General features: G+C 41.6%; 8 protein-coding genes, 2 long non-coding RNA genes and 1 other non-coding gene across 13 annotated transcripts; 4 read left to right on the top strand and 7 right to left on the bottom strand.

The window, feature by feature from the left end:
* Window positions 1-18,629: 18,629 nt before the first annotated feature.
* Window positions 18,630-20,353, bottom strand: LOC127757659 (UPF0481 protein At3g47200-like). The gene is made up of 2 exons (XM_052283226.1): window positions 19,729-20,353; window positions 18,630-19,652 (listed from the first exon to the last, which is right to left on the bottom strand). The coding sequence occupies exons 1-2, from the start codon at window positions 20,338-20,340 to the stop codon at window positions 18,894-18,896; spliced, it is 1,371 nt and encodes a 456-aa protein (XP_052139186.1). The 5' UTR covers window positions 20,341-20,353; the 3' UTR covers window positions 18,630-18,893.
* Window positions 20,354-34,783: 14,430 nt separating this feature from the next.
* LOC127756323 (UPF0481 protein At3g47200-like) lies at window positions 34,784-37,522 on the top strand. The gene is made up of 2 exons (XM_052281694.1): window positions 34,784-34,792; window positions 36,788-37,522. Exons 1-2 carry the CDS (start codon window positions 34,784-34,786, stop codon window positions 37,520-37,522), a joined length of 744 nt encoding a protein of 247 aa, XP_052137654.1.
* A 771-nt stretch (window positions 37,523-38,293) lies between these two features.
* LOC127757936 (UPF0481 protein At3g47200-like) lies at window positions 38,294-45,226 on the bottom strand. The gene is made up of 3 exons (XM_052283527.1): window positions 45,021-45,226; window positions 39,331-39,751; window positions 38,294-39,245 (listed from the first exon to the last, which is right to left on the bottom strand). Exons 1-3 carry the CDS (start codon window positions 45,224-45,226, stop codon window positions 38,424-38,426), a joined length of 1,449 nt encoding a protein of 482 aa, XP_052139487.1. The 3' UTR covers window positions 38,294-38,423.
* Window positions 44,873-49,363, top strand: LOC127757937 (uncharacterized). Its single transcript, XR_008013562.1, has 3 exons — window positions 44,873-45,184; window positions 45,313-45,394; window positions 49,012-49,363. It is a non-coding gene; the product is annotated as an uncharacterized LOC127757937 (long non-coding RNA).
* Window positions 49,364-56,503: 7,140 nt separating this feature from the next.
* On the bottom strand, window positions 56,504-57,837 carry LOC127758107 (uncharacterized). The gene is made up of 3 exons (XR_008013588.1): window positions 57,676-57,837; window positions 57,160-57,225; window positions 56,504-57,037 (listed from the first exon to the last, which is right to left on the bottom strand). It is a non-coding gene; the product is annotated as an uncharacterized LOC127758107 (long non-coding RNA).
* An 18,581-nt stretch (window positions 57,838-76,418) lies between these two features.
* Window positions 76,419-80,803, top strand: LOC127757490 (serine/threonine-protein kinase D6PKL1-like). Its single transcript, XM_052283005.1, has 3 exons — window positions 76,419-76,608; window positions 77,343-79,092; window positions 79,649-80,803. Exons 2-3 carry the CDS (start codon window positions 77,561-77,563, stop codon window positions 80,478-80,480), a joined length of 2,364 nt encoding a protein of 787 aa, XP_052138965.1. The 5' UTR covers window positions 76,419-76,608; window positions 77,343-77,560; the 3' UTR covers window positions 80,481-80,803.
* Window positions 80,804-82,692: 1,889 nt separating this feature from the next.
* LOC127757493 (light-harvesting complex-like protein OHP1, chloroplastic) lies at window positions 82,693-84,446 on the bottom strand. The gene is made up of 4 exons (XM_052283009.1): window positions 84,167-84,446; window positions 83,923-84,045; window positions 83,140-83,810; window positions 82,693-82,924 (listed from the first exon to the last, which is right to left on the bottom strand). The coding sequence occupies exons 1-3, from the start codon at window positions 84,314-84,316 to the stop codon at window positions 83,742-83,744; spliced, it is 342 nt and encodes a 113-aa protein (XP_052138969.1). The 5' UTR covers window positions 84,317-84,446; the 3' UTR covers window positions 82,693-82,924; window positions 83,140-83,741.
* A 300-nt stretch (window positions 84,447-84,746) lies between these two features.
* Window positions 84,747-89,485, bottom strand: LOC127757492 (protein S-acyltransferase 10). Its single transcript, XM_052283008.1, has 11 exons — window positions 89,225-89,485; window positions 89,023-89,140; window positions 88,472-88,546; window positions 88,315-88,386; window positions 88,084-88,218; window positions 87,936-87,969; window positions 87,222-87,331; window positions 86,510-86,596; window positions 86,307-86,390; window positions 85,668-85,733; window positions 84,747-85,582 (listed from the first exon to the last, which is right to left on the bottom strand). Exons 1-11 carry the CDS (start codon window positions 89,271-89,273, stop codon window positions 85,408-85,410), a joined length of 1,005 nt encoding a protein of 334 aa, XP_052138968.1. The 5' UTR covers window positions 89,274-89,485; the 3' UTR covers window positions 84,747-85,407.
* A 792-nt stretch (window positions 89,486-90,277) lies between these two features.
* On the bottom strand, window positions 90,278-96,429 carry LOC127757491 (uncharacterized). The gene is made up of 15 exons (XM_052283006.1): window positions 96,164-96,429; window positions 95,606-95,700; window positions 95,289-95,402; window positions 94,612-94,716; window positions 94,461-94,532; window positions 94,103-94,215; window positions 93,868-94,002; window positions 93,691-93,759; window positions 93,488-93,575; window positions 93,310-93,381; window positions 93,124-93,224; window positions 92,888-93,005; window positions 92,737-92,796; window positions 92,028-92,138; window positions 90,278-90,686 (listed from the first exon to the last, which is right to left on the bottom strand). Exons 1-15 carry the CDS (start codon window positions 96,342-96,344, stop codon window positions 90,576-90,578), a joined length of 1,545 nt encoding a protein of 514 aa, XP_052138966.1. The 5' UTR covers window positions 96,345-96,429; the 3' UTR covers window positions 90,278-90,575.
* A 6,623-nt stretch (window positions 96,430-103,052) lies between these two features.
* On the bottom strand, window positions 103,053-103,124 carry TRNAP-AGG (transfer RNA proline (anticodon AGG)). The gene has a single exon. It is a non-coding gene; the product is annotated as a tRNA-Pro (tRNA).
* Window positions 103,125-123,860: 20,736 nt separating this feature from the next.
* Window positions 123,861-129,884, top strand: LOC127757104 (auxin response factor 24). Of its 3 annotated transcripts, none has more exons than XM_052282530.1 (15): window positions 123,861-124,230; window positions 124,310-124,422; window positions 125,210-125,308; window positions 125,421-125,474; window positions 125,567-125,758; window positions 125,878-125,962; window positions 126,420-126,510; window positions 126,601-126,765; window positions 126,972-127,091; window positions 127,195-127,270; window positions 127,355-127,526; window positions 127,612-128,522; window positions 128,863-129,053; window positions 129,148-129,348; window positions 129,446-129,884. In XM_052282530.1, the coding sequence occupies exons 1-14, from the start codon at window positions 124,164-124,166 to the stop codon at window positions 129,329-129,331; spliced, it is 2,520 nt and encodes an 839-aa protein (XP_052138490.1). In that variant the 5' UTR covers window positions 123,861-124,163; the 3' UTR covers window positions 129,332-129,348; window positions 129,446-129,884. The 3 variants fall into 3 exon arrangements, with proteins under 3 accessions (XP_052138490.1, XP_052138489.1, XP_052138488.1); XM_052282529.1 differs by having other exon boundaries at window positions 125,564-125,758; window positions 129,429-129,884; XM_052282528.1 differs by having other exon boundaries at window positions 123,862-124,230; window positions 125,564-125,758.
* Window positions 129,885-132,243: the final 2,359 nt, after the last annotated feature.

The raw sequence follows: 132,243 nt of genomic DNA, 5'->3' as shown, positions 1-132,243 counted from the left end.
TTTTTTTTTGTTTCCCTTTTTTATTATCCTGTGTGGTCGGTATAACACAACCGCACGGGATAATCGATTATCCCGTGTGGTCGGCCCGTCCGCACGCGAAAATGGCGATTTTCCCAGATGACTGGCTGCAGACGGGCCAGACCCCTGCACGGGATAATCCAAATATCCGCATGGGAAAATGGGTATTGTAGTAGTGTAAGTTTCCGTGTCCTACTTTAATCGTCCGTCTTATTTAATTTTTTTTATTAGTAGTATTTTTATTAGTATGAAATGATAAAACATGAATAGCACTTTATACGTGACTTATGTTTTAATTTTTTTTTCAAAATTTTTTCAAATAAGACGGACGGTCTAAGTTGTGCACGGAAAATCGTGGCTGCATTTAAAATGAGACGGATGGAGTATTAGGTTTGTATTTTTACTAGATCGAGGGAGTATAAAGTTTGGTAAGAAAAATATTTAGCTTTTGTATCCTAAGAGTATCTCCAACAGCTTCTCCATCCCACTCTCCAAGCTAAAATTTAGCCATTTTGAACAAAAACCGCACTCCAACAGCCTCTCCATCCCACTCTCCAAGCCATCCGGATGGCCAAATTCCTTCCCTCACTAGCCAAATTTGGTCAGCCTACTCCACTTGCTATTCACTGCCACCTGTGGGTCCACCACCTTCCATACCATTTTCCTCTGTTCGGAGCCGATGGCAGAGCCGCATCGGTGGAGCGCATCCAAGAAAATGGATCGGGTCGACAAGGGGGAGGGTGCTCTGGCAGTCGACGAGCTTGGCGAAGGGGTGGACGAGGATGGTGGCGTCGCGGCGAAGCCGGTGAGGGCGGCGCCGAGGCGAGTTGGCGTCCTGAGCGGTGGCGACGGGCGACTGTAGCACGGCGGCGACCGTCGCCAGGTTCCAGTGGGAGAAGAGAAGAAGGGGGAGAAAGAGGAAGAAGAATAGATAGTAGAGGCTTACATGTGGGCCCTAAGTGTCATAGACTTATTATAGAGAGTGTAGATGGAGAAGCTGTTAGAGCAAATAACTAGTTTGACTAGCCAAATCAAATGGAGAGTTGGCTATATGGATGTTTGAAGAGTCTAATTTGAAGAGTGTGTTGAAGATGCTCACATCGTAATGACTCTATTACGAAATTGCTATATGATTGTCTTAGGCGTGCGCTGCTAGTCACCTAGCTGCACTCATAATTGTTGTTTTTATAGGAGTTACATGTAAGTTACAATATAACTATAATACACTTATCATATAGGTCCTACGTACCATACCTAATATATGGGGAAGATATCTTGTACATATAAACTTTGTGTGTACGTATATTTCATGCACATCAACTAACAAGTATCATCAAAAAATTTAGAAAAAATATGCATATATTTTTAATAGTATTACGCGTATGTGTAAAGTCTTAATTCAAATCCATTATATTTTAGCCTAAAAAATAAAAATTCTGACAATTTAAAAACTACAAGACTGTCAGAATTTTATATTTTTATTGTTCTCTATCGCTACTATTATAAAAATAGAATATGTTTTTACCGGTATTTTGGCACGTCATCCGTGTTTGAGTTAATTTTTAAGTTCGTTCGCTTTTGGAAATACATATCCGTGTTTGAGTTGGATTTTAAGCTCGTTTGCTTTTGGAAATGCAAAAGGAGTAGTATAAGAATTCTCTTTAGATAAAACTCATGCTAACTTGAGATGAAATACAAACCTCTAATTGCAGCTCATAATTTTCTAAAAGAAATATTCAAGCGAATTCCCACAGTGAATTTTACCCTAGCTAAACCGTATAACAATAATAATAAATTTAAAATAGTATTTACCCGTTGCAACGCACGGGTATTTTTTATAGTATATGATAAATTTGAAAATAAGACTTTACACATAGATGTAATACTATTCATTTTTTAAAAAAAGTTCTCAATGATATTTGTTACATGGTATGTATGCTTTGTGCATGTGAAAGCTTATGTACATAGGATGCCATCATTTTTTCCCCTCCAAAATATGTAATTTAGAGACCCTAACACATATGCATGCCATCGTTTTTGGGCTCCAAAATGTGTGAGATGAAGATCAGTCCATACTCCAGATGCGGTTCAAATAGTGAACACAAGTTGCTTTGATAGATTTTTGTCAACATGGAGCCGAAGCAGACGACGGTGATGAATCACCTCCACTGTTAGTTAACCTGGTAAAACTGCAGGATGGTGTAGATTGTCTGCACGACGGTCATGGTGAGGAGGAAGACGGCGGCGGCGAGGGAGAGGAGCGACCATGGGCTACGGAAGTAGGTGTGCACAAGGTTGGCGCGCCACACGTGCCGCGGCTTCTGGCAGTACCTGTTCACCATCCGGCGGACGGCATCGAGGTCGCTCGCCGGGTTCCGCACGACGTCCTTGCAGAGGTTGTTGAACAGCTTCGCCACCGCCTTGTTGCTTCCGACGGCGTTCTGTATGATCCCCTTGCTGGCCAGCAGCGTCACGTCCGCGGCTGAGTCGACGATGCTGTCCATGAATAAGCCGTAGGCAGTGACATGGTTGCCGGCGTCGGCGTGCAGCTGCTCGAACGCCATCAGGTTGAGGAAGATGTACTCGGTGGAGTCGTAAAACTCATACAAAGGAAAAAGAGTATAATATGACGAAAATAGGTTATTTTCCAGAGGAAGATATTTCCCCTGAATCCTACAAATTTTTAAGTCGTCTCATACCAATTCCTTCGACACATTTAAAGAATGTGGAGTATGGTAGAGATTTTGTGAATATATCAGCAAGATTATCACATGACTTAGTTTACAAGATGTTTATCTCTCCATGTTGCTGAAGCTCATGAGGATAAAATAATTTGGGAACAATATGCTTAGTGATGTTGCTCTTAATATAACCAGTTTCCATCTGAACAACACAAGCGGCATTATCTTCATAGATAATGGTAGGTGATTCCAATGAACCAATAACACAAGATGTTAATATGTGGTTAATCATTCTGCGAAGCCATACACATTCACGTGATGCCTTATATAATGCAATTATTTCAGAATGATTTGTGGAAGTGGCTACCGGAGTCTGTTTAGAAGACTTCCATGAAATAGCAGTTCCACCTTGTAAAAATACGAATCCTATTTGTGATTTGGTGTTGTGGGGATCAGATAGATAGCCAACATCAGTATACCCAATTAAAGTCGAATCATGGTTCTTTTTAAAGAAAAGTCCAAGATCTCTTGTGCCATTAAGATATCGAAAGACATTCTTAACTCTAGTCCAATGGCGTTTGGTAGGAGCAGCGCTGTATCTTGCTAATAGATTTACCGAGAAAGCAATATCTGGCCTCGTACTATTTGCAAGATACATAAGTGCGCCAATAGCACTAAGATATGGAAAATCAGGTCCAAGCACATCCTCACCATCTTCCTTTGGTCTAAATGGATCTTTCTCCACGTTTAGAGATCGAACCACCATAGGGGTTTTAGAAGGATATGACTTGTCTATATTAAATTTCTCCAAAATTTTCTGGGTATATGCACTTTGGTACACAAGGATTCCAGAAGATAAATGCTCAAGTTGTAGACCTAAACAAAATTTGGTTTGACCCAAATCCTTCATCCCAAATTCCGTCTTTAAATGATGACGTCCTTCATTAATATCTTGTGTATTGCCAATGATGTTGAGATCATCGACATATACCGAGATAATACAAAATCCTGTGGGGGACTTTTTGATAAAGACGCACGGGCAATCATCATTTTTAGTGTATTCCTTTAGTGAAAGGAATTCACTTAATCGGTTGTACCACATCCTGATCGATTGTTTTAAGCCATAAAGTGACTTCTGCAACTTAACACAATACATGTTACGATTTACCTTCTGATTCGGGATGTCGATTCCGTCAGGAACCTTCATGTAAATATTAGAATCAAGTGACCCATAAAGATATGCTGTCACCACGTCCATCAACTGCATAAATAGACGATTTTGTACTGCCAATGATATTAAATATCGGAAAGTTATACCACTCATAACTGGAGAGTAAGTTTCGTTGAAATCAACGCCAGGTTTTTGCATAAAACCTTGTGCTACAAGCCTTGCTTTATATCTCACCACCTCGTTGTTTTCGTTCCGTTTCGGACAAAAACCCATTTGTATCCCACAAGAAAGATACCACGAGGAGTAGGCATTACAGCCGAGAATACATCTCTTTTGTAAAGCAAGGCTAATTCTGCGTCAATTGCGTCCTTCCATTTGTTCCAGTCAGAGCGCTTTTGGCACTCTTTTATAGACCTAGGTTCTGGATCAACTAGGAGGCAATCAGCAATTTGTTCAGAAAAATTAATGTCGACAATTGTAGCTCTTCTATCAAAAGATTCTCCAGTTTCAGAGTAGTTGATGGCAATTTCATCAACCCTTATAGACTTATCGTGATTTCCCGAAACAATGTGTCTATGGTCTTCCGAATTCCTAGTCTCAGCATTGTGCACCACTGAGCTAGGTTGCAGACTATCACGATCTGCTTGATGTATAGTATCAAGTTGGTGTGTACCAACTAATGGTTGGTTTGCATTTACCGTCTTTCTTTACTTATTAGCAATTGTTTCTCGCTGAGTGATCATACTTCTTCGTCTCTTTTTAGTGAGTGGAAGTTGAGTGGTTTTATTTGGTACCTCCACTCTTTCTGGCGTATTCTGAGCAGGAATGAAAGATTTAGTCACACCTTTATAATTGGTAAATGCATCTGGTAGGTTATTTGTAAGTCTTTGCAAATGTATAATTTTCTGAACTTGAAGTTTAGTTTCAGTAGTACATGGGTCTGAGGCTGGAATACCCTGGGCATCCCAATCAATTTCCTGGCATTCTTTCTGGTACTTGAAGTCTCCCCCTAATACCGAGAAATGTTCCTCATCAAAGGTAGAGTCAGAGAACCGGGCAGTAAATAGATCACCTATTAAGGGTTCTAAATACTTTATGATCGACGGAGATTTGAATCCCACATAGATCCCCACTTTCCTGTATGGGCCCATAGCGGTACGCTGTGGTGGTGAGATCGGTATGTATACAAATGGGAAATACTTGGAGGATTTCCACGTACTAACTGTATTGGGGAAGTTTCATGATATGCAGTTGGTCGTAGTTGGACAAGGTCAGCAGCGTGCAGAACTGCATGACCCCAACACGACGAAGGTAATTTGCAATTCATCAATAATGGTCGAGCAATAAGCTTAATTCTTTTGATCAACGATTCAGCCAAACCATTTTGTGTGTGGACATATGGAACAGAGTGCTAGACCTAAATTCCCAATGCCATACAATAATCATCGAAAGCATGGGATGTAAATTCGGCAGCATTGTCCATACGGATTGATTGAATCCTATGTTCAGGGTAATGTGCCTTCAGCCTTATAATTTGAGACATTAGTTTGGCAAAGGCATGGTTTCGTGTCGATAGAAGACACACATGAGACCATCTAGTAGATGCGTCAATCAGAACCATAAAGTACCTGAACGGTCCAGATCTTGGCACAATATGGCCACAGATATCTCCTTGAATGCGTTCAAGGAATTTAAGTGGTTCGGCTCTAATTTTGAGATAAGATGGTCTCAAAATCAGTTTTCTAGTAGCACATGCAGTGCATACGAAATCAGAGGATTTGGGAAATTTGTCAATGATCAAATAATGACCAATAGAGTTGCCAATAATTTTTCTCATCATCCCGATACCGGGGTGCCCAAGTCGATCATGCCAAGTGTGGAATGCATCAACATTTTGAAAAATTACTTTGTACGCAACATGTGCAATGGGCTTAATGTATGTGTAGTACAATCCCGGTGTGAGAGATGGAATGTTCTCGCAAATGCGTTTTCCATATCCGTTTTGTTTGGTTAAGAGAAGAAATACTTCTCGATTATCCATATGGGTTTCAATGTGAAATCCATTTTGACGGATATCTCTATAACTTAGTAGGGTACTGGTTGAATCAGGATACAATAAAGCATCCTCGATTGTAATTTGTGTACCCATTGGGAGTGTAATAATTGCTTGTCCTGAGCCAACTATCACAGTATCGCGCCCAACGATAGTCAAAACTTTGCCTTCTCTCTTTTTGAGAGTTTGAAAGTATTTGATCTCCCTAAGTATAGAGTTTGTGGTACCACTGTCCACAAGATATAATTCCTCTCCAATCGGAGCGATATCCTTAGACATCTATAATGAAAGAAGAATTGCTTGATTAAGAATTCTTTGTCCAATATAAATACATACATACAATAATTAAAACATCAAATACATAGTATGACGTTTACATATGTTAAAAGTACATACTCTAATGACTAGCAAGCCATACAACCTTACAATATAAGGGAGTTCGTACTTATCTACTTATTACAACCAATATTGTTTGGCAAACTTATAGGATATCAATATACTGTTTCAAGCACACTGAGATAAGAGCAGCTTCATCTCCAAGTGGGACGCACCGAGATCATTGCAAATCTCCAAGTGGGTCCGTTGAGCAGTATTCGATGAACATATCGTCCATCGCAGAGAGTGGAGCGACATCTTCTGGGAGAACATTGAGGTTGCTCTCTGGTTCAACAGGAGACTGGTGAGAACTTGCAACCTCAGGGCGCTCTTCATGTGTAAGATTGAAGTGGGCTTCAAATCTTGGGTTCTCAGAAGATTTTTTGGTACAAGAGAACAAGATGTTTCGGGATGCGGCAGTCTTTAGCGACATGAGTGTCAGATCCACACCTGTTGCAATGCTTGTTGCCATTGCTACGAGGTTGTGGTGCCTTACCATTCCCTTTTCCTTTCTTTCAACCCTTGAATTTGCACCTGTTGTTGTTGCGTTTGCGCTTTCCAGTCAGATTCTTAGGATTATTCGAAGAATTTCCCTTGAATCCTTTCTTATTCTCAGCATTATTCTGTACATTGAAGTGCACCTCAATTGTATTTAAAATTCCCCGAGAGGCAAAATTGATTTTGATATCAGAAGCCCAGATGGGATAGTTAGTCCTATCGAGGGCGAGTTCGTCGAACTCTTTTGTTGCCATGTCCCTACAATCATGGTTAACATTATCAATTTACAGAGGTAAATTAATAAAAACATGATATTAAGGTTGTAATCTCAATGCATAATGTAAAACTTCATGTTTTGTAATGTTTCGAAAAAATGCAGGTAATAGACCTGGCAATTTTGAGTTAGAATTCGAAATTAGGTGGCACAATGTGGATAATCTCCAAGTAATTAAATAGTGGAGTAAATCTCTTAATAGTGGGCAAGTTATACTTGCTGCCTAAAACGCGGTCTCCAAGCAAATATATTATGTTGAATATACCACAACCAATTTTTAGGGCTCCACTACCTTGTGCTCAACCAAATTTCAAATAATCTCATTCTTCAAAACATATTCTTAGGAAATAACACATGTGGGTAATCATCGTGAGATGTAGACCTCTGTGAGATGGGCGAGTTGTTCGCTGCCTAGGTTATGACCAGTGCGGCCAATTTGTAGGACTCCATCGGGTAATCATCTCAAAATGTAGACCACTTAATGATGGGCGAGATACTCGCTGCCTAAGTTATGGTCGCGATGACCAAAGTATAGGACTCCATCGACATGTGATAATTTTCAAGTCAAAATGTGAAGTGGAACATGCATTAAATCCTCCATTAATCATGTTGTACATAATTAAGAGAATTTGCTAAATCAAAGTACAAAATTTATATAATTTTGTAAATTAATAAAGCGAGAAAGTAGAGAGTGTCTTGAAATAATATGCAAAAGGCATGTTATTAAGACAACAAATAAATTTAGTGAAACAGGGTATTTGAATAAACACCTATGTTAATTAACGGATAACATCAGTGGTCTATAGGACCATTACATAATAATATGAAGAACTGATGAACTATTTCCACTAAATTACAGAAAACATAGGGACTAAAATGTAATTGCTGCTGAAAATAAAATTAAAAACTAAATTTAAATGGTAAATTGGGAGGTGGGCCGAAATCTAAAGGATTCGGCCCACCACCGTGTGGCACTAGGCCAGCAGGCGGGGGGGAGCGGGACGCTGGGCCGGCCCATCTGGCCTGGCACCAAAAAGCAGTGGGGTGGGGGCGTCAGGGGGGGTTAGGGTTAACCATAACCACCCCCACGATTTCGCCGCCACCGCCGCCGCCCTTTCCGCCGCCCACGCCGCCGCCCTGTTCGCCGCTCACCGCCGCCGACGTCGTCGTGGGGAACGCTGCCGACGCCGCCCTAGGGTGCCACCGACGCCGCCCTGGAGCGCCTACCGACGCCGCCGAGGTGGGCCACCGACGCCGAGTTCGCCGCCGCTGCCTCCATTTCCACCGCCGCCACACGCTGCCACCACCCTTCAGTCGCCGATACCACCTGCATCCACCCTTCGCCGCCCACCGCCGTCGCCATCCACCACCACTGCCGCCACGGCTGCCCCTCCGTCCGCCGGCGGTTGGCCGGCCGGGTTAGGCCGACGGCTCCCGATCCTCATCGGAGTCGGAAGCCGGCCGAGCCCGGACGCCATCCCCGGCACCCCGTTAGGGAGTGTACGGCTAGGAGAGCCATGGGGAACGGCGATGAAGGTGTGGCGGAGGCCGGGACGGCGAGCGGCAGCTTCATTGGCGTGACGACGAGACGAGGACGGATTGAAGAAGGGCGGCTCCCCCGTGCGCGCAGCCAGGGTACCGGTCCGGCCAGACCCCGGTGGCGCGGGAGTGGGGGAACGGCGTCGGCGTCGGCTTGGTGTCGGTGGAGGTGGTGAAGGAGCGGTTGATGGTGGCGGTAGCGACTCCATCTCCGGGGGAAGATCACATGGCTCGCTAGGCAGTGTCACCACTGCCGTCCATCCGTGGTGGGCGCAGTACTGCACCCCTTGCACAAGGATCCGGCGAGGTGCTTCGGCAACCGGAGGTGGAGGAGGAGGCGTGACAGGGACGGGCGGGGGAACCACAACCGGAGTTGTAGTCACACGGCGGCGAGGGTAGTGGCGGCGGCCACCAACCCTAGCCTTGCCTCCACGGGATCTCCGGCGCGTCCTCCTCATCGATCGACGAAGAAGATGGCGAAGCCGGCGTGCGCGCTGATGGCGAGGGAGGCCGAGAACGGCATCCATGATTCAATGAAAGGTAGGCATCGTACCTTCTCTGTTGATTCTTCTTTCCGCTTTTCTGTTAGATCAAAAGCGATGTTTCTTCCTTCTTTCACTTCGCGATCTCCTTCGCGAGAGCGAAAGTGCTGATAACGTGTTGAAAGTGTATAAAATTGATTGAGCGAGAGAGATTGAGAGAGAGAATTTAACACAAGAATGTAGGGAATGAATAAGCGGATCCTTTATTGATAACAGTGTTACAATATATAGGAGGGAGAGAGGCGGCAACCGGAGGCGCGATGGTTTGAGAACCATCGCGCCCGTTGCTAGAATCGTTGTGAGGCGAGAAGAGGTGTGGGGCACGACCAACCGTCGTGTCCCTGAGTTGGTTGTTACTCTATCCATATATATGGATGAGATCACCCAAATATTTCATAACAGTGCTAATGCAAGAATGATCATTTCGCATGGCCCTAGGCTGCGCTCTTTTTAAGATGTTTGAAACGGCTAATTAGCCACACGTAAAACGGGAAATGTAATTAGTATATGATTAATTAAGTATTAATATATAAAAAAGTTGATGAATATATTTATTAGTTATTTTAAACAACTTATATATATAAAGTTTTCACGTAAAATGCATCGATTAATAGTTTGGAAAGCTGTGCTTACGAGAAACGAGAAGTACCCTAGTGCTGCTGTACCAGTTCCTAGTGGCGCCGCGGTGTGGGTTCTTGTCAGGGCAACCAGTTAGCAGGTTGTTGCGGAACATGTCGAGAGGGTGGAGCGCGGGATAAGTGTCCTCTGGCAGCGTCTTGTTGCACGACGGCGAGATGAACGTCAACGCCATGTTGTTCGCTTTGTGCTTGATATCATCTTTCTACAAGTAATCCAATTGTTAGCTTGTTTGGATCAGCAAAATAAAACTACACGTACTACTGCAGAGAAGCATATCAGTGTCATCCTTATCGATGCCAGATGAACCAAAACCCCAAACTACTTCAGTGACGGTTATTTAAGGAACTGGCATGGGAAAACAAAACAAGAAGAGTATATGTGGGCTGAGCCGACTCCAGATCTCCGATCACCCCCACCACCACCCTGCGTTTCTACAGCTCTCCTCTCTCTTCCTTTTGGGTGAGGGTACCCTTGTCCTCTCCCTAACTAGTGACACCCTCGTCATCTCAGTGCTTATGTAGTGGCTGCGGCCATGCCGCTTGTGCCGCCTCCTCGCGCTCCCCCTCCCTCTCCTCTCTGGTGAGGTGGGGAAGGTGGCCGGGACCGGAGGCGGAGAGGGAGGGGCGCCATAGAGGAGTGGATGCTGGAGAGGTGACGACAAAGACAGAGGCGTTGGATCCAACCACCCCCAAGCGCCGGTGGGGGTGGGCAGAGAGGAGGAGAGGCAATGCCAGATCTGATCGCCCCTTAGCACCTAGCGAGGAGGCACGGTGGGAGGGGAGGGGGAGGAGGCATGTAGCAGAGGAGAGGAGAGGCGCGGGTGGGAGAGGATAAGGCTAACTATGACTCTTTTCTAAAGAACTGGTACCTATCATATAAGCATAGATGTCGAATCTTTAAAAAAATCATCACTAATATTATAGGCACCAGTTTTTCATCTCATGAAGATGGAAACAGTTAATATAAATCTTTATGCGGTGTTATATAGTAGTGTATATTAAGACATAAGATAAATTTGAAGAACTTGTTTGTACAGTACAAAACGTCATAGATCCTAGAACGAAAGTTCGAGGAATGTATTGGTCATTCACATTCCCTTTTCCAAAATTCTATTGTGCCAAACAAATTGTGTTATACGTAAATATTTAAGTAAACCCAGGGGCGGGCCCACTTCAATTCATGGGTATTCAAATGAATACCCAAGATTTTTTTTAAAAAATACATATATGAAGTATATATTCCATATGTATATATAGAAAAAAGAAAAATAACTATACCCATTCAAAGCTCAAAAGAAGCCCAAACTGAACCCTCCCAGCACTCACCATTTCAGGCCCATTGGCCCAATAACAAAGAAAAGCCCACGTTTCTAACCCTATCTCTTCTCCTCAACTCCCCTTCCCATCCCAACCGGCCAACCCTCCCAGCCGCCAGCCGCCAGGCCGACGCCGCGGCGCGCACGCGCCGGCGCTGTCGCCACGCCAACCCAGCCGCCTGCGCGCCTCGCCGGTCGTGGCGTCGCGACGCGCACGCACCGGCGCCGCCGCCGGCCCACCGCCCGACGCATCCCCCTCGTCCGGCCACCCGTCGCCTATCACCTGCGCTGCGCCAGCAGGCAACAGCCAGCAGGGAACAGGCTGCCTCCAGCCGTCGCCGCGGCGCCACAGCGCGCCTCCTGCTAGGCTCCACTGCAGGCGCTGTCGCGCTGACCACTCCACTCTACTCCAGTCCACCTCCACGGCTCCACCGGCCAACAAGGCGACGAAGTCACGAAGGTAACTCTTCCCTTCATGGCTAATTTGGCTAGTCGCCTAGATGGCTAGATGGTTAGGAATAGGAATTACAAAGTAGGAACATTTTGGATTAGGAGTACAGGAAATTAGGATTTAATTCATAGTTGAATCTAGCTTGGAGGATATTGTTCATGGTTGAACATTTTTTATTTAAAATTTGAATCCGGGAATGATTCATGGTTGAATATAGTCTATTGTTGTTTTGTAGGTTTGAAACATTAAGAGAGAAAAGGGCTCCCACGGTTAGAAGAATATTTGAATGATTGCTTGGTTACATTCATTAAAAGGGATTTCTTCTTGCAAGTTAAGGATAAAGATATCATCAATCATTTTCAAAATATCAAGAAACCGAAAGTTATTCTCTAAATTGTAAGATTTCTTATAATTTTGTCATTTTATATGCTCTATAAATTTGATATGTTTTATCAATTAATAGTTTAGTATTATACTATAATATGCTTAACACATTCAATTTATGATCAATTTTATCCATCCATCTATGACTTTATGAAATCATGTATATCCGTTATATATTATACAACCATTAGACTTTGGGTTGAAAATTTTTTTCTATCTCTTCTAATTTCGAATACCCAAGTTGAAAATCCTAGGCCCGTCCTGAGTAAACCGGTTTTAATAAAACCTGCTATATATATGTAAACAAAATGCATGCGCGGCGCGGCAAATAGCGGAGGAAATTAGTATCCTATTCCTGCCAATTACCAGTTGATTGCCGCTCTCGACGGCGAGGAGCTTCTCGAGGACAAGGAGAGGCAGCTGGTTATCGATGATGAGCATGTCGCGGCGGACATGCGGCACCATGTACATCGCGTCGTGGCGGCCGAAGACCGGGTCGCTTTCCGCGTATCCGCCGCCGGTGCCCGGCGACCTTCGCCGGCCTCATCATCTCCAGCAGGAAGCAGCCGTCGGTGACCATCACCTGCAGGAACCTCTCCCTGTGCTCGCCCCACCACTCGCCGCCGAGGTCCTGGTACGCGTCCTCGGTCCTCCAGCTCGTGCGCCACCGCCCGGACCGCCGCGACGTACTCCACCAGCTTCCTCCTAGACCGCCGGAGGAGCTGCCTGACGGCGCGGCGCTTGTGCTGCTCCATGGGCCGCAGATGATCGGACGGTGTGCCAGCCAGTTGCACCTAAAAGCCTAAGCTGATAGGGAAAGGCGGGCAATTCACTTTATACACTCCAACACTAACTCCGATGCCGCGTCGGCGCCGGCGAGGCCACTCTTCAGATCGTGCACCCACGCCGGCGTGACGTCTCCAGAAGCCATAGAAAGAGAGAGAGAGATAGCAGAGCGGGCTTCTCAAAAGCTATCTAGCTTCTGTATGTTAGATCATGGATGGAGAGACAGCCATGGACGATGAATGGATCGATCTCTCAGGAAGGCCGGAGGAGGTAGAAAAGAATGCGACCGATTGGAGTGAGGAACGAGCGAAGTAGATAATATTGCTTTCAAGCTGAGGAGGCAAGGAACCTAGCTCTACTTACTCTTTCTGTTCCAAAATACTATACTATAGCAGGTATATATTCAGATAAGTAAGTTAGCTTATGTGTTTGAGAGGCTAGGCTAGATAAATCTACTGTCGGAAAAGATCTATCGGTATAACTTTGATGAATTATCAATCAGCAGTTGTAACGTCCTGGTTTTCGTGCAACAAGGGGAATGCCATTTTTGTGCCCTATGAAGATATCCACTCATTCTTAGGACGTGATGTAAATGGTTACGGAAAATCTGAGAAAAAAATGATAACATAGATAATTGTGTGTGATATCACTACGTCATGTAATTTTAAATTCGACCTATATAGATAAGTTAAAGAAAAATAACAAATCTGACTATAAATAGTACTCGTACGAATCTTAGTGTAATTTGTTTTTATTTTCTCATTTCGTGGATCAAATTTGAAATTGATTTTTTCACTGGATCGATGATATATATATGACTAATATAAGTTAATTTTTTAAAGACCTTTTTATAGTTGTTTGGATATAAATATATGACTATTGTCGATGTTTGATGTCTCGACTACGTTATTTACATGGCATGGGGATCGTTGTTACTAGGATATACGCGAGACTGAGGTAAAAGAGATGGAGACAGGGATTTTTATACAGGTTCGGGCCCCTGAATTGTCAGGTAATAACCCTACTTCCTGTTGGCCGAAGCCGGTATTGCTCTTATTCATGATAATCACACCAGTACAATATTTGGGGTAGCCTATCTAACTGTTGTCGACATGGCGGTCTGACGATCTGACTCGTAGTCGACAATAGGGTAGCCTTCCTCCTCGAATCCGTGCCTGGCGAGATCAGAGATAGCGCTTTCGTCTCTCCTGACAGTATCCGAAGACACCGTAGGGTACTAGCTGTGCTTATCCCTGAAGTCGATATCCGGCGGCGTGTCTTGGCGCATGTAGGCTTCTATGTTGTGGCTTCTATATCGATTGTGTTGGGGGTTGATCCTGTTGGGTGTTGATCCTCCTAGGGGGTTCTGTATTTATACCCATAGGTGTCCCCTTGTCCAAGTAGAACTAGGGAAACCAATATGGATACAATCCGAGTAGTCCTTATCGTTCCCATGTAGAACTCTGGTTGTCTTTCCTTATCCGGAACTCCTCCTATATCCGCAGGTTGTTTCCGTATAGGACATGGTATGTGGTGGGTCCTGCCAAGATTTAGTCAAATACTATTCGGTATGTGGTATCCATAACCCTGACAGTAGCCCCCGACTTCAATGCAAATGAACGAATTCGTATTCTCAACCGCGCACAGGCCTTGGAGTAACTGTTATCGAGCTCATGTGACCGTTCTCGATGAGTTCAGAGATAACGTTAGACTTCTTTTATCAACCTCGTGCGGGCACCTAAAGGGTTTGTCTGAGTCAATCTCCGACGTCAACCAAGAAAGTACAAAGCATACGACTAAGTCTCCCGTCTTGCTGTAATCGAGAATTTGGATTGAAGTCAAGAAATTTTATCTTGGCGGGTACACCATCTCTTCATTCCGTATTCCTTGTCGAGATCCACCAACCGTTCTCGAGCGATCGAGAAGGCGTAGTATCTGCGACGAAGCCTTGTCAACATTTGTCATACTCGCCTTAGTCGATCTTCGTGTAGAACCATAGAGACATGTGGTCTTCGATAATGTCGAATAGAATTTTCCTGACATCAATACTCAGAAAAGAATATTAGATAGAAATAGCCCCCGAGCGAAAGCTCAAAGGGTGACATGTTATAATATGTATAAAAAACTGAAGATGAATTAAACTTACAGACCAATGTTTTGTATATGAGCGTCTACTCTTTTACCGACTTCGATCAGTCAGTTTGTTGAGTTATACACTCTCCCTAGCCCCCAGCCTTGTCGTCGGAGAATCATTCTCGGAGGATAAGGCTCTTGGACCTTTGACCTGCCTCGGTTGAACAAGCACTGATCCTAGCCCCTAGCCGTGAAGTTGGAAAATCCAATTTCCGATTACACGGCTTGGTTAATACTCACGGCAAGAACTCTTACATGACCAGATCTTACATGGTCTTTTGTCTCTACAGGATCCGACAAGGCCTTATCGGCTCTGGGCGTCCCTAGCCGAAGTTCCCTTAGGTTCCTCGGAGGCCTTGTCAAGACGGCGTAAAGGGACAGTAGGATAGGTTTCAATGCTAGGTGTCATCGTGGTAAGGGATCTCTAGGTAAAACACTTGGCGATATTGTGTACCTGATGTCAACTCTGTTGGAGTAGAGGTAATGGGAGAATCGCTACACCTCTGGTCGAGGACCAGGTAGTAGTCGTAACTCGACCACTAGAAGTAAAGAAGTAAAGGTAGTGGGAAAATCGCTACACCACTGGTCGAGAACCAGATGTAGTCTAAACTCGACCACTAGAAGTAAGGGTAGTGGGAGAATCGCTACACCACTGGTCGAGAACTAGATGTAGTCTAAACTCGACCACTAGAAGTAAGGGTAGTGGGAGAATTGCTACACCGCTGGTCGAGAACCAGATGTAGTCTAAACTTGACCACTAGAAATCAGGGTAGTGGGAGAATCGCTACACCGCTGGTCGAGAACCAGATGTAGTCTAAACTCGACCACTAGAAGTCAGGGTAGTGAGAGAATCGCTACATTGCTGGTCGAGAACCAGATGTAGTCTAAACTCGACCACTAGAAGTAAATGTATGAGAGATCGCTACGATTGACTGGTTGAGAACCAGTGAGTAGGTGTCTCTCGATCATTTGGAGTCGTGGTACGAGGACCGCTACGCTGCCGGTCAAAGACTAGTCGTAGCTGTTCCTCAACCATCTGAAGTCATGGTGCGAGGACCGCTGCGTTATTGCTGTAGTCGTACCTCGACCATCTGAAGTTGCGGTGCGAGAGATTGCTACGTTTTACTAGTTCGAGAACCAGCGAGCGAGTAGAATTATCTCTCGAACACCAATGGAAGTTGCGGTGTGAGAGATTGCTACGTACTGGTTCGAGAACCAGCGAGCGAGTAGAATTATCTCTTGAACACCAATGGAAGTTGCGGTACGAGAGATTGCTACGTACTGGTTCGAGAACCAGCGAGCGAGTAGAATTATCTCTCGAACACCAATGGAAGTTGCGGTGCGAGAGATTGCTACGTACTGGTTCGAGAACCAGCGAACGTGTAGAGTTATCTCTCGAACACCAATGGAAGTTTGCGGTGCGAGAGATTGCTACGTACTGGTTCGAGAACCAGCGAACGTGTAGAGTTATCTCTCGAACACCAATGGAAGTTTGCGGTGCGAGAGATTGCTACGTACTGGTTCGAGAACCAGCGAACGTGTAGAGTTATCTCTCGAACACCAATGGAGGTTGCGGTGCGAGAGATTGCTACGTACTGGTTCGAGAACCAGCGAACGTGTAGAGTTATCTCTCGAACACCAATGGAGGTTGCGGTGCGAGAGATTGCTACGTACTGGTTCGAGGACCAGCGAACGTGTAGAGTTATCTCTCGAACACCAATGGAGGTTGCGGTGCGAGAGATTGCTACGGTACAGAACGTGTAGACGAACGAGCGAGTAGAATTATCTCTCGAACACCAATGGAAGTGCTAGAGTTGGTTTATTATGTGCGTCTCATGTGGCCAGCATGACTCACACACCCAACTTGTAGCATATCCAGATGTCCGCTCGCAATCATGTCGGATGATCAAGCCGACAACGTTTCACGAGGAATTATCTGTTAACAACCTTTTCTCAAATAGTCCAGCCACAGCTGGTGCTATGAGATAGGTCGTCGGTCTTCGTTGGTAGGTTGGGCGCGACGACTCTGCATTTGTCGAGGTTGTTCTCGATAATGCGGTGTACTTGACCACAACCTACTCGAGTGCTCAATTGTTCCTAAAAACTATTTTCTAGAAAACAAGATATATAGTAGATAATATCGAGTATGTACTCAAAAACTGCATGGATTTTCTAACATTATCAAGATATAACGAGCAGATGTAAATATCAGGCATTATGTAAACTATAAACAAGCATGATTTATACAGAAGAAGATAGAGAGAGCCCCCAGCGTTAGACCGTAGTCGATTTAACATCGGGGATACTCGCGCAATAGATATTGTATAAAAAACATGCTCTGGGTAAACATGATTACCCATAATAAATCATGGATCTGACAATGCTGTATGATCTGAATAGGTACGATAAATTGCAGATAAAATATTGCGTACCTTGGTAGATACATGCCGGATGTATCTACGAAATTAGTAGATCAATTTAAAAAACAAATCTATCAATTACCTTGTTGCGTACTCGTTCGACATCATACGATCTGACATCTTTTGGTACGCCGCGAAGCTTGAGGCTTGGTTGATCTCGATAGACCAAGTTGTCGATGACGATGATGGTTCCGATCTAGTCGGAAGATGTACTTGGACAGGTTGGACCTCCCCATAGCCGAAGTCGTCGAGTAGCTTGTTGTTGAAGAATCCATCTTTTGAACCCATCTCGTCGAAATCCTGAAGCACCAAATCCCCCTACCCGGCGCGCCACTGTCGACGTTTGATGTCTCGACTACGGTATTTGCATGGTATGGGGATCGTTGATACTAGGATATACGCGAGACTGAGGTAAAAGAGATGGAGACAGGGATTTTATACAGGTTCGGGCCCCTGAATTGTCAGGTAATAACCCTACATCCTGTTGGCCGAAGCCGGTATTGCTCTTATTCATGATAATCACACCAGTACAATATTTGGAGTAGCCTATCTAACTGTTGTCGACATGGCGGTCTGACGATCTGATTCATAGTCGACAACAGGGTAGCCTTCCTCCTCGAATCCATGCCCGGCGAGATCAGAGATAGCGCTTTCGTCTCTCCTGACATTATCCGAAGACATCGTAGGGTACTAGCCGTGCTTATCCCTGAAGTCGATATCCGGCGGCGTGTCTTGGCGCATGTAGGTTTCTATGTTGTGGCTTCTATGTCGATTGTGTTGGATGTTGATTCTCCTAGGGGGTCCTGTATTTATACCCATAGGTGTCCCCTTGTCCAAATAGAACTAGAGAAACCAATATGGATACAATCTGAGTGGTCCTTGTCGTTACCATATAGAACTCTGGTTGTTTTTCCTTATCCGGAACTCCTCCTATGTCCGCAGGTTGTTTTCGTATAGGACATGGTATGTGGTGGGTCCGTCCAAGATTTAGTTAACTACTATTCGGTATGTGGTATCCATAACTCTGACAACCATATATATACAGGGTTTTTATATAGGTATCTAAAGTTGTGCAAGGCACAACCAAATTAAATGGCTAGTACAATGCAGGGTTGAAATACATTTTGAAAGTACTCCATACATCCAAAAGTTGTTTTCCTTTTGTCACCAAACCATGAAGAAAATAACTCATCCCACATATAACAAAAACTGCAAAACAGTATATATGCATGCAACCAACAAGTATTAAGATAGTTGCTTAGGTTCCGATAGATAATTTAATGTAAAACAAAAACACAATCTTTATTTAAATCTTAGATACATACAGACTATAAATATGGCCATCTCATTTGAAAGAGATCAAAACAAAAAATAAAATATGATTAAGACTTTTGGAAAGAGGACATGTAAGTATAATGCAATCACGTTACAATTATTGTGTATTCACATTTAATGATTTTCTAGGAGAAAATATGCTGAGAAATGAATAGCAAATTAAAGTCGTTTATTATTACTGTGACAAACAAATTCGGATTTCAACTTGGGGCAGCAGGACCAGGACGGGAGGAGGCGTTGAATTAAGTGCCACTGCCACTGGCTAGCAGGATTATATTGTCACCGGTGGTAGAACTGTAGGACTGTGAAGATAGTCTGTACGACGGTCATGGCGAGGAGGGAGACGGCGCCGGCGAGGGAAAGGAACGTCCACGGGCTCCGGAAGTAGGTGTTAACCAGGTTGCCAAACCAGACGTCCCACAGGCGCCAACGACTCCGGCAGTAGCTGTTCACCGCGGTGTAAATGTAGTCCATCTCGCTCTCCGGATCCAGCACGATGTACCTGGAGAGGCGATCGAACATCGCCGCCACCGCCCTGTGGCCGCCGACGGCGTTCTGGATGATCCGCGGGATGCTCAGTAGCTCCACGTCCCTGGACGATCTGATGAGGGAGTCCATGAGGAAGACGAAGGCGGAGACGTCGTTGCCGGCACCCGGGTGGAGCCGCTCGAACGCTATGAGGTTGAGGAATATGTGCTCTGTGGTGTCGTCGACGGCGATGGCGGGGAGGAGGAGCACGCCGCGGCGGAATCGGATGTCGAGGAGGCTGTCCGTCCCGTTCCGCCTGAACCGGATGCCCATCTCGTGGAGCTCCGTCGCCGAGCGGATCGTGAAGGCCGCGGCGTCGTCGGCTCTCACGGCGCCGTCCATCGGTGGCTTGATCCGGTGATGGCCACTGTGCTGTCGTCTGAGCATGCTCTTGCGGAACAAGTCGAGCGGGTGGAGCGCCGCCTGTACATTCACCGGCGGCGGCGTGCGCATGCTCGGCGACACAAAACGCAGCACCATCCTCCTGACTGTATCCTCGATCATTCCATCCTACTTCAAGTAATCAGATCGATTGGTTAATTAATTGGCTTGCGTTGCGGCCAGAATATGAATGAATGTCATTTACCTCTACGCTGCACTCGACAGCGACGAGCCTGTCGAGGAGAAGGAGTGGAAGCTGGTTCTCCATGATGAGCATGTCCCGGCGGACGTACGGCGCCGTGTAGATTGCGCCGTGGCGGCTGAACACTGGGTCATCCGGCTGGTAGCCGGCGTGCGCCGTCGACCACCCCGAACTTTCCCAGCCCCAGGTGCCGGTGGTCGTCCGCATCACCTCCAGCAGGAAGCAGCCATCCATGACCATCATCCGCAGGAACTTCTCGCCGCGCCACTCGTCACCGAGATCCTGGTACGCGCCCTCGAGCTCCCACGCCAAGCTCTCCACGGCCGCGACGAACTCGCCCACCGGCCTGCGGGCCCGCCGGACGACGTGCAGGACCGCCCGGCGCTTGTGCTCCTCCATGGGCACAAGGTGCGCCTCGCCGTGGTGGAAGGGGCCCAGCGACACCACCTGCGGCTGGTAAGCGAGCGGCTGCAGGTTCTTGACGGACGCCGGCACGCGGTAGACGGAGTGCCTGCTGCTCCCTGGGGTGAGTTCCGAGCCCCACCGCGTGTAGACGTCGTCCAGGCTCATCTCCAGGTCCACCACCCACGAAAGTCTACCTGCTGTCTGCTGCATTCATTTCCATGATTTCCATCCATCCATCGATGGCACTGTCATTCACTTATGTCGTCGTTATATATACACCAGTATCTCTCATTCTTTTCTGAGCATTGCATCCGGATGCATGATGCATTGCCCCCCGGTGAAGAATACCTGACCATCTTTCAAAGCCATTACGTCAAACTATGGAGGGGATGGGTGAGGCAAAGAATAAAGTGAGTACATATATATCTAAGGTAGGAGGCGGGCATTTTTTTTTAAAAAAATTACCCTACCCGAATCATAGCCATCGGATTGAGATCGGAAGGACCTGATTGCAGGAGTGCAGGAGTGCACGGGATGTGCTGAGTGCACCTGATACGTTGCCCCATATATATCTTAATTAATTAAAATATTATAGTAACTTTCCTTTCATCACACCAAAATTTTAATCCGTAAGTCCGATTGAGCGGTGCCCTCAATGCCCCCATGCACAATGTGTTCATCGCATACGCCGGTGACGGATGGCTCTCTCTCCTCCCTCTCTTCCTTTCATCTCCGCTAGGGACAATGAAGGAGCATGGGACGGCGACCGGTGGTGGACGGCTGTGGTGGGGGGACAGAGCTCGGCGAGGGATCTCTAGGGCGGCGGCACCGGCGGTGACGGGGACGACTCTATCTCTCCCCTTCTCCTCGATCAGTTTCCTTTTCTTCTTCGCAGTGTGTGTGTGTGTGGGGGGGGGGGGGGGGGGACAACGAGAGAGCGCGGTGCGGCGACTGGTGGTGGACGTCGACAGCAGCGGTACGGAGCTCAGCGAGGGAGCTCCAGTGGTCACCACCGGGGCAGCCGTCGCCAGTGCCGATAGCTTCATAGGCGCCAATCTCGTCGGGGATGTCCTATTGGGAACAAGATGAGAGACGGAGAAATACGAGTGAAGGGATAGAAGACTGACATGTGGGCCACTATATTTTACTATTTTTTTGTCTGATTGATTGACATGTGGGTCTCATTAAAGTTTTATTTTTTATTTTTTAACTGACACGTAAGTGCCACGTAGACACTAAATGTCACGAAGACCAAGTCAACATGCCGCGTGGATGCCATATAGGACAAAACCACTAGTCAAACCTCCGAGGGACTTGATTTGCACCGGTTTTTAAATATGGAGGAGATGTTATTCCTGGTATTGCTATTGAGGGAGGTGATTCAATCAAGAGCAGGAGTTGAGGGAGGAAAAATAGACTTATTCCTTTCTAAAATGTTGAGGATAAAAGACAAAATAGACCGATTCATAATATTCATGGACTTAAATGTAACAATAATCTAACAATTGGTTGGAATAATTTTAAATATTTGATTGTATCTTACGTTAAATATTTTTAAATTCGACTTGTATCATCCCTAAGTATATATACTACTTCATCCGTTTCATATTACAAGTAGTTTTGACTTTTTTTCTAATCATTTTTCTTAAAATTTAACTAAATCTATTAAAAAGCTAGCAACATCTACAACACCAAATTAGTTTTAGTAAAACTAATATTTAATGTATTTTGATAACTAGGAAGGTGGCCCGCGCGTATGCGCGGACACTTATATTATTGAAAGGTAAGATTTTTATTGTTTGTTCAAAGATTTTGTCTCATAGATTAAGGGAAAACTAAAGTTCGGATAATGTTATTTTATAATAATTTAAGGTTTCTATTTTTCTTAAGGTATCTTAAAAATTCATTCACAAACTTCTAAGTAGGAGATGGATTAAGTACTTACGACTTTTGAATCATGTTTTTTTCTCGAGTAAATAATAAACTATTGCTTGTAGTATGGCTACAAATTAAAAATGTGAGAGCAAGATACTCAAAATTCTTGTGATTAAATCGTCTCATGAAGGCGCATGATATAGTAAGAAAGATAGGGAAGCGTATATATGAAGAAAAGAAGAAAGGGAAAAAAGATAAAAGGGAGGGGAAGCATAGGTACCCACGCGTACGTAGGTGCGTATCGAAGATGGAGAGGTGGGACCTTGTAGTATTTAGTTTCTTCTAAAATCATTTTAATCTAATGGTTTATAATATTGAACCCACCGATTTAAGTGAAAATCAAGTAATAGATACTTTGCTTTTTTTTCTTAGAATTTCTAATATTTTCTCTAATTTATTAGAGCACCAAGTGGTAGCTTGAGGGTATTTGAAATTTTAATGCACTTACCACATGTAATGAGAATATTAACCATGTAATATATATGTATGGGATATATGTTAATATTCATTCTAGCTTTGTCCATGTTTATATACATGTAGAGAGAAATTAAATATGTTGCTAGCAAACCATTAGATGTCTAATTAATAGCAAATAATTTTGACACCTATTTACAATTGTTCATAGTAGCTCTTAAGATTCATGTTACCACTTTGATTATTCGTTGATCACCATGACTCGCACGAAAAAAATATGTACTACTTAGGGTTTAGGACACTGAAATTGATGAATTATCTGATTTATGTGATAGCTATTTGAGATTATAAACAAATGAATTTGTTTAAGAAAAGCACCATTTATGAACTTGGAAAAGTGTGGAGCGTGCAAACGAAAATGCAAAAGATGGAATCAATAAAAAATTAGGGCCTTAAAACTTCCTTATTACTCTTATCCTAGTAAGAATTCTATTAATATGCGTTAATATTGTGCTGAAAATAGGGAGGAGATTAGAGAGGAATGAATAGCATAGAACTCGAGTCAGTGTAATAGTGTTATGCACATGTGATTGGAGAGGGAGGTGGAGGGGACATTGTTTTTCTAATGTTTCTAAATAATGTAGGTGAGAACTTGTTGTTTTCTCATTCTAAAAATCTTTAACAGTTGATATATATGTGGTGGCCTAAAATTTTTATATAGATATTTTTTTTCATGTTATTAACAAAAGCGGTAGCGTTGCAGTGATCGTGATCACCTAAGATGCCTCAGACATGATGCTTTGTCACACGTGCGAAAGGCAAAGGTGCAGACGTGCATTGTGCAGCGGACCAAAAAGAGAACTTTGGACACTTTAGTTATTAACAATAGATCTGTTGATTTAAATAATGGGTCCACCGGTTCTAGTGTAAATGTAAATTAGTTAATATATATTTTAAATTGTTAATTTAATGGGTACACAATATGATGGTGTAGAATTTATTTTAAAATAGTACATTATTTGAGAATAACAGTCCAAATTAATAAAAAAAATAGATCCCATGATTTAAATAATGGGTCCATATGTTTAAGTGCACATATAATTAGTTAATATAGATCTTAAATTGTTTATTTGATAAGTACACATTATAATTGTGTAAACTTTATTTTAAAATAGTGTATTATTTGAAAATAATAGTACAAAGTAATGAGTACACCGATTTAATTGGAAATTATATTGATTTAATGGGTAAACATATGATGGTGTAAATTTTATTTTCAAAGATTGTAGAGCTAATTTAGTTACCTGTGTTTATAAAGAACTAGCAGGGTGGCCCACGCAATCGCGCGGCTAGCACCCATACAAAATTATATTTTTTAATATGTTTTCACTTAAAATTTATTAAATATTATCTCGTTATTTTAAGACTTTGAAAGACGAAACCTTATCATTCTCGTGTTTCACCAGTTGCTACCACTTACTTATGATATATCCTTCTTTATTTGCTTACTCGATCTACTACTATTTCTATTCATTCTCCTTAGAACCTTTAAAAACTGGATCTTATAGTTTTTAGAGTTTATTTTCCTATTGGGTTTCGTTTTTATAATTTCTAGAAGTCCTGTCAAACATTGCCATTATACTTCTCTACGGTCGTCCACTGCATTTTCTCTTTATTGTCATTGGTATTTTTAAAAACGAACATAATTATCATTTAGGTTCATTTTTTACTTTTTAGAATTTCTGCCAAAACATCAGCGGCTTAGTCACTGTACTCCTTTACGGCTCACCCGCTGCCTCCCTTCTTTATTGTCATTGAGATTTTAAAATCAAACATGTTTATCATTGGGTTTTTTTTTACTTTTTAGAAGCAAGAACCTTTAAAAATTAGACCTTATAGTTGTTAGAGTTCATTGTTTCGTTGGGTTTTATTTTTTATAACTTTTAGAAATCCCGTCAAACACTACCACTATACAACTCTACGACCTGTCTGCCGACTACTCTTTATTGTCATTGAGATCCTAAAAACCTGAACATAACAATCATTAGAATTCATTATTTACTTTCTAGAAGACCCACCAACCATCGGCGGCTCTGCCATTGTACTCATATATGACCCGTCCGATGCCTCTCATTTTTATTGTCATTAAGATTTTGAAAATCAAATATGATTATCATTGGGGCTTATTTTTTTACTTTCTAGAAGTCTCGTCAACCGCCTTGACCAATTGCTTCACGACCTGCCTGTCGTCCTTCCTTTAAATCCTCATTAGGATTATATTTGGTGTTCTATTTATAGTTTTTAGATGTCCCATCAAACGCCATCACTCTACTCTGTTACTTAATTAATCTTGTCATGTGTTTTAAATGGTCTTTTCATTCGGTAGTCTTTATTTTTTATCACCAATTTTAGTTATTTATAAATTGTATTTTTAGTTGAAGTCTTATTTTCTTTTTCTAATTCCATAATTTATTTTATTTTTTGTTTCGAACTTTAAGTAATATCGTATTGTGTTCTTTTAATATTGCGCAATTGCGCGGCTAGCACCCATACATATTTTAAGAGATCGAAAGTTATCATTATGGTGCTTTCAATTTTATAGTTTCTAAAAGTCACACCAATCATCATCCCTTACTCATTTGCCATCCTTTATTTGCTTGTCCAGCCTACCATGACTTTAATCATTCTCTTGGATCATTTGAAAATAGACCCTATAGATTTTAGAGTTCATTGTTTTGTCGGATTCCGGAGTTCCATCAAGCATCACCATGGTACTTCAGTGCAGCCTGCCCACTGCCCCTCTTAATTTTCATATCCATTTGAAATCAAACCTTATCGTTGTGATTCCTTTTTTACTTTTTAGAAGTTCCGTCAACCATCCCAACATTGCTCCTTTACGGCCTACCCAATGCCCCTTCTTTTAATCATCATTGGAATTTTATTTTTAAAACCACGTGCATAGATTTACTTTTTTATAGTATGTATTCCCTCTGTCCCACTGACTAAGACACTCACGCATTTTAAAATTCAACTCTTTAAATATTTGACCAGTAAATATTTTATTGTAAATTAAATTTTATTTGTTAAAAGTAGTTTCATTGGATTTCATTTAAATTTAATTTTATATGATTATGATTTAATTTGTTGCTACAAACATTGTAGTATGTGAGAAATTTAAAGTTATAGTTTAGTTTTGAATACCAATGATAATTTTGAACACACCTTAGTGAGACGGATGTTGGGAGTATGTATCTCCACCAATGCATGACTTTTCTGGTCTATTTCCATGCTATGTTTTCATGAACATGAGAAAAAAATCCCTTCCATCTTCTATCACATGTATTTTCTATTTTTTCAGCCATAGGTAAAAAAACACATTTAAATTCTAATCATACCAGCTCCAAAATCGGTCCAGATTTTTCTTTTTTCTCCGATTAACGTGGTAATTTCTAGCCCCCACAGCGAACGTGGAGCCTCCTTTCAAAGCTGTCTTAATAATATAATAGATTATATGATGGTATATTCTTTGTTTGTAAATTATGTTTATTTAAAAATGAAAGTGTCAATTAGGCCTAGAGGGGGGGAGAATAGGCTAATTCAAAAAACAACTAAAAGCGCAAGCAGTAATTATCGGATATTTCCGAAATTTTCGGATATATCCGAAAATTTTCGGAGTCAGCACAAACAGCAAAGTAAATCCTAGATCTAGTTGCCTACAACAAGAATATGCTAGCACAAACAGCAACTAGACCTATAGCGGCTCAAACAAGCAAAGCTAGTGGAGAGGGAGGAAGTAAAGTCACCAAAGATGAAGCTCACGAGATTGTTCCCGAAGTTCGAATCCTTGAGGGGATTCTACTCTCCGTTGAGGAGCTCACTAAGAGTCGGGTCTTAGCTAACCCTTTCCTCAAGAGGTTGCACTAAGCACTCCTCCTTCCACTAAGGGTATCTCTTCCCTTTCGGAGGTGAGATCCGACCTTCACAAACTTCTCCCGGCCAACCACAAGTAGATCGGTGGCTCGGGAGCGACACCTAGCCGCCTAGGAGTCCTCAACCTCCAAGAGTAACAAATGAAACAAAGAACTCCCGGAGATGATGCAAGTGCTCACAAATCTTCACGAAGTCAACAACAAGCACTCACACAAACTTGAATCCACAACTCTCACACTCACACCAAATCCAAATCGAACACGGGTGAGAGGGGAAACAAGAAAGCAATGCTCAAAAGTGCTAGAGAGAGAGAGCAAGCCAAGGGCACAAATGATTGGAATGGAACCAGCAGCCCTCACAAGTGAGGGGAGGGGGCTATTTATAGCCACAGCCCAGATTCTGCCCGTTATGCACAATAATTGAGATTTTCGGATATTCCGAAAGATTTTCGGACATGTCCGAAAATTCCAGCCCAGCACCAACAGCAAAGTCAACGAAGGATTTTTCGGACATTCCGAAAACTTTTCGGACAGGTCCGAAAATTTCCAGTACCAACAACATCATTCTGGATGTTTTCGGAAAAGTACGAAAATAACTTTCGGACAAGTACGAAAATATACAGAAGCGAAAATGACTCTACTGAAGAATTTCGGAAAATCCGAAAATTAGTTTCGGACAAGTCCGAAAATATACAGAACCACTTTTGCCTTCGCAGTCTTTTTTGGAAAGTCCGAAAATCACTTTCGGACATATCCGAAAATTTCCAGAAGCGAAAAACTGGTTCTGTGTGTTTTCGGAAAGTCCGAAAATGAGTTTCAAAAAACTCCGAAAAAATCCAGAACACACCAAACTGAGGAGAAACACTTTTTTTTAAAAAAAAAAAGATTTTGAGAACTTTGATCACTCCTCGTATGTAAATGCATCATCGACATATATTTGGCACACAAAAATATCATTATCATATCTTTTAGTAAAGAGGGTTGAATCGGCTTTCCCGATTTCAAAGCCGTTTTTCACAAGAAAGTTGCGAAGACACTCATACCAAGCTCTAGGGGCTTGCTTAAGCCCGTAGAGTGCCTTGTGGAGCTTGTACACGTGGTTGGGATACTTTGGATCCTCGAAGCCCGGTGGTTGCTCCACGTATACCAACTCGTTGATAGGCCCGTTGAGGAAGGCGCTTTTGACATCCATTTGATATAGCTTAAAATTGAGGTTAGTAGCAAAAGCAAGCAATATGCGAATCGACTCAAGTCTAGCTACCGGCGCAAAAGTTTCACCGAAATCTAATCCTTCGATTTGGGTGAACCCTTGCGCCACTAACCTCGCCTTGTTCCTTATTACGACCCCGGCCTCGTCTTGCTTGTTGCGGAAGATCCACTTTGTGCCAATCACATTTTGCCGAGGTCGCTCCACCAAAGTCCACACTTCATTCCGGGTGAAATTGTTTAACTCCTCTTGCATCGCCATCACCCAATTCGGATCATTTAGAGCTTCTTCCACCTTTAGCGGTTCAAGAGAAGACACAAACGAGTAATGCTCACAAAAATTTGCAATACGAGAACGAGTGGATACTCCCTTGTTGATGTCTCCTAAGATGTTGTCGGTGGGATGATCTCTTTGGATACTTTGATGGATTCTTGGGCGAGCTAAGTTGATCGGTGAGGGTGGCACTTGCTCGCCTTCTTCACCTTGATCCAAGCTTGAGATAGAGGGATCGTCGGCTTGGGTTGATGTAGGTGGCTCCACTTGTGTTGAGGAAGAGGCTCCTTGTTGTGGCTCCCTAGGACGTACGTCCCCAAGAGCCAATCTTTTGATTGCCTCACTCGGATCCTCCTCTTCACCTAACACATGTGAGTCAACTTGCTCTACTTGAGAGCCATTAGTTTCGTCAAATGTCACATCACGCGCGATCTCAACAATACCGGAGGTTTTGTTGAAAACGCGGTATGCGCATTCATTTGACCCATACCCAAGCAAGAATCCCTCATCCACTTTAGGAGCGAACTTAGATGATCTAGCCTTCTTATTAAGAATGTAACACTTACTACCGAAAACACGAAAGTAAGAGACATTTGGTTTGTTACCGGTAAGAAGCTCATAGGGAGTCTTCTTAAGAAGGCGGTGAAGATAAAGGCGGTTGATGGCGTGGCATGCGGTGTTGACGGCTTTGGCCCAAAAACGGTCCGATGTCTTGTACTCATCCAACATGGTCCTCGCCATCTCAATAAGAGTCCTATTCTTCCTCTCGGCCACTCCATTTTGTTGAGGTGAATATGGAGCCGAGAACTCGTGCTTGATGCCTTCTTCATCAAGGAAACTCTCGATGCACGTGTTCTTGAACTCCTTGCCATTGTCGCTTCGAATGTTCTTGATCTTGAGGTCGAACTCGTTTTGTGCTCTTCTTGCAAACTTCTTGAAGATAGCTTGTGTCTCACTCTTGTCATGCAAAAAGAACACCCACATGAAGCGTGAAAAGTCATCAACAATAACAAGACCATATTTGTTACCTCCAATGCTTAGATAAGCAATTGGTCCGAAAAGGTCCATGTGGAGAAGCTCCAATGGTCTTGTAGTGGTCATCACATTCTTGACGGGGTGATGTGCAACAATTTGTTTGCCGGCTTGACATGCGCTACACACCCTATTTTTCTCAAATTGAACATTTGTTAGTCCAAGGATGTGATCGTGCTTTAGAAGCTTGTGAAGATTCCTCATACCAACATGGGCTAGCCTCCGATGCCAAAGCCACCCCGTGTTGAACTTAACCACTAAGCATGTCTCATGTTTGGCTTTACTTGAGGAAAAATCCACAAGGTAAAGCTTTCCCTTGAGAACACCCTTAAAGACCACGCAGGAATCATTCCTTCTATAGACGGTCACATCAACATCGGTAAAAAGACAATTGTAACCCATAGAACATAATTGAGAAACGGACAAAAGATTGTAGTTTAGAGATTTTACCAAGAGAACGTTGGCAATGGAAAGATCATTAGAGATTGCAATCTTACCCAATCCCATAACCTTTCCCTTTCCATCGTCCCCAAAGACTATGTTATCTTGTGAAGTGCCATTTGGATCAAGAGTTGAAAACATTGATTCTTCTCCGGTCATGTGATTTGTGCATCCACTATCAATCACCCAACTTCTTCCACCGGAGACATATTCCTACAAGAGATCAATTTCTAATTTTAGGTACCCATACTTGCTTGGGTCCTCTCATGTTAGTAACAAGTGCCTTAGGCACCCAAAGTACTCTCTTGATAGAAATATTCTTGCCCCTTGGACCTACATACTTCGCAACAACACGACCACTAGTACTCTTCCTAAGAACATAAGATGTATCAAAAGAACAATGTGAAACACAATCATTAGGAAGGATACTTTTGGCCTTAACAAAGTTGCTAAGACCTTGGGGCCTCTTGATCATCACACTCTTGTCCACCTTTTCTTTTGGTGGAGGAACATACCCAAGACCCTCATGGTTGAAGTTGTCCCTTTGATAGCCTAGGTACTCTTTTAGGGCCTTACTACCCATATGGCACTTAAGTAGGCCATTGTGAAGGAGTCACATAAGCTTCTCATTTTGCTTTTGCAAAGTACACAAGGAAATAGAATTAGTAGCACAAGCTTCAATATCAATATCTTTGCATCTTGCACAAGGTTCATTGCTTGGAGCAATTTTGGAGCATGATGCCTTGCTAGGGAGAGAGACACTGTTCTTTAAGGTTTCAAACTTCTCTTCAAGAGAGAGGTAAGCTTTATCCAATCCATCCACTCTCTCTTGAAGTTGAGCGTTTGCCACCTCAAGATTAGCATGAGACTCTTTGGTTTGCTTGTAAAGCCGTACCAAAGCCTCATTTTTGTCTCTCTCCTTAGCAAGTTCACACTTGAGTTCATGAGATCGCTCTTTCTCACGAATGAGCAATTCCTCTTGCCTCTCAAGTGTTGCATATTGATCCTCAATTCTCCCAAGCAACTCACTCAAGTGTGGTATGGATTCCTTGGTTATAGATTTAAGCAACTCGTCATCCATAACCTCATTCTCAACCTCATCCTCCTCGTCACTAACAAAATCAACATTAAATGACTTGATAGGAGAAGGTACCTTAGGCTCCTTTGCCATGAGGCAAATGGGAGCATCCTCATCACTTGAGTAGTCGAAGAGTCTCGGTGGTGATGAAGGCTTGACGGCAAACGTGGCGACTCCTTCTTCATCACTTGAGCTTGACTCGGAGTCGGAGCCGAAGATCATCCCAAGGTGAGCTTGACCATAGTGTTCCCGCTTGCTATGCTTGTGCTTCTTCTTCTCATCCTTCTTCTCACCCTTCTTCTTATCTTCCTTGATGTGGGAACCATCCTTGAGATGGGGGCAATCCGCAATGAAGTGCCCGGGCTCTTTGCACACGTAGCACACTCTTGCAGAATGTCTTCCACTTGACTTATTGGAGTAGTGCTTGGAAGAACCTCCCTTGAAGAAGCCGCTTCGCCTCATGAACTTGCCGAACTTCTTGACGAAGAGAGCCATCTCTTCATCATCGATCTCTGCCTTGCTCTTGTTCTTGCGGATCTCTTCTTCTTCTTCCTTCGCCTTCAACGCCAAGTCTTCCTTCTTGATGCTTGTGGTTGAACTTTGATTGATATATTGGATGACATCCTTGGACTCTTGCACGAGCAAGTCATGGGCAAGAATACGTCCGAGCAAATCATGAGGTGTGAGAGTCTTGTAGTCCGGACGCTCACGAATGATGGTCACCAAGGTAGAGTTCCTTGGAGTGATTGCTCGAACCATCTTCTTGACCACAACCTCATCGGTCATGTCCTTGGAGCCAAGTCCCTTGATCTCATTGACGATCTTGCTCAACCGGTCGTACATGTCGCTTGGGCTCTCACCATCTAACATCACAAATCTCTCAATTTGCCCCTTGAGGATCTCCACCTTGGACTCACGAACACTATCCGTGCCTTCATGCAAGTTCCGAAGCGTGTCCCAAATCACTTTGGCACTCTCAATGCCATCCACACGGTTGAACTCACTTCCACTTAAGGCGCTAAGTATTGCATTAGCGGCTTGAGCGTTCTTGTGCTCGTTCTCGTCGTCCTCCTTGGTGGGATCTTCGGGATTCTGCAAAATATAGCCTCTTTCGACTATTCTCTAAATAGATGGGTTAATAGACTTCAAATGCATCTTCATCTTATGCTTCCAAGCGGCGTAGTCCGTACCATTGAAGTACGGAGCTTTGCCGCTATAGGTACTCACATAAGATGTAGATGTAGAGGGATAGTCATAAGGGATCTTAGCTCCCTTATCACCATCGTTCCCATCCCCCGCTTGGCCCGACATGATCTCTCCAAGCGGTTAAGCCTAATTAGGAGATTAGGCTCTGATACCAATTGAAAGTGTCAATTAGGCCTAGAGGGGGGGGTGAATAGGCTAATTCAAAAAACAACTAAAAGCGGAAGCAGTAATTATCGGATATTTCCGAAATTTTCGGATATATCCGAAAATTTTCGAAGTCAGCACAAACAGCAAAGTAAATCCTAGATCTAGTTGCCTACAACAAGAATATGCTAGCACAAACAGCAACTAGACCTATAGCGGCTCAAACAAGCAAAGCTAGTGGAGAGGGAGGAAGTAAAGTCACCAAAGATGAAGCTCACGAGATTGTTCCCGAAGTTCGAATCCTTGAGGGGATTCTACTCTCCGTTGAGGAGCTCACTAAGAGTCAGGTCTTGGCTAACCCTTTCCTCAAGAGGTTGCACTAAGCACTCCTCCTTCCACTAAGAGTATCTCTTCCTTTTCGGAGGTGAGATCCGACCTTCACAAACTTCTCCCGGCCAACCACAAGTAGATCGGTGGCTCGGGAGCGACACCTAGCCGCCTAGGAGTCCTCAACCTCCAAGAGTAACAAATGAAACAAAGAACTCCCGGAGATGATGCAAGTGCTCACAAATCTTCACGAAGTCAACAACAAGCACTCACACAAACTTGAATCCACAACTCTCACACTCACACCAAATCCAAATCGAACACGGGTGAGAGGGGAAACAAGAAAGCAAGGCTCCAAAGTGCTAGAGAGAGAGAGCAAGCCAAGGGCACAAATGATTGGAATGGAACCAGCAGCCCTCACAAGTGAGGGGAGGGGGCTATTTATAGCCACAGCCCAGATTCTGCCCGTTATGCACAATAATTGAGATTTTCGGATATTCCGAAAGATTTTCGGACATGTCCGAAAATTCCAGCCCAGCACCAACAGCAAAGTCAACGAAGGATTTTTCGGACATTCCGAAAACTTTTCGGACAGGTCCGAAAATTTCCAGTACCAACAACATCGTTCTGGATGTTTTTGGAAAAGTACGAAAATAACTTTCGGACAAGTACGAAAATATACAGAAGCGAAAATGACTCTATTGAAGAATTTTGGAAAATCCGAAAATTAGTTTCGGACAAGTCCGAAAATATACAGAACCACTTTTGCCTTCGCAGTCTTTTTCGGAAAGTCCGAAAATCACTTTCGGACATATCCGAAAATTTCCAGAAGCGAAAAACTGGTTCTGTGTGTTTTCGGAAAGTCCGAAAATGAGTTTCGGAAAACTCCGAAAAAATCCAGAACACACCAAACTGAGGAGAAACACTTTTTTTTTTAAAAAAAAAGATTTTGAGCACTTTGATCACTCCTCGTATGTAAATGCATCATCCCTCTTAATAGTGCGGCTTTCCTATTAACTCAAGAAAAACGAAAACGTACAAAATGCCATTTGCTCATTTGCCGCATCACATCACATCAACGTATTCGGCGGGATATGCATTACGCTAACTCATTGAGGACATAACAACCTTCATATTTGCTTAAATAAAAATGTTAGTCCTCTCTAATCGCATTGTAATTAATCACCAAAATCATTAGGGGCCTAGATGCACTTTCAAAAAAATATATATCAATTGTATAAATGGAAAAAAGAAGAGAAAAAAAGGAAAAAATAATTGGAGGGAGGCGTACGTACTACATACCAAAATAATTGGAAGGAGGCGTACGTACTGCATACCCATGTACGTACGTGAGTTAGGTGGGACCCATAGTATTTGGTTTATTTTAGGATCAATTTTATCTAACTGTGTATAATATTGGACCCACCAATTTAAGTGAAAATCAAGGGGTAGATGTTATGCTTTTTTCTTAGAATTTACAGGATTTTCTCTAATTTATTAGAGCGCCATGTGGCAGCTTGAGAGCGTTTGTAGAAAGTTTAATGGACTTTTAGTATATAACTAGAAAGGTAGCCCGTGCAGATGCGCGGGGCCCGTGGATACTTTCTTATATAAATGTTAGTGAAATTTTCTTACGAATATTTATGTGAAAGTGCTTTTTATTAAAATATTTTTTTATTATATTATAAACAAAAATTAAACTTAGTTATGTGTTTTGAACACTGGTTATTTTCTTATAATTACCCTCGCAATATATAAATTCTCAAAAAAAATTACTTGAGATCATGCGGTTTTGAATTGATGAGAAAATATCGTGTCGAGACAATGGAGATGGTTTTTATGAGAAAATTTAGGGTATTTTAACTCCCTAGGAGGATACCCCCTCCATTTCAAAATATAAGGCATAACCATTCTTAACTAAAATCCAAGAAACAATCTTTTTTTAATCAACCTAACTAATTCAATACTTGCAACCAATATAATTAAAGATCTTGTAAGTGTAGGATTTTAAAAAGTAATAATTTAGAGGAGATGAGCTGCTAATTAATTGCACGCATGCATGCATTTCTTATGTTATGAAACATCTCTAAAAGTAGTTGTGCCATATATTTTGGAATGGAGGGAGTATCTTTCAACCCCAAAAGAAATCCAATAATATCAATTTTTTTTGTTTGATTGTATTTTATTTTTTATATATATTTTCATTCTAATAGTCCTCCTAAAATGTTTGATTGTTTCTATTTAGAATGGGTTTTAAATCCAACGGCATTTGTTCAATTTTCAATTTATTTCATATCCATTTTTTATTCTTTCTTTTGGATATTTTCATTCTATGAGTCATCCTTGATATGATTTGATCTTTGCAATTTGAGATAAAAATATAAGTGCATATAACCTAGCATGGGATAAAGTCTTAAGTTCTAAATTTTCCAAGAAATATTGAAGTAAAGGCCATAGTATTTTTAGCAAATCAACACTAAAGTGGACCGTCTTATAACAAATAACGTTTCTAGATTGTTCTATGTAAGACTTTACAATGTACTGTAGCAAGTTTTACCAAAAATAAAAAATGGTCATGGTCTTTAATTCCTATATGGAATTGACTTGATTTATTGCTAAGACCGCCTCAAGGTTGTTTCACTGTTAAGATTCCTAGATGTAACCCACATGGTTTCGGTATGATGTGCAACCGACCACACCTTTATTTTCAACCTATTGTCTATATTGCTAGATTTTTAGTTGTTATGATTACTAACTTCATAGATCATCTGTGTAATTCGGACGCTATGATCATCCTTCTTAAGAATATTTATTTATCTCCTAAAAAGATCATTTTAAAAGTATCAAGGTGAATGTGTATAGGTACATAGCCCTCATATGTATGTTAAGAGAAATTAATTAAGTTGGTTGAAAGTCGTTAGATGCCTAACAGAATATAAGTAATAGATGGAGGTCCATTTGTGTTTTTTTTGCCCATATAGATAATTTAAATTTTAATTGTCAAGGAGATAAAAAACCAGAGATAAAAGAACGGCGCACGCTATACACGGGTAGAAAGGGAGGGATGTTTTTCTAGATGATTAATCTAATCACCTAAATTAATGTTTAATGTGTCAGATGTTTATGTTGAAACCGATGGTCGAATGTTTTGGTTTTTTAGAATTTTTAGGATTTTCTCTTATTTAAGATAGGTAATGGACTTTTAACACTGTATACCACAAAGGAGGAGGGAGGGAAGGAGGTTTGGGGTGTTCCTTTTAAAAAAATAGATCTAATAACCTAAAATAATGTGTCCATCCATTTATGTCAAATTTGATGGTTGAGTTTTTTTTTCCCAAAACTTCTAAGAGTTTTCTCTAATTTAAGAATGTCAAATAGGACCTAGAAGCGTTTATATGATGTTTAAGATTTTAACGCTACACAGGAGTAGGGAGGGAGGGAGAGAAGTTTGGGTTTTTCTTATTAAAAAGCCTAACGCCGCACGCCGTATGCTTTGTTCTTTTTTTTTTAAAGATTTACTAATTTTTTTTCTAATTTAATAGTACCACGTGCCAGTTTATAAGTGCTCGTAGGATGTTTAGAGTGATAGAGCATGACCTGCTAGACTTAGAAGGTGGAGGTCTATTTGTGGTTTTTTTAATGTAAAAATAATTTTAATTTTAATTTCTCATGAAGATAGCTCGTTAGTAGGTACGTGATGGGGAGGTTTCACTTGTGTGTTTTGTTTCAAGAAAATGATCTAACCTTCTAAAAATAAAATAATGAATCCACGATTTAAATGAAAATCGATGATCAGATAAGAGTGTCACTTGGCAATCTAGAAACTTTTGTAAGGTGTCACTTGGTGGCTTAGAAGAATATATAGGATGTTTAATGGAATTTTAAGTATATAATATTTTTTAAAATATTTTTTTAATTTAAGAATGTAATATAGCAGCTTAGAACTGTTTATAAAATGTTTAATGGACTTTAACACCGCACGGGGGTGAGGAGGGAGGGTGAAAGGTTTTGGATTTATTATTAAAAAATTCTAACAACCTACAACACTGTAACTGTCAATTTAATTAGAAATAAGTGGTCACTTGTTTTGTATTTTTTAAGATTTTCTAGTATACTTTCTTTAATAGTACCACGTAGTGACTTATAAGTGTTCATGGGATGTTTGATATGACAGATGGAGAGCTGACCTAGTAGTCGGTCTATTTGTGATTTTCTTCCTGTAAAAATAATATTGATTTTAATTTCTCATGAAATAGAAAAAACAGAGGAAGTAACACAGAAGGGAAGGACATACAGTAAATACGTTCGTATGATGCCAAACTATTAATTTTGTTTATTCGTACGTATAAATTGGAACCGGATGTTGGTTTTGGATATTTATTTTTTTACAAAATAGATCTAACTATATAAAACAATGGGTCCATCGATTTAAATAAAAATAGATGGTTAGATTTCAGGATGTCACTTGACGATTGGAGAGTGTTTATAGGATGTCATTTGGCGGTTTGAGAGCTACTTAATATATTAATCAATCTAGTACTAGATGTAATATATCTATCCAGATTTATTGTACTAGACTATGTCAAATTTAGTAATAGATTTTTTTTTGGACGGACGGAGTATATTACTAGCTGATACCTGTTCTTGAAATGCTTGCACGCATGCAAGCAGAACGAGGACTACATCAACAGGTTAGTGCATAACTTCCTGTCGCCGACGGCGTGGCCTCCGGTGACCGGCGTCGGGCTGGCGCTCCACCCGCTCGACATCCTCCGCCGGAGCCTCCTATTCGGCCCGGCGCCGTCTCCCCGCGCGCCGGCGCCGGAGACGGCGCCCACCGACGACATTATCCGGTCGGCGGAGGAGCTGTACGAGGCCGGCATCCGGTTCCGCCGCAGCCCGACGAGCAGCCTCCTCGACATCCGCTTCCACCGCGGCGTGCTCAGTCTCCCCGCCATCGCCGTCGACGACACCACCGAGTACATGCTCCTCAACCTCATGGCGTTCGAGCGCCTCCACGCCGGCGGCGGCGGCGGCGGCAACGAGGTGACGGCCTACGTGTTCTTCATGGACAACATGATCGACTCGCCGCGCGACGTGGCGCTGCTGGCGGCGCGGCGCGTGGTGCACAACACGCTGGGGAGCGACAAGGCGGTGGCGCGGATGTTCAGCGGGCTGTCGCGCGGCGTGGTGCTGGAGCCGCGGAGCGCGCTGGACGGCGTGCACCGGGAGGTGAACGCCTACTGCCGGCGGCGGTGGCACCGGTGGCGCGCCAACCTGGTGCACACCTACTTCCGGAGCCCCTGGTCGCTCATGTCGCTCGCCGCCGCCGTCTTCCTCCTCGTCTTGACCGTCATGCAGACCGTCTACACCGTCCTGCCATTCTACCAGGGTGGCAATAATTGATGGCACGTATATATGTCTCGCGTACGCATTGGCCTCTGTTTGGATTGGCTCACTTTTCACTGAGAAGATGTTCTGTTTTGTTTTGCTTTCTGTTTGATCGATCGTCGAAATATTCAAATCTTTGGATTTTATCTGGTCAAAGTTTATTCAAATACAGTCAAAATATGTTAAATTTCAATAGATTTTGGTTCGAGAAGTGTCGAAAATCATGAAATCTTGTAAATTTCGGTCCTATCAAAATCGCCGAAATTTTGGTTGAAATCGAAAATGCAAACCATAGGAACGATAGGAGATCCCATGGTCTAGAAGATCTTTTGGTTTAGAAGGATTTCAATGGAGACGGTGGCCTGGTGGTGGACATGAGAGCGGCGAGGCGTTGGCAGTGGCATCAGAGCCGTGGAAGAGGACGGTGGGCCGGTATTGGAGACAAGAGCAAGCAAAGCGAGCTTGTGGTTAGGAGGCAACGGCCGAAGGTGACGGATCCAGCGGCAAGGAGCCGTCGAAGACTATGGCGGTGCAGGGCACCTCGCTGCCACCATCTTGAGGAGGATGAGAGGACAGGAGGGGGGAGGGGGGAGGGGGAAGAGGCGAGGCCGGGTAGTGGTGTGGGGTTAGGCTTAGGGATGGTGCATCAATCTTAAAGCAAAATCTGATGGTTCAAAATTCACACGAATTTTTTAGAAGGTTTTGTGTCAAACACATATAGACAGTCCCCAAATATTTTACCGGAAAGATGTGAAGCTAAAAGGAAGGACAACGTGTCATCTCAAGATTTGAATATTTCGACGATCGATCAAACAGAAAGCAAAACATAGAACATCTTCTCAGTGGAAAGTGAGCCAATCCAAACAGAGGCCAATGCGTACGTAAGACATATATAGACATCAAGCGATCGAGATTGTCAACGTGGAGCCGGAGCAGCATACGTGGCTTCACCGCCATTGCCACCCTGCTGGTAGAAGGGCAGGACGGTGTAGACGGTCTGCGCCACCGTCATGGCGAGGAGGAAGACGGCGGCGGCGAGCGACATGAACGCCCAGGGGCTCCGGAAGTAGGTGTGCACCAGGTTGGCGCGCCACACGTGGCACGGCTTCCGGCAGTAGCGGCTCACCGCGCGCCGCACCGCGTCGAGCTCGCCGTCGCCGCCGCCGGCGTCGTCCAGCGCGACGACGTCCTTGGAGAGCCCGTTGAACAGCCTCGCCACCGCCTTGTCGCTGCCGACGGCGTTCTGGATCACCCCCCTCGCGGTGAGCAGCGCCGCGTCGCGGGCCGAGTCGATGATGCTGTCCATGAAGAGGACGTAGGCGGTGACGTCGTTGCCGGCGCCGGCGTGGAGGCGCTCGAACGCCATGAGGTTGAGGAACGCGTACTCGGTGGAGTCGTCGACGACGACGAACGGCAGGGCGAGCACGCCGCGGCGGAAGGTGATGTCGTGGAGGCTCGCCGTCGGGCTACGCCTGAACCGGATGCCCGCCTCGTAGAGCTCCGCCGCCGACCGGATGATGCCGCCGTTGGCCTCCTCGTCGTCGTCGCGGCGGCGGTCGTCTCTCCCGGCGCCTGCGCTGCCCCGGTCGCCGCGTGGTCTCTGGTGCTGGCCGCTGAGCAAGCTCTTGCGGAACAAGTCGAGCGGGTGGAGCGCCCGGTGTTCCTTCGCCGGCGGCGTCTTGCACGACGGCGAGATGAACCTCAGCACCATCTTCTTCACTTCATACTCGACGTCACCCTTTTCCAAGTAATTCATTAATGGTTAGCTTAGCTAGCAATGGTGGAAGAGAGATCGATCGATCAGCATCAATGGTGTCCATTACCATTTCTTGGGATTCTTTGCCGGTCTCGACGGCGACGAGCTTCTGGAGGAGGAGGAGAGGCAGCTGGTTCTCCACGATGAGCATGTCGCGGCGGACGTACGGCACCATGTACACCGCGCCGTGGCGGCCGAACACCGGATCGTTGTGCGCGTATCCGCCGACGGCGCCGCTCGCTTCGTCGTGCTTTCCGCCGCCGCCGCCGCCGATCACCTTCGCCGTCCTCATCATCTCCAGCAGGAAGCACCCGTCGGTGAACATCACCTGCAGGAACCTCTCGCCGCGCCACTCGCCGGCGAGGTCCTGGTACGACTCCTCCAGCGCCACCGCCGCCGCCTCCACGGCGGCGACGAACTCCGCCACCGGCTTGCGGCTCCTCCCGACGAAGCGCGCGACAGCGCGGAGCTTGTGCGGCTCCATGGGTGTTGGCGATAGCAAAAAACTCCGATCAAACACCTTGCTGGCAGACTATTCACGTCCGGCACGGCAAGAACTGCAGCGGCAACAACGAACAGAGCAGCAAACAGAGCAGAGGAGAAGTTTCAGAGAAAGAATTCTTGCGAGAATGTATGGGGCAATTTTTTGGGGTTTTTCTCATTCAACTGAATGTAAACCTTACAAAAAGAATAAAGAGCTAAGAGAACTACTTATACTCAACGCAAAAAAATAGGAATCCGAGGCAAAATCGCGCCATCCCACGATCCGCTTTTCTCTGAACTCCATGCACACACCCGCGCCACTGCCAGCGCTAGACTCGGTCATGATCAACTGATTCGCGACTTATTTGCATCTCTAACAAACTCCTGCTAGACTAATTCATCCTCCCGTTCAGCTCCGAGAGAATCGGCTTGCATTGGGCCACAGCTGAAATTAATCAACAATCTCCCCCTTAATTCTGCCGTGGCCCTAGTGAACGAACACCAAGAAGGTGTCTCGCCGTCGCCAGCTTCGCCGCCGGCAACCCTTTCGTCAGTGCATCCGCCCGCTGCTCCTCAGTCCCACGAACTCCACAACAATTTGCCCGCCATCCACACACTCCCGTATGAAGTGATAACGGGTGTCAATATGCTTACTTCTCCCATGAAACACCGGGTTCTTCATCAATGCAATTGCTGACCTATTGTCGACGAAGAGCTTCACTGCTTTCTCCTCCACTCCCGCCACTTCTGCTAGCAACACTCTTAACCAGAGCGCTTGACAGGCCGCCGTCGTGGCTGCCATGAACTCGGCTTCACACGACGATAGTGCCACAGTTTTCTGCTTTTGCGAGCTCCACGCCACCAGACTCTGATTGATGTAGAACGCCATTCCACCTGTGCTGCGCCGATCATCTAAGTCCCCGGCGAGGTCACTGTCAGTGTACCCAGTAATCTCCAGTGCCCCAGTGCCTGCAGCATACACGAGACCATAATCCATCGTTCCCTTGATGTATCTGAGAATTTGCTTTACAGCCTTGAAATGCATCACGGTTGGCCTCTCCATGAACCTGCTTGCCACCCCGACAGCATATGACAGATCCGGCCTCGTGTGAAGCAAATACCGAAGACAACCAATGATCCGCCGATACTCAGTTGCATCCACCGGGTGACCTTCTGGATCCTTGCTCAGCTGCGATCTCGGATCGATTGGAATTGAAACTGAGTTGCACTCCATCATCCCAAACTGAGACAGTAATTTCTTGGCATATGCAGTCTGTTTCAATGTGGTAGCACTCTCATCCTGATCAACCTCTATCCCGAGATAATATGTGAGCAAACCGAGATCACTCATCTCAAACTCCCCCATCATTTGTTCCTTGAAAACCTTCAATTCAGAGGGATTTTCTCCGGTGACAATGAGATCATCAACGTAAACGCCGACAATTATGCCATCACTCCCTCTGCCTCGGGTGTATACTGCCTGCTCCTGCGTACACCGATCAAAGCCGAGCTCCCTCAAGCTTCTGTCCAGGCGTATATTCCAGGCTCGCGGTGCCTGCCTGAGTCCATACAATGCCTTATGCAGCTTGAGCACAAGATGCTCTTTTCCTGATCTAGCAAACCCTTCCGGCTGTGCAACATACACCTCTTCTTCAAGTTCACCATTAAGGAATGCCGATTTGACATCAAGATGATGAACCTGCCAGCGGCGATCAGCCGCCACTGCAAGCACAACACGAACGGTATCAAGCCTCGCTACCGGAGCAAACACCTCTTCAAAATCGACCCCTTGTTTCTGCACATATCCTTTTGCAACCAACCGTGCCTTGTGCTTGATTATCTCCCCTGCCGTGTTCTTCTTGAGCTTATACACCCATTTCAGCCCAATCGCTCGGTGCCCGGCTGGCAACATGGCCAACTCCCACGTTTTGTTCTTCTCGATTGCCTCCATCTCCCTCTGCATTGCTTCTTCCCACGCAGGTTGGCCGGCAGCTTCTCGATAGCTTGATGGCTCTTCTGACTCAGCTAGGAGCGCCTCTCCATCACATTCGTCCTCCACCAAATCCACACGCGGGGCCTCACGCAGGACATCTGCCAGCGATCTATACCGCCTAGGCCCATCATCAGTATCGATGTTGTCATCTGTGCCCGGTGACGGCACCACCCCGGCAGAGTTTGTCGATGGAGAACCGGGCGTGGGCGTTCCAGGCAGAGTCGGTGATGCTGCCACCGGGGTTGTCGGCGACGGTACTTCTTCTGCCGCCACCACTGCTTCCTTCTCGGCGCGCCTGCCAGGAGACGGTGCCCGGTACGACGGTACCACGCCGGCCGCTGTTGCCGGGCTCGGCAGCTGCTCACCAGGCTCCTCCTCCACCGCGAAATCCGTTGGCTCCTGTCCTGCAGCTGATGTCCACTCCCAAGGCACATTTTCCTCAAATACAACGTCACGACTTACATGTATGCGCCCACGACGCGGATCGAACAGACGATGAGCCTTGCTCCTTCCTCCACGCCGAGATACACGTACGGTGCACTCCTGTCGTCCAGCTTCTTGAGGTGCGGCTGCGTGTTTTTCGCGTGTGCCGTGCAGCCGAACACCTTGAGATGTCCCAGCTGCGGCTTCCTCCCCGTCCATGCCTCGAACGGAGTACGATCACCCATTGCCTTCGTCGGGAGCCGGTTAAGGAGATGCACCGCGTGGCGCACCGCCTCCCCCCAAAACCTGCCCGGTACGCGCATCCCCTTCAGCAGTGAGCGTGCCATGGCCATCACCGTGCGGTTGCGCCTCTCCACCACCCCGTTTTGCTGGGGCGAGTACGGCGCTGTCAGGTGACGCTGAATCCCCGCCTCCTCGCACACCTGTGCAAACTTGCCTGACAGGAATTCACCACCCCGGTCTGACCGCAACGTCTTCACGCGCCGCCCAGCTATGTTCTCGGCCAGTGGCTTGAACTTTACGAAAGCATCGAGCGATTGATCCTTTGTCTTGAGCACGAACACCCACATCCACCGGGAATAATCATCAACTATCAGAAAAAAATAGCGATTACCAGACATCGTACTCGGTGTAATCGGGCCGCACAGATCCATGTGCAGCAGCTCGAGCGGCTCCTCCGCCCTGAAGTGCGCCGCCGCCGGGAACGGCGCCCTGGCCTGTTTCGCCACCAGGCAAGATTGGCACAGCTGATTCGGGTGGACGATTGCCGGAACACCCCCCGCCATCTCCTTGTCCACCAGCAGTTTCATTGCTTGAAAATTTACGTGTCCTAGCCGCGCATGCCACAGCCAAGCCGGGTCGTCGAGGCTGGACAGCAGGGACACGGGATGCGCCAGCTTCAACTCAATTCGGTAAAGACGATTTACAGTGCGCCTCACCTTCATCACCAGCCACCATGGACTTTTGTCGAACACTTCGAGTACATCCTCATCCATGACCACGCGATGCCCGGTCTCTGTTAGTTGGCCCAAACTCACCATGTTACATTGCAGACTGGGGATGTAGTAGACATCCTGTAGCAGCCATTGATCACCGTTCTTGCATGAAAAAAGAATCGTCCCCTTCCCCTTGATCTGCACTGTGGAAGCATCGCCGAACTTCACCCGTCCGGTGATCGACTCGTCCAACTCCCGGAATTTGCTTCGATCGCCGGTCATGTGGTTGCTGGCCCCGTTGTCCAGGAACCAGACATCGCCAGCATGTCCACCAGCGTCTGCCAGCAGCAGCTTGGGCCACACGCGCTGCTCGCGTACGACCAAGCCGCACGACGCGCGCTCTGGCACATCCTCCGTCACCGCAAGCAACAGGGCAGGCCCGGCGTCCTCCGTCTGTGCAAGATGTGCTTCTCCCTTCTTCTTCTTCGGATGTGGGCATTGGTTAGAGTAGTGCCCGTACTCCTCTCAATTGAAGCACTTGATGTGACTCTTGTCACGGCCACCGCTGCCAGAGCCTGCACCTGAGTCGCCCCGCGGCGTCCCGCCGCGTCCGCTTGCGCCACGGCCTCTGCCGCGACCGCGACCGCCCTGGCCGCGCCCAGCACCTTCACCTGAAGGTTTGTTCTTCTGTGGTGACGAGGATTCCCCGCCGTTCTTCTTGAAGCGAGCTTCCCACTCCGCTTGAGTGAGGAGCACCTGCCCGTCGGCGGTGACCCCGCCGGCAGCAGCCTTCTTCTTCCGCACGCGCTCCTCATAGGCCTTCAGTCGACCCACTGCCTCCTCAAATGGCATAGTATCAATGTCATAAAATTGCTCAATACCTGCAACGAGGCTGACGAATTTTTCCGGCACCGTGTCGAACAGCTTCTTCACCATCGCGGAATCACCCAGCGTCGAGCCCAACGCCGAGTGACGCACGCTCATCGCGGTGATGCGGCCCGCGTACTGATCCAGAGTTTCCCCTGGCTCCATCACCATGGCACCAAATTCACCCTTCAACGTCTGCAAGCGCGCTTCGTGAACGCGGTCCGCGCCCACGAACCTTGTCTTCAAGCAATCCCACACTTCCTTCGCCGATCTCTTCTTCGCCACCTGCATCAGCAAGTCCTCCGGCAAGGACTGCAGCAGATGGGACCTCGCCTTCTTGTCCCTTGTTGGGTCGACGGCCACCCCGGCCGCCGGCTCGATGGCGTCCCAGACGCCCTGGTCCTCCATCATCGCCTGAACCCGAATGCACCAGCTGGTGTAGTTCGTTGCCGTGAGTTGTGGGTAGGAGAAAGCACTCCCTGAGCTCCCCCTCGCCGGATCCGCTCCCGCTCCCGCCGGAACCAACGCCATGGTGTCAGATCAGCCCTCAACCTGAGTGCTCTGATACCACTTGTTGGCGATAGCAAAAAACTCCGATCAAACACCTTGCTGGCAGACTATTCACGTCCAGCACGGCAAGAACTGCAGCGGCAACAACGAACAGAGCAGCAAACAGAGCAGAGGAGAAGTTTCAGAGAAAGAATTCTTGCGAGAATGTATGGGGCAATTTTTTGGGGTTTTTCTCATTCAACTGAATGTAAACCTTACAAAAAGAATAAAGAGCTAAGAGAACTACTTATACTCAACGCAAAAAAATAGGAATCCGAGGCAAAATCGCGCCATCCCACGATCCGCTTTTCTCTGAACTCCATGCACACACCCGCGCCACTGCCAGCGCTAGACTCGGTCACGATCAACTGATTCGCGACTTATTTGCATCTCTAACAAACTCCTGCTAGACTAATTCATCCTCCCGTTCAGCTCCGAGAGAATCGGCTTGCATTGGGCCACAGCTGAAATTAATCAACAATGGGCACCAGCCGCGGGTCGCCGTGGTGGAAGGGGCCCAGCGACACCACCTGCGGGCGGTAGGCGTGCGGGTGGAGGTCCTTGACGGCGGCGGGGACGCGGTGGACGGAGTGCTTCGACCACAGCGCGCGCTCCGACGCCGCACCGGCGCCGGCGAGGCCCCCCTCCAGGTCAGCCACCCACGCCCTCTTGTTCCCGCCGCCGGAGGCCATTAATTTTGAGATACAGCTATAGCTATAGCTAGTTCGATCGAGCTATGCTGCATGATTGCATGCTGTCATTGGCGTTGCTTTTGTAGCTACATGAGCATGGACATGGCATGGAGTGTCAAGGACGATGGAGAGGTGGAAAGAAGGTGTATGGAGTGAGGAGCGAGGGAGGTATTGATACAAATATTGCTTTTTGGCAGACAAGGGAAGGAACCTAGCTGCACTATGGTTATAGTCTCGTAGACATGCACGGGCAGTGTAGATCACACACTGCTTAAAAACGATTTTTAACCGCTGAAAAAAAAACGATTTTCGTAATAGTGACTATATTGTATGTTGGGTGATCCGTAGGTAAATGCTCATTACAACGTATCCTCGCAAAGTATTTTCTACACCTAAGTGCCATGGCACCTAGTTGTATGCATCTAATTTAAACAACTAACATGGTGGCCCGCGCAGATTGCGCGGCTAGCATCATTATATTTTCTCTCATATAATAGCATATATGTTTTCTCATTATATTATTCAAATATATTAAAATAACAACATAATTTTAAATTTTACAGTAACTTTACAAAACTACTAATGTGTAATATTCATATTGTATTTTATATACGTGTTAGTTATTAATTATTTTTAATATCAAATTTTAGTTATTTGTAAATTATATTGGACACTAGACTCGTCTTTTAATATTTCCTTTTTTTAATTTCGAATTTTCTGTAAATTGTATTTCTATATAGACTCTATGCTCTTCTTCCAATATTATTTATTTTTATTTCTGATTTTTTACTATTTCTAATTGTATTTCTATGTGGACTCTAAACTCATCTTTCAATATTCTTTAATTTTTAATTTCGAATTTTAGTAACTTCTAAATTGTATTCCTATATTGACTTTAAACTCTTCTTACCATGATTTTCTTAATTTCGAATTGTAGTTATTTATAAATTGTATTTTTATACGCACTGTAAACTCTACTTTTAATTTTATTATGTTTATTCCAAATTTTAGTTAGTTTTAAATTCTTATATGGACTCTATACTCTACTTCTAATATTCCTTATTTTTTAATTCCGAATTTCTATTTTTTTTCTTAATTGTATTTCTATATAGACTCTATACTCTACTTCTAATATTCCTTATTTTTAATTCTAAATTTCGGTTATTTCCTAATTGTATTTCTATATGGACTCTATACTCTACTTTTAATATTCCTTATTTTTAATTCTGAATTTCAGTTATTTCCTAATTGTATTTCTATATGGACTCTAGTCTTCTATTCTAATATTCCTTATTTTTTAATTCCTAATTTCAACTATTTCTAAATTGTATTTCTAAATGGACTCTAGTCTCCTCTTCTAATATTCCTTATTTTTTAATTCCGAATTTCAGCTATTTCTAAATTGTATTTCTATATGGACTCTGCTTTTTTATTTTTCTCCGATTAATATAAGAATTTCTTGGCCATGAGAGCGAACGTGGAGGCTCATTTTTCTATTCCTTTAATAATATAATAGATTATATAAAAATTTCATAAAATTTGATAAGATAGATCATGATAATATGAGACACTATACAAACATACAAGTCTAAATTCGATCGATATATGAAGAAATAAAAATAACAAATTTTATCTGTACTGTACGGGCCGGTACTATTCACTGTCTGATTTTATTATTTTTGTTTCTCTAGTTGTAGATCAAATTTAGTCTTGTATGTTTGTGTATAGACTTGTATCATCACAAATGATGTTACTATTTTTTTTCAATTCTTTTTATAACTATTTGAGTCACATATAAATGATGGGTGCCATAGCACCTAGGTGTAGAAAATCCTTGTCCGACGTATCCTATCGAAGTTCACAGATGACCTCATCGCCGTGGGTAATGGTCACTAGTACCACATAATAGCACATTGCCCCATCATTGATAACGATAAAACCAGGCACTGATGATTGTTTCCCGCCCCAAAAAACAAGTCCCCTCTATCCGCATGTTTCAACCGACGATACATCAACGTACGCCTAGGTCTTATAATCATCCAACACTAATTGCCTGACAACATATCAGTGTTGGGTTTTGCTACTAATCGGCAACGATGAGTAACACATCAGTGCTAGGTCTGGCACAGTTGGAGCCAGATTTTGTCAATTGCAGAAAAGATATCAATATACCAGGTCATTAGAATACTTGGCACTTATGCCCGATTGAGATTAGTACTCATCTATGACGGGGTCTAATTGGGGTCCGATTGAGATAGGTCTTCTGTGACGGGCTCTAGTGTGACTGGTCCTCTGGGTCGAAGCTATCGGTGACGCGCTTTACTTGGTGCCCGATTGAGATAGCTTCATCTATAACAAGCGTATGCCCGATTGAGATAACTACTTACATCGGTGACTTCTAGGCTATGACGGGCGCCATGCCCGATTGAGATGGGGGTTGCCGCCCGATTGAGATGGTGATTACCGTTGTAGTGAGTGTTAACAAAATATAATTTGACTACTAGGAATTGGAATGGTAGTATGAGATGTTATTTTTATATGAAAAATGATAATTTATCATTTATTCTTGGATTGCCATTATCCAAGTTTTCTTTGGAGAGTAGTACATATTGCTTGTGGGTTATATGCTCCGCATAGTATATCTCATATTTTTAGGGATTGGTTTGTGGGTATTAATAAAAAAACAAGAAAATTATTCTTGTAGGAGCATCTGCAATATGTTAGGCTCTATGCTTAGTAGAAATGATACTGTTTTTGATAAAGCATCATCAAAAACTTATATGCAAGTACTTTTTAGGGCAACTTACTGACTTCAGTGTTGGGCTCCAACTACAAAGGTATGATGAAGACATCAAGCTAATAAATATTGCATGTCATAAACTTGAGTGAGCAGTTATGCATATTTTTGACAAGTTTGGATAGAGGTTCAAAAATAGGATTCAATAATTGTGGGTCTTTAATCTTGTGTTGGTGCTTATTAGTTTGTGTTGCTTTATGTCAAATTGGTGTGTTTTTTGTCTCAATAGATTGTGAACACTTTTGAGTAATTTGGTGTAATATATAATTGCCTATAGCTCGTTACGCATAGGCCGAAAGTATATTCATTTTTTTTAAAAAAAGTAACCATATAAAACAAGAAAAAAATGGGAAGAACAAGGTAAATGTTCACGTGGATAAAAATCAGCGATTGCTGGTCCTACTCCTAGGAAAGAAATAGTGCAGTATCTTATATCATTGAAATATTTGCTTCCTTCCCAATGACATGGGTTACAAAAGACAGAAAATGTAATCTGAGTAGTACAATATTAAAAAACACCTACCCTACACACATGTTGCTTGTCCTCAAATCGCCGAAAACCTCGGAGAATCTGACTTATTTAATTGAAGTAGCACAAACTAAATATAGTTTACACACAAACACACACACATATATATATAGTAGCTCTCTTATACACCCCTCCTCTAGAATAACTATTCTACACCCCCCTCCCACCTCCCATCAGTCCCCACCTCCCTCCCTCCCGTCGCTCCTCCCCTCCCGCGCCCCCTCCGTCCCCACCTCCCTCCCTCCCGTCGCCCCTCTCTCCCTCCCGCGCCCCCTCTCCCGTCGCTCCTCCCTCCGATTCCCCATCCTTGTTACTTATGTTTGCTTCGAACTGGTTACAGAACTTGAAAAATACGAGGTTGATGCAGATTGTGCAGAAAGTTTTTGCATTTCTGTTTGAAATAGGAGGGTTCTAAGATAAACATGTTTTAAAAGACTGGTCTTGTCATTTTTGAAACAGCGGAGGCTTTTGGTTCCAGCGAGATTCGCCGAGGAGGTGGTGGACAACTTCTGAAGTTCAGATGCCTGCTCCATGCCAAGCTGCTCGGCCTTGGTCTCTCAAGGGTGACGCCACTTCAACAAGTAGGTGATACGAAGAAGATGCTGCCTGCTCCATTGAGAAAAAAACTAATAAGAAATTAATGCTTTCATTTTTGGCCTCTATTCTGTTCAGTGAACTGGTTTAGTCGTGGCAGATTCGGGTGGTTTTGGATTATAACCTGACAAAGGCAGCAGCTATTGTAAGATGTTCTTATGCTTTCAATTAAAACCAGGCAACTGCCTTTTATATAAAAAAAAAAAGGTCCTGAACGACTGGAAAAACTAGAATATTAGAAGCACTCAAACATTTTTTTTGGGCAATAGAAAGCATACTTTCATGGCCTCAAAATAATATCCTAAAAGTAGAAACATTGAAAGCAATAAACAATAGGTCTTCTTATTCCCTTAAAAAAATACTGTAGGTTATGTAGGAGTGATTTTGCATATACTAACCTATTCTATGGACACAATGGAAAGTACAGATCGGAGTCTTGATGGTTGAAACTCTCTGGCAAGGACTCTGCACTGCACACAGCAAAAACATAATTAAGTCATGTTGAAGAGATAGGAAAAATAGAAAGAAGAACAATTGATCAATAGAAAATGGGAAAGAGGAGAGAAAAGCATAGAAATGAAAGTGCTTGTTTACCATCTGTCTCCACCTCATTGTTCTAAGCAAGGACTAAAGTTGTGAGAGGAAGAGAGGAAGCGGCAGAACACAGATACAAATTTGTCTATTACTCCCTCCGTCCAATAATATAAGAGACTTTAAGTTTTTCTTGCACTGTTTGACCACTCGTCTTATTCAAAAAAAATTGTGCAAATATAAAAAAAAGAAAAGTTGTGCTTAAAGTACTTTGGATAATAAAGTAAGTCACAAAAAATTCAATAATGATTCTAATATTTTTTGAATAAGACGAGTGGTCAAACAGTGTAAGTAAAAAGTCAAAATCCCTTATATTATGGGACGGAGGGAGTACAAAACTGTTATACGGTTTTAGAAAATACTAGAGAGTTCAATGACCATCACAACAAATAGAAGAGAATATATCGGATAAGACATTTTGCAGGATGGGTTGGTAAACCAAGAACAAGAAGAGGTACTGCCATATAAATTGGGGTTAGACTGTATGTGCCTCACAGCTGAAAATTTTCTCCTTTCAGCAGGATTTCTCACCACACGATCAACACATGTGTCACCCATCTGTTGCCCGATCTAGGTCATCTGGGCTTTGGCCTTTTTGTTTTATCACTTAAAAAAAAGCCCAACAAAAACATGTGGGCTTGGGCTTTTGAGTGAGTCAAAAAGGCCCACTCCACGAAAGGATAAGAAAAGGCACAAATGGACTCTCTTTTTGTTGTTTCTAATTAAAAAGGCCCATAAAAATACTCATCCCCAGCACAAATCCTATATACCTATACAAATCATCCCCACTTCTGGAATTTCCTGCCCTGTGGTTGCTCCACGTCATCAAGTTGATCCACACCCGTTCGATCAGATTTTGATGGTCCTCTATATCGCTTACATCAGGTTGGTTGATAGCCATTTGATCTGGTCCTGCGCGTCGCTAGGATGGACGCTATCCACAGCCTACATCGATGTAAAAGCCCAATAGCCCAACACGTTCCGTCTCCCGAACCTTATCCACTCCAAAGCCAGGGCAATCGATCGGTCTCTCGCGCTCGTGCTTCCTACCGCCGCCAGCCGCGGTCTCCGCCGCGCCGGGTTCCCCCTGGGCGCGCAAGCATGCGACGGGCCTGCCAGCTGCGCGTCGTGGCCGTCCGTTTCCCCTACGCGCACGCGAGAGGCGAGTCCATCTCAGCCGCGCATCTCTCCTTCATCCTCCCTCCCCGACGATCATGTGTCTCCGTCGAGCCGCCTTCCCCAACCTCCGCGCGCGCACGCAACTGGCCCACCAGCCGCGCCGTTTCCCCACCTTCCTCGCTCCATCCCACCTCCTAGGCTGCTCGCCTCCTCGGCATATCACAAAAAACAGAAACTGTCGGTACCCACCAACGAGTAGTCTTAATGGCCGACATTAAAAACCGATCAGATTTCATGGCTGTCGAGCTCCTCACCACGAAACGTCGTTCGATTTGTTTTCTTAGTTTCTTCCTCCCCTGAAATCTTCAACCTCCCCTTCACCTTGAACACACCGAACCTCCCGAAGGTATGCAGCCATATATTTTTCATCCAATAAATTGGCTTCTGCTTTCGGTCACACTAGATTGATTTGTTATGTTATTCCTCATATTCTTCAAGAATTAAGAAAGGAGGGATTGGTTTTCTTTCGGCTCTACTTCAGGTTTCTACCGTCTCCGTTCAACCGGATTGAAATTTATTTAGTATATACACTTCACTAAAGGAGACAATTCATGGTAGGAGGATCATTGGTATGTATACCAATTTTACATCACGCAGTATACCTTCTGAATTCTGGATGCAGATTGTTTTCCATTAGCAGATTGCTTACTATCGTTGCAGCAGCAGCTATGTGCTACCGCTGAGATTAGTCCCCATGACATTCCCATCCAAAGCAACAGCTGGAGCAATCTATATATGCATTGGGTAATCATAATTGCCCCCATATTCATTCATGGTAACTTGATTTCTGTATATTATTATATGCCCATACTGCGACACTTGCTTTGCAAGAGGTAAAGTAATTCCTTCCTTAACAACACTGTCTAGCTATTTTTCATACACATTGATCCCTAATTTTTGATATATCTATTCTGATTCTTCTTTGGTATATGATGATCCTACTTTATATCCATATAACTTATTTTTTTCATATTTTTTTCTAGCTAGAGTATGAAGAATGCTCTTTGTAATAGCAAAATTGAACAGTTTGTCAAACATTGGGTTATTCATCAAGGCCATATGACTATTTATCTTCAGTTTTATGGATCTTTCAGTCCAAAATACTACAAGTTATTTTGTTTCTGTTGAACTTTCAGCTCTAAGACATGATTGGTATCCTAAGAAACAGAGAAAATTAAGATGGGTTCTGATTCAGATATTCTAACAACACTTAACATGAGAAGATAAACACTGTTTATTTTTTTCTTTGAATTTACTTTATGGTAAAGGGATTGATTGGGGTTGCACTATGTTGATCCAATAAGTTAATAAAAACGCATAAACGTGCATGAAAAGTTAGCCAAAGGGCCACACCCTCCACGATTCAATTAGCTACTCTGATTGTACTGTTTAATGCTATTTCAATTAGCAGTCAACAATAATCAAATATTATTCTCATTATTCTCCATGATTCGGTACCACATTACTGCTCAACCTCTATAAGTATCACATACACCATTATGTTTCTCCTTATGACAACTCCCTTTCATTTCTCCTATTCTCAACATTTTATTCTTATTCCGACACATGGATATTCAACGAGAACCAACCAGCAGGTTATCATTAATCACCAATTAATAAATGTTATTACATTCTTTTCTCTATTACTCTATTCCTGCCTTCTTGGTACCTTGCATTCTCTGTTGTCATGTTAACCGTCTGCGTTCTTTGTTGTCATGCTAACTGCTTCTAGGAGCTTTGCATCATCGTATTGTCTATACTTTGCCATTTATTGCTCTTCCCTTCAGGAATCCCCAAACTTTCAAATGAGATGCTGCTTATTTTTCATTTGTATGTTCTTCACAAGTGAACATGGATGCAGTTGCTCAAATGGATTCTTCTATAACCTCAACAAACTGAAGCTATCTCTGACCCTCATATGCTTCTAACATTTCTTACATAAAAAATGGATTACCTCAAATGCAGTCTAACTGAAGAGAAGGTCAATAACAATAATCAAAATTAGTGTCTCTTGCATTGCTATTACTATCTGAGAAATGCTATCTTAACCTTCACGGATGTTGCTACTTCAGTTCATAGATTTCATCCTACAGAAATAGTTGTTTGTTCGAAAAAATTTACCATTTCTAATGGCTACTATTACATTTATCTCTTACGCCTCCACGTGTAGCTCCCCATTTCTACCTACTAAATCCCGCAACAACGCGTGGGGTATCATCTAGTAACCCATGCTTTCCACGCCACGTACAGAACCTCCAGCAAAAAGCAGAAATAGTATGATTTGAGAACCAAGGAAGAAAAAAGGCAGTGAGATTGATCGGGAAAACGGAGAGCACCAAGTTACCACGGGGAGAAAAACTCCATGGATGAGTGCTTCAAGATGAAACAGAAAGAGAAGGTGAAAAGCTGGTTGCTTCTGTAGCTATGTAACCTATGTCTGTGAGAATGGGCTACACATTAACACATATTACAAGATCAGAGAAAGTTTAGTGCCTAAAATTGTGTACTACATGTTGACAAAAAAAATGATATTTACTTTCATTGCTAACAGAGCAAAACAAAACAAAACAAACTCATCATTGCATGATGTATAGATTCCTTATGGATTATAGCTACTTAATAGATGACAAAATAAAGTACAGTTAGAAGCTCAACAGTAGGTGACAGAACAGCTTCTCATTAAGTTAACCAAGCTACTATTCATGTATTCATATCATACCAATAGTAAAAGTAGAGTAGGACTATTCACCTGAAATTTGTTGTTTTTGTTACTCTCAAATAAAGTTTAGTTTCAACTTGAGATTTGGTGGGAATATATTTCATATCTACAACTATCTTTAGAAATTTTTTCATGAATTTACAAATATTTTAGGTATAATTTTCACAAGTTTCCAACACTTAGCTCGTTTTCACCGGATGTGTCCTCAACAATGAAATGCCGTCATCATAGTTGGAGTCACTGTGATGATTCCTATTGTGAGAGGGCGCTTGGTGCCAGTCGCGGCAGTGAGCCGACTGATCTGGATGTCGCCTTTCGGCTTTCGCTGTTGAGAAGATGCAAATTAGATCCAATATGCCCTCTACTGCGTTCGGGAACCCGATAATCTCTGGAATAAAGAGGTGGGAGATGGGTTCCGACTGGTGTTTCTACGGTAGATTCATCAGGCCAACGGCTGCCTCCAGCATCCATGGGCACAGTGGTGGCGATCATGGCCTTGACTTTATTCAAGATTGGTGTCACATTGGGTGGAGCCTTGTCGATGATGGTGTCGAACAGGGTAACTGCCGTGACCGCGTTCTGTTGAGGCGTGACGAAGACGTTGGTGTTGTCGACTCGGGGCTAGATAATTGCATTGTGAGCGGCTCATCCGACATGAGCTAGATTTTGCCTCCTGCGTTCTTCTTCTTCCCTGTGTTTGCGCTCCTCTTCAAGCCTTGAGCTTCCTCGTCGACTGTATCTGCCATGAATACACCAAAAAGAAGTGGGGTATAGTCGTCATTGAACTCCGAACTTCCCATGCTCTCAGTGGTGTGATCGTCGTAGTCCTCAGAGGAGCTAAGAAAGTCGACAATCTCCGTATTTGAACAGGATCAAAGTGGTTGGAGCATGACGAACACCTCACTAAAGCCCAATCCGGGTGAAGCCAAAGCTTGTTCAGATCGGGACCTCCAGGGGAAATGGATCTGGAACCAAACGTAGCGGCAAGGAGCGAAGGAACTCGCATGGCAATCTAAGAATGCGTGGTGGCTTTGGTGGAGAGTCCACGAAGGCGTGCTAATGTAGATGATTCCCCTGAGTAGTTTGAGGTCAACCCGGAGAAGAAAACCTTGGAGTAGATCTCGGCGGTGTTTGGCAAACCAAACTACATCGAGTGGTCACGATCCCTCTCTGACTGGTTCGAATCCGAATCGAGAAGAGAGATGTTGGCGAATTCGTTGGTGATGAAGTCGAAGCTATTGAAGCGTTAGACCTGCCCTAGAGGGAAGGCAAAGTCGTCGACTCCTAAAGTTGATCCCATCGCACTTATCGGCAAAAAAAATCAACGCAACCCCTACCTGGCGCACCAACTGCTGATCCAAGAAATCGGCAATGAGAAAAGGGGTAGTGCACGAAAGCTAAAATAGATGGGTTGTGGGAGAAAGATATAGACAGCTTCAGACCCTCTCGACAAGAGCTAATACCATACTTCTATTTGGGGATTGGAATCCATCAAGCATTGTATTGATTTAGCGATCTTGGTGTTGTTGTGCCCTCAGAGGGCCTCCTGTCCGCCTTATATAGGTTTGGGGTAGGATTACAAACATTGAAACCTAGTCGGATACGGTATCGATTTCTTAAATCTACTTTACAATATTACCAAATCTGGACTTTGAGCCATTCCTTAATACACAAGACAACATAATACTTAAACCATGGTCTGTAGCATATTTCATAGATATAACCCATCTGCTCGGATAAGCTAGCCGTGTGGGTATATGATACCCATAATCTTCACACCAAGCCACCAAATCTAGATCGCCTTGCACGACCTCCATCCTGGACGCCGGCATGAGAAAGAGGCCTCCAAGAGCACCCGTAGCCGTCACCTCACCACCCCAAAAGCCATCGCCGCCAGCGCTCTATATATCCTGCTGATCTCCCGCGCTAGATCTAGGCGTACCGCATGCTCATTCTTAGCATTTGTACCTAGTCCACTTGCCGACCTGGCCTGGCTTTCTTATACTGAAGTTAGCTAGCTAGTTAAGGTAAATTATAACATATGTTGCCTACTTTTTGAATTTTGTTCTACTACTAGCTATTTCCATTGGTGTAATAAACAAGAGTACGTATATACTATATGGAGGGCTTAAAATTAACCATTTATGTGATTCTGTCCGAAACCAAGAGCGTGCGCTTAATTCGTAAATTTCCCATGTGATTGTATTGTCAATCGACGATCCTCATATAGTATGCACCCATTTTAGCTAAGACGGTAGGAGTGCCATAATAGGAGAGTATTGCCCAAATACACAACGGCCCTATTTAGTTCCAAAAACCTTTTTTTCCAAAAACATCTCATCGAATCTTTGGACACATGCATGGAGTATTAAATATAGATAAATTAAAAAATTAATTGCACAGTTAGGGAGGAAACCACGAGACAAATTAATGACGGATTAATTAAGCTCAAAAGATTCGTCTCGCGGTTTCCAGGCGAGTTATGAAATTAGTTTTTTCACTCGTATCCGAAAACCCTTTCCAACATCCGGTCAAACGTTTGATGTGACACCCAAAAATTTTCTTTTTACGAACTAAACAGTCCCAAAACATGTACACAGAACAGTAGCTGCACTGGTATAACAGCTGTCTGCAGATCAGCCAAGAACGCCATGAACTTAAGTTTGTGTTCTACTAGTTGTAAGACTTGTATTCCTGTATCCTCCACCTCTTATTTAATGATTTTCATATCTGTAACAATATAGCATTAACACATTTGTCTCTGTTGTGTAGTTTCACATCACATCGTAGCTAGATTAATCATGGTGATGTACGTTTTCGTGTACTTGTTATGAAACACATCGTGATGACTTGTGAAAGGATCGGCAGAGCCCAGAAGTTATATTTCCATTATAAAAAAAATAGCACTTATTAATCAATATATTCCTGGTACATATGGTATGCAGTATTAATTTTTCTGCTCAAAACAAGTACCTCTATTGGCCGGTACAAATTACAATAATTTAACAGAAGGTGCTGCATACATATATCTTAAATTTCTCTTGGCTGCAAAACTGCTAAGAACTCCTCCTGCACCGACGAATGTTTCTTATATAATTTTCTAACTAATGATAATAATCTTGAACCAGGTCGTCGTTACCGAGACCTTTTGGTTCCTAAATATAAATAGATTACTAATTAATCAAATTCCTCATGTAGAAGATATTGAGAGTAACATTGAAATCAACTAATTAACTGGGAAGACGCCTCGGAAAATTCAGGTTTTCTGAACTGTTTTGGTGATTAATTTAGAAATGGTTTCCTGTTCATGCTGGCTGGGAACAGAATGTATTTGGGGTGGGGCACCAATAGTAGGATCATAGTCCAGGGAAATCAACTGGCGGAACAGATTTCTGTAACCACCTGAAAAAATAAAATAAAATAAAATTACATTATAAAGAATAACTTTGTTGTTAAGGGCATATATATATATATATATACGCGCGCGCCTAAAAAACATCATAAATTCTCGTATATAACCTTACCACTCTGAAATAAAGATGGTTTCTTGGTGAGTTGGTGGTAGCCGCTTGCGTGGTTCTTGTAGTTCACTGAAAATAATTTGGTTTTCAATATCCTGGTGAAGTTAATTAGCTTAAGAAAGAAAAAAATAAAAACACAATAATAGCATAGCAATAAAAAGTAATACACATCACATACACATAATCACACATGGATGTACAATAACACTCAAAGCAGATCTAGAAAAAGAAAATTGGGGATTCTAAACATTCTTGGAGAAGCTTTAACAACCCCCCAAGCCCTCATCCATGTCGAAAATAATAAGGGGGCTCAAAGATACAGGATCGAACCCCCTCGAACTCATACTGGATTTGCTCCTAATAACACCCGGGAGAAAGTGAAAAGATTCGTATAAAAAGAGAGAGAGAATTTCTGAAGTAATTTACTGAAGTAACGAGAAATACCACACTTCAAAAATCTAAAAAAAAGGATGAAATAAATAGAAGAGGCCAATGCAAGAGAAATAGTAACATAAGTACCAGCTTGAAAGGCCCCTTGACGTATAGCTAGTGATGGCGAGGTAAGCAGAGATACCACACAGAAAAAGAAAAGAACAAGATGGGAAAAATTGCTCTTCATTTTCCTAGCAAGACGAAGAGTTTCTCTCTCTTTTTTTTTCCTTCTTGATTTTGCTTGTAGCTAATCACCGTAGATACACGTGTTGTGTAATGAACAGAGCCACAACTTGACCTCTATTTATGCACGAGGCAATGCTGTCTTCTTAGGAATGCATTCCATTGTGCATTTAATTACAAAATCATCTGTCATCTGTGATTTTCCTTAATTAATAAGATGCCTAACCTTGCTTGATATGGTTTGCTGTATCGATCGTGTTGGCACGTGATGATTATAAATTTGCTGGAGGTTGCGCATTTCCGCATCCATCTTAATTGATTACCATTGTTGGAAGAAAGCCCAATTGTTGTAACTACTCCAGAGGCTGGAGTGAACCGTGTGACAAATAAATATCAGAGCGCGCCAGCGCGCCCCTTCTGATAATAATACATTCACTTTTTATACAAAATTACTTTTAATCAGACACGTGCATCTATACCATGCATCTAACCAACAGCTGAAACCAGATGGGCAGTTCAGAAAATTCGCATCTTAACAAAAACAACTAGCCATTGGGATGATGGACGAACCAACGGCACGAGAATCCTAGGAAGAACGGGTGGTAGTGTCACCGGGATTCTTGGGCCTTCTCAAGAATTGTAGAGAAATGAAATGCTCACTATCTCACCATCTTAGGTGACGGGGCCTCAGGTGCTCCGATATTCCTCCTTCGAGCCTATCTAGGGCCTCGAAGGCTATCTTTTTGAAGGTCTCCTTCGGCCCTCCGAAGCCTCCCCATCCCTATTTAGGGTGGATATTCGGTTTTTCAGTTAAAATGATTCGGGGTTCTCGGTTATATATAATTTTGGTTTCTCATAAATAAATAGCAATCATAGTGTTTGATAAGAAATAAAACCACACAAAATAAGCCGAAGCATGTCGGTTCGGTTTCTCGGTTTACCGAGAGAACCGACCTGCCCACCTTGCATGTGTTCCAGAGAGCGTTGGTATTGCTAGGTGCTATCTTTAATTCTTGTGGCCTCCACACAGCGAACATCTCCCACAGGAAATAATTACTAACTAATCAACTGACGTTTTCGAGATATGATAGCAAATTAATAGCACAATGGATACAGGTTTATAAATACATGCACAAACATACACTGATACACATGACAATAAGGTTCCCTTTCTACGGTTGAATACTTGCATCTGCACTTATCTATAGTTCGTTATCCAATGGTGGTGATAGTCAATCTGTCACCCTACTTAACCCTATGGTAGATTTTCCCCAACATCACATCACGAGTCAGCCTAAGGAGGAGTACAGAATATTTGGGCCTCATCTGTTTGGGCTCCGAACTCGGCCCATCTGCACATATTTTATAATTTCGTTGAAGTAAGTTCACTCTAGGTCCCTCAATTTGTTGTCGAGTCTGAAATTTATCCATGAACCGCAATACCAGATATGATGCGTCTCTCAACTCCTAAAACCAGTACAAATAAGATCCCAAGACGGTTTGGACGGTGGTTTCAGTTAACGTACGTAGATTTGAAAAAGTTAAAGAAAACCATAAGACCCACGTATCAAGGAGCGTTGGTTAAAAATAAAAATAAATTACAGAGGGACCTACGTCATCACCCCACTTTCCCCTCTCCTCTCCCTTCCTCTTCGCTCTCTCTCTTGTGTTCTGAGGAGAGTGGCATGGCGAGCACAAGCACGAGGCCGCAGAGCTCGTTGCGGATTCCGGCTGTCCTTCGGCAGTTTCCTCGCGAAGCTGCAGGGGTGGTGGGCACGCACGCCGGAGCTTAGGAAGGTCGCTGCGGCGCTCGCCAAAATCTGCGGAGATGGACACACGCAAGGGCAGGCTAGGTGCTGCATTACCCTCTCAAATTCCATTTCTGGAGCATCGTTTGCTCTCTTCTGTGCGCGCATAACGTAGCACGGTTTCGATTCAATTCAATCACGTACAAACATTTTCTTTCATGTCAATTCACATTGCTGCATCCATTCATCTTTTCCATGCGCGATGAAATCTATGCTCTCTATGGCCAACTCCCAGCTCCGGTCCTCCATCCTGTCGGTGTTAAGGATAAGACAAGGCAAAATCTAAAAGAGGCCCCTCGTTTTAATGCTAAGGAGAGACTCTATCTAGATATCTTAACTGTAATACTAGTCCATCAAGCAAGTAGCTAGAAAATATATTCTTATCTCCTATGTTTCAAATAAAATTTTCTCTTAAACTATTCATCCGATCTACCATCCGATTACATGGCTGTGTTCGTAAGAATTAAATCTTTATAACAATCTCACATGATTATATTTTCATGAAAAAATATAAATTACTTTTATAATATATCCAAATTACTTTTAGATTTCACTAAATTACTTCTTAGACATATTAAAGTAAATTTAATAAAGACTAAAAGTAATTTACATAAAAAATTAAAACGAAAAGAAAGTAACTTTGCTATGACATTAAAAGTGGATCCGTTATGGAGGTAAAAATATTAGTCTATCTTAAAATTAAATTTAATCGGCATAAATTATAAAATAAACAGCTCATAATTAGGAATGTGTCATGGTTATAGATACCATATATCCAATAGTTATCGACTAAGCTCGGCGGGACCCACCATATACCAAGTCTTATACAGGATCATACCTTGCATATAGAAGTAGTTCCGGATAAGGAATGACAAGTAGAGTTATATATGAAAACGACAATGACTACTCGGATTGTATCCATATTGGTTTCCCTAGTTCTACTTGGACAAGACAAGGGGGCATATATGGGTATAAATACAAGCCCCCTAGGAGGAGAGAGGACGGACAGAAAAACACACAAGCCAAGACAAGCCAACACGCGCCGCCAAACATCGACATCAGAGATAAGTTTAGATAGACCCAATATGGTGCCTGCAGAGGCCGACAAGAGGGATTTAGCGCCATCTCTGATCTCGATGAGTTCGTACTCGAGGAGGAAGACTACTATGTCGTCGACTACGAGTTGGTTATCTATGCCGCCAAGTCGACGGCAGCTAGATAGGTTATCCCAAATATTATACTTGTGTGATTCAGATGAATATAGAGCAACACTGGCTTTGGCCAACAGGAGCAGGGCTATTACCTGTCAGATAAGGGGTCCGAACCTGTATAAAAATTCTTGTCTCCATTGCTTTTACCTCAATCACGCATATATCCTGGTACCGACGATCTCCATACCATGCAAATACCATAGTCGAGACCTCAAAAAGTCGACAGAATGTATAAAAAGTAATTTAATCAAATCAAAACGTAATTTATATATATGATAAAAATAATAACATATATAATAAAAGTATTTTACAACATAGATATTTATTTTATCAAAATATAGTTATGTAAGATCTTGTTGTAAAGATTTAATTATATCGGACACAATGGTGTAATCGGATTATAGATCGAGATGAAGTGATCGGCTGGGCGGCGAGAGCTCATGGGAACGGTGCAGCGGTGGGAACTCGGCGGAGCGGCGGGAGCAGCAGGATGGCGGGAGCGGCAACACCTCCTCTTCTCGCCGCCACCTCCTCATCCGCGCCCTCGCCGTCGCCTCCTCTCCTCTGGTCCTCCCTCCCCGCTGCATTGATGGCGATGTCCGGGTTGATGACAGCGTTGACGGTGTTGGTGTTGGCAGCCGGGAGCCAAGAGCTCGGTGGAGCGGTGGAGCGGTAGAGCTAGGCGGGAGCAGCAGGACGACGTTGGAAGTTGCGGGATGAGTTATACCTAGTATTATGATTGAGGGATGCGATTCAACCACGGACATGAGTTGAGGGAGGCAAAATGGACTTATTCCTTTCCTTTATTGCCAGTCCAAGTAAACTCCCGCAGCCCATTTTGTTACACAGGCCTTTCAAAGTAATTAAGGCCTATGTTTACCGGTCTTCAGCCCTTCAGCACAGGGGATTGTACGGCCCATCTTGCATTGTACGTCTAGGTTTTTTTTTTTTTGAGGGGATTATACGTCTAGGTTAATTTGAATACCTTTGCTTATAACACGTGCTCTGCTACTGACACTGCTAATTAATTAGCTAGGTAGCTTAGGGATCTTGTGATTTATGTTTTGAATTTTAAGGAAAAGGAACTGCTTCGTATGCAATTCTTGCAAAACATTGTTGTGTTCCAAGGTACTTCCTCCGTCCCAAAATATAAGCATTTTTAAGGTTGGCACGAGTATTAAGAAAGTAGGTGAGAATGATTGAAGAAGGTGTGTGATTGGTTGAAAAGAGAAAGTAGGTGAAAAAAATATTTGTGATTGGTTGAGAGGAGAAGGTAGGTAGAAAAATAGCTTCATTTTGGGACAAAGTATTGTGCTAGAAATAGCTATATTTTGGGACGGAGGTAGTAGCCCTTAACAACAGGGGCGGATCCAACATGGGGGACAGTGGAAGCTCGAGCCTCCACTAATAGCGTGAGGATCGTGGGAGCCCTCACGAAACCCCCACTAAATTTTTTGGCATACTATATATGAGAGAGGGGGAGTAGATTTGTCTAGTTTAATCAGACCCCTGCTATTCTTTTTTTGATCCACTACTACTCAACAAGGAAAACTAAAAAGCCAATCCAATAAAAGCTATTCATATTTCAACATCCACAAGCACAAGTGACAAAAGTATCATAAATAGATTTAGAAGAAAAGAAACTGAAGCTATACCGAACGGAGCCTCACCAGTGTACATCCGTGCTATATATACATAGAGTAAGAGTACGATCTACAAAAACATACTTATAGGTCAAATAAATCGCAGAGGACGGGTTTTAATTCATTATTAGAAAAAAAACAAACAGAGCAATATCCTATTTTCCACAGAGAGGCAACTCCGCGACACCGCGAAACTTTGAACCTCACACAGCTGGGGGTGACACAAAATGCCATTCCAAGTGCTGTTCATTCATGCCCAACAATACAATTGCTGGTAGCAGCTAGCTAAGCCAGATTCCTCTGATCAGTTAGATAGCAACAACATTGGGGCTGGCTTATCATGCATAGGACGGCACTGATCATCCAGCCAGCCAGCTAAGCTATACCTTGCCCCAATTAACCTCACCAAATCATCATCATCTCTCATCCAATTCCTCTCCTGCTTGCATTGTCCTCCTCTGAATCATGTGCAGATCGATCAGGAGCAAAGTAGCAGCAGCAAACCGCATGGCGACATTCTGTTGGTAGATGCAGATGCTAGCTGCTGCTAGCTGCAGACTGCAGGCATATGCCCCTGTCGAGTACACTATGCTGCAATCAGAGCGTTAGGTGCGTGTTACTGACTTACTGCTGCAGTGTGATCGATGTCCATGGTCCATGCATGTGGCTCCTTGAAATGCCATGATCTGAAGATCTTGGGGGGAACAGTGCCAAGAACTGTTTAGGCTGCTTGTTTGGAATAATAATGCGACTTTGGTCATGCTTTATTACGTTGGAATTGAACTATTTCATGTTAGATTCGAGCGTTCTAATGGGTAGTAGTAGTTTACAAGGGTTATTATGATCTGATACAAGCCAGGAACAGCTTTGATCCTTTTTCAGAAGAAACCTCCGAAAAGGACAAGGATCGAGTAGTTCATGCTTTTCATTGAGAAGGGCAGGCAGCTTGGTCCTTAGATTGGGCCTTCTTTTCTTGTGTTCTATAAGCTTGGTACCATCTGCAAAATTATGTGCATTAATTTGCTGAAATGGGGTATGTTTAGGATGAAAATGGATCCAACACAAAATAGTTGGAACATAAATTTTCTCTAAGATGGAAAAGGAAATTAGGAATGCTACACAATTCAAGTATAGAATATGGATCCTACTTAACTGAATGTGTAGGAAATCAATCAGTTTTTGTGATGTTGATGTTAAATTGTAATTTGCTACAAAGTACAACTTGCAGGTTGCAGCAGCGACCATATCATGAATTATGAAGGCATTGAATTTTTCGATTCAAGACATCGATTTCGCTCCGAACAATTGTTATCATTCATATCCTTTTCGAGCACGGATATATCTCTTTCAAATTGAGTATTGTGGAATTCATGTAGCAGATATAGACCAAAGGAAAATGTGTTCAATTTCCAGCCATGCATATATAGCCTTGTTGTACTTGAAGAGAAAAAAAAATGCATATGAATGCAATTAAAGAAAGAAAGTGAACACCTTTAGGCACACATGGTTCTGATTAATCTTTTTCACTTCTTCTGCTTCTTCTCCTAGTTAGGGCCACACAGAGTACTGTTTGTGCATTGGATGGATCATTGGAGCCCTAAAAGGCATGAAAAGGACGCTTGCTTATGGAGGCCATCATGAGCCAGTGTGTGACACGACCGACATAGTTATGATTAAACCACCCTTAATCGTACGCTAATTGAAAATTACATCTTCTTCTTGGGATCTCTCTTTTTATATTTTTCTTGAATATATTTAAGGATGGTTTCGTAAGCAAGCAACCAAGACGGTTACAATAACCCAACGAGCAACCAATGGACAGTTGGTGGTGATGCATGATCCATAGGTCATAAATTTGCCAAAACTATACAAATAAAGGGCCGGCATATAGTCAGTTTTGATTAGGCGATTAATTAACCTATCAGTATAGGCTCTCTTTAGTTTCCCCTATTCCCAACTTTCCATCACATCAAAAACTTTCCTACACACATAAACATTCAATTTTTTTCCAAACTCCCAATTTTCTTTAAACTTCCAACTTTTTTCAGGAACTAAACACACCCATAATCATGTTAGGTTAAACATACGACATTCAATACCATTTTATCATATACTATATATATACTAGTTTTCATTATTAATTATAGTTGTGATATAATATGTATTTCTAAACCATGTTTGAAATATGAGGAAGTTTTCCGTTTCTCACTTAATCAAACCATTTCGCTCTGAATTTTCCACAAAATTTCAGTGATTCAAACAGGACTACTTTAAATGTATTTGTCTATATCCCATTTAGTATATAGTGTACCACAAAAGAAAGGAATTGAAGGGTGGTGGATGTGTGTGCATGGCATGTACTGGTACTACTATATAAGTTACAATGTAGCAACCTTTGGAAGGTTCCTAGTTGCTGCACATGATGAAACAGTGCCCTTTTCGGACCACTTTTGCAGCAGCATCCAAAGAAGCCGCCATTCATGCAGCAGTTGGGGCTCTTTGGGGAGAAGCTAAGTTTAGAGTACTTCTAAAATGATGATCACCGTATCTCCCGTACTCCCCACATTAATTTGGTGTACATGACACCAATTTGTAGATATATTGCTTTTGATGATGATGCCAACAAAAACATGGTGTACAAATCAAACTAGTGCCAAAATTTATGTGACTCTAGTGCTCTCAACATCATTTCCAATTTCACAAAAGAAAAAGGTTGTTTTATTTTTGCAAAAGTATATATTACTGTTCAAATGGAAAAACAAACGGCAATTTTGGGACAAGCTAGTGCAGCAACAGATAAATCAAATTTGCTGTTCTTTCTTTCGTAATATTTCAACCCCGAATTAATTAATTTGCAGGTAATTTCATCTCTTCTCAGTTTTTCGTTCTTTTTTTTTTTTGTGGCAAGATGGGTAGATATATAATTGTTGCATCGCATTCAAACTTCAAAGTACGTAAGAAGAAAAGTTTCACTACCCTTAATTTCTGCTTTGGTGGTGATCAGCAATAAGGACTAAAGGTACAATTTGATTAATCATCCGTTCAGTACATAAGGTGAGTACAATTGCTGGTGTACGTGTATATATGTGTTGACCCATGCTGGCTGTTTCTAGATATCTCTCTCTTTCAAGTTTCAACACCAACTCTCACGTGCTAACAACGCGCTATATAGGCGACTACATGGCGTCGACTTATAATTCAACTCCCTAATTAATTCTGTTTTATCAATTGTAAGTAGAGAAAAGCGTGTGAATGCATGGTGTGGTACAATATACTACTCCCTCGATTTGTTTTATATTATAGGTCTTTTTGATTTTGTTTTCCTAAATTAAACTTTAACCCAAAACAAATATATTATTAAAGATATATTCAACGTTAGATTTAGATAAAACTAATTAATTTCAAGAAGGCTCATCTGATGTGCGTCAGAGTAACATGGGTCATTGACGTGTGAGCCCATATCGGTGGGTTCTACCTGTCAGAGACTCGCGTACTTATGATTTTACATCATTAGAGCCACATCAAATTAATTTGGTATTTTAGATGTTCCTAAATTTTCAATAACCTTGATCAAACCTTAAAAAGTTTTTAAAAAATAAAGCGACTTGCAATATGAAACCAATAGAGTATATGAAAATTTTTAATGATATAAAGTGTCTTACAAGTCAAATCTAAAAGGGAAATGTAAAGCATGGGCCAATAGTAGTCACAGTTCTGAGGCGTGTGAAGATTAACATCATAGCATATCATAAAACATGTCTTGGATGTTGTAGGATAATTACTTCAGACTTAAGGTGAAAATAATAGTTAAGCTTTTTTTGCGGGGAGTTAAGCTTAATTTGAGCTTGCTTACCTAGGTAAACAAGCTAGCGATATACTCCCTCCGTTTCACAATATAAGTCATTCTAGCATTTTTCACATTCATATTGATGTTAATGAATCTAGACATATATATTTGCATAGATTTATTAGCATCTATGTGAATGTGAGCAATGCTAAAATAACTTACATTGTGAAATGGATGAAGTAGCTATATCTTAATTTGCTCCGTTCGAAATCACACACTCTACTCAATGATTGGAAAATTGTGGCACATGCTATGCATATTGGTGGTCACGTCACACAAGATAAACAAAAGAATATATTACCGGGCGTAAAGTGTAAACAATATATTAGCCCCATGCATAAAGTGTAAAGGTAGTCACCATTAGTGGAGTCAATGTAATAAACATACAATGGGAGAGTGCAATGTAATTATTATTTACAGCCCAAAGGCTTGCTGTAGCATAATTTTTTTTTCTGCTGATTGAAGTGTGTGCTACATAAATATTGTATTGGATCGTTATATACCCTCTGTTTATCGTGAAATTTTTTTACTTGTTGGAAAGCTTATGGAGTCTACTTTTAGATGGTTTTGGTCCCATGTCAAAATTCCTACCGAGCTACCGGGAATCTACAAAACAAGCCACGTATCCCATCCAATTCGAATCTGATTTGGGTTTTTGGGTCTTGTAACTGTGTCATGGGTTTAGCCCAAGGGGGTGTACGCCCTAGGGCAACCCTAGAACATCCCTAATCATATTTAGTCAGTAGCTGTCATCGTTTAGAATCGGGTTTTGCTTAGATTAATCTGTCAAGAACAGTTTCGCTGCTAGATCGGTTTGTGGAACCCCAAATTCGAGTGCTTAACCATTCATATGCAATTGTGTTGCAATCTATCTTGTTCTTACTTGTTCTCAGTGAGGTCAACCGGGTTTCGGCACGGTTGATAACCAAAGGAAGCGTGGTGCTGTGATTGCGGGACTCAGTAGAGTGTTCATTCAGAAGCCGGATCAAGTTGTGTCGCGACTCCGTCCAAAACGACTGTTTATTAATACCTATCGGAAGATCGGGATTTAACCTCTCTCGTCAGTTAATATTGATATGCTCTGATCCGTTGACATGCATATGTATTTTAGTTGACCCCACGTGCCATTGATACATGAGGATGAATTGTTGATTTTCTATATATCTGAATTGCGGGTATATTATCCAGTCCTCTTGCTAATACTTTATATTTGCGTGTCAAAATGAAGCGCAATTAGCCATTTTCTCTTTGTACACACATGTTCCTTGAAAAATTCTTGGAAAAATGTTTTTAAAATGGAAATTGAATGTAGGTACAGCAAGCAATTTTAATTAGTGTATGAGAAATGCTGGGAATTTAATTTCTCCATAATCTAATAAGCTGAAACCATCCTTATCAAGAGGATGACAACAACTAGATTTGTTGGTTACGACGGATTAATAAAGACGTCAGCACCACGTTTTGTGCAACTATGATATATATATTAAATTTTCTCAGATCTTTATTAACCCTATAAATATACAATTCAAACGCACATACTTAACGCATATACTACCACGATCCCACCACTAAACGTACTCATGCATGCTAAAAGATATTGGGCATATACATCTTAACCGAGGAGTTAAAATTAATTGGCAAATCCCAGTTAACTGTAAATGTAGCTTTGGACTCACAGCATGACCAAACAATAAGCTGCATCGTTTGCTTTTCAACTTATTGGCCACAATTAAAATTTAATTTTAAATCTTAAATTTATAGTTGATTTTGATTTTTTTTTCATCGTAGTTTATTTTTTTTAACATTGACTTTAAGTCATTGAAAATACATTCACAAATATTTTTTACGCTAATAAACAGTATGGCGTATAATTACCTATAGGTGAAACGTGGGGACTGCAACACTAGGAAAATAAATTAAAGCCATTACAAATTAACTAACGTTTGAAGAGCTTATTTTCACGATTTTAAAAAGGCCACGAGAAATTAAGATATCCTTCTACGTGCATAATAATCCAGCCAACACATTTACATAATACTAGAAAAGAAAACAAATAAGAAACAAAAACAAAACTAAGGACCTGTTTGGCACAGCTCTAGCTCCAGCTCCACCTCTTTTGGAGTTGGAGTTCAGTCAAATAGTTTCAGCTCCACCAAAACTGAAAGTGGAACTGGGTGGAGCTCTCTCACAAAATGAACTGGAGTTGTGGAGCTGGGCAACTCCAGACCTAACTCCTGAAGTTAAATTTAGAAGTTGAAACTGTATCAAACAGACCCTAAGCGACAAGATTGGTTGGATAAATTTCGGTTATTATAGTATAGTTTGAAGGCGGTCCGAATCCGATCCAGCGATACTCTCCAATGATGCGATGCACCCGACGGACAGTGTTGTCGCGCCGCGTGGGCCCCACCCTCTGCCCTCCTCTCAAGTCTCACAACCGTGTTCTTCTGCGGCCATTGGTTGGTGTGTGCAACTGCCAACCCAACCGTGTACGGTACAGCATTGTCTCTTGTTTCTTTTTTTTTTTTCACATTTTAGTCATTTTAGAAAGCATATCTTATAAGTAAAATCCTTATAAATTTTATTGCACAGATATGGACCCATAGCTCTCGGCACCAAACCTATGAGCAATTTCTTCCTCATCGTACCCTCTCCAAATTTCACTTATTTGATGTTAAATTAAGGGAGAACTGAATCGATATATCCTAGTAATTTGCTTCTACTATTTTACTGAAGGTACTTTTATTTAAAGGAGACTTTATACGGGATGAGGATGTGTGTGTTTCTCTATTGACTTGATTTGTTTTAAAAATAGTTAACACATCAATGTCACGTGATTCAATTCTTCTAATTTGTCGTTTTTTTTAAAAAAAAATAATTGATAGCAAATCAATAGGATAAATAATAATAAGTTAGTAGAAATAAATTAGGATAAATTAATTTAACTTTATTTCAAAATTTGATAGCAAATTAATTGGAGAAGAGAAATTGAAGTTGATAGATAGCATAGGTTGGTGCCAAACGGATTCACGTAGAAGATCGAGTGCCAGCTCCAACTTATTTAGCGCCGAGACATCCAACCTCGACACTTACAACCAAGCTAAGGCTTAGCAATAAGTTATTACGGATCTATTTGTAAAATATATTTTCTGAAATAACTAAAATGTCAAAAATAAATCCATGTATAGGCGCTAGCAGCCATGTATGGCGTGTACATGGAGCTTGCTTGCTGAAAAATTGCGTGTCCCTGCAGGCTGGCTGTCTGCTGCAGGTCGATCGTGTGGAGGCAATTATTTCGCTGCAGATCGTAGGGCCAAATCTACAACTTTATAGGAGTATAGTACAGTGGAGTAGCGTCGTTCATGTAAAAAAACATAAATATCTTGTGTATTTTATATACTGTTTTCACGAGAATTTTGCTCAATTCATTCATGGTGATCATATGAAAATATGTCGATCAAAAAAGGAAAAGACTAAGCGTCCGGCGCGTGATCTGGACTTTTAAAAGAAAAATAGATGGCCAAATGTTTATTTGTTCATCAGTGAAATATTTGTGAAACAAATCATTGAAACAGCGAATATATATATATATATATGTATATATATATATATATATATATATATATATATATATATATATATATGTATGTATGTATATATATATATACGTGAGCAACTGAAACATTAGAAAAACCTAAATTAAAAACTTAATGTGTTAAAATGAACTGTAAAAGATATACCAATCCAATCTTATCCCTCCATATAGTGGTAGAGATAAAAATTTCTCAACCTAGGGCTCAATTAATATAATTTTCATAGGTTTTTTCTACTATTTTTTAAAATTTAGAGTGTTATTTCAATGGGAATGTAGGGCTAGGAATAGGGTCTGCCCATGCCTCCATCTACATCCAACATCCTCTCTTGATCGCTCATCAGCATCTCGTTGCTCTGGCAACCAGCCTCCACTGCCATTGTGTGGTTTCCGCTTGTTTCCGCGGTTCCTGCTACCTCCGTAAATGTAAACACCTCCCCTTATTGCTGGAACTGACATCGTGAGAGTTTATGTCCGCCACCAGTTGCCTTTCCATGACATGTAGCGCATTCTTGTTGTGCAACGTCAGCGTCATATCGTTTTCGAATCTATGCACAACAGAATCCATGATGACAAGCCAAACAAGGATTCACCGCTCAGCTATTCATGCTATAGAGCCTCCCCATCGGCCCTCTATGCGTACAACGACACACCAGCGCAATGCACTGAACTTCCTTCTGATCCTAATCCTTTGGCGACAATGGCAAGTATGGAAAAATGGAGCGTGGAGTGTCCAATATTGCTAGGATCAAATGCCCGACATGAAGCATTATCAAATAGGAAAGACTCCTAAGTTTAAATGAAGCCCTAGAAATGAACAAAATTCATATTAAAATTGAACAGGTAATTTGCAGAGTGTTACATGACGAGTTTTTTAATAGCGATGGTGAAATTCGGCTACACAAATGAAAATGAAATTTTATAAATAATATCATTTTTAATGAAAATCATAAAAAATTACTTAGTCAACAAAAATTGTAGAAATAGTAGGCATATGAGCCTTTGATAAATAATAAGCCACCTATTGTACATTGGAAGAAATATAAGGCCAGCCATGGGCATATGCAATTATGCATCCACCAGATTTACATGTGTATGCGTGTATACATGCATGTATATTTTTTAAGCCTGCCAACAACTCTGTCGACGGTTATACACCTATCTAACAACACCATGATTCGACAGGCAACAAATCAATATCGCGGTCATTCAATATGAACCATATCAAATTTTCGTTGTTCGACGGAGGCCCCGTTTAGTTTCCAAAACAAAAATTTTCACGTTGTCACATTGAATATTGTTTCACATATATATGAAGTATTAAATGTAGAAAAAAAACAATTACGCAGATTATGTGTAAATTGTGAGATGAAATTTTTAAGCCTAATTGCGCCACAATTTAACAATGTAGCGCCACAGTAAACATTTACTAATGATGGATTAATTAGGCTTAATAAATTTGTCTTGCAGCTTTCTGACGAAATCTGTAATTTGTTTTATTATTAGACTATGTTTAATACTTCAAATATATGTCTATATATCTGATGTGATAACCAAACCTAAAAATTTCCCCAACTAAACAAGGCCTGATTGCTAAAATTACACTTTCAGTTAATCGATCTTTATTTTTAGTTTTTTATTAAAATAGTATTAAAAATTGATGAACAATGGACCGATGAAACATGTACAGAAACGACATGCTAGAAAAAAAAGTGTCATTTTCATGCACCATGCACGAGTTAGCCAGGCAAATGACTGGTTTAATGTCTTCATTTTACTGCTATGCAGCGACGAATACAGTGAGTTGGACAAACTGGGAACTATCGCAATATTCTAAGGGTTCTTTTTTTCGATCGATCGAGGAATTCCAAGGTACTTATGTTTTACAATTGAGGGTTGATGATTGAAACGAACCGCCCATCACCGAACCAAATTAATTAGTAACCCAAAAGTAAGCATCCTTCCTGGTAACAATTAATTAAATTAGCGCTTAATTATCTACAGAACGGATGCTAATTAATCACCATATAATTATTCACCACACCTAGAGTAGCTAGCTACAAAACCATCCGGCCTAGCTAACCATCCATAGGCTAATGAAACCTGCAGCGCAACTAATCAATCAATCAGTCATCGCCGTTACCGACTAAGATTCGCTTTTCAGATATAATAGTCGTGGTAGTACTACTCATCCGGTCCATTATATTCTCTTAAATATTTCTAGCTAATTAACATGTCACCCTTTTTTTTTTCTTTTCACTCTCTTATCGATCTCTCGTCGTGAGGTGAGCAAATTCTTCATCATCTACTGTTTTTGTGAAAGATGCACGAAAGCATTGAGGCTACTACTTACGTTGTTGTTTTTTTTACCTTTCATTTTCTCTTAAATATTTCTAGCTAATTAACACGTCACCTTTTTTTTCACTCTCTTCTCGATCTCTCTCGTGAGGTGAGAAAATTCTTCCTCATCTACTGTTTTGTGAAAGATGCATGAAAGCATTGAAGCTACTACTTATGTTGTTTTTTTTTTACCTTTCATTTTCTCTTAAATATTTGTAGCTAATTAACACGTCACCTTTAATTCTTTTTTCACTCTCTTCTCGATCTCTCTCGTGAGGTAAGCAAATTAGTCCTCATCTACTGTTTTGTGAAAGATGCGTGAAAGCATTGAAGCTACTCTTATGTTGTTGTTTTTTTTTACCTTTTGTTGTTTTAGACTTCTAATAGTAGGGCCTGTTTAGCATAGCAATAGCTTCAGTTTCACCTTTTCTGGAGCTGGAGCTCAGCCAAACAGTTTCAGCTCCACTTAAAATGGGAGTAGAGCTGGGTGAAGCTCTCTCACAAAATGAACTAGAGAGGTATAGCTGGGTTTAGGCAGCTCCACAACTTCACTCCAGACCTAACTCCTGTAGCTAAATTTAGAAGTTGGAGCTCTATCAAACAGGCCCGTAATATAGACGTTTTAGTCATAATATATATATATTTTTTATCTATATGCCAGTAAAGTGTACAAATTATAGTCTCAGTTTTCATGTTTATAGGTGAGTACACGTAAAATTAAAAAATTATAATGGCATGAGTTTTATAAGCATAATAAGTGGTCACATGAAAATTTGTATACTACTCCCTCAGTTCCATAAGTGATTATGCCCTTATAGTCTACTCCCTCCGTCCTAAAATATAGTAACTTTTGCTTAGATGGGACGTATCCTAGTACTACGTGTCCAGATTCGTAGTACTAGGATACGTCCCATCTAACCAAAAGTTGCTATATTTTGGAACGGAGGGAGTATCTCACAGTATAATAAATTTTGTGGCTCCACATACTCCCTCCGTCCAAAAAAAAAGTATAGTTTTGTACTATTAATATCCAACGTTTCACCGTTTATCTTATTTAAAATTTTTTATGATTAGTATTTTTTATTGTTGTTAGATGATAAAACACGAAGAATATTTTATGTGTGACTATTTTTTAAAAAAATTATAAATTTTTCAAATAAGACGGACGGTCAAACGTTGGACACGGATTTCCATAACTGTACTTATTTTGAGACGGAGGAACTAATACTTTATGTCCCATCCATCTACTCATACACTAGTTTATTCCTCCACCTATCAAATCATGTAGTACTACTTTATCCTCTATTTACCTATTTTGTTCCTTAATACTCACTCCATCTACTTTTGATAGTCATATTTCATTCTAGCACATAGACCAAGGATAAGTAATTCTACTTATCATCCATTTAAATATGCTACTAATTATTCATCATAAACAAGCGATTCATTAATATTTACATTTCTCGATGCCCATGTAGTCAATCTTGTGTGGAAGAATGAAGAGTCATGCATTAAATCCGAGAAAGTCATTAAGAGGATATGTTGTTGGATTAAAATATGCCTATCAAAGATAATTTTTTCAAATTTAGAAATATAACTATTAAAAGTAGATAGAGGGAGTACGTTCTTTATTGCTTTTAAAAATATCATAATCCTTTATATTATATCGAATAGTGACGAGGTCATCACTCATCTTTAGTGGCTGTATCATAGTAAGTATGCCAATTTCAGAGAAACTCCGTAAGTTTATTTTAAGGTATGCACAGCATTTTCTTAATTTGTATGTGTACCATGTATACTCAACTTTTTAGTTTATCTGCATATTATATATATATATACAAATATATATATACATATATATATACATATACATATATACATATACATATATATATACATATATATATATATATACATATACATATATATATATATATACACATATATATGTACTTACTTAGTAAGCATCAAAATGTTCAACAGCTAAAAAACAATTCTTTTTTATAGTCTGGGACAAAATTAAAAACATTTACTTGTATTCGATGCATGTAGTATATATACTACCCTTTATTCAGATGAGCAAATTCGATCTTCAACTTTAACTTAATTAATTATTCCTTGCCTCCATTTATAAGTATCATCATCGTTGCAAAGTCCACCAGAATCCAACAATTCATGGAGATCTTTTGCCCCATTCGTAAGCAACTCCATTCTTGAAAGAGACATTTGCAACTAAGGTTTGAACGCCAATATAATATATATGTATACGTATCTATAGTTAGCAATTAATAACAAAAACGTACTGATAATTAATTGGGACTTCCCAGAAATACTGGTGATTAAGTAATTACGTTTCCATTTAATCAATTATTAGAATTCTCATAAGAATTTTATAGGTGCTAGATTGGACAGTTGCAGGTACAAATATTTGTTTGTAATGCTTTTAGTGAGCATTTGATCGTGGCGTTGTAACGCGATGTTGATTTGTGTCCCCGTCGAATTGGTCGGATCTCATTTTCTTGATGTAAAGCAAGCAAACCTGAAGATGAAATTGGAACCATAAGATCTGAAAAATCCGGAATTTGTGTTTCTACTTTTTAAATATTTTTTAGTGAAACACGTTCACACTGTGGGGATCTAATTAATTAACCACATAATTGCAGCAAACAATTCTGGAAACATACTAACTAATGTTTAAAAGCGCGACAAACAAATTAACAAAAGAAATTGGTTGATGGAAAAATAGCCTTACGCTCCACCACTGTATCACAAGCAACTGAGTAATTATCGTCATGCATATGATAAATATTTTATTTAACAAATGCAAATATGGCATTTGGCATTATTATTACTTTTCGGAAGTACTTACTTACTTATTTTTTTTAACAAAGTGTTAATTTGGATGGGTACTAAAATTTCTTACTAGAATTAGTAAAGATTAATCCCCCTTATAGTCCATACTCCAAACAAACATCATAGCAAAGCGCAACCACAAAATGTATTTCCCTTATATTTGTGGTGAATGAATGAATAACAGAACGATTTGAGATAATTATTCGATGGTATAAGCAGATGAACTGTTGAAACAAATAGAATTAAAACAGTATTTTGAAATTATAAATAGATATCTTTTTTCTCTTTGAGAAAAGGCACGGTTTAGAAGCTCATGAAACGTGCTCTTTCGTCCACCATTCCATTCCTTTCTGAAAAGAACCGAACGGGGCACCACGTCAATGAATTCGGCGAAAGTTTCCATGAAAGAATCTGCTCTTCCTTCCAAATTTAGTACTCATACTTTCGAGATTTTGTATGCTATCATCCATCCTAAAATAAACTAAGTATACGATAGAATGTTACATTGCATAATACAACTAACTTTTTTCTTTTCTTTTGACTTATGGTTTATTTTATGACATAGTGAGTATATGCCTTATTACAGAATAAGTTTACCTTTTACCTCTCTCGTTTGTCGGATAGTAAATTTATTTATTTTTAAGTAATAAAAAGAAAAATGATTACATTGAGATTTGATAAAGTGAGATCATTTTATTCTGTATTGATATATGTATGAAATGGATAAAAATCGAACTTATTTTGAGACGGAGGAAAAACAGCATAAATTTCTTATTCATGAAAACACACTCCCCTTCCTTTTTTTTTATCTCTATCTCTATTATTATAAAAATTGAAGATGTTTTTGCCGATACTTTGGTACGTCATCCGTTTATGAGTCGGTGTTTAAGTTCATTTGCTTTTGGAAATTCATATCCGTATTTGAGTCAGATTTTAAATTCGTTCGCTTTTGAAAATACAGGAGGAGTCGTGTAGAAATCTCTTTAAAAACTCGCATGCTAACTTAAGATGATCGGACTCCTAATTACAGCTCATGATTTTTATAAAAAAATATATATCCAAGCGAATTCCCATAGTGAATTTCACCTAGACTAAACCGTATAACAATAATAAGATTAAAATAATCTCCACCCGTTACAACGTACTAGCATTTTGTTAGTAGAAGGAAAAAAAAAAAGGAAAACACACACCCCGTAAGTCCCCATCCGTCGACCAATCCCATCCGTCCGTACCAAGATCCAACGGCCCAGATCTCTCTCTCCTCCCCCCCAAAAAAAGAAAAAAAATACGTGTTGCCTCTGCATAGAGAATCCGGGATCCCGTCTCTCACTCCCTTTTAGCCTCCGATTCGTCTTCTTCGTGGGTCGCACCACCCTCTCCTCTCTCTCCTCCTCTTCTCTCTCTAGCCTAGCTCAGCTCTCTCAACTCTCTCTCTCCAGCTCCACCTTCTCCGAGGCCGCCATTCCCAAGGCTACCACCACCACCACCACCACGCAGCAGCGGCCTAGGAGTACTTGCGGCGGCTGCTTGATCGGTTTTCTTGGTAAGCGTTGCGTTACTCTCCTCGCCGCCGGGAGACCTCGGGATCAGGTGGCTGTGTGCGTTGGGTGGGAGGGGAGGGGAGGGAGGGATGAGTTCTTGCGGGGTCGGGGGGTGGTTGAGGGGAGAGCGGTGGTGGGTGCCCGCCGGAATGTGGCCTCGCCGGAGGCCGGAGCTCGCCGCCGCGCCGGATCTGGGATGTGGGGGTGGGGTGGGTGGCTACTGCTTCTTCGGTTCTTCTTCCCCGTCTGCGTGTGTGTGTCTCTCCTCGTTTGAACACGAAATCTTCGGTTTTTCTTTTTTCTTTCTTCGTTTGACCTCTCCGTTTTTAGCGGGCGTTTTTTTTTTTTTGGAGATTTCGGTGCCGTGTGCGCTTCGCGTTTCGGGGTTCAAAGTTTTTTTTTTTTTTTGCGGTTTCATCTGCTTCATCATCAAGTAATGGGAGGAGATTTTTGAGTCTTGCAGTTTAATCTGCTTCTTCGAGAAATAATGGGAGGGAAGAAAAATAAATCGTTGCTTCTTGCTGCGAATCTGGGGGCTTTCCTGTTCGTCCGTTCCCTACAGTTTCTTTTGCCCATGTCGAGTTCTTGATTTGAGCTCCTTTGATGTGAATTTGTTTGTATTTTTCTTCTTGGATGCTGCCTTCTCTTTCCAGTTTCTACACGTTTGGTGATGTAGCTAGCTACTGCTGCCCATGTCTCAATCACTGATAAACTCTGGATCTCATCATCTTTGCAGGCTCGTCAGTTGCAGTATTCCCTCCTCAAAATATATAAAAAGGAAGGAGCTCCCTGAGGCTAGTTGGATTGGATGACGTCTCGGTGAAAGTTGCAAGTGATGGTGCTCTGACTGGTCTTTTGCCTTTGATGTCTCTGCTGGTGATGGGATAAGTTGGCGCACTATCTATCTTGGCTGTGTGTTCTGTTGAATCTTGTCTAGTTGTGGGTGTGTGTGTGATGGGGTCGTCTGGTTGCAGCTCTGAGATAGTTGAGTTCACCGAAGAATTCGACGATAATGCGCCGGTTAGTTGCCCCAATTTGATGCATATTAGAGTGAAGCCTGAGGAGAAAGATGGGAGGTGTTACCCTGTGGAGGATGACCTTGAACAGCTTCTCAAGGCGATCGACAGCAGGACCTTCCGTCGGACGCTTAGCCCTGGTCAGGCTGGCGCCGACGCTCTGCGGAAGAATGGTCAGAAGAAATCGTCTAGGTCTGGGCCGGCTCAAGCTGCGGGGATCGGGATTTCGTCCAAGCCTGTTAATATGAAGCAGGCGTTGAGGAGGCTGTGCATTTCGCAGGCATCGGAGATGGCCGCGATGAAGAGGCTGTCGATGTCGCCTGGATCGTCGAGTTCGTCGGAAGCGGGGACTATCCACAGGCTTTATGCCTCCTTGATGGTCCAGAGCAACGGTGAGAGCCATCTGCATGATGATGAGAAGATGAACTTGATTGAGATATCGATCACTCCAGAAAAGTTTAGTAAGAACTCGTCCAGAGCAACAAGCGAGTTCAGTGAAGACTGTGATTTCGAGACAGCCGACGGGAGTGCAGTCACCTCCCTGCATTCTGCATCATCTACCTCGGCTGAGATACGGAAGATCAGGATCCAAGATGTCATCAGTGGTGACCCTATAGACAGCGAGAGTTCTATGGTGGAAAATGAGAAATTAAACAAGAAAGTTTCCACAGCTACCGACGGTAGCTCTCCCAGAGCCCCTATCTTGAGCAAACCGATCACTACCTCACGGCTTGTTAAGCCAGTCTTCCGATGTAAGACCATCGGTAAGAAGAAACTGAAAGAAGAACCACCTTCATTGGGTACTTCCTCCAACAGTACAAAATTCTGCTCTTCAAAGGAGTCCATCTCCCTTGCATCAACCAGTTGCTCTTCAACATCCAGCATAACAAATCCCACTAGCTGTGCAGATGATGAGAAAACAAATCTCGGGCCAGAAAAATCTGGTGATAAATCGCCTGAGTGGTTAAGATCAGAGGAAAAGGGGGAGTGCTCCCAGAATTCAAACAGCATTAGTGAGTATGGATGTAGCACGAGCATCAGTGATGAGAGCCAATTTGGATTGTGTAGCTACAACAACAGACCACACATGGCAAAGGATCTGCGTTGGATAACCATCCGTGAGTTGGCATTGCAACAAGGATCCTTAGGTCTTGACAATTTCAAGCTTCTGAAGAGGCTTGGTTGCGGCGATATAGGGACTGTGTACCTAGCTGAGTTGGTTGATTCAGAGTGCTTGTTTGCTTTGAAGGTTATGGACATAGAGTACCTGATCAATAGAAAGAAGATGCTGCGTGCACAGGCTGAGAGGGAGATTCTAGAAATGCTGGATCACCCATTCCTTCCGACTCTTTATGCCCATTTTACCACAGACAATCTTTCGTGCTTGGTCATGGAGTACTGTCCAGGAGGTGATTTGCATGTTCTTCGTCAAAGACAACCTGGGAGAAGCTTTCCGGAACCAGCTGCAAGGTAAATCCTGCTAGTAGTTACTTCTTGTAAGTTAGAACTTAACATATAAACATTTAGTACTCTGGAGTTCTCCATGGTTTGTGCAGTTCTGTGTCTTGATTTTTTTTTTATCAATTAACTTGCTAGCGTGATTTTTTAATAGTCATGTGAAAAAACACACAACTCTAGTCCATGTTGATGTCATGTATATGTTTTTTTTCTCTGTTCTCTAGCATTAGCTCTATTGGATTTCAACAACAATTGTCCTTGTACTTCACAAATAGCTATTTGATTTGTTCTCTATTAAGTCAAATGAACACTAGCTACAGATGTGGCATTTTTTTCCTTTCGATTTTGTTATAATAACTGGCATTGAATTTGTCCAGTGTGTATGGAGTATGGATCATATCATGTGCTAGGCTCAAGCTATCTAGATCTTTCCTTCTAGGTTTTAGCGAGCCATATTTTAGATACTTTTTTGGTTGTACATTTTTCAACCTTTAATTCTTGTGCATTTGTAAATTTCTCACCTGCTTGTTTTTATTTCACTCTACTGATGTCAATTGTTACTTTGCAGGTTTTATGTTGCAGAGGTTCTCCTTGCACTTGAATATCTTCACATGTTGGGGGTCATATACCGTGATCTTAAGCCTGAGAACATCCTAGTCCGTGAAGATGGTCACATTATGCTATCGGACTTTGACTTGTCCTTAAGGTGCTCAGTGAACCCCGTACTCCTCCGATCATCCTCTGTAGCAGCAAACCATCAACCAAGGAAGCTTGCAGGACCTTGTGCAGAAAGCAGCTGCATCAGTTCATCATGCCAGCCTTCTTGTGCCCAAACATCTTGTTTCATGGCACGTCCTCCATTGCCAAAGCCTCGGAAGCCTAAATCTTCACACAGAAAGCTCCCTCAGCTTGTTGTTGAACCTATAGATGCAAGGTCCAATTCCTTTGTAGGAACACACGAGTACCTCGCACCAGAAATCATCAAAGGGGATGGTCATGGTAGTGCTGTGGACTGGTGGACCTTTGGCGTCTTCCTTTATGAACTGTTGTACGGTAAGACACCTTTCAGAGGTCCTGGGAATGATGAAACATTGGCAAATGTGGTTTCGCAGAATCTCAAGTTCCCAGAAAATCCATCTGTCAGCAGTAATGCCAAAGATCTTATCAAAGGTTTGCTAGTGAAGGAGCCAGAGAACAGACTTGGATCATTGAGAGGAGCAGCTGAAATCAAGCAACACCCTTTCTTTGAAGGCTTAAATTGGGCCTTGATACGATCTGCCGCTCCTCCAGAGACGCGATCCTGTGACGTTGTGACCCTCGCGACAGCGAAGAAGAAGAAAGAAGGCAAGTGCCTGGAGTTCAGGAGTAACTCTGAGGACCTGGAATTTGAAGTTTTTTAGCTAGTGTCTTTGGTACAGTTTAGCACTCTTCTGCCAAATAGAGTCTACATTTTTCTTTTGGGTAGCCAAAGGCTGGGGGTGTACATTGTACAAGTAGATTCTTGTATTTCTGGTTACTGCTATGTACCTGTTAATAGATCACTAAATTCAAAGGAATGATGGAAGTTGAAGCCATCTGTTGCATAAGGATCACTAGGTTTGATCAAACACTGATGGCTATACTCTTGTTGTGCAGTCTAACACTGATGAGTCATGTAGCTTTGCTGCTGCTGTTCTTGCTAACTTATCATAATTTTCTTGTCGAAGTTACAACTTACAAGCATGATTTGGTTATGTATATATGCAAATGACAATGAAGTTGACCTGAGCAATACCTAAATGGTGAAATTGCTAGGCTGCTAAGTTTGTTTTTGGACAAAAATTTCTCCAACTGCAGTTTCATCAAGGTAATCCAGGAGAGCACCATGGCAAGTGAAAAAAAATAAGTTTCCCAGATCAACTGGGAGGATATCAAATTATTGAAGAATTTGAAGATAAGTACACAAATTCTTTATGCCCAAAAGAAAAATCAACTCCAATTATCATGAAAAATAAAAAAGAACTCAACAAGAATCACCAAAATGATCAAATTATTGGGACTTCTGCAGTGCATCTTTGTCTGCTTCCTCCCTAGGATTCTGCTGCTGTGCATCATTGCCACTTGTCTCCATATGTATCCAATCAGATGCATGTACTCTATCCACATGTTTAGGCACCCAATGCCCCAGCTGCACATGTGCATATGCAGTATCACAACATCAGATCCAGCATTTTTTTTTCTTCAGTTAAGCAATTGTTTTTGTTTCCCTCTTCAGAAAGCCTGCCCAAATCACTTTTGAAGTGTGCATTATTCAGGATACTCACTAGCTGCATTTTCATTTATTTGAAAAGAACAATTTAAGATGCATCACATATTTCACAATTCAAGTAGAACCAGAGAAATCCCATCCAGAACTCAATTGATTTCACATCTTCTCTGGTAGGCCAGCATTTCAACCAACTATCCTGAACTGTCGAAGTAGCCACAGTGGAATGAAAAGGACCCTTGCTTCATTGCTTGTTTATATGAAAACCATCACTCATGTCATGAGCATTGACCGACACTACACAAGTAGGGAGAAAAAAACATAATCACACAGTAACCGGAATGCGAATGACGCGTCGCGATGTTTTATCCTGAACTTTCTGAAATTTAACATAGTTTTGTAAGTGGTTTATACTGTTTTGATCGAATTAGTGGTTTTCGCCTGATATTTCAATGTGCAGGTGTCCTTTCATTTTACAGGAGTTTAACAAACTCAACTCCAAGTCAGATCTGAAGGCAGAAAAGCCTGCCTTACCTTTGTGCTTTAGGCATGGAAATTGTTTATGAGATAGTGGTGGCCATGAGGCCCTTTAGAAGGTTCATCTATATTCTTATGACAGTGTCCATGCACATCACTTTTGTAGGATCCAATGAGGAAATATCCACCCCACTTTTAAAGGTTAGTTTAAAGAGTGTGGTTAAGTACAACCCTTGTGCAGATCCATCACCCATGTTCCTGTGATGATTTGGCCCTATGACCCCTACAAAAATATTCTGGTGCTTTACACTTAGTGTGTTAATTATCCAATTAGTACAATTGGGGAGCCTTTTTTTTTATGGATGATGAGGCAAGGGAGAATGGACCGTTGGATACTCATGCAGGGTGATGATATGTGAAGTTCATCATATTAAAAATTATCGATTAGAGTCGAATTGACCTAAATACAAGTTGCTTGTTTATTTAGATCGATTCGCATGAGGTAAATGTAGATTTTCTTTATCCGCTAAAAATTGCATTTCGTGTATGGTATTTCAAATAATTGATATAGTTGTAGATAATTGGTTCTTGATACCAACAATCATGTGAAGTTTTATGCAACCTTTGTAAAAATATATTGCCTGGTATGCTATTCTTTTTTTTTTAGAAATCTGATATGTTGTTCTGTAAGTCAATTGAGTATTATTCTCTTTCTAGGTTTTATATCTGAAGAGAAGAAAATCTTCAGAAGAACACCAGTCGTCAGCCACATGTAGCAGCATCAAAGTGTCAAGTTGTACTCTCTATCTTAATTACTTAGTCTAAAGCAATATCAAGGACCAAAATGCAGGTAGAAGTGAGACAGGTTGGCTGTGATTATGCAAATTCCATTTGGGTATCAAGAAATCCTCCTTATAGGCCTCAAAAGTCAAAAGAACAACCTCTACATTGTTCAACAAACTGATGCTATTGAAGATACAGAGACCCAAGATAAGTTTGGAAAACTGAAAAATCTACGGCCAAAAGTGTGTTTCCAAAAGGAAAAACATAGTTTCACATATCCTGGTACTGCATAGTTAATTCTGTCCTCTGGGTAGAGCATTCCTGTACATCTCTCTCTATCTGTGAAGAAAAGAAAGATGGCAGCTCAATGAGTCAATGTGTTACCAAATTACTGAATTACACTGATGACTGATGCAGTGGCCCCAAAAGTGCTATTCAGCAACTATCTCAATTCAACTGTTGGATTTGACAAGATGAGTTACTAGTTACTACTGTATGACAAGACAGGCTATTACCAGTAAGCACAAGGCTTCCGACAAGATAAAAGGAAGTACCTGCAGTAGCTCTGAAATGGTGCCAGGGTAGCTATCTCAAGTCCTGTGCAGTCATGATACATTGAGCTTAACTTTGTCAATCTGAATTCTTTTATGTGCATCTGCTAACTGATGATTGGCATTTCCCTCAACCGGCACCGACAACAATTTGCACGACAGTGTTGAGTACCATCATTCTGCACAATGCTTGTTCAGGTGCAAATCCCAAAATTCAGTTGCAGCAGTTCATCTCAATTTGGAGGAACACAATAGACATTAAATTCAGTTCAATTCTTGAGAAACTTCTAAAGAATTTTCAGATAAACAATTTCTCGAAGAAACTGCAGTATCTGAATTACTAAATTGCTAATCGAACATGACCTCGAGAAGTTCTAACCGTTTGATCTGTAACACAAATTCACCGTCGTTAGGAATATCTTGCGATGAAAATCTTGTTGATTACTGTGGCAACGACAGAATATGCTAAATAACAACGGAATGTAAGGGGCTTAGCATATAGGAGTACATATTTAGTGCATAGCATTAATTGACATATCCAATCTTTCTGAAGAGAAAAACAGGTCACTCTAGTCCCTGAACATCAACCACAAATTCCTGAAGAACTACAGTGGAAGATCGAGTCCTTTCCCCACTTCCACTCCAATTGTCTGAAGAACACCCTTGCTCAGCACCTGAAATTAATTAGACAGTCAAATCATCCTAACAAGTGCTTTTTAAAAGCAAAGCAAGCCTGATATTAATTACTTAAACAAGGATTACCAACAATTACATATATATACATACCAGCTCCACAATGAAAACCCCAACGAGACCAATCATGCAGGCCCTAGAGTTCCAAACCTCTGCAGTCTTGGTGAACCCTAGGAATGGCTCACTCAGCTTGGGCTGCTCCCTTGGCACCACAACCTTGGCATAAACCAGAGGTTACTACCAGAAATGAATCAGGCATACATACAAATCTGGATGAGAGAAAGAAAGAAAGAAATAGAAGAGGCAATCATGCAACTGCATATGTCTGTCCACTTACTCCTGCTGGGAGCTCTGCTGCCCTAGCTCTGACAGTTCTTGCTCTTGCTGAGATGGCAGGATTATTCCTCTTGAATCTGTTGTTCTGGAGGGGTTGGAATTGGATTGCCAGGAGGGATGGTGGTTGAACTATGGAGATTAATAACGTCATTGCTTGGTTGAATCTGCTGCTAACTGTTTCTTTTTCCTGCTGTTCACTTCAGTTATCCTCTTGCTCAAATGGATGCAGACCAACCACAGGTAGACACTTGCACCGAGCAAAGGTTGCATCTTTGCAATCTGCACCTCCGATTTCTCCCAGAATTGTTGGCCATATTCTACTAGACCACATGGCAAAAGGGCAAAAGATGATTTTGGAGGGCGGATTAGGGATTTCAGTGTTTACGGCCCCATCGTTTCGGTATATTTGCAAACGAAAAATAATTTGTGAATAGAACTTTTATATACGTGTTTTTAGCGATCTAAAAGCAAAGGCTGAAAAATAAACTTCGATGAAAAAACTTCAAAATCAACTCCAAATTTAAGGTTAAAAAATTAAATTTTAGCTAATAAGTATAAGCATGAGCGAAAAGATGGGGCCGTTAGTGTTTTATACTACTTGCAAGGGATTTATTGGTTTTTTTTTTCTAGAAAGTGCTTGTTCTTTGAAAACACACACTTAGCCACAGGTAATATCAAATTTTAACGCAGCCTCAGCAATAGCAAACAACATTATGGCAAGCCAATGAGGTAAATCTGATACAAAAAAACCACCGAGAACACGCAGCACTTGTCTTCAGCATTGCGTACGTGCCTGACATTGACAATACAATACGTCCGACAAATACCACGTGTAACATTTACTGCCACAACTCGAACTCAGAATACAAATTTTCGACACAAGTAGTAACGGTTTCCTACTAAAGCTTGTGTGCTCAAAACCAACTTATCAGTAATCAACCATCCCTGATTTCAAAAAGAAAAATGGTGGAACTAATCTACCACAACGATTGGATCTAAGCCCACACAGACACACGTCTTGTGCTTGAAAATGTACATGCGATCATGTACTTTACATGAACAACCAGGCCTGACTCTCTTTACATGAACAACCACATAGGTGCAGCTCACGAAAAAGGCATGCATGCTTCCACAGGCTAAAAAAAAAGAAGGCAGAGGAATTACACTACACAGGCTAAGCATATGCTTCCACATGTGAAAAAAAGAATGCTATGGTAGTAACATATATTGACATGTACAAGATCAACAGCACCGGCAGCAGATTATATCGCGGCATGTGTAGGGAGCAGCTCTGGCTTCCAACTCTTCAAGTGGGGGCACCTCTTCTAGATCATATCCCTTCTGTCTAGAGAAGCAGAAGACGTAGATGTTCCTACAGATGCCTTTACTGAATGGATGAACTTTGTCGGGTATACCCCTGCGAATGATACAGCACGAATGTATTATCACCTGATCGCAATAATAAGTTAGCATATCTGAATCCATTCCTAAGTATTCCATACCTCATGTAGAATATCCGCTTCCTTCGGGCAACTTCGTAGGTTGTTTGATTTGTAAGAGCGATGTAACTGAGAGAAGTCAGAAAACATGCATTATTATACACGAAGTGTTGTTGATTTGGGCTTTGCAATAGTCAAAGCATATAAACCAGCTCATAGGAAAGCAAATTAATCTCTGATGATGATTCCATGAGCAGAATAGAAAATGTTTAGCTCTTTGGTCATCCGCCTATCGCATTCATATTTAGGTAAATAGTAAAGTTTCATCCATGCCAAAGCTAAAAATCACATTTCTCTAAAGGAAAAGATAGGAACTAACCTACAAATTCAATAAAAACTAAGGCAGCGTTCATTTCTCTGTTTTGGCTAAGTAGCTGTTTGGCTTATCAGAGAAGACACTCAACTATGCATGGTTAATTAAGTGATAACTAGTATAAACTTGAAAAATGGATTTGTTTTATTATTTTAAGAAACTTGTGTATAGATTTTTTTTTCAAAAAGTGCACCGTTTATTGCCTTGGGAAGTGTGCCCGTGATAATTTAGTAGCTGAAAAGAACGCTTGTGGAGCTACTGATTTGTCATTTCTTTTCAGCAACTAAACGCTGGTCCTACCAGTTGCATTACAAATGAATAAGACTTACGTATGAAAGATCAACAATAGTAGCAAGAATATGAGAATAAAGATCAACACAGCCAACAGGATTACGCCAATAAAATCCTTCCACCTGCCATGGTAAAAAATAAGGTGCTCAGATGAGGGGAAAAAAAGGAAAAGTGAGGTTCAATAGAAAGGATTAAAGCAATGTCACCAGAGCAGTGATGTTAAAAGGGAATGACATCATACCAGGCCTTGTCAACATCTAAACGTATCGAGTCAATGTAGAGAGCAACTGTCCAGATACTCAGGATTGTTTCTTCAAATATGTACCACCTAAGATTTTTTTTTTAATTGTTAGGTGACAGTAATTACAGGATTTTAATAGTAGCACGGACAAGGTAATACTACAACTTTCACATCACAGCATATCCTGTGTATAGTGTAAGAAAAAAGTAGCCCAGGTACATAAATCAAATATCACCATTTAAAATAGCATCCTGCAAGGTGCATAATTGAACCTTTGAGCAATCATAGAAATTTGAAGTTCAAACACACCGCAAGGGACGGGTGCATCAAATTAGTGTATCCAAGAATTTACAATTTTAATGAAGTGGTGTGTATATTTACAAGGCAGACCTATAACTGTACATTCACCAGAAACTCTTATCATAGTGCAGACTGCAGATATGCAATAGAACTTTCCAAATCCTTAACAAGAATAAAAGAAGATTTTTTTTTTTTAAAAAAAAACACTTTGAGCCACATGGTTGGGAACAAATAGAACTGCTGCGCATAACAGTATTTCTGCAGTGTGCAGTGTGCATAGTAAACAACCGAGGTGTTCTTCCTAATGTATTATCACATAGAGCAGAAAGTGCAACACAAACCCTAATGATACCTCCAGGATGCAGCACAAGTATTATGTAAGCGTGCAAAATACACACGTGCCAAAACTCACCAGAATCTGCAGTGGTTCTTTTTCCCAATGCATGTTCCAAGCCAAACACAGTGATGATCAAACTGAAGGACACATTTGTCACAGTCATGGCAATGCCTAGTACGAGGTGGCTGTAGATTGCAGCAGAAAATGAACGTGGGCAGTTAGCAGCAGCTTTGCATGCAAAAAATGTGAGGGCCTGGGCAACTCAAATCAATATAGCAAAACGGCATTTCAGAAAAGAGAAATACTAAAGTAATGGGGAAGCGTTAGTTCACTTTGTCAAATTCACAGTAGTTTATTCAAGACATTGCTAAGTGCTAATTATTCCAACGAAGCATCAAATTGTAAATGTCCTCATAATGATCTTCAGAAACATAGATGGAACTTTGAATGGGAATAAAATGGAACAGTTTCAACCAATAATAAGAATACAAGACTGTCAGTAGAGTAGAGTAGTAGACTATTTTAATTGTACCATCAAATGCAACCACTTTTCCAACAATTCCATCTGAATCGTCACTGACCAGATTAGCAAATGTTGAATAGGTTCGTAGGTTTCACTGAATTTAGTCAAACATATTTGAGCACTTTGCAACACACTTAATGTGTAGTACGGTAACTACACATTCTAAGTGATAATTATAATAAATCATTCTAAGTACAGGATCTTTAGTGCTTGAAGTTTAGAGGTACAGGAGCTCTAGTGCTTAGAGTTTGAAGGAGAACAACTACCTGAATAACCCTGCAGTAAGTGCAAGTCCAATCCCTACAATACAATAGAATAGTATAGCTTAACAGTTAGGAGACAAACACAAAGAAATCTATTGTTGAAAATATCTTTACAATAACATCATTCTTTTGTCAAGACTTGGAGCTTTACCTGCTACTTGACCCAGGGGGGTATAATTCTGCAACTCGCTGCAACCATGTTGATGTAGAAGTGGTCGGATTAAGTTTCTGCTGTTGAGGGAGGCTCAAAGGGGAATTTAAGCTACCATTGTTTGGACTTGATTGTCTTTTCTTAATCATCAAAAACAGACACACACGAAAGTATAAATATCAGCTTACAATCAGTTTTGAACACTACAATTTCTGTGGATTAAGACATTACTTCGAAAGAGTGGCAGTATTGATGTAGGTTGCGTGCATCGTCGAACCAGCTTTCATTGCATCGAGAACATACCTGATAACAGATAAGCCCAAAATACAAAATCAAACACTTTCAAACAATCCCTGGTGGATGAGAATAAACTCATGAAACTCCATACCCAGGAGATGAACCAGCTGTGCAGAAATACTGCACTAAGGCGATCAAAACAAGCGCTCCATATGCCCCTATGTACCTGCAATCAAACAACGCCATTAAAACAGAGATCCTGGCTCTTAAAAACAGACACGGAACTATAAACTTATCACAAGCCAGAGCACAACTTGCAGGTACGAAAAATAAGAATCACAATGTGATCAGATCTCCGACGGAAATCACGAGCTAGAATTCTTCTCAAAAGAGACCATGTTCTCTCCGCGATGTATATTATATAATGAGCTTTTTGCTGGAGTATCATTGATCCGATGCAGAATCACTCGCGAGGTTGGGCACCACGAAAGCTACTTTCGACTAAAACTAGATCAGAGCATAAGCTGAAAAGGGGAAATCAAATGTACTGCCACCTAGCGCTAGAAGAAGAGGAAAAAAAAACAGCTAAATCCACAAATCTACCCAAAATCTAGAGAGAGCCGCGGCACCCTAAAACTGAGCTTAAATTCGAGCGGAAATGGAGCCTTTGTCAGAGGGAATCGGGCGAGGATAGTTTCGTACCAGGGCTCCTCGCGGATTCGCCTGTCGAGGGTCGGATCGAGCAGGAAGACGGCGCCGACGAAGACCACGTGCATCAGGAGCACCATCGACCTCAGGCCCAGCGACGACCTCCTCGCCGCTGCCGCGCAGACAAAAACCCCCCGAGATCAAATCAGAGCTTAGCTATAGGGCGAGAGAAAATCGGGTGAGGGAGGGCGTGTACCTCGGTCGGAGAACCGGACGCCAGGCTCCGCGGCGGACGTGGACGCCATTCTAGGCCTCCGGCGGCGGCGGCGTCGGCGATTAGTCGGAGAGGTGGAGTGAGGAAGGGTAGGCGGCGGCGGCGGCGGCGACCGGCCGGCGTCGCTGCCTCCAGAGGCGGAGACGACGACGCTTCTGGTGGGAGAAGCGGTCCGGTTTGGTGGGGACGGGGAGTGGGGCCCACTTGTCAGAGGGACATTATTGCTGTGCTAGGGTGTGGGGCCCATCTGGGAGTGGAGAATGGGAGGGACGACACGCTATACAAGAGTTGGATGGGAGAAATATCCGGTGGGAGGTAAAAAAACTATGGGGGATCGGAGAACATTTAATTATAAGCATATAAACGAGAATTTAAAGGTTACAATGTAATTTTAAGTTGATTTTAGGGTTTTCTTTTATCGTAGTGTATTTTTTATGTGCTTTTAAATCACTCAACACACGTATATAAAATTTTACCCATAATTACTTTTTTTATATAATAAGCATAAACGAAACGGAGGTTATTGGTTTTGACATGATATTCCCTCAATTATATTTGACTACTAATCCTAAACCATTGCAGCTTCCCTGCTACAGAATGATGTTCATGCCAACTGTTACATCAATATGTTTCTGTAGTTTGCAAAAGAATTTCAGAAATTACTATGCGTACGATAGAATTGGTATTATTTTATTACGATCCTGTCTTGCATGCGTATGATTGGACCGTGTAAACATGTTGGGGTCCATGTTTGCCACTTACACAAGAGGATGAACAGCATCGTAACTATCTTTGTTTCAAAATATAAGGACCAATTGGATGGAGTATTTACTAATACAATGTATTTGAAGTCCTATCCAATCCTAGCTTTTTATATTTTGGGACAGAGGAAGTAAAAAATTTCTTCGTATGTATAGCAGTGCTCCAGAATTTCAGCTCTTGGCGGTAAATCTAATAGAACAGCATTCATGGCGTTCCTATGGACGATAGATTCAGGTCATCTTAACAATCATTTGTAAAGGAAGCAAGCAACAGTGGACTCGTAAACCTGCCAGTAAAAAGAACCAAGGCAGGTATGAGGGTTTTTGTACAGTTGTTTTTATTACACGTGTTATGTACAAATCACCCGTACCCATTTTAAACTGAAGCATAACATAGTTACACATTAAAACTCGCCGAAAATAAAAGGAAGCCTAACTATAGTGCAGAGCACGTATGGCACATTTGCCAACAAAACATGAAGGACTGTTTTCAGGATGAACAAGTCCGTCATGGCAGCGTAATTTACAGAAAGATGAGGAGTGCATTCCAGTCCAGCTGTCCATCGTGAAACTTAAGAAGCAGCTGGGCTCTGTTGCGCTCGCATCACCAATTCTTCAGTAGTGTTGCCTAATATCTCATTTGCACGCTTCAATGAGACACAGACAATCCTTCCAATCGAGTCCTGAGCAGCAAAACTGTACTTATAAGCACACAAGAAGATACCTTGGAATTGATCGTGTTGGTATTCATTCAGATATATCAGATAATCCAGGAGCCAACAACTTGGCAGCAAAAACAAGCAAAGCCAACAATTTGACATGCCCTCAGAATAAAAGTAGTCCCAAAAGGAATTAGGTTAACTGAAGGACTCCATAGTCCAAATAAAGCTTACGGAAATTCAGTGTGAAGACACTTTCACAATCAGCATAAAGCTAATGTTATTAAGATTGCCCAAAAGGTTCACATCTTCCATCCATTACATGATTGGCACCATTCTGATGGACAATTACTTTGTATTTGACAATTAAAAAAATTTTGCATGCTGCTCAGAAACTTGCAAAAAAGATTAACAACATATCTCTCTTGTATCGCTATATCATTTTCTTAATATTCTGCAATAGAAACTAGTTTCCAAGTTTAAACTAGAATTTCACATATTTTCAATTCAAAATCAAGGGAATTAGGGCACTGCTGCCAACTGATAATGACCCCAGTGGCATTATTTCCTGGATCTGTCCCTAGTTCCCAGCTCCAGTTCACCAGCTGGAACTGATAAGTTCTCAAAAACTGACTGCTTCGAGATTTTTTTTTTATTATTTAACCCTTTTTATTAAATAATTTTAAACACATACGGTGCATTTGGTTGTACGGTGCACACGTTAACACTATGTATGGCATTTAAATTAATGGAATATATAATACAAGTAAGTTTAAATATAATCAAATATCAACTGATATCTAAATATAATCAATATTAGACTCGTTCTGTTGTATATATTTCAAATGAAAAATAATGGTTCAAACGGATTTCTAATATGATGCACCATTGAAGAGATATGAGATAGCAAAGAAGGAAAATCGACTCATACTAGCAGCACGTTCTTTGTTGGTTTGCTGTGATTAACAACATGGTCATTATCTCTAATAAAGTGAGAATCCACAGCAAACACTTATGTGTGGTCCACGTATGTATTGCAGCAAGCTAGCCACGCCATCAAGAATGGCGTTGCAGCACTTGCTTGCAACGCCAAGCACAGTGGCGTGACAACACTTTGACGTGGCGGACCAGTCCACGTGGTTTCTTTTGTCACGCCAGTGCATGTGGCGTGGCTGTGTACTTTGGTCACGCTATTCAGATTGGCGTGGCCAAAAGGTTCATTTTTGAAAATAAATTTTCAGAGGATTTGTTTTTAAAATTATTTAATAAAAAGGGTTAAATAATAAAAAATTTCCTACTTCGATATATAGAGACCCTCAGTAAGTTTAATATTTTAGACTATAGTTGGTTGATTAAGAGATTTACCCGATGAACGATACCAAGCCTCTCCAATTTCTTTACAGCATCACGAACATCAAAATTGCACTCTGCACCAAACTCTTCCTTAATTAGCTCTTCACAGCGCAAATCCAGATCCTGCAAGGCATGAATAGAACACTGTTAGGATTCTAGGTTTCATATTAACGGTCCTCGCAAGAGATAAAACAGTATATGTTTGTACTTAGGTGTGATAACCCAAATTTTGTTCCTCACAACAATCCAGAAATTTATATCTTGTTAATTCCCAGTCATAAATCAATGCTAAATGTACTGTGCTCGTAACAACTCATTACAGAGAATACACAGGAAACTTTTGCTCCTGACCAGTGTCAAGGGCCAAAGGTGCCAATATATTAAAGAAATCACTGTCAGCTGCAATACAGGATAATGTGCTAGTAAACCGATAGGAACAAGGAAAACAAAGAAAAATAATGAATCAGGGAACTGATGAGACAGGAGTTCTAGAAAACAGACAGAATGGTCTTAAGGCATAAATGTCTCAGTCTGTACAAAGAGATACAGCCAGGGGAAAACAAGATATATTGCATAATACTCCCTCCGTCCCAAAATATAAGGGATTTTGGGTGGATGTGACACATCCTAGTACAATGAATCTGGACATACTAGGATATGTCACATCCACCCAAAATCTCTTATATTTTGGGACGGAGGGAGTACTGGTTAGCATGCTTACTTGTTCAGTTGCCTTCCCCTGTTCCATTAAGATATAGTAAGAAATTATGACTTCTTTAACCTTCATGAAAGAAGATAAGAGTATCAGTTCTCAGGATAACAAAGATATATATTCAACTTATGGTGCAAAAGAGGTTTCATTTGTTTCGTACTTCTTGCTGTATCACATCATCACACAGGTGAAGCAGTGTTCCTTTCCCACTATCAAGCTGTTTGTCATACATTGATTTTGTGATCAAATTTTGATATATTGTCATATTTTGCTGAAACCTGTATCACAAAAGATAAATCTATCACATTGCACTACATTTGCCCTAGGAAATCTTCCTTCACCATGTAGAACGACATTAATCAAATGGATAATAATATACAAAACCTAAGCACTTACGTGAAGTAGATCTTAGCACAATATCCAATCACACCCGACAAGATTGCTATGACAACCCATATATCAGCCTTTGGCATTTCAAGGGAACCAAATAAAGTGACCTGCAAGGGACCAAGGGTAAGGGATCGATATAGTAAAATATTGCTAGAGTTGCATGCAGGGATAGCCAAAAGATCAGAAACATACCAGACCAATAACAGCAGAAATAAGAAACTTGACCCAATCCATTGGTGTTAAAGTAGGGTTCTTCTTCTCTGGCTGCAAAAGTAAGTTTCAATTTCAGGTCCTTGCTAACAGCCACAGATATAACTAAAAGATGCTAAAAATGCTACACATTTATCTCAACTCTAGTGATTCATCTTACAAGAACAATTTCCATGTCAGCCATTGGGATATTCTTGAAATGCTTTACAAATATTCCTCGATCAGGCTTAGTCTTAGTACCTGCCCTCCTGCACATATACAATCATCGGAAGGAACCAATTGTACTACATCAGCACTTCTAAAATTAGGATCCTTCATGAATGTGGAGATTGGCTAAACAAAATATCAAAGGGTCAAAGTTACCTGTACACCACAATCATCCTATCAAATGTGGGTTCTTGAATTGTCATCTTGCTCATCAGATTTCTCACGCTGTCTCACCAGAAAAGATAATGCATCTTAAAGTAGGCCCAATTATAGTTCAGAATCTCCTTTCAAAAATTATAGTTCAGAATCAATTTGAGAAAACCAATTACCAACCTTAGCTCGATTTTTTCTAGCCTAATACGCTCGACAAATAGTTCTGGTTCTTCTAAGTCTTCATTAATTTCATCGGTCTTCTTTGTGTCTTTCTTGGACTTCACCTGTGGTTTTTTTGAGAACAATCTATCAATCCTGCAAGAAAGTAGGATTCTCAGTACTGTGCACCACAATAATTTTGTTTTCTGGATTGATTTTCCAAGACCTAAAAGTTTCTATTCAAAATGACAGATACCTTGTAACTCTGAGCAATGAGCTCCAAGCTCGGGATATGATCACATCCAGTTTCTCCATGATAAAGTAATCGGTTGTACGGTCAATTCCAATGCCCCGACGAAAGATAATATACTGCAAAAATGTGGCCAGTGTAAAATAAAATAAGAATATTCTCCAGCATTAGCAGAAAAAAATGACTTACTGTCCTTGTGGGACAGGCAAGTGTAATAAAGGATATAAAATCATGAGAACCACCAAACAATTGGAGTGCTTCTATGTACAACCAATCATAATTTCCTCAGATTGGAAATATAAAACATGATATTAAGGGAAAGGATGACAAGAAAAAGAAACCACCTTACTGAAATGAAGATTACCTTATTAGCAAATGAAGGCAGATTATCATGTGGATGCTCTTTAAAGTATGTTGACAACAGCTTACTGTCTAGCTACAATTCAGCGAAATCAATTCAGTCATCCGAACATGAAACGTTACAGTACTTGCTTGAAAAGGCCATAGCTCCAGACCTTAGGCTCATCAACTTTTATGGGAAGGTTTAGAAGATATTTTCCAGATTGTGCAACATCATACTCTTCATCAGATAACAACTTGAAGTTGCTCTTTTCCATAACCTGATTAAAACAGAGACCAAACAGTTACAACTCACACAGGATAAAATAACTCTATGCAAGAGCTTTGTTACAACGATGTCGATTGGGTGTCTTGCATCATCAAATAAGCATAACGATATTTCCTATGTTCAGATTGTGGAATGTAATTTTTCTCAGTACAACAGCACCTCTTCTGATGAAATGCATAAAGTCGATCTGTTTCAACTAACCCAATTCGCCCCTAACTGATGTACTGAACACGGGAAGGATAACAAATCAATCTTGTCCAATTCAATAGTGAAAGGCCATTTGGGTACAAATTCAAATCTTCCAAAGTTCCCATGCCGAGAGAGAGAGAGAGAGAGAGAGAGAGAGCCGATTCAATAAAAAAGAAAAAAGAAGCATGGTCATAAGCTTCATGCCAGAAGCAATGTTTGCAAGCACCATTTGGAATATCACACATTTGACTTCGACTATCCTTCCAAGGGGTTCTTTGACATGTTCAACATGAGAAATCAGTGATTGCATATGCATCAAACAGGAGCAGCCTATATATGATTTCCATAGTATATATGCATATTTAGTGGATCAACCTGGAAAAGATATGTCATGAAATTGAACTCCAGAGTTTCAATCTCTTCAGGTGTCAGGTTCTGCTGCTCCAGCCTCTTCTCGCCAGAAACAGGATCAAACAGAGAATACAATTGCTGCATGAAAGAAACAGGATCAAACATAGCATACAATTGCTGGACCCAATAGAAACATGATCAAACAGGAAGTAAAAATTGCTGCATAATAGAGTTGATAGTCAGGCTAGAATTAGTTTGTACTATAAAAATGATCCTAAAGAACAGAACAAAATTGGGGGGAGAGGGGGGAGGGGTGGTGGGAATGAACACAAGAGGCCTACCATTAAATCCTCGAATTGGAGAAGATACCAAGCTCGGATGGTGTACTCGATCTTCTTACATAGCTTCAAGAACTCAGAACGGTCCAAATCATGCTCTGACCATGAATTGCACAAAATTTAATGAATATGGAAAGAATTTCTAAGATTACAGTTCTTTTCCATACATTCCATTAGCATAAACCAAAAGTTGAAAAAAAAAATGGTCGCATCATTATCAATTCAACAAGATCTTCACGCCTATAGACTCTGCGTCATCATCCAAATCGCATTCCATTATTCCTATGATATTGACACATGCCCCCAATTTCAACCAAACATATCATATGCCAGCGTCGTGCAGACTGTAACACGATTGCAGCGGCAGGCACTCTAACCGCAGAGGCGCTACTCGCCAAAAAAAAAAAGTTTAGCCTCGCTGGGAATTCGAGTTCATACGCCCGCAGAAAACATCTAGTAGTAGGAAACAAAAAAATCACACCACGGAGCACTGAACTGAACTCGACTCAACGAATGCTTGATCAGTGAGAGGGCGGCCGGGCGATGGGTTCTACTACTCACCGATGAGGTAGGCGAGCTTCATGACGAGCTTGGGCTTGAGCACGGGGATGACCGCCTCCCTCTCCATCCGTATCACCTCCCTCGCCACCCCGTCCTTCCTCGCGTCCCTCATCACCCCACCCCCCTCCCCATCCCCCTCCCCCTCCCCCAACCTCCTCTTCTCCTCCTCCTCCTCCGCCATCCTCACCGCGCGGATACTAACTACGGCGAGCGGCAGCGGCGGCGGCGACGACGACGAGGAGGAGCGAAGCGAATGGGGTTTTGGAGGAAGGGAAGGGGGAAGAGAGAAAAAGAAAAGAAAAAAAAAGGAAAAAACAATAATGCTAGGCGCACACGGTGGTGGGGTGGTGGATGGGCGGTCGACGTCGTGGGGATAGCTGGCAGGGTGGGGTTAGCGAAGGGGGAGCACGTGGCTGTCGGGTACGGTGGCTGACGGGTGGGGTCGGTGTCTCGATGGGGGCCGACGTGTCAGTGGGGGGAAGGATGGTTGTGGTGGTGGTGAGCGGAGGAAAATCCGGCGGGTAGAAGAGGTTTTTTTTATATTTGAGTTGAGTTAATCGAGGTGGCCGCGCCGAGAAGAGGAAACGGTTTCTGGAATTTGGGAGTGCTTCTGACGTGTGCCTCGTTCCAGTGACAGATATGCAGCACCGTTGTCACCGTTGAGATTTTACTCCGTTACAATAATACACGATACCAGTACCTGTTTGGATAGACTAAGCGCATGTTTAGTTTCCGAAAAGAAAAATTTTAAACGTCACATCTGATATTTAACCGATGTCGGAAGGTGTTTTTGACATAAATGAAAAAACTAATTTTATAACTCGCCTATAAACCGCGAGACGAATCTTTTAAGCCGTCATTAGCACATGTGGGTTACTATAGTACTTATGGCTAATCATAGACTAATTAGGCTTAAAAGATTCGTCTCACGATTTTCGATGCAAACTGTGTAATTAATTTTTATTTTTATCTATATTTAATGCTCCATGCATGTGTCCAAAGATTCGATGTGACGTTTTTGGGAAAAAAAATTTAGGAACTAAACCAGGCCTAAAATTTAGTTCATGTGACATCGAATGTTTGGACACTAATTAGAAGTATTAAACATAGACTAAAGACAAAACCCATTCCATAACCCTAGGCTAATTCGTGAGACGAATCTATGGAGCCTAATTAATCCATGATTAACCTATGTAATGCTACAGTAAACATGTGATAATTATAGATTAATTAGGCTTAAAAAATTTGTCTCGCAAATTAGCTCTTATTTATGCAATTAGTTTTGTAATTAGTCTATGTTTAATACTCCAAATTAGCGTCCAAACATCCGATGTCACAGGGACTAAAGTTTAGTCCCTGAATCCAAACGCCACCTAAGTCCACGTAGGTAGATTGCAATACTAATAAGAAGGAAAGAGCTTAAGAGAGAATGTGAGCGGGCGATAATTTTATCGCCAGACTATAGCACGCGTCTCTAGACAAAAGCGTTGGGTGTGAGAGAGATGTTGCTCTGCTGCTGTTGCAGCATGGGATCAATGCTGCAATTTTTTAATAATGATGTGAAGTGTGTAGAGCCCAACAATACAACTAGTTGTTGAATATACAGGCTACAAAGTGAGTTATAGATGAGTTGGGTATAATTGGAGTCAACTAACTACTTTACTATTTACCCTACTCCAAGGAAGGCTACTGCCTCAAAATTTATATATAAAGAAATTGGGAGCATAACTAGTTTTACGTAAAAGCCTTTCAAAGATGGAAAAGTTACATATAGACTCGGGATTATGTAAAGCATGACCTAACAAGAAATAGAAAAGCAATCGAGTCCTTTGCTATGCTCAGTCCACAATGATGTTAGCCTAATCGATGCACACAACGACGTGAAAGCAAGGATATCACTGTGAGCTGCAGAAAATCATGCCTCAGTATGAACCCAAATGGGGCCTCTCTAGGGGGGTTGAGGTGTCCACAAGAAGAAAAAAAGAACAGCCACACCTGGTATGTCTACCATCGGAGCCAATGAGGAAGACCGAAGCTGAAGCAAATCCATAGCCGGAGAAGAAACGAACGGTCAGCACAACCTTTTCTTAGGGATATTTGGCACACTCTCATAAGATGGCTTTGGAGTAGTACCGATAGGCTTCAAGCATGAAGAAAACTTTGGAGCAAAAAACCAATGATTTCATCCATCTTCAAAGCAAGCAGGACAAGGGCAACCGGATATGGTGGATCCCTTGATCTTTACAATACTACGAGATTAGCTCAAGAAACGTGAAGAATGTGACAGATCTATACCTTAAATATGATAAAAGAGAAGCTCAACCTCTCTCCTTCCTTCACCGGTGGCAAGCTGCCGGAGTCTAGGAGAAAGAGGGGCTGAAATGGGGAATCTTACTGTAGCGCTCTTTTTACGAGAGCATGGTCACCACCTTGAGATCAGAGTGAAATTTTGTAAAGAGTAAAGCATACGAACGTTCCGATATAATATATATTATATTGTTGTCATCATTGAGACCGAGTGAAATTTCGTAAAGAATAAAATGCAAATTTAGAGATCGTTCATATACTTTACTCTTTTGCACAAATCCAAATTTAAATTTATAGCACAAATTCAATTCTAAGTTGAATGTTATATAGTATTTCTTCCGGTTTCATTTTAATTGACGTTTTGAATTAATGTAAATCGTTTATGTTTTTGGCTTCTGAGATGTCACTATATACCAATATACCCCTTGATGAATGCAAACTCATTAAACGTGTGTCGCTTCACCTCCAATCGCATGTAACCCTTCCTTCTGAGATAGACATTGAACCATCGTGGGCTGCTGCGTATCTCACCTCTAGCACTTGTGATCACGTCGCCACCGCGGCTCACCTCGTTGCTCGCATCTTGCCACCGCCGCTTACCATGCCCCGACGCCATGGATGTCAAGAAGCTACGTGACGTCGCCGTCGTGCGCATGAAGGTGAGGTGGCCGTCGGCGCCATGGATGGCAAGAAGCTGCGTGACGCCGCCGTCCTGCTCTCATTCGAGATTGCTGACTTACCGAGTCGCGCAAGAAGCTGCATGATGTTGGCACAAAGGACGCCCAAGAAGCAGCATACCCATACGCCAAAACATGAACTAAATCGCGTAAAACCGGTAGGAAAAAGGAGAGAAAGTACCTTCGAGAAAGGAATTAGCACATGGAACAAATCAAGTAAACTAGGCTTTGCATGGTGTTATAGCCTTTATAGGAGGCTTAAATCAAAATTTTCTTTCATGTAAAAATTAACAAAAGAACCTTGAGACTAAAATTAGACTTTCAAAAGCTTGGCCCATTTGATTTGGAGGAAAAATATACGAATTTTGGAGGATTTCAATCATATAGGAAAATTTTCTATAAAAGCCTTTGAAATAAAGGATTGAATCCTATGTTATCCTTTTGAATTCCTATGGAATGGACAAGCATATAGAGATTTTGAAAGAAATTTAGCAAGAGCTCTAACCTCTTAAAAAATTTCCTTTAAGTCTATCACTCCCATTCGATTCCTGCGTTTTTTTCTACGGTACAATCAAATGGTCATTCCTGTATTTTTTCTGTATTTTGCAATCCTCTATTTTGCACTTACATTCCTATTAGAATCCTACGTTTTTCCTATTCCTCCATTTTTGCATTCTTGCGATTCAAAGGGATAAGTGAATGTTGAAACCCTTCACGCGAAAATACAACGCCACATCATCAAGATATTATTGAGCGTCTAATTTTTACTCCGGACATCATAGGCTGTTGGATCCTTAAATTGGCAAAATATCTTCTCAGTCCTTCCAAAAACTTCTTTTAAAAAAGGTCCTTCCACATCCCTAAAAGAATCGTGTTTATTCTTCACTGTCTGTAGCCTTGCACGATATGACACCTCCCCTCCTCCTAGGGACCGTAGTTTCCACCACCATCCCCTCCGCCTCCTCTGAGAAAATTGGCCTTATGCAAACTTCGGGATGGGGTTTTACTTGAATGCCACTTCCGAGTGTGGCTTCATTAAAATGCTATTCTCACATGAGACTAACATGCTACAATGTCATGTCTTTCATTTGTTATCAATTAAATGATTTTTCCCTGTTTTTCTTGGTGATCTGACCAAAATATCCCTATGGATTCAATCTCTTCTCTTCCGTCGCTTTGTGCCTTTCACCGGCGAGCAGTGGCGGAGCCAGCGGTGAAAACATGTGGGGTCATATCTGTAAAATTCTTTAAGTTTTATATGGTTGCAATGTAAATATCAATAGTTTTTTGACTATTTTGCAAAAACATGTGGGGTCAGCTGACCCCACAGGTTACACCTAGCTCCGCCACTGCCGGCGAGCCATGACCACCATTTCTCCCTCACCGCCCCTCCCCGTGCCTAGATTCCAACCATGCGGATCATGGTCGATAGCACGACTGCTCTTCTCCCCTTCCCCAGTTCACTCTAGGGGCACCACTCCCCGCTCCCATGCTCACCCAGGAAGTCCACCCTACGCCACCAACGCCGAGCTCACCTCCTCCTCTGTGCGACTCATGCCGACGCTCCCCCAGCGGTGGTCGTGACGACGCAGGGCGCAGTTTGAAGCGCTACCTCTTGGGAGAGGATGAGGATCGAGAGTGGCACCGCGAGGGCAGCGGCGGCAACAGCAGGGAGCACCAGGGTCGATAATGGGAAGGAGAAGTACAAGAGAAGAAGAAGGAGAAGGAGAGGAAGAGGAGCAGTCATACCCATGCCTTCTACTTGAGCTCCTCCTCTCCCTCCTCATTAGCTGTGTCGCCGCCATGGACCTCCATCCCCGCCGCACTGGTCATGGCCGCGTAGGCATCTCCCGAACATGGCATCTCCGACACCTCTGCTTCTCCCCTTCCTTAGTTCGCTCTACTCTTCTCCCCTTCCCGCCACCATCGTTCGCCATCTCCATCGCCGAGAAAGGGGGTTGGCTCCATCAATCCCCTTTTCATCTCACGCAGCATGGGAACTGATAGGGTAGAGGCAAAAAGGTAGATGTATGTGTCAAAACATTTCCAAATCATCTAAAATGGATGAAATAACATTCCAGCAGCAAGTTGGCGTAACCCCTGCTCCACATCAACGGAACCGTACCATGGGTCTCTCTTTACTGCACCTACGCAGCCTCAGCTCCATCATGGACGTTCCTCTTTCCCGAAGCCCACATCCTCCCCATTGTCCTAGCCTCCTAGGTTAGACATTACCTATAGTGAAATGCATATGTTCTGTTCAATATAATAGTCCATTGAAATATATGGTTCAGCCAATAACTAATCAGAAAAGCAATTTTGCCCCTAAAAGATCATTCTAATGAATGCAGATACGTATATAAATTTATCAGGTGCCTCTTGCAGCAACCTGAGAACTGAAGTAAATGCATGTGTAGAAACGGATACAATTGATCTATTCATGATGTATAGTAACAGCATGATGAATAGTAACAGATACTATACTTATAACTTGCCATATTTTCGTTGAATATATATCATCCCCAGGTCTTGTTTTTTTCCTGCTGGATTCACCTTTGCTTCAGAGTGTGGTTCTTATGTTCCATACAGCGAAGTCATGCAAATTGCACATAATGGCCGAGAAGATGTAGCTTACATGGACCAATACAATCTGACTATATGTTGCCAAAATATATTGGGGCATTTGCAAAATTGCCATTGGTTTTTTCAATTTTGCAGGATATTACTCGAATAATAGTTTTAATGGTATTTTTACAATTTTTCATAGCAGTCTTACAAAAATATTCAAACCAATGGCAAATTTACAATTGCCCCAAATTTTTTTTGCCAAAAGATACCTAGCTCATAACTGGAACTGTATGTATGTTGTGAGCATGTGTTTAGTCTGCACACGTTGATTTACTGTTTTTTACACTTTCGTAATGCTCCTCTTGCTGTAATAGCAAGAGAGTATCAAGGAGCAGATACTGCCATTGAATGCTTAGTCTCAAATCTTCCGACGATATGAAATTCGGAATCCAAAAGCAAAGAGGTTGATCTTACAACATAGCAAGAGGTTTGGCAAGTCATATGATTATGCAAGAATTTAAAACTTAAATAAAATAAATTATCATTAAAAAATTACGAGTCATACAGAGATGACCTCTAATATAGGCATTCAAAGTCGTACAATGTATTGGTTTATCTAAAAGCCTAAGGCCTGTTCAGATTGTAGTCAAAATAAACCTTACTAAATTTTGGTATTGCCAAAATTTTGGCAAGATGGTAATATTGCCAAAATTTTAGCAGGATTTTTTATGTATTTAGCAAATTTGGCAACAAACTAAATATATACATTTTGTTGGTAATTTTATCAAAATGGTATGGTTGAAAATGACATCAAAGTGAACAGGCCCCTAGCGTTGGTTTTTACCCCTTCAAATTAGGTACATCAATCGACGATAAATTTGGTGTAAATTTTTAAGCCATGAAATGTTCGTTTCTCCTACTAGGAGAGGATAAAATTTTGGATTATCGTGGCACGCTTTTCAAACTGTTAAACGATGTGTTTCTGCGAAAACTTTCTATATGAAAGTTATTCTAAAATATTAGATTAATCTATTTTTGAAGTATTTTAATAATTAAAATTTTAATTAATCACATATTATTACTACCTCGTTTTACATGAAACACTTAATCTTTATCTTCAGAAGACCCCTCCTGCCTTCCATGTCTCCGTCCCTCCTGTTTGTTACTGACAATTTTCCAACTGTAAACGAGGTGATGAAATTATCAATTATGAAAATTTCTTGGACCGGTAAGAAAAAAAATGCAAAATAATAAAAAAGAAAGTACAATACAAGTCGGGGAAAACGGTGAAACGGACAGAACACAGAAAAAGTTCAAACAAAAAGTGAAATTTAAGAGGGGCATTCCGAGAATTGAACTCGGGACCTCTCGCACCCTAAGCGAGAATCATACCACTAGACCAAATGCCCGTTTGCGCACAGAATTTATTGTTAGCTTTTACATTCAAATGATTCTAGTTTATTGGAGATGAAATCTCTTGGTGATTCGAAACTGTTCATCTACCAGACGATGAAATCGCCTGTCTATTACTACTTGTTCGTGTACATAATATATATATCTCTCCCTCCTCAGAGTCAGAGCACGTTCATTGTGAGCAAAGCCAGCACTCCCAACTGTAATGCTACTCCCTCCGTTTTAAAATATAGCAAGTACAAGTTTTAACTATAAATTTGGATAACTTATCCAGATATATAGTTAAAACTTACTATATTTCATGATGGGAGTAGGTTAAATTATTATAGCAGATTATTTGCTTCACACCACACCTATAAAATATGCTTTCTGAAAAAAAAAATCCCCTCTAGTATTACTTAGACCAATTTATTTTAAGCTATGTTAAGTTTATTTTTTAAATATTTAATTTATCTATATAATCTAATAGATAATTCATAGCAATTATAATTATTCGATGAAAGATATTTTTTTTTCAACAATGGCCTTAAGTCAGCCTGAAAACCATCTCCAAGCTTTTGGTCCGGGGGCCAGGAAGGCCAGAAGGACGGCCCACGGCCTAAACTGCGGTTTGCTGCTATGTATGCAAGCTTTTGGTCCGGGGGCCAATAAGCAGACAGATAGATTTCTTATGCGGAGTTGCAAACCATTGGTGACTTCTGCCCAGGGATCAACTTCTCTCTTTCTTTTTAAAGAAAATGTCGGGCAGAAACTTGTCGAGATAAATTCAAATTCTAAACACATTTTAACTATATTTGCAGATATCTCACCAACAAAAGGTCGAATTCTTATATGTACATTCAAAGGGACGAGTGTACACACTTCTATATAAGCATCTACGTGTGTTTTGTGTCTTGAAAAAAAAAATGAAATTCTCAAAAAGTTCTAATTAGATTTGAAGTTGTTTGAACAAAACTAAACAAAATATTCCTCAAAAAATATCTGTATATATTTCTATAAAAGAAGGTTCAGTATGCCACCACCATCTAATTCTATTATAATCTTTGCAAACTACCTTTTGAGTTTCTTAATGTTAAAATTCAACTAAACTAAATGCATTGACATATATCAAAATTAAATTCAATATTACCTATAGCAAAATATAAATAAATAATACATATATATTTATTTAAGATAATATTATGATATATTTTCTTTAATCCGTACCAAAGTACGCATGCATTCAACTAGTTCAACCAAATACGAGGAGAATCTTTTCGCTTATGCTTATGCTTCTCAGCCAAAATTTGAATTTTCAGTCTGAAATTTGAAGCTAATTTTGAGGTTTTTTTTTCATCGGAGTTTATTTTCAGTCTTGACTTTTAGATCGTTAAGAATGCGTATATAAAAGTTTTATTTATAAATTACTTTTCGTTTACAAATATGTCGCAGAATAAGAGAAACGATGGCTCTGCGAGCCCTTGCTTCTAATCTGCCCTCAAACCATGCACTAGATTCACCACACGTTCGATTTAGTATAAAAACAAAACAACAAAGCAGAAAAAGATTATACCGATCCAATACAAGTGTACAACGATCACAGGATATCTAAAAGCATGGAAATCTCAGCCTCTAGCTCCCCAACAAAAGCACCCAATCTCACTACCAAATCATATTGACACTTTGACACGATCACTTTCCTGATATGTACATATTTGTCCTACTCTATGATTGTCTAACAATAAGGAATACATCAGATGCTACATTTCGTAGACCAAAGTTATAGCATTGGAGATGCCAATCTTTTGTCACTCCAGTCATCGGTGGAGACAGACATCGGCCCAGCCCAGCCCGGCCCAGCCCAATGACCCTGGGCAGCTATTGGGGCTCGTCGGCCCGGATAGTATAGTAGGCAATGCTTATATGTTAGAGTTCAATGATATTGGGTCATGTGGGTTTTGCTCGGGCTCTATAAAATTTATGAATCCGCCACTGGTTTTGAGTAAACAATGGGACAGCTGCACATATCATAAACAGAGGGCTTGTCTCCTTTTGTTCTCTGTTTTCTCATAACTAGTTAAAGCATCTTTCCTTTATTTAGATAATGAGTGGTTAAAACAGCTAATAAGGCCAATGAAGAAATAAGTAGTAACTGAGTAAGCAAGGCCACTAACAAAATACATCTAAAAAGCTCAGCTCGAGACTAACCAGGTGTTACACATACATGTAAATGTGTCAATGTACAGTGGTAATTTTGTGGGCCGACTCATTAACGATTTTGCATAATTAACTTCATGATGATGTTCTTGATGGCACCAAACATTTTTTTTCCCATAAAAACTGTTGGAATTAATGAATGGGCCTTAGCCCACTCGAAGATTAATTCTTTGGAAAATCACAAAAGCCCACCTCATGGGATGGCATGCATGTAGAGTTTAGTACCACCTTGCTTATTCTAGGAGAGGGGACCTCTTAAAAGGGAGGATGCCCTCCTAGTCATTTGAAGTATGTGTGGTGGAGAGAAGAGGGGAAACACACGCGCTCGCTCGCCTCGCCGGGCCGGGCAGGCGGCGCGCGTGCACGACGTACGTGTCTGGCTCCTCACCCTTGCGCAGATGCAGCCTCCTTTTGCAGTTTTGTTTTGCTGCAAATTCGGATTCGTTTTTGTTTTGGAAACGTTCCGAAAAATCCGGTGCGTGCAAACGGCATGGAGTCCGGATAAGTTACGCGCGACTTATCCGGTTCGGTTAAGCGCAGTAGAGATCGTGCAGGCGCCCTGATCAAGCGACCCTTCTCTATATAAATCGACCCGCCGTCTTCATGCAACACATGCGAAATCAATCTAGGGTTTGCCTCCTACTCTGTACTGCGCCGTCGCTCGTAGACTACTCCATCTCGCTCGCCGGCGTGCACCGGCGATCGGGAGAGCAGGTCTCCGGAACCTCTGCCTTCGACGTCCTGCACCGGGAGAAGGCGGCAATAAGGTTTTTGGGAAGCGCTTCGCGCGACTGCTCCCTGTTCGTTCGCGACGGCTCGTCTTCCTCTTCGCTCGCGTGTTTCGTGCCTTCGTAGACGCCTGCGAAAAGTTTCGACCAAGCAGCCGGTCTTTCCGTCAACTCGGTACGTGTTCAATATGTTGCGCATATTTGATCTGTTCATGTTATACTGTGTAGTTTACATGTGTAGATCTAATGATGCGTTCATGCTAGTTTTCATCTGTAATGTCATGATTTATTTATGGAATAGATTAAATCATTATATGTCTATAATCTCAACAAAAACATCCTTAGGTCTGATTTGAAATATACTAGTACATTATTATTGGAATTGAGATGCAGCTCTAGGTCGTTTCATGGTGACAATGTTGACTAGAGCTCTGATAGAAGAATAATACTGGTATGATCTTTGGCAATTGGCATCAACCAGTTTGTCAACAAGGCAATGGGTGGTGTCGTTGACATAGGCGCTAGGAAAGATAATGACTTGGACTCTAATTATTATGATCTAATTGATAAACCGTAAAAAAAATGAAGTGAACAAAACAATATAAATTTCTTTTATCATGTTCGTAGCGGTTTAGATTGTTATTAGTGGTTGAAAACAAACTATGATAAAAACCCTTAAAACCGACTTAGAAATAAGTTTTAGAATTTAAACTTTGACTGCGCCTAATAAGATACTTCCTCCGTCCCATTTTAAGTGCAGCCATCATTTTTCGTGTCTAATTTTGATCGTCCGTATTATTTGAAAAAGTTTATAAACAGAAGTTACGCATAAAGTAATATTCATGTTTTATGATCTACTCCCTCCGTCCTAATTTAAGTGCAGCCATAATTTTCCGTGTCCAACTTTAATCGTTCGTCTTATTTTGAAACTTTTTTTAAAAAATAAAAACAGAAGTCACACATGAAGTAGCATTAAGGTGGGTCCCACTATTCTTATGGTTATTACCACAATGTTTGAAGCAAGAGTAAACTTTAAGATGGGTCCCACAATGTACTATTCTAGTACTTCTTTTATCAGCCATGCAAAGTTTTCATCCTCACATTCATTTTACCCTATTATTTTATTGCTTGTGGTCAAGCCATAAGCTTAAAGCTTTCTTTTGCATTTAATGCCTTATGGCTTTGTTTCACAATGTATATGGTCACTATAAAACCTTATGGCCTCTTCTTATGGCTACATTGTGGCTGCCCTAATAACAATAAAAATGTAATCATAAAAAAATTTTAAATAAGACGGAAGGTCAAAGTTGGACACCGAAACTCATGGTTGCACTTAAAATAGGACAGAGGGAGTAATAACAAGAAAAATATTAATTATAAAATATTTTAAATAAAACGGATTATCGAAATTGGGCACGAAAACTAATGGCTGCAATTAAAATGGAACTGAGGGAGTAATAATCACACGACGAAAGGTTTCTACTCTCTGCTCTAGCTAAACCACGCTGGTAGCACGGACACTGTCAACTATACTCCGTATAGCCAGGCATGATCTCCAGTTCTGGTCACATCAACATCAAGTGCATTTGATCTTGAGTTTTAGTCATGTCAGTAACTCAGTATCACCATAGCCCAACGCACATGAAAATTTCAGAGAAGTTTGGACAAAGATTTGTTCTACTACGAAATCATAGAGAAAAAAGAGGAAGACCTAAGCCTTAGCAATTCAGGTCCATTTAGTTCGCGAAAAGAAAATTTTTAGATGCCACATCAGTTGTTTAACCGGATATCAGAAGGGTTTTTGGATACGAATGAAAAAAAAATATTTTCATAACTCACCTGGAAACCGCGAGACGAATCTTTTAAACCTAATTAATCCATCATTAACACATGTGGGTTATTATAGCACTTATGGCTAATCATAGACTAATTAGGCTCAAAAGATTCATCTCGCGATTCCCCCTAACTGCACAATTAGTTTTTTAATCTATATTTAATACTACATGCATGTGTCTAAAGATTCGATGTTATGTTTTTTAAAAAAAATTAGGGAAAACCAGGCCTCAGTTCACCCACCCAAGACGCTTATTCAAAGTCCAAACAGGAAAGAATCGCTGAAATCTCAACGAAATACCTCGAAATTCCTATTGGGACTGCTAATAATTTCCTCGGATCATAACTATTTGCATTGCCACGTCGGACGCAGCTCTACGCTTCCCACGTGGCACGGGCGACACATGTCCCACTCACTCGCTCACTCTAGATAGAGATAATTACTCCATCTGTTATAAAATATAAATATTTTTAAGATAGTGTCAAATTAAATATTTTTAACTTTAACTAAATAAAAAATAAAAAATGAATCATGTAAAATATATTTATCATTTAACAGACTATCATAACGTGAGATTCTTTTTATTTATCTTACTTTTATAAATTTTATTGTTTTTTATTGTTTAAAATAGAATATCGAAAACTGCGTCGAAACCTAAAAAATTATATTTTGCGACGAGTAGGTCCAAGGCGGATGGCGCGGGCCCGGGCGGTCAGAAGGTGGGCCTGCCACGGCAGGTGTGGGCCCGCGGCGTGGTGGGCCCAGGGAGGCAGCAGCTGCTTGCAGCGGGATGGGCCCCGGACGCAGTGGGCCCTTGTGCGTCCCCACCTAGCAGTAGCAGGCCACTTTGCTGCTGCTGCTCTAGCTTCCCGCCTTTTTTTTTTTCTGGAGACCTTTCTTTTTTTTTTTCTTTTTATTGTTTCAGTGTGTCCAGTAGACTGAATCGGCAGACGAGTGACAGTAACCTACTAGCTGTCTAGCAACAGGAGTGCAACTATGTTGGGCCACCTCTTGCACTATGGGGCTGTTTTTTTTTCCTTTTATCATATCGGATGTTAGTTTGGACGCTAATTTAGCGTATTAAATATAGACTAATAAAAAACTAATTTTATAAATGAGAGCTAATCCACGAGATGAATTTTTTAAGCCTAATTAATCCATAGTTATCAAAAGTTTACTGTAGCATCACATTGTCAAATCATGGTGTAATTAGGCTCAAAAGATTCGTCTCGCGAATTAGTCCAAGGTTATGGAATGAGTCTTTGTAATTAATCTATATTTAATACTCTAAATTAGTGTCCAAACATCCGATGTGACATAGACTTGGAATAAGTACTTGACTACTCGTAGAAATCGCATTATTATTCATCCATCGGTCTCGAACTATTTCGCTAGAATATTAACATTTTAAATTATTTTTTCTCATTTACCCTCTCTCCGTCCCAAAATATTACAACTTCTAGCCATTAAAATTTATCCCAAAGGCCATGTTTAGTTCCCTTAAAACTTCTCGCAAAAACATCATATCGAATTTTTCGACACATGTATGGAGCATTAAATATAGATAAAAAAGAAAAACTAATTGCATAGTTTGCATGTAAATCACGAGACGAATATTTTGAGCCTAATTAGTCCATGATTAGCTATAAGTGCTACAGTAAACCACATGTGCTAATGACGGCTTAATTAGGCTCAAAAGATTCGTCTCGCGGTTTCCAGGTGAGTTATGAAATTAGTTTATTCATTCGTGTCCAAAAACCTCTTCCGACATCTGGTCAAACGTCTGATGTGACACCCAAAAATTTTCATTTCACCAACTAAGCAGGCCCAAAATATAACAACTTCTCTACCAACATTCTTTTTTCTCAACCAATCACAACCCTCCACTATTCAATTTTCCTACCTACCTCCACTTCTTCTCCAATCATAACACTCTCTCATTTAATTCTATCAACTTTCTTAATAACCGTATCCAATTCTAGAAGTGCTTATACTCTAGGACGGAGAGGGTAAGAAATAGTTCTACTGTTTAGTAGCATTTTTTTCTTTAGTTGTATGACTCGTATTTTAAGGTAATTTTTAAAAAAAACATATAATAGAAGACGGTACTGTCAAAGTTCGAAAGTATATTAAACTAATTTCATGACTATTTGCTTAAAATTTAAAACCTCAATGTTTAATCAGTTTTAGTTTTTCCAACCTATATCGGCGATAAAAAAAAATCTAAAATGATATTGATAGGTAAGTAAGTTATAATGTATGTGTCATTAATCATACCAAATTTTAGTACAACATACAACTTCAATAGTTCGGGTTGTAAAATGCGTCAAAAAATTATTTAGATGGTTAAGTACTCCGGTGTAATAGTTTGCAGGAGTAAAATGGTTTTGTTTTCTTATTCATCTCAGAAAAAGAAATTGTAGTATTGTTATCAGTTTGGAAATGATGTATGTGCATGTTTGGTTGCTAGTTGTATGTTGATACCAAATTGTTAAATTTGTGTAAATTTAGATCCTCAAAATATTGGAGGGCACTACGCGTCGGGTGCCCGATATAGGGTGGGAAAAATCGGGCGCCTACGTCAACTGACGTCAGCATGCATGCATGCATGCAAAACTATTTTAAACTATCTTTGGCTCTTAAATTATTTATCCAAATTATAATCCGATTGCACCATTAAATTCGTTGCAATTAAATTTTTAAAACAAGACCATACATGGATATATTCCGATGAAATTTTTTTAGCTTATTATTGAATTATTTTTAAATGTTGTACGTTGTTCCACCAAGTATATCAGAATTGTTTCACTAAGTAGATCGAAAATGTTTCAATCGTTTAAATTGGACGTTGTTTCACCTTACATAAAAACAATGTTTCAACAAATAGCGAAAGAATGTTTCAATTCACTGCAACATTTAATCTATACATAGTGAAACATCACGAGTACACTAGGTGAAACATTGTTTGTGGAACAAAAATGAAACGGATTCCCTTAATAGAGGGTTTCCATAATATGTGTGTGATTTGTTGCAAAAAAAAGTTTCAATTCACTGCAACATTTGATTCATACATAGTGAAACATTGTGAGTGCACCAAGTGAAACATTTTTTACGGAATAAAAAATAAAACGAATTCTCTTAATAGAGGGTTTCCAAAATATGTTGGTGATTTGTTGCAATGGAGTATGTGGTGGAGATACGTGGCAGGTGGGGGCAAGGGCACGTGGTGGAGCCCAGGAGGCCATGCGCGTCACGGGGGAGGGAGCGCCCGATCCCCCCCCCCCCTCCCCCCCGAGCGACCGACGCGAAGGATTCTTCCAAAATATTTACAACACTTTAGTTACTCTAAGAAAAATATTCTCATAATTTCCTAAGTTATTGATGCGAGACCTAATTCAATTAGGAGTATAACTTGGAAGAAAATCCATTTGCTCGTCTTTCATTTTCATTAATCCGAACTCCATGCCAGAGGTGCTACTTAGTTGTAGATTATTGATTAATATAACACATTTTTGTATTATTCGGTTCAGTTTCTTTGTACAATTGTTTCCGTTTTGCACCTCTCGTTGATATATATGATTCATTTCTTACTTTCTCTTTGCTCTATCTATCTACAGATACACAAAATCAGTTACATGCCCCCTTTAGACTCTCGTATGTATCAGTTTCTACCCCTTTGATTATTTTGAAGCGGTTTGATTTGAAATTATTGGTAAGATCAACCTCTAGCTTCAAATGAACAAATTCCTAGAATTCTTTTATTATATTTTCTTCCTGACATTCCCGTTACACATCGCCTTTCCTCTGTTATCTTCAAAATAGATTATGTGCATCTTATGCTTAAGTAGACTCCTACTCCTATTTAAACCCAAATGGCCAAAAGGAACTTCCAGTCGTATGTAGTTTGATTTTCCTATTATAATCATTTTTTTACATAGGTACTTCCCCTATCTTAAAATAAGTTTGATTTGTACTATTAGGATGTGTTACGTCTCAAATTAGTTTAACTTATTTTTAGATATAAGGAGTACTTCCTTCATTTCAGAATAAGTAAATCAGTCCGGGATATGATATATCCTAGTTCAGATTCATCGCATTATGGTATATCACGTTCCATACTAGATTGACTTATTCTTGGACAGAGAAAGTAGGAAGTAAAGGGGAGTACAATAGTGTAACTTTGTCAGCATCACAAGTGGAGCCTGCTGCATGCAGATAGTTCTGAATTCATTGTCTTAAAATCATGCCACTGATAACCCTCAAGTTTTGTAACAGCTAGTACTACTAACAAGTTTAAGGTATACTTTTGATAGCTACTTAAATTAATACTCCCTCCTTTCCTAAATGTTTAACGCCATGGACCATTTTAAACATGTTTAACCGTTCGTCTTATTCAATAACTTTTGTGAAATGTGTAAAAATATATATATACATAAAAGTATATTTAACAATAAATCAAATAATAGGAAAAAATTGATAATTACTTAAAATTTTTAAATAAGACGAATGGTCAAATATTTTTTAAAAAGTCAACAGCGTCTAACATTTTAGGATGGAGGAAGTACTTAGTTTACCAGTTACCACGCTTACAGCTCTGTTCTATTCATAAACATTCATGCTAATGGCTTGCTCTTATCCACAACAAAACTACATGCTAAAAGTTTCCACAGCAACGCGTGAAATATTATTTTGGTAGAATTATACACCAATGACTACACTACCGATGTTTTCCTGTGGCTGATAATCTATTTGCTCAACTCCCGCTAACCTGAATCACATTCGTCGCCATCAAATATGGGGGAATGTTCCTTAATATATAACATTATGGATTTTATAGGATTTTCGCAAGATTTTCTACGTAGAAATCGGTACAAGAGATTTCCCTGCTCCAAAAGAGGCCCCCACATTGGCTTGAACTCAACATTTGGCTAAGTTATTTCCCCAACTTTCCCAACTCACCTCCATTGCTTTCCACACACACGCTTTTTAAATTGTTAAACGGTGTGTGTTTTTCAAAAAAAATTCTATACAAAAGTTGCTTTAAAAATCATATTAATTCATTTTAAAAAATAGTAAATACTTAATTAATATAAAAAAATATGTCGCTCCGTTTTACATGCGTGAGAGATGAGTTCCTAATCTCACCTCCCGAACACAGCCAAATTTTGTGAGCTCAAACAACAGTGTTTCTCTCCCCCCCCTATACATGGTTCAATGTCCAAATTTTGTGAGCTCAAACAACACCCCCCTACCTAGAATGTAAAATTGGATTACTCACTCGATGGGTGCTTGCAAAGATTCATGAGTAGCAGCAGCAGTAACCGAGTGCGGCATTCAAAGAGAGAGCACTTGGATTTTTGGGCATGTGAGAGACCTGCGAGCTGAGCTCCCCAACCCCAACCCCAAAAAAGCAGAGAGATTGCAGGGACTGCAGCGACAGCAGCGTGCAGAAGAGAAGAGAGAGAGAGAGAGAGGAGAGGCAATAGCCATTGGCGTTGTGGCTGCTGCTCTGCCCCTGTTCGCCCAAAAGAAGGTGGCGCCTGCCTGCCCCGGGGGTAAATGAGGAGAAAAGCTTTTTGGTGGAGTTTGTACCACACCACATCATGTCAAATGCTGCTCCCGGCCTGTCGCTCGCCGAGGGGCCGTGGATGGATGCCAGTGTGTCTGTCTGTGTGTGTGTGTGTCACGAGCTCACCAGTTGGGGTTTGGGGTTTTGGGGGGTCACTCTGGTGTGCTTTCAGGTCTCAGCGGCTCACCTCGGTTCGACCGAAGCTGGATTCAGCGCAGAGAGGGTACTCCATATCTGATGGAATTTCATGTTCATCAACATGATCCGTGGAACGGCTGCTTAGGGCGTTCACAGTGCACCGATCTGGCTAGTGACTGTGGCTCGCTACGCCGTGTAGCAGCTCTAAGGACAGTAGCAATGCAAGCTACTCGTTTGAGGAATCTAAAAATGCCATATATACTAAGACACGGTTCAAATTTTGGTTCTCTGACAGTGCGAATGGCCTCATGAGTGATTTCAATTTTTTGTTTTAGCTCCTACCACTTTTAATTTCAGCCCTCTTATTCTCCTCAATTTACAAAGAAGTCTAAAGTTTACAATAACCCCCCCTAAAAAAGAGAAAAGAATATAAGTCCCACCACCACCGGGTCCACCCCCACAACCCTTTCCCGTTTCCTCACTCACACCACCTCGGCTAATTCATTGGTGACAAACTCCGCCGCCCCCCCCCCCCCCCCCCCCGTCCTCTCCCCAGCCACCCTACCACGGTGATGAACTTTGCCACCGCACGGCATCTCCACTCCTGGCAATGAGCTCCGCAGCCGCCAGCACCTCCCGCACCCCGGCAACAAGAACAAGAACGCGACAGCCACCGCCTCCCTACTCCCCCACCTTTGCGAGTTGCGATGAAACTTTGCCGGCGGCGGCCTCTCCACTCCTGGCGATGAGCTCCGCTGATGCCAGCACCTCCCGCACCCCGACAACAAGAACAAGAACGCGACGGCCACCGCCTCCCTACTCCCCCACCTTTGCGACGAACTCTGCCGGCGACGGCCTCTCCCCTCTCCCCGTCACATGGATCCAACACCGCCGCCCGATGCCATGGCCGGATCTGGCCTCTTCCCTCTCAGGCATCGAGGACTAGAGGTGGTGGAAATGGAGCTCGATGGCGTCACTGGATCAAGCCAGTCATGGAGCAGCGGTGGCGGATCAGGTTCCCTTTTCCTCCCTCATCGGCAAGTGCAGATTGAGCATAGTGCACTGGCAAGCATCGTTGTTGCCTTCATTGGCAACCTCCCTCATGTTGTGCCCCTCACCCCTCCCGCCATGACTCCATCATTGGCTTGTTGCGGCTGAGCTTGGGTGGAGAGAGAAAAGAGCTTTTGAGCTCGAGTGGGACCGCTGTAGGATGATTCCCTACCTTTTTCTGCTGAAGAACTAGTAGCTCAAGTAAGACCTGAGCTTCCAAGTGAAGATATGGTCCCCACGCAATTTTCTCTTCCACGGCAACAGGTGTCCTACATGGCGGGCTAGAGCCATACGCCACGTAGGTGCACTGTGAACGACCTAAACTCGGCTGAACTTGTTGCCTTATTGGGCTCCTTGTGTCCTCTACAAGGCTGCTTGAGTGCCTTGATAGGCATGAAGCTACTCGGGACGAGGCCATTGTGGTGACACATGTTAGGGGGAGGTTGTTGCCCTTGTATGGGCCCTAGAGGGAGACAGGACAGTGCCCGAGAAGAAGCAGCAGTGTTTGTCGCTGCTACCTTGCATCTAGCTAGATTTGACAAGCTCATGGCCGGAAATAGCGTCGTTGCCTCAATCTGCGTCGACCCGCTACTCTTCTAGCGGCATCGAAGAGGAGGAGGAGGAGGAGGGAACCACAACTAGATCTGAGCAAAGGAAGAAGATTTAGTTGAGCACGCTGCTAATCTACCATCCTCCTCGACTGCCAAGGCCAGCCGCACCAGCTACCTTGTTGACCGCTACAAGGGCACCGAGGTAACTGTCCTTGCAACATCCATGCTCACCACCGATGACCAGGAATACCATGTTTGGCTATAACGGGAGTAGTGGCACTGTCTACGGTGCCAGATCTGAGGTTGGAGGTGATGGATCAGAAGTCAATTGCGCTAGTTCGGAGGCCAGCCATCAGGATACGATGCTTGATTATAGAAACGATATGCACGTGGGGTGCTCGCAGTGATTCATTGATCAGAGATCGAATCATGGAAATGGGACTAGGGAGCATCAAAAATAGATTGAGAACCTGACTGGTGGGGCCTTCGAACTATTCGGTTGTTGTGTAAATTATTTTCATTCTATAGGGTTCTATTGGTGAATTGTTGGGCTCAAAAATTAATTGACAAAAGTGGTGGGATTTATTTGCAAAATTAAAGTTGTTGGTTAAGGCCATCTTGCAGCATGGGAGAAAATACTTTTAGATTTTTGGCCTCGGTCTACTTGGGGCCATGTGACATCCAAGGCCACTCCCCGGAGTGACTTGCATTGTTCATGCACTTATGCAGCAGATGAAGTGCTTGTTTCGATCAACTTTAATGTGGTCCTTACCAAGATTTTGGCTACGACCAGATTTGGACATTGCTAAAATTTTAGTAAACTATATAGCCATTTAGTGATGTTAAAAATTTGGAAAGTGTATAAGGTGAAGTATGGTTTACTTGAATGCCGATCTTGTGGCAACAAACCAAATAACATTTTAATTTATCTAGGCATTGCCGATCAAAATTTTGATGTTCAAATTGGGATGTAGACTAAAAGAGTAAGTTCATATTATTCCCAACTATTGTGCTTTCCCAAAAACCATGTCAACTCCGATATTAGGAAATGGACCAGCCCCTAACCTGTTCAATTAATCCCCTCCCTCTACCCCATACCAAGATTGGTTTTTCACATACGTGACTTTCAGCCAACAAGAAATATATATATATATATATATATATATATATATATATATATATATATATATATATAAAGAATTGTCTATCTGCTGCTGCTGACAACCCCCATCCTCCTCGGGTCCATCGCCACTGCAACCGTAACCCAGCCATCGAGGAGAAGCACGATTCATGTTGCTAATCGCAATGCCATCTTTTAATGGTTTGGGGGAGAAGGAGGGTGTGATTAAGCTTTTTAGATAACATGCTCTAATATGTGCTAATTATTTGTAAATCAAATAGCCACAAAATTAAATTACTAATTTGATGTGTGTACAATTGTAGGAAACACCAAATAAAAATTTTGATTTGATTTCTTCATGCAATTTATAGAGGCACCTGTTAGTTTCATGCATATGGAATACCCAATACTTATGCATTAAGGTCGGCGGGCTCCACTGTATCCATACTTGGCTCCCTAGTTCTACTTGAACAAGGGACACCCGAGGGTATAAATACAATACCCCCAAGAGTAGAGAGGTCATGAAAAGACAAGCCAATACAGACCAAAATAATAATGCAAGACAACTCCAATCTCGTCGAATTTGTATTCGAGGAAGTCGACTACCGCTAGTTGGCAACCACATGTGAGAGCTTTACATTTCTAGGCTAACAGAGACTAGATTAGGTCATCCTTAATGTTGTACGCGTGTGATATCGATATATAAAGGCAACACTGGCTTCGATCGACAGGAGTAGAGCTATTACCCGTAATTAGGGAGCTCAAACCTGTATAAAAAAATTTGTCCCATGTCTCTTTTACATTAATCTGATGTATACTTGGTACCAACGATACTCATACTCTACAAATACCGCCGTTAGGTGTAGCCCTTCGATAGCACCCAAATACAAAATTTGGAATTAGCATGAATTAAATTCCCAATTCTAACATAACAAGAGTTGGAATCAAATTCTATTGACCAAATTTAAATTCATTAGAGTGAAATGAGGTGAAAATTGTATAATTCTAATTGAAAAAATATGTGTCATGAATGCACCTACATTGCTGCTCATGTGTGATCCAACTGCCAACCGGTATATCTATGTCTACGCAGATCTTTGTGGCTTCTAGCGAGTGTGTTACCGAGACATGCCAAAGTTTTGCATATGGGAGTTACGTACATATCACAATTTATGCACAAACAACAGACAACCAATATCTTTGTTAGAACACATATCAAAATAGTATATAGTATAGTAGTTTGACATATCAATATCATCTTCTTGGGCACATTCACCACTGCACGTCATTTATGAATAGAACATCCGTCAAACATAAAATATAATTAATCAGTAATAAGGACATCACAAAGTGTTAAGCATAGACTTTTTGGACAATCTTCTCAAGTACCGCTAATGCACGAGTGAAGAGTTGCTAATGCACTATGTTAGCAATATTACAAGTTACATGCTTTGCAACTAAGGTTAATTGTTTTGACATCTGTTACCTAAAAATAATGGATTGAATATTTCACTGTAGCACACCCATTTCCAATTTTGATCACATATGCTTCCAAGGCATTATAGCGTATCAACTTCCAATTTCAATCTAGTAAAGATGTCAGGCATCTTAAACTAGACGAGACCATTCATTTGTTCAAAAAAAAAAGGACGATGAGATCATTCACTTGTAAGGTGTCATGCATGCGTGCTTTCATGCTCATGTGTATGGGTATAAATCGTTCATGTGGCAAAAATAGGCACATAAATTTTCCTTATGCAAGGGCAATTAGTTGGACTTTTTTGTGATTTTTTTACCTTGCCAAGTGCACATACCACATTTAATATACAACTACTTTCTCACTAAGCACAACAGATGGGATCAACTCCAAATGTGTGATTGGATCAACTTCAAATGTGTGATTGTTCATCAAAGAATAAGAATTGTCAGGTATATGCTTTGCTGATAGTCACAAGTTGGAGATTCCTCCCTAACAATGCTATGTTGGTAGTAAAGGCTAATTGCGTATATACATATTCCTTAATTTCTACTACCTTAATTAATTCATGATATTTATACCTACCTTCTCAACTCTAGATGCATGCATTGTACATAAGAAACATTTGTACTTGTAGAGTCACTGTTAATTTCAGCATAGAATGGAGAAAAATAAGCTTTTATGCCTGTAGAGTCACTGTTAATTTCAGCATAGAATGGAGAAAAATAAGCTTTTATGCCTGCGTACTTCACCCATAACTATTGTTCACAAAAGCTTTCCTAATACTTATTACATATTGTTTACTTTCATCCTATTTTTCATATGTGGCACATATGTATGATCAAGTGCTTTCCTAATACTTCTTACATATTGTTTACTTTCATCCTATTTGTCATCTGTGGCACATATGTATGATCAAGTGCAATCATTCCATGCAGTATGGTATGTTTTAAAATTATTTTTTCTTACACTAACATGCGAAGATACTTTTTTCCCTTGAGGGAGGGCTGCGTTATGCCAAGATACTTAAACTATACAATGATGATAATACGTATTTGCGTCCAAGTTAAATTATGATTGCATCCTAATGCTATCACTTACCACCAACTATGATAACTTGTCCTCATATACGCTAGGTTATTTTCACTTCTTATTTCTCACCTGCTTGCTTCTGACTTCCTTTTTCATGGCATTCATAAGATCTACCTATCTCGCATGCCATCCTCTCACCTGCTTGTCTTGTCTCATATGTAGTGAAACGTAGGTGAATGTAGCATCACTGGTAGCATGTTTAGATATTTCACAATTAAACATAAGAAAACATGGTGATGCTTTATGTGCCGATAGTGGCCATCTTATATTTCTCATTCTTATAGAAAGTTTTTTTTTTAAAAAAATAAACAAATCCCGTTTTGAAATCTATGCACCAATACTTCTGAAAATGAAATATATTTGAGAAAATAGAGGGCTTAAGGATCATTAAGTGGCAAATATTTCTATGACATCCATCTACAAATATATATTTTCAATTTTCATTGGCTTCAACAAACACTTTGACTATATGATATTGTCACAATATCACACAAAAACATAAAAAAATATCTAAAAAATAACTGGTGTATTATGTAAAATTCCAATAATATACGTGTATCACTTATCTTATGCAATATTATCACATTGCCAATAATATACGTGTCTCTCCAGCATTGGTGCATATTTCATTCTCATGTGTATGTATCACTTATCTTATGCAATAGTTGTATAAAGTTGGCAATCTATTTATTTTTTAAATTTTCCTTTCCAATATCATATATGGCTATAAAACTACGCATCGGTCTCGTAGACAATGTTCATATACGAAAAATAGTACAATTTAATTTGATGTGACCCAACCGTTTCCAACCTTCATTATATTATTACTCTAAAGCATTACGTCAATGTGTGCAACCTTAGACTTTGACTGACTGCAGCTATCACTTGTCTCAAGTGAGAGTGTTGAGCGATGTTTGTATTGGTTTTGTTTGCTTGCCTGTGTTGCCGAGCCAAGAGATATGGTGTTATGACGGCTTTCAACACTTGATATCACAAGATAAGTGACGACCAACTTTTTATTATTTATATTTGTCTCCGTATTGTATCTACCTCCAACCTTTATCACTTATGCCTCTCCTGGAACACGGTGCACATTTGCTTCAACTTGGCTGACAACATTGCTATTTAGCAAGACATTCATAATGACTTGTCGCCTACCACTCACTTTCTTTGACCGTCTTCATGGAGTATACGTGCCTAATTTCTTGGCGTCTTGTCCACCTGTTATCATGCATGACGCCATTTTCACTTATGTGTAGCATAAATGTTGACACCAACACACCTACCCATAGAAAATAGTTAAAAATATTTACATATCATTGTCAAAATCAATTTATGTGATATGTATGTCATTGGTAAATCTTGGTGTTTCTTATTACCATATGCTATTACTGGTTAGTCCACCTCCATTAGGTAGGGTGAAAGGACAAATTTTTCCCCCAGGTAGTAGTATGTGCGCTCACAAAAAGAAAATCAAGATTTAGCACATTGCCTTAATCTAGTAGTAGTAAAATGCTATAGAGAGATCTTTGCCTTTTAAAAATGTCAGTGATATAACTGCTACTTCCACCTTATTTCCAGAAAAAATTGAGGACGCAAAGGTTTATTAAAGAAAATGAGCCTGCTTAATGAAGTGTTTAAATAAAAAGTAACACTGAATAAAATGAGTTAACCAACGGTACAATGCAAAATTCAATTTCGTGAATAACTCGATCTCCCGGTAGAATTGGCCATTTTCTGGTGGTGTGGTCATTTTATACTTTATTTTATTCTTTTCCTGTTTATTACCGTTGAAAAATCCTTTTTACATAAACAAAAAGCCTATGAAATACTCGGATTAGAAAAAACTGGAAAAGAAAAAAAAAAGGCTCCTCTCCGATCCGAAGGTGAGAAAAAGCGTCTTCTCCTCTGATCACCGACAGGCCGGTCCCAGCCGTCCGGGGACGTGGCCCCACGCTGTCAGTGACACAAAGCATCACGAGGCGGGCAGGGGAAAGAGCTGGCTAGTGGCGGGCACACGCCGGGCAGCGAGGGCCACGTGCCTCCCCCCCGGGGTCACTGACCACGTGGGGCCCACCCCCGTCACGTGCCTCGCCACAGCGTCCGGTGGGCTAAAGCCGCGCCCGTACGTACGTCCTCCCCTTCCACGTGGCGAGCCCGCCTCCCCCACCTTGGCCCAGCCCCGGCCCAAGCCCAAAAAGCCCAGCCCCCGGCCCTCTCCAGCCGAGCTAATCCTGGATTAGTAAAGCGGCTAATGCTAATGACGCGCGGCGGCGGCAGAGGCAGCGGCATCGGCGAGGTCGTACGGGTGGGGCCCGCGTGGCAGTGCACGGCAGCGTGAGCTGCCGAGTCCCAAGAGGCCAAAGAGACCCCCTAGCCGGTGTAGTCACCGGCTCACCGCTACATTTCCTCTGCTTCAGCTTCATTTTTTCCCTTTTTTTATTTTTTGGTTTGAGAAATTCACCATCCTGTTCACGTATCGCATAAATGCGCTGCTCTTTTCTTAATTCTAAAATTTAGATTTTGGTGTAAAGGTTTGGGTTTCTTGGAATATTGTTATGGAGGCAAAATTATATAAACCACCACATTTTGTTATTGTTGTTTTGAGATTTCATCCTATAACCTATTTTATAGTAAAAGCCCGCGCACTTAAAACTATCTTCTCCGCGCATGTGTGAGTAACTAATTCGGCTCATTTCTTTCGATGTGGATTTGCTGCGGGGTATATAAGCAATTTCGGACTGTCCAACGTGGCTATGAGCCAGGTGAGTCTGGTTTGAACTTGTTCTTAGGCTATTTTTTTAACTTGAGGTCGGGTGAAGAATTTGTTTTCTATGAGCCAGAAGCAACACCATTGTTTGACTAACATCGAGTTTGAGTTGAACTCACAAATAGCCACGTTGAACTAGCCTGATCGGACCTATATAGCCCATCGTGGATGTAAATTAAAAAGGAAGGGCTAAATCAGCTACTCATGAGCACGGGATACGGGAAGAGCCGACAATCTTCATCCTAGCAGTGTTGGATGTGTGGGTTTTTCAACAAATCAGATTATGCGATCGAATCTTTTCAAGGTAATGCTTTATACATTTTTTATATTTTCTTTCACAAAATTTGAAGTCTGTAAAGTTAATTTATTTGTTTACCTTATATCGATCACAAAACCAAATTATCCAATCTACCGCTCAATTTCAGCCATCTCAAACAGGATCAACCTAGATGTTTAAAAAACGCTGAGTTCCGAGTTCCCAGATATCGTGATCCCCTCTGATCAACAGCTACTGATGAACAAACAAGTCTTTTTTTTTTTTTTGCACGGAGATGGAAAGCAGAGCACAAGAAAACGATGGCGAGTTTTGCCTCTGTTTTCTACTCGTAAATGACCAGAGGCATCGTCGCCCAGGCGATGCGCGTGTTTTGTCAGTTTGGACATGGTCCACCTCTACATGTCGATGTTAGCCCAGACATCTCCCCAAGGCCAACCCCCGTGTGTCTCTCGTCCTTCTGCAACTCCAAAGCCCCCCATGCAAATATTGCGAGTAAACGACTCATCGGTTATCCTAATAAGCTAAAGATAGTATTTAAATTTTTTAAATTTAGTTTCAAAGTTGATTTTAAGATTTTGTAAGTACAATTTCTTTTACAGTATTAACTTTTAATTCGCTGAAAACATTTTCATATATAAAAGGTTTACAAATTAATATTCACTCACTAATAAATCATTTTATATTATTAGGTAATATGTGCAACCGACGAAGCTATAAATTTTGTATGGTCTGGGGGCTTGTCTGGCCGTCGAATTGGAATCATTTTGTTTTTTGAAAATTGCGTTCGGTTCTTTGTAATGTGTACGGGAAATTAGATTGTTTTCGTGTAAAAAGCTTGTGAAACTTGTCATGTTGGATTTAAAACGCATGTCCATGTCCATGTTCGTGTCCAGCCAAAGCAAGATTCTCCGGGCAGCATGGAAATCTCAGCCCCCACGAAAAGCACAGCAGCAGCAGGCAGCAGCCGAGTCTCCTGAAGCCACCAATCACATCGCTCCAAGCACCGCCTCGGTCCACCATAGCCCACGCTATCTTACTCCTAATCCCCTCCATTATCTTAATGTATTTCCTGCAACAAGGCACAGCCACCTCCTCGGACCAAAGCCACCAAACCAAAGCTTCTTCTCCTCCCTCTAGAGCAAGTTTATAATACTTTAAATCATCTATAGTTAATTTAACAGCCAATTTATATAATAGTTAGCTATAAACATATACTACACAAGTATAATACCTAATCCCACATATCATATATATATTGCGTCTTGTAGTCTGTGTTATAGCTGACTATATATCTGTAGCTCCGCTATTCTTATCTCTCCTCATTTATCTTCTCGATATGTGTTTATGGTCTGCTATTATACCAGCTCTTAGTTCATTTCATGTGCATGTTTTCAAAACTGTTAAACGTTATAACTTTTGAGAAAAAAGTCATAAGAAAGTTGATTTTAATAATTATATTAATTTACTTTTTAAGTTATGTTATAGCTCCAATAATACTTAATTGGTTAAACGGTAACGAGTAACCAAATTTCCGTGCACGAAAGAGGAGTTCCAAAACTTCCAACCACAGCTATCAAACACATAGCCATTAATAGTAACACAAAATTCCAACACAAAAATAAAATAATTTGGTACCATATCTCTCGTATGTTTATCAAACCGTTTTGGACGAGGTTAACACGAAAACCACGCGGTTATTGTGAAATATATCGTGGTCTTAAAAACTATGAAGGTTATCACACATAATATAACCATGCGGTTTCGTGAACGATTTGATTGTTGGGGTGAGACAGGCCCAGCCCAAGCCCAAGCCCAAGCCCAGCCCAACCAGCGGTGACCTCACCGCCCTCCCTACCCGAACCCAAAGCCCAAAGACGACCGCCCCGAGGCCGGTGCTGACACCCTCCCCCTCCCTCACACACCCCCACACCCACCACCCCACACAAGCGGAGAAGAGAGAGAGAGACGGACACAAGCCACGCAGCAGCAGCAGCCAGCAGCGGCAGCGGCAGGGACACAAACTGACGTCGCCTTCATCCTCCTCCTCCTCCGCCTACATAAATCCCACCCCGACCTCCTCCGCCGCTTCCTCTTCTCCCCTCCTCCGCCGCAGGTGTGGGGGTTCACCGGTGAGCGAGCTTGGACGTGGCGGAGGGCGGAATTGTGGGGGTTCTTTCAGTTCTCCTAGCGATTCGGGGAAGGGGGAGAGGAGAGGTGGTGGATGTGAGATCCGATGGCTGCTGCAGCGACGGCGGCGGCCTCGCCGGTTGAAGGGCTCACCGGCGGCGGCGGTGGTGGTGGTGAGTGCTCGTGTGGGTGTGAGAGGGTTGGTTTGTGCTGTTTCTGAGGAGGATTTTGGGGGTGGGTTTTGGTGTGCAGGTGGAGTGGACGGGCTGTTCGTGGAGCTGTGGCGCGCGTGCGCGGGGCCGCTGGTGACGGTGCCCGCCGTCGGGGAGAGGGTCTTCTACCTCCCGCAGGGCCACATCGAGCAGGTGAGGAGGCGGAGGAGGAGGTGCAGCGCGGAGAGGGAGAACCTCCCGTTGCTTCTCTCACCCACGCGGGCTGGATGGGGGAGAGCTGCTTGTGTTGCTGTTTTTTTTTTGTGCGGATTTGGTGTGCTTTGAGCCCGAAATTCTCTCCGAATTTTTTTTTTTTGGGGGGGGGGGGGGGGGGGGGTTTGTGTTTGTGGGGGTTTGGGGCGATCGATCCCGAATTGCCGAGTTTTTCGGGGGTTTTGGCGCGGGTTCATGCCGCTCCTCATCTCGATCTGGGGAATTCGGGTGCTTCCAGCTTCGAGCTGCTCTTCGATTTGAAAATTTCTTGATCCTGGTTCGTCAAACACGTCGCCTTTGTGCTGAATTTTCGATTTTCCTCGTCTCCCATGATTTTCCTCGATGGGGGAAGGGTTTGGGTTTTCCCAATGTGAGCGCCATTGCCACCTCGGTCTTGCGAAATCCGCGGATTTGGGGCGGAAAATTCTGTGCTCCCCCTGTGACCGTGGACGAATTCTAGGTTTTTTTAGTGCTTTTTTTACTACTGGTTACTACTACTACTGCGGGGGTGAGTTCATTTGACCTGGGAGATTTGGTCTTTCTTTAGTGCCTCCAATGGCATGAGTACCTTTATGTTTTTTTTAATCCCAAAGTTTGGGGCTTTAATAATTTTTTAACCGCGACTCCGGGGGAGAGATGCGCAATGATGTTCTTGCCTTGCCTTTGTGATTTGGAGGAGAGACCTGATTCTTTTCTGCTGCTGCTGCTTTCTTCTGTTCTGTTCCAGGTGGAGGCATCAACGAACCAGGTCGCCGAGCAGCAGGGGGCTCCGCTCTACAATCTGCCATGGAAGATCCCGTGCAAGGTCATGAACGTCGAGCTCAAGGTGTTCATCCTGGCTGCATTTCTTACCCCAGTAGCTCCTTTGCTGCTTTTTTTTTTACCATTTTTGTTAGGGGGTATATGAGGGGTGTAATACTTGTTTCATGTTTGGATAGGCTGAGCCTGATACGGATGAGGTGTATGCACAGCTCACCCTGCTTCCGGAGAAGGTGCGTGTGAGGCGCTTTCGCTTGCGTTTTCGGTGTAGAATTGGGGTCTTGAACGCTGATAGCTTGTGTTTTTCTTTGTTGATTTACAGCAGCAGGATGGGAATGGGAGTGGTAACGGGTATGTGTCCAAAGACAAGGTGGAGGAGGAAGAGGTGGTGCCACCAGCTGCAACTGAGCGGCCCCGGGTGCACTCCTTCTGCAAGACGCTCACTGCGTCGGACACGAGCACGCATGGTGGCTTCTCGGTGCTGCGCCGGCACGCGGATGAGTGCCTCCCACCACTGGTTAGGCCCTTGTAACCTTTGACTTGATGCTGGTTACGTTGTTGTCTCTGTTGTTGGTCCAGTACAGCTTTTTTGATAGGCTAATTGTAGCAATGCCTTTGACGTCGCTGCTTGATCAGGATATGAGTCAGCATCCCCCAACACAAGAGCTGGTGGCCAAGGATCTTCATGGGGTTGAGTGGCGCTTCCGTCACATCTTCCGAGGTGATACTTCATCCTCCTTGTAATGGATTTGTGCCAAAAGAATGTATCCAGCTCTTTCATGTTTGTTTCCTCAGCCTCCATGACATGAATTCCCAGCCTTTACTTGTTAGTATAATGCAATACAGACCATTTTTGTGTCTTGTGGACCCATTTACTTTGATCTTAGATGCATAATCTGATGTGGCACGTATAAAAATTATTTCGGTTCAATGATATGGACCATCTGTCTGCAAATATTTTGTGCATTTAGGTTTCTTTTGGTATGGACCTGCCTTTGATACTTAGTGCAAAATGATGGCTATCTATCAGACAGTTGTTCATTTGCGTGCTTAGCTTTATTTGTTAAGGCTCCCCTGCTCCATTGTCCTCCGTGGTGACATTGCAGCTTGCTTAATTTTAGTTGGTTGAGTATCTCTTGAAAGTTGAAACTAAGAAGTCTCTGGTTGCATGATATCAGGTCAGCCACGAAGACACCTTCTCCAGAGTGGTTGGAGTGTTTTTGTGAGTGCCAAACGCCTTGTTGCTGGAGATGCCTTCATATTTCTCAGGTGTGGAATTTTTTCATGCTGAACAATTCATGTTACTTGTTTTCTGCTCCAATCTACTTAACCAAAGCTCCCCTTTTATTACATGAATAGAGGTGAGAATGGGGAACTACGAGTTGGAGTTCGGCGTGCAATGAGACAACAAGCTAATATTCCATCTTCGGTCATATCAAGCCACAGTATGCATCTTGGTGTTCTTGCAACTGCATGGCATGCAGTGAACACTGGAACCATGTTCACTGTGTACTACAAGCCAAGGTTTGTGATAACTGGCAAATTGTATACTTAGGCAATTCTGTTTTCAGTTTGGAAGCGATGCTATTCCATTTGTCTCTCATTGTTGTAGTAGAATCCATAATCCTATACACGATAGAGCAAAGTTTTTAATTGAGTTAGTGACAGTGATATTGCGCCTGCCAATCAGTTGCATGTTTTTAATTGAGTTAGTGACACTGATATTGCAGGACTAGTCCATCTGAATTTGTGGTACCACGTGATCTGTACGAGGAATCTCTGAAACGAAATCATTCAATAGGGATGAGATTCAAGATGACATTTGAAGGCGAAGAGGCTGCAGAGCAAAGGTAAGCAGCTACAGTCGCTGCTTTTAAATGATGTGGAACATTTACTAATAGATAATTCCTCTTGGAGAGATGGTATAAAAGCTTTAATTTTTTTTTTTGCTAGATTCACTGGCACAATTGTTGGAGTAGGTGATTCTGACCCATCTGGTTGGGCTGACTCAAAATGGCGTTCCCTTAAGGTATTTTACCTTACGTATTATTCCTCACCTTATGGAATCAATTGAGTATACCAGTTTATTCTAAAGCTGTTCTTGTGAAAATAGGTGCGATGGGATGAAGCTGCTTCTGTTCCTCGTCCTGATAGGGTTTCTCCTTGGCAAATAGAACCTGCTAACAGCCCTTCCCCTGTCAACCCTCTTCCAGCACCCCGAACCAAGCGGGCTCGTCCAAATGTTTTAGCTTCCTCACCTGACTTGTCTGCTGTAAACAAAGAAGGTTTGCATTTGATCTTGTTATCGATCTGGAATACGTGTAGTCTTATTGCTACCATTGCTAATACATGTTTTGCCTTCTCATTCAGTTGCTTCAAAAGTCATGGCAAACTCGCAGCAAAATGGTCTTCCAAGGGCCTTCCACAGTCAAGAAAACATGAATTTGAGAAGTCGTTTTGGTGATAGCAATGAGCTAAATACTTCCCAAAAGCTTACCACGTGGTCTTCAGGAAGCAATCAAGAGAAAAATAATGTTTCTGTCCAGAGGGAGCTAGGTTCACAGAGTTGGATGCAGATGAGAAGGCCTGATGGTTCCTCTGAGATATTATCTGGATTTCAACCACTGAAAGATACGCGGAACCCTCTGAGTTCATTTCCTAGTCAGATATCTGGAAACCGTTCAAATACGTGGAACACAATCAATGTTCATTATCCTGACCAAAATGTCAATCATAATATGTACCCTGGCACATGGTCTCTTATGCCTCCAAACACTGGTTTTGGTGTGAATCAGCAGAACTACCTAATGACGCCTGACATCACACTCCCTCAAAGGTCTCTTAATGCCAAGTTTGGTGGGAATGGAGCATTCACTTCGCTTCGGGCCCATGGCATTGATCAGCGCTCCTCTGGTTGGCTTGGGCATATTGAGCCAAGTTCTCACATTGATGATGCCTCATCGAGTCTTATCAAGCCACAGCCTTTGGTTATTGATCACAATGTTCAGAAAGCTAAAGGCTCTTCATGCATGCTATTTGGGATTTCTCTTGACAGCCCTGCAAAACCTGAACTATTGATATCCCCACCAAGTGTTGCATTTGATGGGAAGCTCCAACAGGATGCACTTGAAGAGGATGAATGCTCTGATCCTTCCAAGACTGTGAAGCCACTTGATGGAGCTCAGCACGATTCTGCTACAGAGAAACATCAGTCATGTCCAGATGGTACCAAAAACATTCAGAGTAAACAGCAAAATGGTTCCTCCCGAAGTTGCAAGAAGGTTCGCCGCTCTTGCTTTATTGCATCTTTCCCTATGATTATGTTGTTTCGATGCATTAACTACTCTAAGCTGAAATCTCTAATGAACAATTTTCGAAGTATGCTCCAATTTATTTATCATGCTTGTTGGCTTGATTTTCCAGCTTTATTGCCTCTGCAACATTGTTGTTCCCTTTATTGATAAACTAAGTCTGTCACAGGTTACAGACACCTAAAGACCTGCTAGTTATTTTATCTTTCTACTGATAAAAGCTAAACCACATCATGCCTATGGATTTTATGTGTTTGGAATTGACTATCAATCTTTAAACTGTACTATCTTTTCTTAATAATATTTTTAGGTCCACAAGCAAGGAATCGCACTCGGGAGGTCGATAGATCTTACAAAGTTCACTTGCTATGATGAGTTGATTGCTGAACTGGACCAGATGTTTGACTTCAATGGTGAGCTGAACAGTTCAAGCAAGAACTGGATGGTCGTTTACACTGATAATGAGGGTGACATGATGTTGGTTGGTGATGATCCTTGGAAGTAAGTAGTACTGTCATAGAAACATTTCCTGTTGTTGAGTTGACTGATATGCATAACTAGACTTGATTTTAACTGGACCCATCTGTCTATGTAGTGAATTCTGCAACATGGTTCATAAAATCTTCATCTACACGAGGGAGGAGGTCCAGAAGATGAATCCGGGTGCCCTAAACTCAAGGTCAGAGGATAGCCGGTCTACTTCCGTGGAACGAGGGCTAGTTGGCGAAGGGCTCCAAGGTGGTCTATCCACCCCATCACTGAATTCTGAGAACTGCTAATTCGTTCGGTCACTGAGGTACGCTTTTAGCAGCAATCCCTGCTCCTGGTTGCAACTGCAGAACAAACAATCAAACTAACTACGCTGATGTTTAACAGATCTTCCCTTCTTGCAGGTCTTTTGTGGTTTGCAAGAACAGAAGACGACATATCCATGGTAGGAAGGAATCTTTTCGTGGTGTAGTAGTAGTAGCTGGTGCTTTATATGTATCGGGTAAGCCCCGCAGTACCCCATTTGTAGATGGTGCTTGTCCTGGTATCAGTTGCCCGCTCTTCGTTTTCGACAAGTTTTGGGTGTGCTTTGTTGAGGTTTTAAGTTATTGTATGATATGCCCCGTAGTAGTGAAAGGTGCTGAGGCCAAGCTGCCGCGCCCGGTGCGCTTGCTTGCTTGCGCTCTTCCTCCCTCCTAAGCCTTGTAAATAGCTTTGCTTCCCCCCTTTCTTCAGTCAGTTCTAATATGTTGCGAACTGCGGTAATCGGTGTACCCCTCAAGAAGGCAAGGCAATTTGACCCTAAAATGTTGCCATTTTAACATCCTGTTTGTTTGCCCGTTCGATTTGCTTCCTTTGTGTATGGCCCGTTTGATTGAGATTCTGGTCCATCCATCAGAAATTGTTTGCATTTTTTTGGTTCTTGTTTTTCGTCTGAGAACACAAGGAATGAGAGAATCCAAGGTGACAATACACCTGTGGAGCCTGTGAGCTGAAAGCAAAGGGTTCCATCTGCTCCGGTTCAGGCTGACATGTGCAGAAGTTGTTAAACAAGGGTTCCATCTGGTTCGTCCGATCCTGTTTGACATTGCACAGGTTGCAGCTGTTCTCTCTTTGGCTGGCTGCAGTGAAGTATTCAATCCCAAAATAAGTTAATCTATACTTATAATATATAAAACTCAGAGAGTATATCTTCCATCCCCAAAAAGTTGCATAGACTTCTCTAGACTTGTACCGTCTTAAAACAATCATAAGTTTTTTAAAGTGTAATCATAAGTTTTTCGTTCAACTTTGATCGTCCGTTTTATTAGAAATTTTTTTATTAGAAATTTTTTTTATAATTAGTATTTTTTTTTTGTTATGAGATGATAAAACATGAATAATCCTTTACTTGTGATTTATGTTTATTAATTTTTTCAAAATTTTTTTAAATGAGACAGACGATCAAAGTTGAGCGCGGCTGCACTTAAAATGGGATGGAGGGAGTAATATAAAAACAAGGGGCATTTGTAAATTTGCCACCGGTTTTTTCAATATTGCAAGGATGACACTCGAATGACAGTTCTAGTGGTATTTTTGCAATTTTCTAGTAGCAGTCTTGCAATAACGATTCAAAATAGTGGTAAATTTACCATTGCCCCAAAAAGGGAAAGTTGCATAGGCTTCTTTGGACTTATATAGTGCTTCTTCCGTCCCATAATATAAGATATTTTGGGTGGATGTGTACATCCTATTATAGTAAATCGATTCATTGTATTAGAATATGCCATATCCACTCAAAATATCTTATATTATGGGATAGATGGGGTATAAAATGGAGGGAGTGTATCTTCCGTTCCCATAAAGTTGCATAGGGTTCTATGGAACGTGGAATTGAACCTGAAAAACGTAGGACTGCGTTCTATTCTATGGATTGAAAAACCTTCTATGGACCGTAGGATTGAACCTTAAAAAAAATGTAGGATTGAAGTGCTCTAACCTTAAATCCTATGAATTGAAAAAGGATGAATTTGAAAAAACACAGGAAACCTGCATAAATAACAGTTTGGGTGAACCTGGACTTGGAAGATGTATATAGACACATTTTTTTTCCTAAGAGGGTGGATCTCATGTTAAAATCCTTCCAAACTCTTACATTTTAAGCCAATCTAAAAATATTTAATACTAACTTCATCCCAAAATATAAAAACTAATAGTACTGAATTTGATTCATCTTAATATTGTCTAGATTCATAATATTAATATGTGTCTCGTTCAGTACTAAATTGCTACTATATTATTAGACGGAGGAAGTAGGATTTTTGATAGCATTTGACCAAATTATTTTAGGACGAAGGGTGTAACTCGACCAAATCATTTGGCATACACACCCATTTTTACACAGCCATTGGGTATGAAGAAGTACTTCATCACTATTTTTAACCATCCAGCAGAGCCGTAGCAGCAAGTATAGTAGTCGGCGACGGCAAGGGGCAGAGAGAGAAGCTGTACATATACCTGTAGGGTAGAAATAGAATCAGCAAGTATAAGAGCTTTTACATATAGCTCATCTACATGTGTACATTCTCTAAATACAAAGTTATAAATTTATAGACACACTCACGTAAGTTTAAAATAAAGTAAATTAAGCAAGTAGTATTTTTTTTTATTTCGTTCCAGCTCCGCCCCGTTACGGAATCATATAAGATCACTTACATTTGATCCTGTTCTTCTTCTCCTCTTCGTACCCTGACGTGCCGACGTGGTAACGAGAGTAGTACTACAACTTACGTACACGGGGCGCGAGTGACCGTGTTCAATGCTGCTGCTGCTGCTACTACTACTCCTACTCCAGTAGTATTACCACTTGTAGTAGCTACTAGTACAAGTTGCTCTGCTGCTGCTGCTCCTAGGTTGTTGCTGTTCCCGGCATTGTTCCTGCACTGTGCTCTGCTGCTGCTGCTGCTGCTACTATACGGCGTTTGCAGTTAATGGCGCCATTAACGGCGGCGGATCATTCAATTTCGCAGCAGCAGCAGCAGCAGCGATCGAGGGGGTTGGGATGGGATGGCACGGTGGTCGATCTCCGACGATCCGACGGAATTTATGGCCGTGTCGGTCGGCCGGCGACTAATTAACCAGCTCCTATGTAGATAGACGAACGCCGATGGCGTACGAGGTTCTCTGGATTTAGTGGAAACCTTTGTCACTTGTGTTGCACTTA

Source organism: Oryza glaberrima, chromosome 12 (assembly GCF_000147395.1).
Source record: "Oryza glaberrima chromosome 12, OglaRS2, whole genome shotgun sequence".
In the NCBI taxonomy this organism is placed as follows: Eukaryota; Viridiplantae; Streptophyta; class Magnoliopsida; order Poales; family Poaceae; genus Oryza; species Oryza glaberrima.
This window is presented reverse-complemented; position numbering and strand designations above follow the sequence as displayed.

Coding starts and splice junctions, on each gene's coding strand:
- LOC127757490 (XM_052283005.1), top strand. CDS start 77,561: ATGGGGTCGTCTGGTTGCAGCTCTGAGATAGTTGAGTTCACCGAAGAA. Junction 79,093..79,648: donor TTTCCGGAACCAGCTGCAAG/GTAAATCCTGCT, acceptor GTTACTTTGCAG/GTTTTATGTTGCAGAGGTTC.
- LOC127757492 (XM_052283008.1), bottom strand. CDS start 89,273: ATGGCGTCCACGTCCGCCGCGGAGCCTGGCGTCCGGTTCTCCGACCGA. Junction 88,387..88,471: donor ACAGCTGGTTCATCTCCTGG/GTATGGAGTTTC, acceptor ATCTGTTATCAG/GTATGTTCTCGATGCAATGA. Junction 88,219..88,314: donor AATACTGCCACTCTTTCGAA/GTAATGTCTTAA, acceptor GATTAAGAAAAG/ACAATCAAGTCCAAACAATG.
- LOC127757104 (XM_052282529.1), top strand. CDS start 124,164: ATGGCTGCTGCAGCGACGGCGGCGGCCTCGCCGGTTGAAGGGCTCACC. Junction 125,475..125,563: donor TCACCCTGCTTCCGGAGAAG/GTGCGTGTGAGG, acceptor GTTGATTTACAG/CAGCAGGATGGGAATGGGAG. Junction 126,766..126,971: donor ACTGTGTACTACAAGCCAAG/GTTTGTGATAAC, acceptor CTGATATTGCAG/GACTAGTCCATCTGAATTTG.
- LOC127757491 (XM_052283006.1), bottom strand. CDS start 96,344: ATGGCGGAGGAGGAGGAGGAGAAGAGGAGGTTGGGGGAGGGGGAGGGG. Junction 94,717..95,288: donor TCATGACATATCTTTTCCAG/GTTGATCCACTA, acceptor TGTTTTAATCAG/GTTATGGAAAAGAGCAACTT. Junction 94,003..94,102: donor TCATTGCTCAGAGTTACAAG/GTATCTGTCATT, acceptor ACTTTCTTGCAG/GATTGATAGATTGTTCTCAA.
- LOC127757936 (XM_052283527.1), bottom strand. CDS start 45,226: ATGGCCTCCGGCGGCGGGAACAAGAGGGCGTGGGTGGCTGACCTGGAG. Junction 39,752..45,020: donor CACGGCGACCCGCGGCTGGT/GCCCATTGTTGA, acceptor GCTATCGCCAAC/ACCCATGGAGCCGCACAAGC. Junction 39,246..39,330: donor GCAAAGAATCCCAAGAAATG/GTAATGGACACC, acceptor TACTTGGAAAAG/GGTGACGTCGAGTATGAAGT.
- LOC127757493 (XM_052283009.1), bottom strand. CDS start 84,316: ATGACGTTATTAATCTCCATAGTTCAACCACCATCCCTCCTGGCAATC. Junction 84,046..84,166: donor CAGCAGAGCTCCCAGCAGGA/GTAAGTGGACAG, acceptor GTTTATGCCAAG/GTTGTGGTGCCAAGGGAGCA. Junction 83,811..83,922: donor GGGTTTTCATTGTGGAGCTG/GTATGTATATAT, acceptor AATTAATTTCAG/GTGCTGAGCAAGGGTGTTCT.
- LOC127757659 (XM_052283226.1), bottom strand. CDS start 20,340: ATGCAGCAGACAGCAGGTAGACTTTCGTGGGTGGTGGACCTGGAGATG. Junction 19,653..19,728: donor CTGTCGAGTGCAGCGTAGAG/GTAAATGACATT, acceptor TACTTGAAGTAG/GATGGAATGATCGAGGATAC.